General features: G+C 37.8%; 6 protein-coding genes across 6 annotated transcripts; 1 reads left to right on the top strand and 5 right to left on the bottom strand.

Annotated features, from left to right (window-relative positions):
- Positions 1–17,722: 17,722 nt before the first annotated feature.
- On the top strand, positions 17,723–32,281 carry LOC100889355. Its single transcript, XM_030994237.1, has 5 exons — positions 17,723–17,785; positions 26,019–26,250; positions 29,312–29,470; positions 30,656–30,784; positions 31,496–32,281. The coding sequence occupies exons 1-5, from the start codon at positions 17,723–17,725 to the stop codon at positions 31,699–31,701; spliced, it is 789 nt and encodes a 262-aa protein (XP_030850097.1). The 3' UTR covers positions 31,702–32,281.
- Positions 32,282–42,600: 10,319 nt separating this feature from the next.
- On the bottom strand, positions 42,601–53,761 carry LOC100889296 (flavin reductase (NADPH)). The gene is made up of 5 exons (XM_030994236.1): positions 53,589–53,761; positions 49,834–49,977; positions 46,058–46,256; positions 44,143–44,310; positions 42,601–42,743 (listed from the first exon to the last, which is right to left on the bottom strand). The coding sequence occupies exons 2-5, from the start codon at positions 49,921–49,923 to the stop codon at positions 42,601–42,603; spliced, it is 600 nt and encodes a 199-aa protein (XP_030850096.1). The 5' UTR covers positions 49,924–49,977; positions 53,589–53,761.
- A 2,600-nt stretch (positions 53,762–56,361) lies between these two features.
- LOC576533 lies at positions 56,362–63,048 on the bottom strand. The gene is made up of 4 exons (XM_030994235.1): positions 63,001–63,048; positions 59,084–59,252; positions 58,366–58,533; positions 56,362–57,428 (listed from the first exon to the last, which is right to left on the bottom strand). The coding sequence occupies exons 1-4, from the start codon at positions 63,046–63,048 to the stop codon at positions 57,280–57,282; spliced, it is 534 nt and encodes a 177-aa protein (XP_030850095.1). The 3' UTR covers positions 56,362–57,279.
- Positions 63,049–68,657: 5,609 nt separating this feature from the next.
- Positions 68,658–72,398, bottom strand: LOC576454 (slit homolog 2 protein-like). The gene is given in 2 exon segments (XM_030995446.1): positions 68,658–70,220; positions 70,223–72,398. Coding segments are annotated over 2 exon segments (2,679 nt in total). The 3' UTR covers positions 68,658–69,717.
- A 6,745-nt stretch (positions 72,399–79,143) lies between these two features.
- LOC576391 (slit homolog 3 protein-like) lies at positions 79,144–82,426 on the bottom strand. The gene has a single exon (XM_030995445.1). The coding sequence runs from the start codon at positions 82,414–82,416 to the stop codon at positions 79,735–79,737; it is 2,682 nt and encodes an 893-aa protein (XP_030851305.1). The 5' UTR covers positions 82,417–82,426; the 3' UTR covers positions 79,144–79,734.
- A 19,889-nt stretch (positions 82,427–102,315) lies between these two features.
- On the bottom strand, positions 102,316–109,640 carry LOC578603 (uncharacterized protein ycf39). Its single transcript, XM_030995376.1, has 4 exons — positions 109,436–109,640; positions 107,885–108,083; positions 106,711–106,878; positions 102,316–103,829 (listed from the first exon to the last, which is right to left on the bottom strand). Exons 1-4 carry the CDS (start codon positions 109,571–109,573, stop codon positions 103,681–103,683), a joined length of 654 nt encoding a protein of 217 aa, XP_030851236.1. The 5' UTR covers positions 109,574–109,640; the 3' UTR covers positions 102,316–103,680.
- Between the last annotated feature and the right edge of the window lie 5,134 nt (positions 109,641–114,774).

Here is a 114,774-nt window from a genome sequence, read left to right as displayed (position 1 = left end):
ATGGTGATGATGATGGTGGTGGTGATGATAATTGTGATGACGATGATAGTGATGATGATGATGGTGATGATGATAATGGCAATCACAATAGACCTGCAGCATGTACATTACTGCTACCTCAATATTGAAATTATAATTAACTTAAAATACCAACTGATACGTCAGCAAGAGAAGCAGCTATAGGCCTCAAAGAAAAATTATTTTAAAAAACGTGATATGGGGGAGCGGAAGAGTCTGATAGTTTGTGAATTTGCTCACAAAAATAATTTCAAAAAAAAAAAAATCCAGGGTAAAAAATAGTTCTCTTTCATTGTTACAGGGGGCATATGATTCGAGTTACCATAAATCTGTCATATGGACTTCATATCTTGCCTTGTTTTACTCAAAATATGTATTCTAGATGGAAAAACATCTTGAATCATCACTTTTGGGCCAGAAGGACATTCACTCATTTATTTCAACACAGAGCCAACACTTATCTGGCTCTGACACAGACAAAATTTTATCTATTGGCATTTTTCACATGGTATGACTTCAATCATTCCCATTGCATATGTTGCGGAAGATCAAACTTTTGCCCCATAGGAGGGAAACACTTCAAGAAAGTTATTGGTAGAAACTTAGAAAGACAAATTTGTTCAAGATTTTATGTTGCACCTGTTCCAAACATTTTCACTTGACCTTTTTATTTCTGGCAGAAACGATTTTTCACATCACATTAAAGTAGCATCAACTATTTTTAGTCACCAATTACATTGACTGGAGATTTTTTAATGCTGAACTTTTTTGAAAACTGTAATTGTGGATAAATCTATTTTAGACTGCAGCTTAAGGCAATGAAAGTTTCAGAGTAATAATATTTATTAAATATGTCAAGAGTCTCGAAGTGTAGTCATATCTTATAAAATGTTTTTAATGGGTTATTTAAAAAGAAAAAAGATGTTTGCTTCTTCCTCTAACATTCCAGCTCATGCAGAAATGTTTTAGAATTACTTATTAGATTTTGATGCAGTATGATATTTTTTTTTCTATATCTATCGCAAGTCTCTCTGCCTTCATATCTGTTGCTGTCTTTATTTCACTCTCGATCTGTCTGTCCATCCTTGTCTCTCCTTGCTAGCTCCCTATATCTCTTATAATGTCTCTCTCCATCTCCGTCTTTCTTTCTCCCAGTCTATATCTCCCTCTCTCCTTCAACTCATTATGTGCACCCTTTGAACATGTCCTCTGCATAAACACAAAAACATCTCATCTCCGCAACATTATTTAGCGTGCCGCATCGCAATGTTTCCAGCACCCCGGAATAGCTACCCAAGTAGCCGAGCCATTGCATTCATTCGTCGCTTGTCGGCTGAACGTGATGCGTATTGAATTGGAAGCACTCTAGGAAGGTCGCCGCCGTGTTTGCTCGGGATCGGCTTTCAAGAGCAAATCCGGGAATAACATAATCCCGGGAGAATGAAGGCGGGGCGTCAGAGTGCCCCTCTTCCATTCACATACAGCTTACAAGCTTGCACCTTGCTCAATTTGAGGTGTTCAAACAAACCAGAAGTAGGCCAAGATCTCATCATATCTCTGAATCTGTTGTTTGAGAAAGCTGATTACATGGTCATTGTTTGTCTATTGTTGCTGCTTGATACAAATAAAAGGAAATCAAATCTAATTTCATGCTCCTTTGGGGCAAAATGTTTTTGGTCAACACTAAACAGAACCAGAATAGATTGGATGGAAAGTGAGCAAGATAATATGAATTTGTGATGATGATGTAGGATTTTTGAGGAATTTATGAAACTGTTCAAATTCAAATTCAAATTCAAATTTATTCATGTTTCCAACAAAACATTACAAATCAATTATAAGCATTTAAAACAAAATTAAGCTGAAATTATCAGTGAAATCTATACTTTTCTACTTTGGATTGCCAATTGATATTCTTTTGTTCCCTGAAAATTAAAGCTGGCAGTTGTTTACTTGTCACTAAACATGACGAAATCTAGATTTTAAACTATATTAGGCATACCTGTGGCTTTAAGTGAAAAGTAGTTGCTATGTACTTAGGATCCAGTTCATGATGTTGGACCTAAAACAGTCCCATGATGCCCCATTTCTATCCCATGAGGCCTTCTGTTTACATCACACCATCATGACTTGAATTTATCAATCTCATTCCAACCACCATCCCATTCACCATCCCATTCATGAGGCCATACTTTGATATAGGACAGCGAAATGCTTACAGGCATACATAAATAACTTACTTTCAGGTCACCCTTGTTTGTGAAGAAAATGCAGTATGTGAACAGCGCCCAGGTGTGATGTTTGCTTTTATGTAAATGGAAGACCGTGACCTTCTGCAAGAATGTCACATTTTTTTAGAGAGTATTGAGACTGAAAAAAGAGACACAGGGACAGACAAGGGACATTTGTTACAAAAATACTCTTTAGGGACCACCCCCCCCCCCCCTGCTTTTGAAAGGTAATCTTATGTGTGAAGCCAGACAGCGTACATCAAAAGAAACTTTTAAAACCCAAATAATTATGTGTTTTTGTAAGATTTAAAATATAAACAAATGGTTTAAAATTGGATAGCAAGCTGCTTGTATCAGTTTCTTAATCTTTTTCTCATTTTGAGACATATGATACATACGATTTTATGAATATACTTGAAAATTGACTCATAAACATGTATTTAAAGATATGGAAAATGAAATACACTGCAGTTGCTTTTTCTTTTTTCCATGAAATATTTGACAAAATGCTGGAAGCTTTGCAAATTAGTTGATTCCCTTTCAAGAAAAGTTTCATATGTTTATTTAAATCAGATCACCTGCGTGTGTCCATTTTCCTGAAGAGCAGCATGGAAAGGTGATTATGGACAATACATATTAAAAGTGATGGCTTGAAATTTAAAGAATGGGGAAAATAAGTAGGTGGGAAGAGATATTACGTAGATTGAATTCACAAAATGAATTTTGACACATGCTTCCTAAAAATACATTGATTGTAATTGAAAATGAAGATGTGCTTATCAAGGATGCAACATGTGGCTACCTGGCTAGCCAACCATGCATTGTAGGCCTCTCTCCCTCGATCACCTATCCATCTTTCTCTGCCTATTTCTCCCATTTCTGTATTTCCAACTGTTTAATTTCTGTCTCTCTCTCTCTCTCTCTCTCTCTCTCTCTTGACATATAGAGTGTACATCTGTATGGACTGGCTGGCTACTTATTCTCTCTTTTTCCTTTCCTCTTTCTCTTACCTTCTCTATCCTTGTTTCTTGTCTTTCTTTTCCTCTTACTATCCCCCTCCCTTTCTCTCTCTAAAAATAACTTTCCCTCTCTCTTTCTTGTCCTCTCTCTGTATCTCCCATATAACTGCAGTAGGGGTGACTCTTTCTTTCCTTGTAATGACGTTTTAATTATTTTGGGTTGTAACACTTGGTAATATTTAGCCTTTAAACAAGGCCACATGCCTGATAGACGCCGAGCGACTAAAAAGAGACTAATCGCGAAAACCTGAATGAACGCCAGTGCGAATTGTCCAGACCTGTGGCCTTTATCAATCTGGTTTGGATTTCTTATGTTAACCCTTGTTTCCAACTGGAACTCGCTTCAGGAAACGTAGTGTCCAATCAGCGAACGTATTCTAGCACGACGTCAGCATATAGTATCCATCACACACACATACACACAGTAAACTCTACGTAGTGCGAACATGGACCTACATGCCTACTATACGTACGTGCTAAGACCACTGACCACTGACCTCTACATGGAACGAATCACGAACGAAGCCGACTAGGAGATCGCCGTTCTGATTGGTCAATGAATCCAAAGGAGGGGTATTGGCCTACTAATATGTATCTATGAATAATTCATGCGGAGCAGTGAAACCCACTTTCCAAAAGGCCTCATGACATTCGTCATTCGGTCGCGCGTTCACTCCGGGTATCTAGACTCATCTCAGCCGCTTAGCCAGAGTCAACGAGGCCTTGTCAAAAGGCTAGGTAATATTAAGAACATTCAACCCAATCCTGCGTTGTGATGCATGAATGATATACTCTGTCTGTTGGAAACTTGACTAAGACACTTCTTTCTAGCTGTCTGGTCTATATGTCTGATTTTCTCACCATCTCTCTTTCTTTCTCTGTCTCTTTTCCATGTGGTGTGATAGTGATTAGTTTTCCATGGTTGGGTTGCTTCAGATTAATGGTAACATTAGAAAATTCACCCCGATCTATAATTGCCATACGTTACGTCAATGTGTTACCGGGTTCTATCACGCTGTACCCCCCCCCCCCCCCTCCCTATTTCTCACCACTGCATTCTGTATATAAAAATAATGGGGGGAGGGGCAATTTGGAAACAGAAGTAAGGAGAAAAAGCTATCCTATTTAAAGGTCTTATTTTAGATTTAAAATCTCAAACTCGCAAAAAAACAAAATAGTAATCAATTTTTTTTGTTCAAGTGCATGCCTTTTGAGATAAAAATTTAAGGGGGCACAGGGCAAAGTTAGGTGGCCATCTTTTGATCCTGAGTATTTGAGGTAGTAGGTTTTACAAGTGGAGGTACAGTTGTGCTCCTGTAAATCTTACACACTTATCATACTCTTTCTTTGTCGTATATATATTATGTCTCTCTCAAGCTTTTTTTCTTTTCTCCTTCCTTCTCTCTTCTCTTTTCTCTCTCTTTCTCTCTCTCTCTTTCTCTCTCTCTCTCTCTCCCAGTCTCTCTTGCTCTCTGTCTGCCTCCTTGTCTAGCTGTACTATCTTCCTTTATCAGGTTGCCCTGTGATGGTAACATTAGAACATTCACCCCAATCAGGCTTGGTGGTGCATGAATTCTCAGATTCCCTTCGGATCAAACATTCGGAGCAAACGAGGGCACCCTAATGAACGACCTTTGACCCTCGGAAGGTGTGCATTGAAGATAGAGGAAATAGAGGGAAGGAGATGCAGGGTGTAGTTTTTAAAAAGGAGATGAGGACAATTTAACTTTTCAAAACAGACCGTGAAGATGGATGTGAAGAAGAACATTGAAAAACAGATTTGTTAAATGTAATCTGATAATCCCTTGGATGGAAAGAGAAAAGGCGAGAGAGAGAGAGAGACGGAGCAAAGTAAAGGAAAAAATTATGTATTCAATTTGGATATATGACATATTTATGTTAGTTGCTGCTGGATCAATTTTCACTGCTCATGTGAAACATAATAATAAAAAGTATTTCTCATATGTCTTCATCGAGCCAATTCAATCCCATCCAAAAGGTATTTGATACAGTGCTTTTTCTTTCCATTTACAAAGCACTGCATACACATTGCTCTACACCACCATTCATATCTGTAAAACATTTAATGTAAAACACATTTCTTACATGTCCCTCCATCAATCACTATATTTGTATGACTTGAAATGTCTTTGACATGTTTTTCTCAACCACCTTTTGGAACTAGATTTGGATACTGCAACAACAAAAGAGAGAGAGAGAAAAAAGGAGATGATACTGTTTTTTAAAAAAAGGATATAAATTGTTTGATCAAGGTTAAATATTGTATCTATCCTTGGTTTACAAAGAGATCACACTGTATACCTATGATGCAAAATCAACAAATACTTTACTAGACAGATGAGGTGACATCAACGTCATTGTTATCAGTTAGGAACTTAGGATGAGTCATTCAATAATAGAGGGGTATTCCACTGCCCTCTTTTATGGGTGTTGTGTTGACCCCATTAAATAACAACAACCTGTGGCTTCTTTTTGTATTAAGAAGATAAAATGCAATGATGGAAAGAAACAGATATTCTTATTTAAAATTAAAAGAAAAAATGAGTAAGACATAACTTAGCTCATTTTCCCTGCCAGGAATTTTGATCATGCATTTGGTAAAATTGTGAATGTTTTATAGACAGATATAAGCATATTTCAAACTTGACAGCTAGGGGTGGACTGGAGAAGTAGGGGTGGGAAGAGGGGCAGGAGGAGGGAGAAGGAGAGGAGGTGGGGAGGGGAGGGAGGAGGGGCAGATGAGAAGAGGAGGGGGTTGGGGAGGTTAAGAGGAAGGGGAGGGTAGGGGATGGGAATGTAAAACGTCAGGGACAGGGGAGAGGAAGAGGTAGAGAAGGTCATAATTATATTCCTGTAACTTCAGAGTCCAATAAATTTTGAGTTAGTTATTAAAATATCCAGTTTTCTATTCTGTAAGAGGGATTCACAAAAGATGAAACTGCTCTCCAAAAGGTAAAACAATATATTCCAGCAAAATCGCATGAATCAAATGCTTCATGTTTTTATAGGGCTTTATTTTGGCCGAGGGGTAAAAAGGATATAAATCTCCATTGAAGAGATCATGTATCCTACTTTCACACTTGTTTCTTAACGACACCATTTACAGCTCTGTTGGGGCAATAAACCCAAATTTATGGAATATGTCTTCCGACAGATTAGATTTATGTGTTATCAAGTTATTTTCCAATTCTCATTAGGTTCACACGGCAGTCAAGCAACTTCAAGTTTAGGCTGTAGTTTTGAAATTTGAAGTTATCTATAGTTAGGGGACAGTTTGGACGCACTTGTGGTTACAAAACTTTAAGTTTGATCAATATTACAAACCATGAGCGTGATAACTATGGGCACCAGGGGGTCCTTACTCAAAGTTGTGTACTGTGCAGATGCAATTAACGTTGTAGTTACACAAGCTTGTAGCTAAAATGTAATACTGTTTTCACACTGGCAAAAGTTTGCTTAACCTGTATTATAGGTGGGGTTAAGGGGGGGGGGGGTCTTAGCCCCACCTATAGTACGGGGTTAAGCCTATTCCACTTTCTGTTCAGACTCATATTTACCAAAGTGGGCTAGCCCCACCTATAGTACGGGGTTAGCTGGCCCTGCAAAATAGCAGGGCTAATTACCCTGCAATTGTGGTGCTAACTCCTGCTAACCCCGCAATTGCGGTGCCAAGCAAATGAATGAGAACAGAAACAAAAAATAGTCTGGTACTACGCAATGGAGCGTATCACAGCTGGCCAGATGCGAAGTAAGGAGCCCACTGTCCAATCATAACATTCACGATATCCGGGGCTTACGAATTGTAGTGAGAACAGCATGAATTTTCTTATTCCGGAATAGGTGCTACGGGACTAAAAACAGCGTGTGTGAAAAGCCAACAAAAATAGTCTGGGGTTAAGGATAGTACGGGGCTAAGCAAAGTACGGGGTTAAGCAAAACCAGTGTGAAAAGAGTATAAGCTTTTCGCCTCGTAGTTTAAACGTTGAAAGCTCGTCTTGTTGGTCCCATGTGAGCCCTCATCGTTGTTATGGGATCGCTGTTTATAACTTTGAGATTCTGCAAATGTAAATGTCTGAAACTATGACGGTACCCTGTGAACATAGCTTTTGTAGGATATGAAAGTCAGATCAACAACATAGTTCAGCTTGACAGCACCTGTTAGAATGATCATGATGTTTCAAAGTATGTGCAAATGAAATGAATGTTACTCACAGGGAAACTCTGAGGAACATTTATTTTTGTCTATGTGTACAAATGAAATGAATGTTGCTCATGGGGAAACTTTGAGGAATATTTATTTTTGTATTCTATGAACATTTTCTTTTCTATCTAAAGGCATCTGGAGTTCAGAACTATACCTTCTACGAACCCTACATAGTTTCATGTATATTCATGCAGGCATGTGTCATATGCCACATGCATGTCATATTTTTCTACACATATTCTATGCCATGACAAGTTACACATGATTCAATTCTAAGTTACGCTAAAACTACAACAACAAAAAACATTTTTGAACAATCTGTTCCAATTTTAGCGAGAAAGCTCTAGGGGACGCGGAAAGGGACATACTGGCTCTAGAATACATTAGCGTTGGGCACATGGAATGTTGACATTTCTCTTACATTCAAACTAACATTTTTCGGTCCAAATGCGATGAGAAAAACCTTGTAGTAGTCTCACCCTCTCAGACATTTTTCACTTCATGGAAAGATGATAAGATGTGGCCAACATTTACCTGTTTGTTACTGAGTAATTCTCTAATTCCCACACTTGATACTGTTAACCATATGTTGTCATGAGCAGTTTGTCTAAATGTAAATTTTAAGTGTCAGATATTAGTATAATTGCATATTTTGGGTAGTTATTAACACGTATTTGTGGACAATATTATGTCTGTTTGGAGCAAGGGTATTTACCGGTACTCATATACCTTAACACAGGGTTATTGCCCTTATGGCTTTTAATATATTATTTATTATTACAGTATTGATTATACTATTGATTTTCAATTGATACATTATTTGAGTAATCCCTGTTCAGAAATTTTGGATTTTGAGAACAGTCTTTTATTCCAGTACCTTGCAAGTACTATAGACTAGCAGTCTGACTCTCCAATTACAGGTTTTCCCCTACAATCCTTCAAGATTTGTACCCGAATCCCCAGATGTCTTTTCCTCACCACAAACTACAAAAGGAGAAAATCTTGTGGTATGTGGGCTTCTGCCTTTTCCAATCAGGGTGTGAAGAATGTTGTCTTGGAAGTTTTGAAACAGCTGAGATGAGAGAAATACAGGCTCTTCGATTCTCATGTTGACATGGTGAACCGTGACATGATGAAGTTATTCTGACGCTGATATGCGCATGTGCCACATTGTCTAACCCTATACACTACCTCCCTGCACTACCGTAGTCTAGAGTGCGTCTGCCTCAGGTTTTAGCCCTTTTGACAGCCACTTCAATCTAGAACACCATTCTCTTTTGCAATAATATGTACCTCGCTAGCTGTACTGGTACATGATTTGAGTTCAATTAAAATAGCACGCGTGCGGCAGGGAAAAATAATTTTAACAATTTCGGGGGCTACTTTTCAACCTTGCTTACACTCTTTAATTTGTTTTGCATTGAACTCTATGCAAATTATTGGGGGCTCTTTTTGGCATTTCGGGGGCTAATTCGCCCCGAGCCCCCGTGTATTTTTTTTCACTGGCATGCGGGAAATATGCTTATGCACGACGAATACGTCAATGACATCATCATGTTGACTAGTGCGGCGGGCAGGCGTGGACCGAAATCGAAATGGTTTTTGAGTGAACACACGCTCTGGACGTGAACGGCGTTCTCGTAAGACACAATCAAAAAGGCATTAAAGTCTGCTGAGAGCGAGCTAGAAGAGTGTTAACACTGTTTAAAAATGTATCATCTTTTTGGAGGCAGAAGGGCTCAAGAGCATTGAATCTCTGTAGGCCCTTTGAGAAGGACATGAGTTACTACCCTTCTTGCTCTAGACACTATTAACAGACGAATTGTGAGTTACAGCCTTCTGGCTCTCAGCTGATGAACTGCTCATCTCTAATTTGATCATGATAATGATGATAATGGGTTCTTATATGGCGCTCATGTCTGTCAGACTTGACACTCCTGGCCCACCACAATTTAGCTTGTGATGTCAATCCCTCTTTGCAGTAGTATTGAAGAGTAAATCGATGTTTCTTAGCAAGGTGATAACTATTATGCCTAGATGTCGAGAGATTTTGGGACATCGATATCTTGGAGGTGTGACTTCTGAAACAAAACAACAATATTTTTTTTTCCAGTTCAAATGACTATTGTAATACCAGGGACAAGACACAGTTATGATTTTATAGAAACGGCCATCGTTGTTGCAGACCCTTCTGCAAATTCCCCACATTTAGCATTGTGATTCACTTGTCTTGTAGCATCACAAACTATATTTAAAACCTGAACCACTCATCTTTTTATCTGTTGTTTTTTTTAAATCCTGCCTGATACAAAAGAGAATGAGTAATAGATATGATGAAATACAAGATAAAGAGGAATTATGATGGCACCACATATCTGGGCTGTACATCTTACATCTTCATGAACTCAACTCCCATAAATGCCATCCAGAGGTCACTGGCCATGAACCCTCTCATGCAACCCAGGTCAAAGGTCAATGGTTCTGCAACATCCCAAGGCTATGTTCTGAAACATTCAACAAACAACCTGTCATCAAATCTGGAATGCTAATCCATCATAGCAGTATGGTACAGAGCCAGAAGGGAGTTATGCTATGTCAAATAATACAGGTATAGTCTTTCTGGCTCTGAGCAGAGAATGTTTTTCCAGACTTTTTGAAAATGAGGGGGGGGGGGAGGTGAATTGTTTTTTTAATTAGGGGTAAGTGAGGTTTATAGGGAATGATTTTCAATATACTGTTTCGAGTGTATAGTTTTGAAATTACTTCTTCAAGATTAAGTGAATGAATGCCCCCATCTCCCCCCCCCCCCCCCCCCTCCCTCCCTGTGCCCTTTATAAATTATCTTGCACCCCTCTCTCCCAAGCCAGGGTATTATAAGAGTACCCCTTGGCAAATTGTAAGGGGTGATATAAAAGTGCCTGCGATTGAACTTGCTTTAAAAAAAAAAATCCTTCCACTTTCATGGAATACCATTAGCTCATAGAATTTTAAATTTGGTGTATTATTATAGTTCAGCTTCTCTGATTCCAAGATGTGGGGTTCATGAGATTGACTGTGGAATGTTCATGTTCCTGATTTGATTAAGTCCAAATTTTAGAGTGTCTCGTCTCCTCAATCTGATGACGGATGATTTAATCTGTATTACAGATGATCACTAAATTGGCAATTCATCAGACTTTTTGGCAGCAAAATATTTTATTCTTAATGAATGATATGCATGGATAACTGATACCATCTGCAGAGAGCCAGAAAGGCAATAGCACTGTATAATAGTGTATGAGTTAACGCCCTTCTGGCTTTCAACAAGTGCTCTCTCTTGAGAAGTCGTTGGACTTGAGTCTCAAGATGATAATTTGATACAACATCCAAATTTGAAGGCACTGTTGACTTTCTTCCATCAATGTTTTTTTCATCAGCCATTGGATAATGGAAAATGCATGAAGTGCGATGACATGGGGGCTGTTTATAGAATTAGAAGAGGGGAGTATCACTTAGCATTGTTACTTGATCTGCCCTCTGGGACTGTGAGAATGTCTGAAGTATCATTTTAAAGATGGGTGGTAACTGAGCTCATGTCTCTTGTCTCCTCCTCCTCTGTCCTCTCCTCCTCTTCCTCCTCCTCTTTCTTCTCCTTTTCCTTCTCTCTGCCATCTCCTCCTCTTCCTTCTCTTTCTTTTTATGCCTCCGCCACCGAAGGTGGTGCCGGAGGCATCATGTTTTCGGGTTGTCCGTCCGTACGTCCGTCCGTCCGTACGTCCGTCCGTCCGTCCGTCCGTCCCGTTTGACCGTTATCACAATATCTCAAGAACCATTTAAGATTTAAACTTAAGACTCGGGAATAGTATTTATCACCATAGGAAGACGATCTGATTAGATTTTGGAGTACGTAGGTCAAAGGTCACAGGTCACAGAGGTCAACTTATGAAATTCCTTGTATTGAGTTTGTTAGCGCGATATCTCAAGAACCATTTGAGATTTAAACTTCAAACTTAAGGATAGTATGTATCACCATAGGAAGACGATCTGATTAGATTTTGGAGCACGTATGTCAAAGGTCAAGGGTCACAGAGGTCAACTTATGAAATTCCATACATTGAGATTGTTATCATGATATCTCAAGAACCACTGGAGATTTAAACTTCAAACTTAGTGATAGTGTGTATCACTATAGGAAAACAATCTGATTAGATTTTGGAGCACGTATGTCAAAGGTCAAGGGTCACAGAGGTCAACTTATGAAATTCCATACATTGAGATTGTTATCATGATATCTCAAGAACCACTGGAGATTTAAACTTCAAACTTAGTGATAGTGTGTATCACTATAGGAAAACAATCTGATTAGATTTTGGAGCACGTAGGTCAAAGGTCAAGGGTCACAGAGGTCAACTTATGAAATTCCATACATTGAGATTGTTATCATGATATCTCAAGAACCATTTGAGATTTAAACTTCAAACTTAAGGATAGTATGTATCACCATAGGAAGACGATCTGATTAGATTTTGGAGCACGTAGGTCAAAGGTCAAGGGTCACAGAGGTCAACTTATGAAATTCCATACATTGAGATTGTTATCATAATATCTCAAGAACCACTGGAGATTTAAACTTCAAACTTAAGGATAGTATATATATCACCATAGGAAAACGATCAGATTAGATTTTGGAGTACATGTATGTCAAAGGTCATAGAGGTCAACTTGAAAATTTCAGACTACATGTATAGGACTTGTCATGATATGTCAAGAACCACTTGAAATATGTTCCGTTACTTAACCCGTACTTAACTGGGCTATTTTGAGCACCTCCCTGACTGGGGGGGGGGGGGGGGGGGGGGAGGGGCTGATTGCCTCGAAATTTGGCACGCGTCTTGAGAAATTGCGCAAAGCAAGAGACCTCACTATTATTTAAATTGCTCTATGGCGGAGGCATCATTTTCGACTGCGCGCAGTCAAAATTCCATCTAGTTCTCTTTCTTTTTCTCTTTCTCTGTCTCCCCCTCTTCCTTCTCCTCCTCCTCCTCCTTCTTCTCCTCCTCCTTCTTCTCCTCCTCTTCCTCCTCCTACCCCTCTTCCTCCTCCTAGTCCTCTTCCTCCTCCCCTCCTTATACTCCTCCTCATCATACTCTCCACTTGTGATAAGTGTTTAATATTCTGGTAGAGGGGTTGTGTAAGGGGAATGGGGGACAGGTTCACAAATAAGAGGGGTATGGTGATTTTGAAATATTGAGGAGGGGCATGGGCTGGTTGGTGCCCTCTCCCTTAAACTGCAATTGACTAACGTTTTAAGAATTTTTCGGAATACTCTTACCAAAATTTAATGTGCCATGCTGAGGAAGCAGCCATACTGAAGTGATGCAATTAGAAAATGTCACCAGAGTGATGACTTAATGCAATAATTAGGTTAAAATATTTACAAAGTGGCTAAGCATGTGCCCTTTCTCATACCAAGATACCACATGGATGGCAGTTTAAACACTCGCTTAGTGATATTATGCAAGCAAATTTATCATTTCACGTTTTCAGAGTCTGGTTTGACCAAGTTTAATTAACAATTTAGGATAATGAATATTCATAATGCAATGATTCTTCTAAGCAAAATTTTTTAAAATGTGGTAAGGTAAAACAAATTTTAGGGAGTTTAAATTAAGTATGACCTTTTACAGTTCGGACATGGAAGACTTGCAATTTTCAAAAATGAAATTCTCTTTCTCCTAGCCACTTGTCATGGGGTGTTCAATAAACACTCAGACTAACCGAATTTCTAATCCTGCTTTCAACCCTGGACAAAACAATAAACCTGACCCTGACCCTAAAACCAAATTAAAATTACTAACTCTAATCCTATTTTTCTGATGAAATTAGGCCTAAAGCAATTGTCACTGGAGCAAATATCAGATCACCTGACTTGGAAAAGTTCACTGTATCCAAGTACCTCCTTGATCCAACTTACCAATCTAGCAAGATTATCTTCATATGTTTTCCATATTGCTAGCTGTCATCACATGGTTAATTTTCAGCTAAGAGCGGTCCTAATCCCATGGATATACATGTACCTGTACCAAACCTTGCCCTTCTCCTCCTTCTTCCAATGAGCGTGATGATAGATGACAATATTACCATGGCAACCTTGACCCAGTAATGATGATGATGATTGTTCTGATCTGCTAAATTGTTTTACCTGCTGGGGAGATTATTAAGTCAACTACATCATTAAAGGCTTAGGACCACTTTCCTACTTGGGGCCACATCTGTCTGTGGTTCGTCTTCGCTTGTTCCCACCTGTAAGAAAAGGATTCAGTCTAGTTTTAAGAAAAGATTGTTGTGCTCTGTTTCAATTCAGTGAGTGTGATGATAGATTGGAATATTACCATGGAAACCATTATCTAGTGATAATGATGATGAGGGTGATTATGATGATGATGATTATGATGATGATAATGATGAGGGTGATTATGATGTTGATGATGGTGATGTTTATTATGTTAATGATGATGATGATGATGTTAATGATGATGATGATGATGAGAATGATCTTGATGAGTGCTTTATTCTGGTAAAAGAAATTACCTGCTGGGAAGATTATTAACTCAACTACATCATTTACGACTTAGATTGCGACCACTTTCATACTTGCAGCCACATCTGCAGATAGTCTGTACCTGTCCGGACCTGAAACATGTCCAAGAAAAGGACTTGGTCCAGAAAGAAACGATAATTGCGCTCCATTTCCATCAAGCAAGTGTGATGAGAGAGTGCAATATTACCATGGAAACCTTGACCTAGCAATGATGATGATGATGGTGATGATGGTGGTTGCTTTGATCCAGTATAATTGTTTCAGTCAACTACATATTTGGAGACTAAGGACCTCTTTCATACTTGCGCTACCTCTGTACTAGTCCCAGACCTGAGATATTAGTTCTCTGATCATTTAAGAAATAGCATACTCATTTAAGAATGAAAAGATAATACTAATACCAAGGGGTTTCCAGCTATAGCTTGATAATACAGGCACACATGATCATTTGCAGTTGTTTCCACAGCTCACGAAGAGAAGTTGTATCATAAAAATGGATTTTCTAGCTTTATTTGATAATTTCTTCAGGGGTTTCTCCATCAATTTGGAGTAAGGGCAGAAACTTTTTTATATATTGCTCGTCCACTTCAAATTCAAACTGGGCGTTTATTCTAGCCTGAATGAAGTTCTAAATGTATCGTGCATCGTATAGTAGCGTGAGAGGTTTCATTTTGATTTTGGTATACAAATGTATTTTCAACAAAACATGTGCGCAAAAAAATACAAATTATATGCCTCCTGTTTACATTGTAGCTTAGTTGTAAATCACACCATTCCTAATTTCCTTTCATCACTCAGATTGGAATAACAACATATGGAACAGTGGAAACTGTGTTTTATTTGCATTCATAGTGGAATGTTATTTGAGTGAAAATCTAGGTTATCATTGAAGCCTTAACATGCACCTGTTCTGCAAACTATTTCACTTTATCCTGATTGGATAATTGTGTGTTACCATAGTAACAGAGGAGAGTAATGTAATAGATGATTGGTCATGACAGCTGTGATGTAGACCCTCATGTAATGGACTTTGCTTCATAACACTCTGGAGTTTGATTTGCTTCGGGGAGTTTTGAGAATGATCATGGAACCTGAATGTGAAAAATACAATTATTGCAGAAGAATGTTTAAACCTATGTGTTGCCACAGCTTAAAATTCAATTCTCCCATAATCACAGGCAGTGTTGATGAAGACCATCATGAATTTCCCCTCCTTTATTTAAGGGGGTTGGGGGGGGGGGGTGCATCTAGTTGGTCAAATTGATAATCATTTTCCAACTATATATCAGCTTATAAACTTTCAATTTAATTCAACCAAAAGCATATGCATATAACCACATGCATATATAGAGGATGATATTCTCTTTCAGGAACCCAAACATCATGGGCCCTATCATTATAGTTAGTATGACCCTTATAAATCTTTGATTACTAGTTTACAAAATTGTTTTCCTGACTAATTTACAGATAAGCAATTTGCGAACTTTTAGGGAGTTGAGTCCCATCTGTATATTCATAAATGCTTTATATTGTAATTAATGATATTAATAATTTGGCTCCTTTATCTTTACCAACCCCAGACATGCCCTTTCAAAATTCAAGGAGATGATGAAGATTTGGCATAGACATTAGTTACATTTCTCTTTAGAAGTAAGAAGTAATATCAATATGTAAGTACTAAAGAAGGTTTGTAGAGGATGAACATATTCCAAGTAATACTACCAAAACTATAAGCTTAGTTATAGGGATATCCCTGTGCATTGTTGTACCAATGATCCTGGAGAATGGGTCTGAGATGATAGACTACGACATGATGCAGAAAGTTATAGAAATTGGTAGGTTATTGACCGTAAATCATTTTATTGGTAGCAATTTTTCTGTTTAGATATTTTTTATCCACCGGAAGGAGAGTAACAGGGGCTCGTATCACATTTCTTTTGACATCAAGAAAGTGAATATTTATATTGAATTTAAAGATTCATTGAAGATTAAATAGGAAAGGTTACATTCACTGACATTACTATACTGTTTAAAACTGAAGGGGGGGGGGGTGGGTGTTGAAACAGTTTTGCCAACAGATTTGATTTTTCCAACAAACAAATTCTCCAACAAGCAAAGAAATATAAACTGTATACAAAAGGTCATATTTGTTGTCATTAGGATGAATGATAGCCCCCAAATTCCTAGGAAAAAAATGTCTAAGGGCATTTTGAGGTAGTACAATTTGAAAAATGGTTTAGAGTTTCAACTTTAGTAAAACACGAAGGAGAAATGCAATTTTGTTTTCATTTGTTCATTTCTGTTTACTTCGGTTTTTAGTGTCAGTTATCAGTGATAATATATCTTTTGTAAACTTCCTTTCGACAAACTTAGCAAAAGTTAATGGTCTGAGAAATCTATTAAATGGACTGTGAGTAATAATTGTTTACAGAATACTTCTCTTCCTGTCATACCTATTATTTTTTCCCACGGTTATGATTTATTTGAATATAAAGCAATTTTTGGAATGATTATGAAGGTCAGTGTTATTTATCAACAGCATTGGCATTGCAATGTTTGCTAAATAATAGTTTTGTTTACTCTGTAGTTCTTAGAATGTGATGACTAATAAAGCGCATAATTCCCACGATTATGGATGTTTGCTTTATTCCCTATTCTTAGGATTAAGATCCAATAATTGCAAACCACAAAATGACCTTCAATCATATTTATTTGCTTGATCCTTCAGATTCAATACAATGAGTTTCAATTATCATTCATTCATTATCATTCAAATCCTTCAGATTTGATTCAATGAGTCTCAAATATCATTCATACGCTAAATAAATTTTATTTGTGTTCCAATTCCAGGTTAAATGTCCCATTGATTTGATAGTGTATACAATAAGTAAAAAGGTCTGTTATACCATGGACCTTTCTAGAAGGTCCATTGTTATACCAGTGGTCACTGAATGCTACCTGGTGCATTGTACATGTATGTATAGATAACTATGTTGAGTGAGCTGTTGCTATGTGAGGCAGTTAGACCTTCCAAGATTTCATTATTAGGGTAATTAGGTAAAGGCCTACTAATTCTCCCCAGTCTTTACTTTTGTCTGCTTTTTAATAGTTGAATAGGGCCTGCATTGTTAGGCATGATCTCAGGTGTTTTGTTTGTGTATACCCTGAGCTTTGGTTGAGTGAGCTGCTGCTATGTGAGGCATTCAGTATTTTCATTCATGTATTCAGGCTTTGCAGCCCCAAATGAAAGCCATATATGCAATATCTGTCCTACATTGTAGTACATAAAGCTGGTGCTAAAGGGGTCCAGGCAATGGCTGTTTTCCATGGAGGCGTTACTTTCCCAGATCAAACAGTTTTCCAGGGTTCCTCATGTTTTCTGGTTATTACAGTTGCAGACTTCTTGAGCTTCATTTTGGGGGTAAATATGGACAAGTTTTCCATGATATCCATGAGTGTCAAGACTTTATTTTATGTGCCTGTTTTCCACAATCTTTCTTGTGGAAAATTCTGTGTGTCGATGATTTTTAAATTCAGGGTGTTCAAACAAATTTTGTCACATCCTGCTCCGTCTCTTATCGCGCCTTCCCAAAAGAAGGCTTGCAGCCAGCCAGCAATATATGCTTTTCATTGTACAGATCAGATGATGATGGTGACAGTGAGGGTGAGGGTGAGGGTGGGGGTGAGGGTGACAGTGAGGGTGAGGGTGAGGGTGAGGGTGAGGGTGAGGGTGATGGTGATGATGGTGAGGGTGATGATGGTGAGGGTGATGAGGGTGAGGGTGATGGTGATGATGGTGAGGGTGATGGTGATGATGATGGTGGTGATGATGAAGATGAAGATGAAGGTGTAGAAAAAGAAGAAGATGATGTTGGTGGTAGTGGTGGTGGTGGTAATGAGGGTGTGACACATATTTTGTAGATCATGTTTGATATTGTCTGTCCAGAGCACTTTTGCCATATTAGTTCCAAAACGGACAATATTTTTGATGTACCCCACAATTAGAGTCTTGCTATATATTTGACCTTGGTCTTTCCATTTCAAAATTAATACAACTTCGAAGTGCACCAATATGCAAATTAGTAATCACACTAAACTCATGTGAGTCACTGCTATCTATTAATTATTGTATAATCCTAACCGTGACTCACTGACACGTTTCCCCTGTAATGGAGGGCTGGGGGAAAATAATCAATGAATAATAAAATATGAACCAAATTCCCCTTGAAAATTGAGGAAAAGGGGACGTGTGTTTAGTCAAGGGAATACGAAGGGGCAATGTACTTTCTGCTAGGATGAAAATCTATACTCGGAACAGTTAGTGGAGCGTAAACCCATGATATTATTCAGCGTTTCTATCGACTCATCTCAGGTTTTTATAACAATCTGTCATGTCGCGGTTGAACGGTTTTGTCTGCTTCATGCCATGACGCCGTTGCCAAGCGGTTGGTTGTAGACGCCTCCTTCTACCCATTTTCATTTTTATGAATTTGCTAGAATTCTTTAGTGGAAAAAAAGGTATAAGGTATATGTTTGAATCTTTGAAATTAATGTTGATCTTGATCTTGATCTTGTGGGTTTTTGTTGAAAGTAAATAAAACTGATGTAAACCGTTTTTTGTGGTGAAGGCCTGAAAAGGAATGATATTTAGCAATGGGAAAACTGGGAAAGGTGTATGAAGAAGTTGATCATCATTTTGGCCAATGAGGAGAAGTTAACTTAAAACAATCCAAAAAACTTAGCCATTTATTTAAAAGGGCATATTAAAATTAGCTGCAGATAAGAAATTATCTATCCATAGATGACTCTAATCGTTTCAGTTTTAAAGAGCATCCCAAAACATAGTTTGAATTATTTGTAGTTCTGATGATGCAGACTACATCCATCCATTCAGAAAACCAGCCTATGTTGGTGTGATTGGTTGGGCGGTACTGGGTGATGACCAATTAGAGCATAGCTGCATGATGAGGGAACCCCAGCCCGTCATATTCATCATGCAGCTCAGGAGAATAACGCTAGTATTTTATCACGAAACAATTGATACAAGCGTGTGCCTACAACCATGTAAGTATATATCAGGGATGCTAGTTTTCAGGCAATAGCTTGAACTCAGGCCCTGGCAAGTTATTTTCAGACCATAATTTAGGCTTTTTTGTGTAAAAAATAACTCATTCTAGGTGATTGTCAGGCCCTCTGATCAATTCTCACTGGCATCCTTGATATATGCAACTTATGTTGACTTTGAAATAATCTGACAAGAAAGGTGAATTTATGTCCACATTATGACACATCTAAGGCTTCTAGACTGGTATAGGCCCTATATTTTAGCAGTTATTGGAATTCTCTAAAATCTAATTAAAGGCAAACATTTTGAAGGGAATGGAGACCGTTGCAACGGCTGGTTTCTCATGCCAGTGCTTTGTGTTCAGCATGCTCCAATAATTTAGCTGTCAAATTTCTAAAGCATCGAGGGGAAAGGAACAAACGTCAAACAAGTTTTTATTATTTGAAGTAAAGCCTGTGCTTCTGCTAATTGCAATAAGCCCCTTTGAAATCTTGTATCATCCTGTATCATCGGATCATTACTACAGGGAAACAGAAACCACACACCAAACTTAGCAAGTAGGTGAGAGTTTGAGGGTCAACATTGAGCCTCATGGGGGCAATGATGCACCCCATTGTCATCCAATGACTCATCTCTGTTGACCATGGACAGTAACATCCTATTTGTACTTTAAACTAGGAGTGTCGGTCAGGAGAGGATAGATTATAGGACAAACTTCTAGGATTGGATTTGATGCTATTTAGAGAAATGGAAAGACAACACAAAAATTGTTCATTTTTTTAAAAAGATCTGGGGTTGGTTATTTTGTAGCATCTTGAGAGATATTGTCATGTCACCAGAAATTGTTTCTGAGTGGCCAGGCATTTTATGAAGCTGGGGTTATAAGTGGAACATGGGCTAGCCCCTATAGTGACTATAGTGCAATATTTCTAGAGAGATATTTTGAACACACTAGGAATACAGAAATACATATAGGCCTATCACACAAAGTTTTTAATTACCATTGTCACGATTGTTGCTCTGTAATTTACGACCATATGTGGTGTTTTGGCAACTATCTCGTCCATTTGCTCTATTTTGTACCTCATTTTCCTGGCAGTCGTCGAACCAATTTGAATGATCTTGTGGAAGTGGCTTTGGACCTCTGACAGCGACAAAGCCAAGGTGTGAATGAGCTTTGTGTGGTTTAGATCCTATAATGGTCAACAATGTCAGCTGAGTTATGCCATGATCCCTGGTCTATCCCCATCCAGACTACCCAAATTCACTGTATAGCCATACCAAAAACCTACATCTATATGATAAGTAATAGATTTTCTGGGCGTCATTTCTGACAAAAACTCAAAGAATCACTGTTCCCTTTTGTCTATCATGTTACATCATATGAAAACAGTATTACTAAGAGGGTCTTGTTCAAAAAAAGTTTCCTTACATTTTATACGATGTTGTTATTCAGTGTGAATGCCCTTTATGATTTACTATAATTATTTACACAATATTTCTTTATACAAGTTTTACTTTGATTTCCTTGAGTCTGAATAGACCCCTAAACCATGATCTTCTTGCATTCCCTGGTCTATATTCTGTTTGCATGAGCTGAATAAACAGTGGACAAACTGTCAAGCCCTTGGTAGAGTAATCCATCTATTTCCATCTGTCTTTCCTCACTCTCATTCACCTTGTGCAAAGGTGAGAAAAGCAGCATCTTTGTCTTACTCTTTCAGACTAGCAATTATTTGCGTATACCGGTAAATAAATGAACACTGTCTGTATAGTTTTATAGTTACCGCAATAAATGATTAATGTTTCTTTTCTGGAGTTCTGAACACTATTAAAATAAATTACATTAGGTAAAACCAAGCTGTGAGTATTGATTGGAACAAAAATCTAATACAACAATGTATCCTTACTCAAATTTGTATGAACCCTCTGTTGTGTGAATGACCTATGTGTAAAAATCTTCAGTTGTGTGAATGACCTCTAAGATAATTCTGATAATTCATCCGTCTTTATAACAATGTATCTTTACACATTAATATTAAATGTTTTCTTGTGTAAATGACCTTTTAGAAAATGGATGTTGTAGTTTGTGATCATCCTTCCGTCTGTATAATGCCGGTATTTCTTTACCCAAATTTGGTATAAACGTCCTCTTTTGAGAATGACCCCTGTGGTAATGGATGATGTAGCATCTCATCATCCATCTGTCTGTGATCCTTAGAGCTTTGTCTCTGCAGGCTCTCTGGTGTCAAGTTAATTGCCAATTAGAGGCTTGAGCGGGTGTGGTGGAGGTGTATACATTGGCCCCGGTGGTAATAACCGCCAAGTTTGTTCACAAGAAATATCTTTGTAATATTGTTAAAAGACCAAAAATATTCACTTTTCTAGCACTCTGCTTCCTTTTTTTTCCCCCGGTTGATTTCACAGAAGAGATGTGTTTCAAGAAGTAAATGTAGATGTTCAGGCCTGTGCAGTTTTTCACTTTCTATTTCCATTTCATTTTCAATATGCATGTTATGGTACTGAGGACAGAGTTCAGTGAAGAACTTTTTGTCTTTGAGATTAAGAGATTTGAGATAGCCATGGACAAAGTGCCTCATTTTTCAATAAAGAATATGTGAACCTTTCTGTATATGTATTGGTACATTTCTTGTTGAAGTCTTTTGTCTTCGCAGTATCATAGCAAGTTTAGCAACAGCAATGGGTCTTCACATGGTAGATAATATTGAGCTTCTAAGTCTAGTTTTAAATTTGTTTATCGCATTATTTGAGGGCCGAGTTTTAGTGTAGATATTTAAATGTAATTCTCGCTGTAACATGATTATTTGGGGTTGGATTCTGCCTTTAAAATGTCAATTTATGTTTTGTATTTGAGGAGGTGCATGTCTCTCCTTTATTAAGCTAGACTTTTCAAAGTCTGATGTCTGACCTGACATGTACTTGAATGTCTTAGCAAACAATGTCATCCTATGTTCTGCAGGGCAGGGACGTGAAACAAATTACTTTTTGGGTGAATCCTGAAGTTAATGTTCGTGTCTCTATGTTCGTGTTTCTTCTCTAAAAAAAATGAACCTGTCAGCATTCCGTCAGACATTTCATCATTCCCTAGAAGAATGTTTGCTTTTCATAGTTTGTCTGCCCGTGATGCATAACTTTTGCTATCGTTGGAACTGGAGATGAGGAAGAAATCTTCATAGGCGTGTCTGCACTATCTCGAGATTGCCAAATATCCAGCTATTTTGAACTATCCCGATCGAAACTATCCAGCTATTTGCGTCTTCATTAGACCGAAGTGGCAAATTAGCTGGATAGTTGGTCGGGATAATATCCCAAGATATCTCGGTCTATTTTGCAAAATATCCTTCTATTTCCGAACTAGCGGGATAGTTTGCAACCGTCTTCATTAGACCGAAGTACGGAGTCAATTATCCCGATCCCATCATGCACAACGATTTCCGGTTCGCACATGCGATCTATACCGCTCAGCGCTGACCTCGCAACCACTGACCTCGAGTAAACACGGAAAACCGCAAACTAGACCGAGATATCTTGGGATATTATCCCGACCAACTATCCAGCTAATTTGCTACTTCGGTCTAATGAAGACGCAAATGAGCTGGATAGTTTGCGATCGGGATAATTCAAATAGCTGGATATTTGGCAATCTCGAGATAGTGCAGACACGCCTCTTGTGACAGTATGACACACAATGTGCTCATCTTTGATTACATTATTTGTCTTGTGAAATATTTTAGATAGCCATTTTCATAATTTCAAATTTATTACCTTTTTTTTTCTTCAGGATTATAAAAAGTTGTCTCTTTCTCATTATTCATCGGAATGTGTTGATGAGTGCTCAGACAGTATGAATAATACACATCGTTTAATTGCCCTCAAGGACCTGCACCATTATAGACTCCTTTCTTTGACTATATACAGCCTCATGAATTCTAGTATCCCAACACTCCCCTCATACATGGAGTTGGCAATCTTTTCATTCCATATTAATTTTTTTATAGAGAGCATAAAAATAGTGCCGTGCTTACACTCCAGACAGGTATTTTTCTAATTATAATTTTCACACTAAGTGGTCTTGTCTTCTAGTGTGGTGTAGTGGTTTTTGAGGGAATTGTTGTCTTGCGGCTTTGTGGATTCAGCTCAATTAACTAAAATTCTGGAACCATTGTTAACCAGAAAATCAATTTTTTTTAAAAACCCTTTGGTTGGAATGATATCTTTTCCCAGGGACATCGAAGTAGAAACTCCATCGTTTTGAATAACACTAGTTTTGTTTTATTCATTTCTTGAGAGAGAAAGAGAGAGGGGGTGGGGGAGAGAGAGAACGAAAAAGAAAAGAAAAGGAGTGTTGTACTGATAGTGTGGCAAAAGTGCCTTGATTTGTTTCCCAAACACTCCATCATTTGTTGATGTGATGAATTGCATACCAAATCTAGGATTTGTAGAACATCCTTGAGCTGCTGCCTAATCAATTCACACCATCAATCATCTTCCAATCAATTAAAGTTTCTCATCACACTTTTGGTTGGGATACAAGTTACAATAAAAGAAATGAAACACAATAATGCGCTGCTAGAGCTGATCTCGTTGAATAGCCGCCTTTTTAATAAATGGATGCCATAATCATTATGAGAGGAGCAGCGGCCGAACAAAGGCATCGCCGCTTCAAGGACAACTCTAAATCCTTCCTCCCAGGATTTGGAACGCGGAAATTGCCACATGATTACAAACTTTTCATTCATTTAAATAATCAATTTATCATTCTTTTTTTTATCTATTCTCTTCTATTCCCTCATCGGGGCAAGCAGGGCCGGGTAGAGTGTTTTGGTATGTGGAGTGAATGAATATCGATAAAGTCGTGAGAATGAGCAGGTTTTGTTGAATTTGTTTGTAAGGTCACAACTTTTAATGAAAAAAGGGATGTCTCTATTTGCACAATTCCATGGCTTCTCTGTGCCTTTGTTATTATTTTTGCACAAAGCTATGCTGCTCTTTTTCTTCTTTTTCAACCCTGAATTTATTTTATCTAATCCTCATGTTGTCATTTCTGCTTTGCTCAGATTGGTTTATTTTCTCATGATTTTCTTTCTTCCAATCTTCATTTTGGTTTGTACCGTGCATAGATCGCTCTTTCAATGCCCCTTGGAGAGTGCCCAAGAGCATTTTGTTACATTTCTTCAATTTTGCTTTTGTATGCAAATACATGTAAGAAATCACAAATAGAGTAGATTTCTGAGTACCATTTTCAGGTACGATTGTATCCTTTGTACTTGTAAGCCATGCCAAGTCTTTGCACAGTGGATTGCAATGAAAGGTGCTTTCTAGTTGTTTGTATAATCTATAGGCCAATATCTAAAGGATGAGCCTAATCTGGTATACTTTCTTGACACCTTTGGAAGTCGGCACCCTTTCAGCACCCTTTCAGCACTCTTCCCCCTTTTCTCTCTTTTCTATTGTCTCCTCTAGCTCTCTCTCTCTTTCTTTCCTATGCCTGCAGTCTCTTCTCTTTTTTACTCTCTCTATATATCTCTGTCTTTGTTGTCTTTTAATGATACAGTTGAGTTCTGGTCATGTGAGCTTCATGAAAGAAACTGGAAGTAATAGGGGATTTCGAGGGGATGTATGCTGTTAAGTTTTAGAATGGTCAGAATGAAAGGAAATTACTGAAGATTACAAATTGTCATGTGAGACTAAACACAAATGGTTTGGCCAAACTTTCAGCTATATTTCCTGGTATTCTGAATATGATGGCATTTGAAGAGTAATCTTTTTTCAGGGGACAAATTTTGTGTTTTTGAGAGCCAGAAGGGTGTTAACTATGTGTCAAAGTGTTGGAGTTATAGTCCTTTCGGCTTCAAACAGACGAAACTATGACCCCGTTCTCACTCACTTCGTTGGAGCGCTCTGGAGCGCTCTAACTAAGACCCGTTCCTCAGGAGCAGTTCTTAGGTGAGTGAGAACGGTCAAAGTGGTCCAGGAAGTGGACTTCTGGACCGCTCCAGAAGACCACCTCCGGAGGTGGTCTTGCTTGAGGAACGGGTCTTATTAAGAGCGGTTTGGACCGCTCTAACGTGCAATGTGAACGGAAGCGTACTTTGAGCGGAAGTGAGCTAGTGACGTTCCGTGCGAAACATGTAGTACGGTACATATGGTTTGTATTCCGCGCGCGAAAAAATTGACCTGCTGACCTGAGCTGCCATAGCAACAAGACCACTTTGACTCGTGGAGCTGTTTGAGCCATAAAAAACTGCTCGGAGTGTGAACGCTCGCAAACCGTTCCTCAAGACCCGTTCCTCTGGAGCGGTCTAACTAAGATCACTTTCAAAGTGAGTGAGAACGGGGTCTATGATATTCTTCCGAACTGACAAAAAAAGAATGAGAGAAATAGCTCAGAAATTGTTTATCTTTGCCAGACCCCAACCTTCTCTTCAATTTTATTTCTCTGTGTCAAACCGAGAATATGGACCAGCGATGGCCTGGTGGTAGAGTCGCTGCCCGGCAAGCAGTAGATGGCAGGTTCAAATCCCGCTGGGTCCAAAAAAAATTCTGACTTGTTTTTCAATTACAGATCCATCAATCAATCTTCTTTACTGGGTGTAAGCCACAAATATGTTGAAATTGTTTATCTTTACCAGACTCCAACCTTCTCTTCAATTTCTCTGTATCAAACTGAGAATATGGACCAGCGATGGCCTGGTGGTAGAGTCGCTGCCCAACAAGCAGTAGATGGCAGGTTCAAATCCCGCTGGGTCCAAAAAAAATTCTGACTTGTTTTTCAATTACAGATCCATTAATTAATCTTCTTTACTGGGTGGAAGCCACACATATGTTGAAATAATAGAATATTGTTGTTTTCAAATAGTCACCTTATCTTAAGCAGCTCTTCTTAATCATTGCATCTCTATTTTTTTCTTTCGTTTTTTCTACAGTGAGCAAGAGTATATTCAGGAAGCCACGTCGGTTCCCCGGTCTACCACCCCTCCCCAGTAACCGGGCTCCTGACGGCTCCTCTATCAATGGTCTAGGAGGAGGGACAGGGGGTTTGGAACCGGTTCCTGGACCACCCTTTAGGACCATACAACCAAGTTTTAGTGGTAAGTAATATTAAAGGTTTTACAAAGTTTTTGTATGGGGTCATGAATTTGGTTCAAATTAACGTATTGGAAGCATATGCATTCCTACAATATTCATTGATCGTTGTCCCGGTTGAAATCGAGTCTAAAGTTATGAAATTATAAATAATAAACCCTTTATGTTGTATAGCTCCCTCTCAAGGTCAAGATACCAATTTAGCTATGAAACAATGTATGTTGACTAAAATCGACCGATTAGCTATTCCCGTTTGGAAATTATATATCACAACTACATATTCTGAAATTTTCATGGTTGCAGCTACCATTGTACGGCCGTAGGCGCTATTTGAAATTTATCAAAATTTACCGGGAGCACCGGTAAATTTTTATATTCAATTTTTCTCGTTTTAGGGGTTAATTTTTTTAATGCTTATAATACATCCACAAGGGCATCCAAATATATCAAAATTGTAAAGATTCACTATTCACCCAATTTTCTCTGTTTCCCAAAACTTTGTATTACCTTTAATGCATCTCTTAGGCAGGGTATTCCACACTACGCCAGATCAGTGTCATTGATTAGGAAAGTTTAGCCAACCCGGTTTGAGTTGGACACAATATGGCAACTACTGCTTTGTTGGGCAAGCTCAAAACAAAAGAATATATGCCATTTTGTGACCCATTAAAAACAAGTTGGCCACACTCTGTATATAGATGGCTCTGCTTCAGATTAAGGTATACTGCCATCTGCTGCTCACAATGCTCCAATGTATAGAATGATAAATATGGTATTAGTTTTTGATAGATGCCTGAATGCCTCTGTTTTCTTCTTCTTTATTTGAAAAATCTTGTTAAAGGTATTACAAAGTTTTGGTATGGGGTCATGAATTTGGTTTAAATTAACATATTGGAAGCATATGCGTTCCTACAATATACATTGTCAAAGTTTGTGTTAGGTCCATGGTCTGACAGACTAATCATTATTTTTTTCCATCGATCAGTTCCAGTAATTGAACCCTAGGCCATATATACCATGATTAAACCATGGACTCCCACCACAAAGTCCATGGTTGAACAGAGCTGAAGGATGTCAAAATGATTTCTGTCCCCCTACCTGAAAATAATGATTATATCAGGTGGTTTATACTTCATTTATCTCGCTCACTAGGAGATACACACAAAAAACTGGCTTTTGTAGAAGAATATTCTCTACTAGAAGTGTCTTGCCATGTGATGGCGCTATTTAACAATTGCTTTCAGTGGAGCTTCATCTTTTTTTCTCCCCAAGATATTTGCATCCAAAAAAATAATCCTGCAGCAGTATGTCCTGTATATACCCTGTGAAGGGTAGGGATCTTACACAAAGTACAACAATAAAGCTACAAAATATACTTTTAAATGCAAATGTTACAAAAGTACATCTTTTAGGACAGAAATATATTCACTTTTAGTTTGATGATGATGTGGTAGACAAATCTTGTGTAGATGTAGGATGAGGGCATTTTCTCAAATTGTGAAATCATCTTTTAGAAATGAAACTGGAAATCGACCCTTAAACAGATGAATGTCCTGTCGAGGAGAGGAGTAAAGTGTATTTTGTCAGTGAATTTGATAACTAGGTCAAATTACAGAGTCATAGTAGCCATATCATGGAACATTAATTTGATTTATCCTGCATCACAATAAATTCTTATACGTATAAACATAGAGGTCAAGGAGATCATACATTTCATCATCGTTACTCTGTCTCATCATGACCCATTGAAATATGCAAGGCAAGGTCTTTATGCAGTAAACACACAAGAATTTAATCCACAATTATTATTGATACCTGGAATTGAGCAAAATATGGCATGAAAATTCCTGTTGGGAACGCAAATTGCATGATTTTAGTGGGTAGCAGTAGAACAGACTATGATTAGGAATTGAAGCTGGTTAATATAATACCTCTGCATCCTAGGTTAGGCAAAATGATCTCAAAACTGTTATCCAGATTGCAACTTATAATGCACAAATATCACAATACTTAATGCCTTTAGTGTTCGGGAGGCATCTTAAAGTGCCACTCCATTTCAATGAACTCATGAAACATGTTTTGAAGTACTGGTATAAAAAATGTCACATATTTGTGATTGCATTACTATCCAGATAGCCGCATTTCATTTGTGTAGGGTATCTCTTGAACTTGGCACACTAGAGGGGGCTCTTAACCGGTTTTGTTTATTGAACCTGTCGGCAAATGATAGCGTGGAATAAATATTTGGTCTGGGCACAAGAATGCGGAGAATCTTGACAGTTTGCCAAGGCAGCCGATTTTAAAGAGATTAAAAATTGTGTGATGGCAGTTACTTCTGATTGTCTGATGAAAATGCAGATTTGACACCCCCCCCCCCCTCCCTCCCCTTTATGAAAACTATCCTTCAAAATTTTTATCTCCCGAGTATTACCCCCGACTAGGGGGAGCTGTTGGGTCAGGGAGGGGGAGATAGAGGATATTGTCCTACAACCCCCCCCCCCCCCTCCCCCTTCTGTTGAATATCAAGTTCCTTATGACAAAATTTAAAAAGTTATGGGGTAGGGGAGGGGGAATTGGGAAGGTAGATAGTTATTTTAGGAAGGTGTTGATGTTTTTTAATCAATTTTTTAAGAGAGTTTAGGGGATAGACCATGTATGGATCATTTCCATATTCTAGGTCAATTAAACTTATGTGGAACACAGCATAGCAGAAGATGAATACTTGTGTTGCAAAATATAAAAAATATATCGTGTCTGTCCCAATAAAAATTAATGAGCCCAATATAGAAGTATCTTCATTTTTTTCAAATTCATACCGAGCTGCCTGTACATATGTTAGAGAATACAATTGCTTCTAAAAATTCCTAGGGTGTAAGTCCACATTTGGTACATAATTGGGTATATAAAAGGGATTTAGTCCTAATCTTGAAATATCTTTTGAACCGTAACATACTGAGTTTTTAAGGTATATTGTAGAATTCACTTGTCCAGTAGTTATGTCAAGACTGAGAGCCCTAATAAAAAACATCATACAAATATTGTATTTTTTGTTGTTTTCTTCTTCAGATTCTTCAGTTTCGTTTAGCGGTGATGCCTACAATGAGAGTTCATTCAGCAGTTACCCTAACTCCACAGCATTAATACCACCAGGGTCATCTAGCTCAGATTCAAACAGCTTAGGCGATTTTGTTGGGAGTATCGTGCTTTTTATAGAGTTTCTTAAAGGTAAGTGGGATATTATAATGTGGGACATTGTTAATGAATGATTAGAAATATTTTAAAGCCAGTTTGAACTAGTTTGGCCAGGAGGGATTAGACCTCCCTGCAAGGTCACCTCATCAAATCAGCTCTCAATTAACAAAAGAAAAAAGGGGATCATGGGGGACTTATGGTCACCGATTGGGCATTGTTTGCTGTATAGAGGGCGCAAATAGCTATAAGTAGTGCAGTGGGCCTTAAGTCATTTTAAACGTCCCTTTGATGATCCTCCTACAGGAAAGCTCACCCTGAAAACTGACCCTAGGGTCATGAAAGTTCATCTGTATTTTCATTTTGTAATATTTTTGATTGAGAATTGAACTTTTGATCACCACACCCCTCGGGTCACTTACCCTCACAGTTGATAACCCTCTCCTCCCCCTCCCCCCCCCCCCCCCCACACCACACACCCACCCGATTTATCCAGTGCTTATGGGATCTACATGGTTCCTGTATTAAGCCTGAGGACATGAGATAATTAACCCTAACATAGATGTAAGAGGTGGGGTAGTGGTCCCCAGGTTTGAGGGGGGGGGGGGGCTGAACTTTCTGATAGTTCAAGGGATACATGTAATTGGATTGATACAGATCATTATGACGTGTCAATAGTCAATACATGTATGATCACTTTAAAGGGATCCGGTAACTTTGTCTCAGATTCTGAAACAAAATTCTGGATTTAGCTCATGATGCAGTGATGATTATAAACCTTTAGATCAGTCAGGAACCCCATGAGTTTTCCAAGCCTATCGCCTGTCTGATTATCAAGATATTTATGATTGGAATTACAAATTTTGAAAACCGTTCGCCTGACGGTTTGCATAACACTACAGTCTATTGGGGAAAAAGAGTATGGTAAAACCGGTCACTCAAAGATTTTTTACTTTTTTGAGGCACTTCTTGATCATTTTGAAGCGCAATTTTTTTATGGCTTCAATATAACACCATATCACAGACACTGATAACACGTAGGGCTGTGTATCTCAGATTTAACATTGTTAAACGATCCCTTTAATTTCTTTTAGACAGTACAGGGATGTGTTGCTGGGGTAGTATTTTTAAAATTTAATTGTGATAAACTTTGTCAGCTCCATGTCTTGATATAAAGACTCTTCAAATTATGCCTTTGCCAATTTTTCTTTGAATTTGCAGAGAAGAAACACATTTTCATCCAGTACTTTGTGATTGGATGTCTGGTGGGAATCATCTTAGCTCTTATATCATGGGTCGTCCATCTCAAGAGGAAGAAGGCAAAGTTAAAGAAGAAACTCAAGAGTTCAGGTAAGTCACAAGAAGGAGTGAATGTGAGAGCATATCAGCTGCTGTTTAGAGCCAGGTGAGCGTTATCTCATCTCGTTTTACTAGGCTCATTTGTATACATTTCGTTGCTGACCTCTCTTAGTATTGGCAATTTTTTTTACAAAAGGTTACTTTCTTATTTACATTTCTACCTGATTTGAATGTAAACAATGATGAAATTTTCACCCCAAACTCGACAAAAAGACTTGCATGTGATGATTCGAGATTTATAGAGCATAGTGCTTGAAACGAATGTCTGTAAATGTTTAAAAGATATGTTATTACTGGGACATTGTATTCATCCACATCCGTATAAAGTCTGCACCATCTTCACTCCCTGGGGAGTACTGTTAATGGAAAGGTTTATCATTACTCAGGACCCTCTAAGTGAAAATAAGTGCTGACACAGGCTATCTTTTTTCAGGATTTTCATTTTACTTCTTCAGATATGACGCGGCAAAACCACATGGATTTTTTTTTTAAGGTGACGTAAAGTGTTATATATTTGATATTTCTGTATCTTATAACACATAATTTAGTAAATTTGCATAGCAACTTTGTTGCGTACAATTACCATTCATTTAAATAAAAAAATTAAAAATGTGTGCACTTTAATAACTGTGTCATCTGAACAAGCCTTTATACTGGTATATTCAACGTTATTGGTCTTTAATCATTGTCTTTTTCTCACAGATGGTACCGATGGGGGGCAGAGAGCAAACGGTGTCCTAGCGGCCGTGCAGGAGGAGAACAGGATAGACATCGATGAGATCTGGCGGAGTCCTCCTCCCCCTTCAATCCTCAACCGAGTCAGCCCTACGGAGGACGACAACGACAACACGATATGGCGCTCTCACACGTTACCGGGGAATCGGCAGTTGAACAGTTACTTCCCATAGCAATGATGGGACAAGGCAGGGGCCGGGCGTACAGCACCAGGGGCAAATTTGGGGCTAGGAGGGGGTAGACCCTTCCTTTCTCAATCTCAGTCGATCTCGTTTGGATAGACTAAGAAATAGTTAATGGCTGGCCACGTATCAAAGATGATGGTGGTGATGAAATTGGTCTATGTAGACAATTTTCTCGGATCCCGTACATTTTCTACGTAGATCAATTTCATTGTTATTAAATCATTATCAAATGTTTGATACATGACTTACCTCAATAGAGATACAACCCACTAAGCCTTGAAGCAAAGCTATAAGTAACAATGCTACTTTCTTCCCAAAAATGAGAAATAAAGCAAGTAATTTTTGAGAGTGATTTTACTGGCTTATTCTGGGTAACCTCTTAAATTGGCAACTTGAAAGAAGGGATTGGGAGAGTTTCAAATTCTGGTGCTGTAAATCCAGCCTTATGCCTTGCTCTTTGTTAATGTGTCTTTTATATCCAGAAAAATAGTTTTATTTTGATATCCTAACTTGTATTTGAGTAGGTGTGGCTGAGTTGGTATGTGAGATATTGAATGACTGGGTGTGTATGTGGGTGTTTGTGCATGGGGGGGGGGGGGGGGGGGGGGTTGATTGCCGAAAATAGGGGCTCTTTCTTTCTGTGTTCTATATCAAAGTTTGTTTTCATAACTCAAATTTCAAATCAAACACAAAATTGAATGAAAGAAAGGGAGTATCCTTATTTATTCAATAGCGGCACTAAGATTTTGGTTTGCCTTTATGCAGATGGGGGCCCCCTGAATATGAGGATGAGTGTTTGAAAGTGAGAGTTATAGAATAATAGAGTGAGTGAATGAATGAGTGGTTATGATGGATGATGGTCTTTCAAGAAGTAGCGGAGGCCCCTGTTGAGGACTTTCATAGTGTCGCCTTGGAGATGTTGTCAAGAAAATTATCAAAAGCAATTCTTATTTTACAGATTTCACCATTTTAAAAGGCTATGATGATTCCTTCATTCATTGAGAGAAAGGTTTTTAAATTTCAACAAATTACTGAATACTTTTATAAATATTTTCTTTAGCAATCTAAATATGTAATTACATTGTTCATAGAAGTTATGAATTGATGATACTAAGAGATGGTATGAAATTGAGTGATAGGTTTTCAACAAAGTTCTTAATACTTTTATAAATATTCTCTTCTGCAATCTAACTTCATTGCATTATTGATAGAAGTTATGAATTGATAATACTAAGAAATGATATGGTATACATGGTTAGAAGATTTTTAATAGGTTATTATCTGAAAATATTAATGTCCGTATCTTCTATAAGCTTTTTAATACTTCCATAAAATCTTCCATTTCTTATTGAGCCCAAACTTGTCCCCAAAGACTTAGCATATCATCTTCTCAGAAGCAGAAAGGGGATCAAATCATACACTTTTACAAAGAGTCAATGCCCTTTTGGTTCTCAGCGAATGACATATCAAATATCTGACACCATCTCCAAGTCTGGCACTATGAAGTTTAAAACAGATGCTGACGTTGTCGAAAAGACATCTTATTTTTACCTTGTATATTTTAGCCTTTTAAGACATCCTAGTGCAATTTTGATATGATATTTCATTTGTTTTACACACAGTGTTTTTTGTTTGTTATGTTGTCGATGTGCATGACCATAACGGGTATATATTGCCACAGACTTACGTTTCTGGATTTTGTTTATATGTTCTCTGTCTCTCTCTCTTCTATCCGAAGTACGTCACTCGCTCTAAGCAGTAGAAGTGACTGTTGAATGCCAAAGTTTTATTTATTAATCGTTAGTAATGTACATATAGTTATATGTAGTCAGTCTTTTTGTTATTATTGTATTGGGCTAACCACCCTATTATTATATTGTCGCCATCTATGCACACTTTGGTTCCGATGAAATTTCTGTAAATTAATTCTTGTTTTAAAAGATTTTTGCGTGAATTCCAGTAGTAGTAGTACTGTTTTGAGTATGCAAGTATTTTAGTCAGAACTATAATGAACTTGAAACTTCATTATTTTTATTCTACTATTTAAAATGATATGAAATGGATTGAGCATTAATTCAATATTTGATGAATTTTTAAATAACGCAATCAAAAGGCATAACATTTTTATGTAATCATGATCAAAACAGTAATAGACATTTTAATTGTAGATGAAATTACCAATACATTTTTTGGTAAATGATTATGGAAATTTATGTCGAATCTTGGAGCACCAAAAGAAGTTTTTCTTGAAGTTTGTTACATGTGGTGACAACTAAACTAGCTTAGCAGAATTAAGTAGGAAGAAAAGACGCATCTGGAACGCAAAAGGGAAATAAGTTAGTGAGGTTTGTTAAAGAAGTTCTTTTTTGACATATCTGAATGAAAGTTTATTGGAAATTTCGTCTCACTGAGGTGGTATATACATTTACGAGCATTTACCCTAGCTTTGTGCTTCTTCTTCTGTTTGATGAAATTTTGCGTTCCAGGTGCATTTTCTTGTGCCTCTACATTCAGCTAAGCTATAAAACTGGAATATTTGAATGAGGTACCCATTATTTGATACCCAATGTTTTGGGAATTATTTAAGAATTTGATATGTTCAAAACAATATTTATAGACAATTACTTATAAACACATAGCATTGACAATTCAGAACATTTGTAGAATATTTATGACAACATGTTTAATCATGGAAACATTTATTACATACTATAACTACAGGCACATGATATGTATACTGATTTGTAAAAATAGTAACTATGAACAAATGCAATGCGAGAAATTTCTAACTGGATGAAATGCTTTGGTAGGTAGAAGTAGCCTCTGAATTTCAAAATATCATGTCAATAATTACTCCTATACTAGTATTCTTCAGTAATGTCAAAGAAGAAAATCTCTATTTTGTTTGACATGTTATGCCTATATTTGGACATTTGATTATTTATTGGCCCCCACTGCAAATTCTCATCTCGAATATTTTGAGGTAGAAGTTGGGGCATCTACGCAATAATTTGCTCCCTTACCATCATTTGTGTAGGGACATTTTCATTTTATGTAAATATTACATAATTTGAAAGCCGATATTGAAATACAATTTCCACAATGAAATTCTTAGATTATGTATACTGGTAGATAAAGTTGTCTGTTAAGAGCCAGAAGGATATTAACCCTGTGGCTCTCAAGTGAGGAGATCATATTGGATTTATCAGGCAGTTCTGTGCCTTTCGGGTGTCAGAGAGTTAAACTGTTTTTTTAGAATGTACAGCTCTGCAACTCGATGTCCATAAAAGAGAGATATTAATTTCTTCAAATAATTTGTTGATGGGCAAACTAAATTCAAGTGAGACAGCAATTTTCACTTGATCTGTTAGGTGCATCAATCTTTTCTTTTTCAAAATGAGGAGGGTGTTCCCCCAAACCGATGTTTTTTCGTATAAACAGAAGATGTGCCCACTTGAACAACTTCTGTTATCCTTCAAACACCCGATAATTCCCATTGTCGTTTTCCCTTTCAGTTTAAGAGCAAGTGCTTACACACAAATACTGTACGCAGACTCGGCTCGATATGCGTACATGTACTTGTGAGCTACAGATTTTGTTGGAATATTTTTTACAGTATTGTTTTATATCCTACACACTATTGCAGCATTATTTTTATGTGGTTATATTGTTTACAATTTTTCTACCTCATTGCTCACAACCATTTATGGATGTATTGTAATATTGTTTACTTGATCAACTCCTTGTTCTTATAGAAATGATTGTCATTCATAGGGAATTAAATTTAAGTCCACTTTCTAAATCAAATGTAAAGTTTACCAATCACTTAGAAAAATAATTTGTATGCAGCAGCTAAAATGTTTTTTTTTTAAAAACCTAGCATTCTACGTCACTCCAGATAAGAAGTGTGAAGAAAATAAAGAATAACATAAACAGCATGTACAGAATCCAAGTCGGAATTGAATTCCCTTCCGGCCGTATTCTATTGGAACACGTACAGGTGCTATTCACAAGTCACCCATTTTAGTAAATGTTAGTGTATTCCAACTTGCAATGTTGCTTTTGAGGTTTTTATTTTGAAAACAGTATGGGGACACAGAACCCTACATACAAATTATTTGTTTGTGATTGGTACACTGTAGGTCAAGCAAAGAAAGATGTATTCCTGTCAAAACTCTGTCCTAATCAACAGTAATGTTGTCATCTTATTATGTTTGTCCTCTTATATCGGGAGCCTGTTCTGAAAGATGTAACCCCATCAACCCCAAAAGATTTTACCCCATGAAGTTACTTAGACCATCTAAGTCGTCGACAAAAAGGTTGTCGACCTGATCGTAGCTGGCAGGCTATCGGTAAGTCCCCAGAGCCCCCCAAGACAGACCCAAAAGTTGGGTTGATTTCCTCCTATCTACCCCATGCACTAAACTTTGTCAGTAGGAAGTAGTATGATTGAATATTACAAAACTGACAACTTTCTGTTGGGCTTGGGTTCTCAGAGGCCCCTAAAAATCTGGGGTCATTTTTTTCCGCCCATGGACTAATGCTGTCAGAAGGAGGAGGTATGTAGGTGTGCATCACAAATATATAAAACTGATCATTTCCATCGGTAATGAGGTAGTAGGCTCTTATGAAGAAAAAAAAAAAAGTGCCCTCGGATAAAATATTGCCTGCCCCCCCCCCCCCCAAACAAAAAATGATCTGGATGTAAAGAAAATGCATTTACCTTCCAAGTACATGGTAGCATAGTTCAATTCAGTTCAAATGTACATATTATCTTGAGGTGCAATTTGGTGTCAAATGGTAATTTCATTAAAGTGAACTTCAGCCTTTGAAAATAAGATGTTGAAAATTTGAAATAAATTAGACAGATAATGAAGTAATGAATGTTTGGAGTATGAGATCACAAAGTCCATGCAAATATCAAATTAGCAATTTGGTTTAATAGTGGACCATGACTTATTAACGGTTTACTCTCCCGTTTGTTGTCTGATGAAATGTACATTTCTGGAACAAACGGAAGAGTTGACTGGCAGTACATCACAGTGCATAATACCAGTCAGGTCATTTTGAAGTTCCCTAATATAGAGGGATACCAACTTTCAAAATATTCATAACTTTGTTATCGTTTGTCTGATTTAATTCAAACTTTCACAAATCTGCATCTTTGATTTGCTATTAAAGTTAATTAATTCATTAAATTCATTAAATTTGAAGAATGTATTGCATTCTTCAAAGTAGCCTAAACATATTGTCAGGATTATGTAAACATACCCATTGTCGAGACAGGAGTATCTGCAAGGTATTTGTGTATAATATCTGCATACCTCTGTTATGTCTTGTCATTCAAGTTATTTACATAATCCTCATCATATATTGGGCTAGTGAGAAACAAATCTGACACTCAATTGCAACTCCAGAAAATTACAAAGTTCACCCAGATAACAGTTGGTTTTGATGAAAGGAGAAAAGTGATCATTTTATATAAAATTAGACATTCATGAATTTGTATTAAACAAAAAAACTTCATGACACACTTTTGAATAATTTCTCCCATTTGCTTAGGACTGAAAATTGTATAACTTTCCAGCGAATGGTAGAGGTCCTTGAAAGTTGTTTCATGGGGTCGTCAATTTACAACATCAAAAATTTCCTGAAATGTCCACTGTTCTGCTTTTATTAAAATCAACTTAAGGGGAGGATTCAGGCAGTTTCTAGGTTTAGTACCTTTTTTTAATTCTACCAAACTATATTCACATAGAAAGGCCAAACACCAAGGAAGATAATGATTGTTATATCAATTGCAAACTAGATCTACATTTTTATGCAGAGACCCCAACATTTTCCTAAAACACAGCCGACACATTGTGGTCGAAACTAGAAACCTGATATTGGACATTCAATCTAGGAAATTGGTTATTAAATTGTTATGTATTCATGAAAAATACAGGATATCAAATCCTAGATATCTGCATGTCCACAGAATATAATGTTCCCCAAATCGGGTTTCTATTATCATTCATTCATTATGGGTATGGCATGTTTCTGGTGAATTTTTGCCAGTTTTTGCATCTATTATGCTAATTAGTTATCGATAATTTCAAAAGATCATTATCTTTCCTGGTGGTTCACCTTTCTATTCATAAAGTTTGGTATTTACTAGGTCCTTTCCAGTGATTAGAATTGAACTGAATTATATATTTCTTTACATCCAGAAAAATTTGGGAAGGGGTAGGGTGGGGGAATGGGGCAAAGCTTGGTCAAATTATAATTTGGTTACATTTTTTCAAGGGAATGACACTACCTTTATATCCAGGAATTATTATCAGTGTCCACATTGTGATGTGCAGCCGCATACTCCTCTCGGCAGAATTTGGTCCATGAGGCACCCCAAGTTTTTAGGGGCATTTTATGAACCCTAAACCAAAATACATCTGTCAGTTTTGTAGTATTCCATCATAATATTTCCTACTGGCAAGGTTTGGTGCTAGGGTAGATGGGAGGGAACTGGCTCAACTTTGGGGTCGGTTTCTTTTGGGCTCTGGGTACTTGCCGGTAATCGGACAGCTACAATCAGAATGACAACCTTTTTCCGATGGCATGAGATGGATGGTCTAAGTAACTTCATGGGGACTTATCGGGTTGAAAGATTACTCTTTCGCAATAGGCTCCTAGCATAAGAGGACAAACAAAATGAGATGACAACATTTTTAGGATATATAAAATTCTGTTTTTATTTATTGTGCTCCTCACTCTTCCCACCCTCCCCCCCCCCCCTTCCACAAACAGCTCCAACAAGTAATGTATAATTTAATTCTGAAAATGGCTGTGACTATCTTTATGAAATGTGCCTGAATTTATGATTTAGTGGCCCCCACCATTATTTTTATGCATTTCAAAACAAACCTTGTGGCCGAAATGTTGTAGAAAATTCATTATGAACAATGAAATTAAATATGGCAATAAACTCACAAATTACCACGGGGGCATGTTCTTTATTAGCTACTGTGAAGGAGATTGCTGTAAACTAAGTAATAGGAGCACAGTAATTCTCCCTTTTAATTCAAAATACAATGGTAAGCTGTATATGTCCGAGGCACCCAGATTGTGGCTTTGCATAGGAGCCAAATGATGTGAGAAGACACTTTCTAAAGGTGTTCAAAAGTGTATTCTACTTAAATCAAATCAATAAATATTACATCATTGTGAGAGCCCTTAAAGGGAGTTAAAGAATAACTTGCTTTCAATAGAAAATAGCTCAAATGGTAGTATTGTTCTTTTTATAATGCATGCCAAAATATAAAAAATAGCTAAAGCTACAGTCACAAATGTTCGTAATGGCATTTGTGAGGCTTAAGAATACCTTTTAAAAATGAACAATTTATGGTATTAACTAGTGATCTTTGTTTCCCTAAAAAATAATGTTATGATGTAATTCTATTGAAAGCAAGTTTGTTTTTTTTTCTTCAGACTGGACCCGCCCTTTATTCTTCATGACCTATATAAACATTATTCAATGTGCTGAAACCATGCATGATAGTTATAATAGGATACACAGAAGACACCTCTTAATTCTTTATATGCCACACAAATTATATGCGTGTGTGCCGTATCATGTGATGAATAATACCAAAGGCTTAAAGATTATTTAACTATGTCCAGTGTAAGATTAATCTATATTTATATCATTGTCAAGAGCTACAAATACACGACTGTAGTTTGAAATCCTTATCTCTAAAATCCCAGCTTGAAAATGCCTCTCTGGCAGGTGTGAAAGATTGCATAACTTTCAAAGGCAATCCTTTTTGTATATATGTTTATACATTTAATGTCCACAAATTACTGTCATTTAATTTTGATAGTGAAATTCATTTATACATTTGCACAGGAATTTTTTAATGCAGGCCTTTTGGCCCTAAAAAGACTACCCTGGTTTTGAAGAAAATGAAATAAATATCCACAAAGCATTGATAAGATACTTATCAACTTACTAAATCAAGACAATGAGCCCTTTCATGGGCCCATATTTACTGCATAATTGGGTAAACTGGCCTTAAACATTTTAATGGAAAGTCAAAGTGTCAACTTGTATCATATGCTACTATCATGAATGGGTTCAGCACATCACAGGATATGTTATAAAATTCTTGTCAGTAACATTTTTTAAAAACATTAACAGCTTCAGGGCTCCAACAATGATGTAATACAGATTGATTTGATACTAACCTTTAGTAGAACACACTTTTGAATACCTGTAGGAATAAAACACGTTGTCTCACATAACATTTGGCCACTTAAAACCAGAATTTAGATAGCTTGGACCTATATTGTTATCATACCTTCATGAACCACAACTTACCATTATTGTATTTTGATATTGAAAAGGAGAAGTTTCGTCCAGATATGAAGTAATAAACCATGGCTACTTTTTGAATGATAAGGTTAAGTGAAATACCCTTCACGTTTCTGTATCTTACAATACAGAGCTAAGTGAATAAATAAATTTGCCATTCATTTACATGCTTTTTTTTAAAGGTGTTTTCCTTTGCAGCGGTTTACCATTTCATATTTGAACGAGCCTTTACTGTGCTCTATAACGATATGTTTTCAGCAATCTTCTTTACAGTCTTGAGTAGCCAATCCTTTGGGCCATATTTTAATATATAGCCGGCCTCTGTGGTTTTTTTGTGGTTCTTTACTATTGCCATATTATACTTCACTGTTCATAATTAATTGTCTACACCAAATAACATTTGTAGCCGTAAGGTCCATTTTGAAATGCATAAAAAGTAATGGCAAAGGGCCACTAAATCATACAGTTTGGGCACATTCTATACAAATAGTCAGTCATCACCATCATTATCAGAATTCAATTTTACATTAGAAGTCATGTTCAAAAAGTGAACATTTCCCTGTTGGAGCCATCTGTCTACCTACCTTCTATTAGCTAAATAAAATTAATTCCTAGTTTCGGCCTGCCTAATCTTCTTGTTTTCAACATTTTTGTTCTTAAATGAAAATTAAAAATAGCAATCTGGGGAAAACTAGACAGATATTGTTCAGATTGATAACATTCTTTTTTGAATCCCTTTATTGAATGTAGACATGTACTTTTGAAAAAAAATGTACTAAATTTGACCCGGTTATCGATAGCATTTTTATGGACATTAAAAATGTCATGATATCAAATAACATGGAACGCTCTCCTCGTTTTTGAAATATGCAGACCAGAAACTAGGAATTAATTTCATTTAGCTTTACATGTATACACACATTAATGTTCATATTTAAAGCCACTCCCCTTTCATTTAAATCTTAGTGGATGACTAATTATTTTGTCAAATGGGTTGCACAAAATATATACATCTGTCTTCCTTACTTTCTTTTCTTTGAATATCGTTTTCATTTGTGATATTCTTCATGTGGTTACATTGATCAATCACATGTCATAAGCCTTCTAATGCCAACTATTATTTTATTGACTTGTTGTCAACTGAGACCCCTGTTACACCAAAATCTAATTTTCCCTTAACCAACTTTTTTGTGGAATATCTTTTTTCTGAGTAATTAAAAATTGTGTCCCAAATTGATTTACAAACAAATACAACTGAAATCTTATGAAAGTCAGCTTTGATCTTGTGATTGCTTTCAATCATTTTGGATACAATGGTTCCTGGAAATTTCTGGTGTAACAGGGGCAACATTCAATCGTTTTTATATGTATTCAAACTTGTAGATTGTTTTCTTAGAACTGTTATGTATAACATGTTATTTATATCTCCTTGTACCTTGATACGTTTTAAAAAGATGAGTTTTTGCCATTTATATAATAAAATGTTTGTTATTAAGAGGGATGCCAAAATCTGAAGTTACTAGAGAGAAGTGGTATATGTTATTCGTATACAATAAAACCATCTTTTGTAGAAAATACAAATCTTGCATCTGTACTTCCTCTGCAAGTGCAAAAATCATGCTTAATTGTAATTATCATCTGCTGAGGGCCAGAAGATCATATATTGTCCTTAAAAGTTGAAAGTGTACAAATTACCTAAAATAATACTTTTTGTACAGCTAGAATGTATAAAATCAACTCCAAGAAACTTCACCCGGCATCGTATGTGCCAACGGATAAGGAGTATGATGAAGAAAGTAAAGAATAACATAAAACTTGGCATGCATGGAATCAGTCAGACATGGGTTCCAGGCCCTTTCCATGTGAGTGCATACAGGTGCATCAAGTAGTCTACTCACAAGTTACTTTCATGTTATTTGACAGCATATTGAAACTTGTGCAGTATATCTTTAAAGAATTAGTATATTAATCGCATGTTCTGAATATAGCCACATAAAACTCCTACCATTTGGTGATCAGTACATGTTAATGCCCCATTGTCTCTCAGCAGAATTATCTTTACATAATACAATTATAACACAAATCTACAAATACACTTTTCATGAAAATGATTTCTGGAGTGATGAGTAGGCCTATGTCAAAAACTACTTCTTTTGCTGACTCTATACATATTTCAGACAGACGGGCAACTGACTTTTGAAATAAAGTGCGCCCTTAAAGTACCTGTATCATACTTCCCAGATAGTACATCTAACATTTGTAACAATACAAACAATCTGTTGAATCTACAACTAATGTAATGAATGTTATGCAATTGACATTTATGTAAGAATATTTAAATATCTTTATATTTTGATAATTCTTCCTAGTATAATTTGGCATCTGGGTTAATATTTGGGATATCACATAGACATTCAGCTCCTTTATCAGGCTTCATCTTTCAAGGGCGTGCACTGAACAAGAGTTTGCTACAATTCACAATGATACATGAGAACATTTATGACATATAAAATCACATGGCATGACTTATTTTACACCTATTGCAAGTAGTTTCTTGTAGTGCTTCTCGTCATCGACGCACTGCAACATGAATCTTGCAACATGAATCTTGCGACATCGGCTCTTGGGATGGATGTGCCTGCATCCACGAACTGTCGCTCCTCTACCACAAATGCTTGACCTGAATGATAGGCAGAAATGGGGGAGAGATGGAGGGGGAGGGGATACAAAAGGAGAGAGGAGAGTGAATGTATGAGAAGTGACATCGGGGAGAATGGGAGAGCGAATGCAAGGGAGAAGGAAGGAATAGAGAATGAGATAAAAGGAGGGGGAGAGATGAAGGGAGTATAGAGAAGCAGAGAGAGGGGTGAAATGAGCCAGAGAGGAGAGAAAGAGGATGCGGAAAGGAGAAAGGAGGAAAGAGGATGCGGAAAGGAGCAAGAGAGGGGTGGAAATAGAGAAGAAATGGGAGGAGATAAGAAGAAAGGATGAGGGATAAGAGATGGTGAGAGGTGAAGGGGAGATAAAAGAGATTAGAGATACAGCCCTGGACAAATTATAGACCAATCTCCCGTTAATTCATTGCGAATTTAAAAAATCTTTGTGCTTCATCCAATGAAAAAGATATTACAGCAATTGCACCTTGCTATTTTGATCTCATTTGATATCCTATTTACCGAGGATATAACATTATTGGTGCCCTTTTTTGGTCTAATGTTTTTCCCATGGCTGCATAATGCAAAGAGTAAAGAATAATTTAAGCTAATCTTTGAATTATATTGAATTATACATTTATGAGGGTACAAATCGAAATATACATGTCGGCTGTCAAGCATAAAAATATTCTTTTTTCCAATTTATGTATTTGGTTTTCGACCTAAAGGTCTCCTTTGGGTCAAAATTATAGCAAATAGTAAATTGAAATGTTAAAATGTGCATCTGTTTTAGATAGTTGTTCAACAATGAAAACAAAGAATGAGAAAAAATGAATGGGGAGGTTTAAGCTGATGTCAACTGTAGTCTAAAGACTGCATGGTTTTGACAAGCATGGTAAAGATGCCTCTCCTTTCATTTTTTTTCTTCATTGTTTTAATTTGACTCTTGACTACAAGATCGACATGTTCATCAACTTTTAGATGGCCAGATGCTCAATTTTTTGCAGTTTTCTTTCAGAGACTCATTTTATTGTTAAATGGCTATGCTCGCTCATACGCGAATGGTATGATTAAAATAGACCGGTTAAGTAATATTTCTAAACATAAGTTGTGCTTGACAATCTGAAAGCTTGCCTGAGGCTTGCCCGATATAGTAGCACATAATGTATGCAGACTGGATTCCAAGCATTGTAGTTCATTCATTAATAACAGGTTAATGGAATAACTCGTCACTAGGTCCCAGGAAAGAAACATTTATAAAAATTGAATAAGGTAGTGAAGCCGTCTGTTGTAAAGATTAAATCATGTTAATTTTTATACATGAAATATAAGTTCATGAAATATAAGTTCATTGGAGAGTGACCACCTTTTGTGTCGTATGTAAAACAACACCTGCTCGTTAGGATATAGTAGTTACATGTATACCTTTACTCTTTTTGTTACTTAGTTGCGCTGGTCTCACGGATGTGTAGTCAATGTCTTGGCATTCTTTCTCGATGTAGGTTTCCATGGTGAGCATATCAGTCAAAATCTTTTTCAGCATTGGACGGATCATCCATCGAGCAACGAAACCGGGGTCGTCGTCTGGATCGACTGTCGGAATAATTACGATGATACAATATCAATTAAGATGATGATAATGATTCTCGACAGAATATACGTCGCTTTTTTTTCCATATCAATAACAAATAAAATGCCTTCGATGTTTGTGATTACATACACAAAATGGAAAAGTTTATATATTTTTATGATTGTCAGGGGAAAAACTATTTCCATACAATAAGAATTCAAGATTTCTCGTTATATCACACATCCAGTGGTGTTTTATCAACTTTTATTATTGATAAAATTATCTTCGAGGTTTCAAATTTACTAAAATTGCAGACCATTTTGTTTGTTGGTTCCTTTAATTGGAAATTGTTGGTAATGCCACTGGAGAAAATGTGACAGTTAAAAGGCAATTTAAATAACTAGAAATAAATTATTAGCGACATATAATAATCCAGTTGATTAAATAAAAATGAATGATTTGATCAATGTGGGCGTGCGCGTGATTGGGCGGTTGCATTATGACGTAACAATGTTCCTCCATAATTTCAGTATTACGCAAAGGTGCTACGCGGAGTTTGTGCGCGTCGATACCCTGCCTTAATTCCCATGGTAATATTAAAATGAAACAAAATGTCAGATAAAGTTTAAATATGAATAGTGTACATCCCCTTCTCTCCTCAGCTCTTGAATTATATGTAGGCCTACTCTTTGCAATTTTTCGGGTCGATGCTGCCTGATGTTCAATATAAAGATATCCGGTGAGTCTTAAAAATTGCTTCAGTTCCGGATGCTATTCACAGTGTTGCTTTATATTAACAGTTATGAATTAAATGTTTTTTTAAACGTATCGGGCAATAATGAAAATAACGACCAATGAAAATAAAACCTACATCTCTAGTTGGTGTAGATCTACTGCATGCCGCCAGATACCTGCAATTAGCTTACAATATTCATGTCTTTATTTTATTATACGGTTGATTTTCGGAAAGCATTATGTTGACAAAATCTGTCCAAAAGTTTTTTTTTTGGGGGGGGGGGGAGGGGGGGGGGGGGGGGGTCAGTGTAAAAAAAAAAAAGGCCCTATATGCGTACGGGCATAATTTGTCTTCTTCAACAGGCTGTTGTCTGAGCGAGTGAGGCAAGCGAACGACAAAAAAGTTTTAACGTTTTGTAATTGTAATATTGTAACTGATATTTCTTCATCAAGAGCATTACAAATAGACCATTTTGCCTCGCGATCCAAAGTAGGAAATGAAAGTACTCATCTAGCTTGAGTATGACGATTACTCAATGTCAACTTTTCCCTTAAATTTACATATTAATGATTAAGATAAAAGTTTACTACACTCACTACAATGTGAAGGAATTATTTTTTTATCATATTGGGCAAACACGATCTAGCGACGAACTTAAAAGCGATCTAGTCGTTTCAACCACGGAGGCCTTTGATTTCATCGATAGTATTGCAAATTTGTATCGTTACTTTCCTGATGAGTAATTTTGTAGTCAGTGCATGATAGCTCTCAAGACCCTTTTCTTTCATTTCTTCTAGAAATCTAGAATAACCCAGATGATCTTGAATATGATTATTATCATGAGTATTGATTATAGCAACCACTCACATAACAGTGGCGAATCCAGAAATTCACAAGGGGGGGGGAACAAAAAGTATGTGCCCGTTCAACCTCTAAACACACCATGATGAATGTTATTCTGTTGGAAGCCAAAAGGGCGTTAACACACATACAATCACAAAGAGCTAGCGCCCTTCTGGCTCGAAACAGCCTACCTTTCGTATACCAGGATGATATAAAGACGAATCTCTTCACTTTGGCTAGTCTCATGGCAGCCACAATGGTTTTGCAGGATTCGGAGTAGAGAGTGACAGTGGAGAATAAAGTTTGAGCACCCAAACACGACAGGACGGCATCGCAACCTTCGAAGATTGGCTGAAGACTCTCCGAAGAATATATGTCACCCTTTACAACCTGAAACAAGATAGAACACACAATTAGATTTATTTATCACGTTTTTTAATTTTTGTTTAAAGGGATTGGGTATCTTTGCCTCCGATTCTAAACGAAATCCAGGATTTATCTCATGCTGCAGTCATTATTATAAACCTTTAGGCCAGTCAGGAAACCCTCGACTTTTACAAGTCTATCACCTGTCTGATTATCAAGATATTTATGATTGGAAATCGAAAGTCAAAAACCGTTTTCCCAACGGTTTTTATAACAATACAGTCTATTTCGAAAAATGAGTATTAGATCTAGTAAAGATATTTACTTTTTGAGGCACTTCATGATTATTTTGAAGTGCAATTTTTGTAGGGCTTCAATATTACCCCATATCACAGACACTGAAAACAGGGGGGGGGGGGGGAGGGGGTGGGGGGAAGGGTAAGGGTAAGTGAGAAAATATTCAGCGGCGAATCAGCCAGCCGGTGAATAAGTGGGGGGGGGGGGGGGGGGTAAGCACTTACTTTTCCTTATTTTTTTTGCTATGGGGGGGGGGGGGGCATTTTCATTTTTTGGTTTAAAAAGGTAAAATTAACGTTACCATCTACGTTTTGCCAGGGGGTGGGGTGGGACCGTTGCCCCCCCCCCCCCCGCCCTTGGATCCGCGCCTGGTTATATACCCCCTCCCCCTAAATATATATATATATATATATATAATGAATGATTTATAAGCATAGACGATGTTTTGATATGAGAATTTGTACATTTTAGTCCTATCCAAACCGCGAATGTAATGGCAAAGGAATGTTTTCCAGTGCACTTCGGTAAAATCCTCTCAGCTTGATCAAAACATGGGAAATTGGAAGTTGTGAAAAGTAGTCAATTTTGTATAAATATGCAAATTATCCTAGATTATTCACATTATCCTAGATTATTCACATTCCCCCCCCCCCCCCCCCCGTGAATGTAAATCCAATTACAAAATTTAAGGGATTTTGGTGCTAGATTGTTATCTTCAATGTCTATTAATACGGTGAGTCGATGACCACATATTCGGATCAATATAATGAATGATATTTGCATCAGGTGCAAATTGAGATCAGTTTCTGTTTTTTCTTATAATTTGGTATATGATTCAAATGCCCAGTAACGGTTTTAGAATACAAATCGCGTGGAGTATGCATGATGTCAAGAACGCCATGCTTATGAGCCCCCCCCCCCCCAAAAAAAAACAAAACAAAACAAAACAAAACAAAACAAAAAACAAAAACAAACAAACAAACAAACAAAACAAACAAACAAAACAAAACAAAAAAACATTATTCTAGAACCGATCCTGAAAGTGCCCCAAAATATGTTCACACGATAAATAAGACATGGACACAGCTTGATGTTTAAATTGAAATTTTACTTTGCATAAAAAGACATGCAAATAAGCTTCCGTCACGACGAAATATTGAGAGTCATATTATTCCCCCCCCCCTTAATGTCCATCCAAGCAACCGATAGAAACAGGTTAACCTCGTTAGTCATAAGGACCGCTATTCATATTATAACGTTTAACTTCCTATACGTGAAGGACCACTATTCATAAAACGGAAAGCGGGTCACTATTCATAAAGGCATAAAGACCATTATTCGTAAGGACGGCTATTCATAATTTACACTGGGGATCACCTCTCGTAAGGACCACTATTTATAATAATAAATGAGGGTCGCTATTCATAATACGCGAAATTCATGAATAGCGACCCTCTTCTCGTATTAAAAATAGGGACCCCTATGAACAACAATTATGTATTATGTATAGCGACCCTCTACTCATACTATGAATAGCAACCCTCTTTTCCGATTATGAATAGCGGTCCTTACGAATAATGACCCTTAACTAAAATTATGAATAGCGGTCCTTATAAATAGTGAGCAGACCCTATGGAAACAAATCAAGTGATCAATCCAAAGTCGGTAAAAAGGATGGACAAATTGAAAATATATATATATATTATACGTGATTAATATGCAGATTAGTATCAACCACAAAAATATTTTAAAAAATCGTCGTTAATTTCCTACTCTGTAGCCCCATTACGACAATCCAAATGTTAAAGGTTATGTTATCAAGGTCGGCGAACATGATGGACTAAGTTATTTATTTCACACTGCAAATAATTAACAATCATAATTATATAAAAATACATAATTTAAACGTTTTAACTTTGAACTTAATCATCCAGATAAGGAAAGTTATTTGCATAATTCTGCGAATTGTGTTCGTTTTCACGGTCAATCTTAAAACATAATCAACGAGTTCAGATACATAAGATCAATAAGTCAGTTATAAGGGCAGTCAGATAAAGCTTTTATAATAAAGGTCATTTGCATGCCTGAATTGTAAAACCCACCAATACGAATACTGAATTCGTGCTTATATAAGCAACTAAATCATTATTAATTTATTCACAGACGGTACGGAACACAGGTCGAAGCATTTTCTAGCAAAAGGTTACGTTATGAAGCACATTCATGATTAATCTAAAATGCACAAAACTATTGGAGGTGTAAAATATCTGTGGATATTTGAGGTTATTTATAATATGTGCTATGAACTATGAACTGCTCTATAACATCACTTAGATTGATTCAAATGAGTGGTGGGATAGTGAAATCAATCAAATATTGATGAAGATATGAATCTTGATATCTCGTGTATGGCAGCTCATTTGCATACTATGAAATCATACACCATAATGATAACATAAATCTATGAAGCGCAAAAGTTTTATAAATAATATTCTATTGCGCTGCGCGAACAATTCTACCGACATTTAATGTAAAATATGTGTTATTGGTTTTGATTTCAGATAATATCTAATGATTTCCTAATTCCTCTTACTATTCTAGTTTGGGTGTTGCATAAATTGATTAAATAATATATCCACCTAATCACTTGTCACTTAAATATCTTGAAAGCCTAGGTTTTACTTTTTTTAATCAACGATTTGTCATTTGTTCAGGAGTGACAAATTGCGACGTGTTTAAAGAGTTGGGATATTAAAGTTAATAGACGTTGAACAACAACCATGGATGAAATGACCTACGCGTTTAATATCCTCCTTGGTTTAATCAATAACCAAACGAGCAATAACAACTTGTGCCCTTCGGTTAATATCATCTAAAGAGACCTTTAACCTTGATAATGAGTATGCAGATAACACAGCCCATGGTGTTGCTGTTCATTGTAGACGAAGTCAAAAGTTCAATCAACTGCAATATATCGTGATTCATGGCCGTTGAAATCAGTCTACACTGCCTATTCACCAATATTTTATTAGTTAGTTTTCCCTTATTTATTGAGGGGAGGGGAGGGGGAGGCTGTATTGGCATTCATTTGACTTCAAGTTTAGAATTTTTTTTGTTTTAATACAAAGAAAACAATTACAGAAATTAACTATATCTCGGATTAAGTACATAAAATATCATTTCCACGTAGGGAAATCTGAAGAAATTAAATTTGTATTTTTGAGCTGGGCGCAATTTTGTTGTTCTCCCCGGGTGCCATCATCCCTAGATATGCCATTGATACTGGGGAAGTGATAACACTCACCTTCAAATTGAAGTCGTCGACGTTCTGGTCAATGTCACGTAACTTGTCGGGATCCCTGACCACGGCGACGATCTGGTGGCCGGCCTCCATGGCTTGACGGAGCAGACATTGTCCTGTCGCACCTGTGGCGCCCAAAATGGCCAACTTCATTGTGCAGGAAAAGAAAGATACGGAGTTTAATGTATATTATCAGCTTTTTACTGCATGCAATATGTAATGCTCCAACCCTGCCCGTATAGATGTATTTTGTACTTTGATCTCTATAAACCGATATGAATGGGTTAATCAGTCCATTAAGGATTCAGGGCAGACCTCAATGCCTCTTCACGATGCACAACGTTCTGCTTGCAAGAGTTCACGTTTTGATTTTAGATAATGGTCCAGTATTATTTTCTTTCATTTAAAAAATAAACAATGAACAAAATGATATAATTTTGATCTATGTAGTGCAAAGCATCAAAGGAATACTCAAAGCAATTCCTCTTTGTTAGATCTTGCATAATAGAGAGAGAAAGAGAAAACGAGGGTATATATCGGAGAGGGTATATATCAGAGACGGAGGGGAGAGAGAGAGAGAAGAGGGTAGGATAGAAGGGGTTAGGATAGAAGGGTGAGGGAGGGAGGGAGGGAGGGAGCGATCGAGACAGGGGATGGACGGAGGGATACAGACAGAGATAGAGATAAACAGATTGAAAAGAATAACTTACTTAAATTGGTTATTTGTGAAGGGAACATTTTTTTTAAACGTATTTCAATACAGTGGAAAAAAACCGCAAGGATTTTTTTACGGAAAATGTCACCAATTATTTTTGCGTTTCACAAAACAATGAGCAGATATGGGTATAGATGCATGCATGTATATAGTCATGAAAATAATCAATTATTTTCAAATAACCGATCAAAATGTGAAAATACTGCATACTGTTCTTTGTCTAAGTCCCCGGCTCTCTTTGAGAAAGAAATCCCAGCTAACTTTGCTTTTTGTATGAGAAGTTCATCAAAACGCGTTGGTAGAGAGGGGGGGGGGGGGGTTGGGGGGGGGGTGGTGAACTTTATTGATGTTGATAAGCACAGGAGTATGGGTAGAGAGAAAGGCGTGACATTTTCGTCATGAGAACTTTGGTATTCAAGCGACCGAGTGCGTTTTGAAGAATTTTAGACTACCCGGATGATGCTGACAGCGCTCAAAATACACGGGGGCGGTGGGCGATTCGCCCCCGTGAGCTCCATAATCGCCCCCGTCAGGTTGCTCACGGGGGCGATTGCAAAATTAAAAATCGCCCCCGTGGAATAAAGATTATCTTTTCTGATATAACTTTAACACAACATTGAGTATCAATATTCAAACCTTAAACAAATGAAATGGAACATAAATGGCACTTTCCCTCCCATCGCTATGAGTAATTACCAATACATTAACAACGGAAGCTCGCAGTGCAGCTAGTGCGGCCGTCAGTAGTGGCTATACTGCGCCGGTAGTGCCGGTGTAACGCCGCTGACGCCCAATATCTGCTGGAGCTGGAGACGATCGCGCTGCGACATGGAGAAGTTTTTCGTTGTGAAAAGTGTTAATTCTCTGAAATCTGGTTATTCTAAAGGACCAGCAAATATTGTAACTCGACCAGTAAATCAATATTGAGAAGAAGATCACCAAAGATGTTGCACGGGGGGGGGGGGGGGAATAGGCGGTTTAGGGGGTTTACCCCCCCCCCCCCCCCCCCCCCCCCCCCCTTGGGCTGCCAAGTGAAAATGTGATGTGCATAGAAAATGCTATCATGTGTCCAGACCTACACAGTATTAGAAGATGTCAGTAGATGCCAGGAAAACATCACTAACGGGGGTTCAAAATAGCACCCAAAAAAAATCGCTTCGCCGCTATGCGGCTCGTGGACAATGTAAACATTACTTACGGGGGTTCAAAATAGCAACAACAAAAATCGCCTCGCCGCTACGCGGCTCGTGGACAATGCTCTGCATCGCATTCGGGTTACCCCCTCCCACCCTTAGCAAAAAGCTAGATCCGCCCCTGTGTTTTGGAAGGATATGGAAAAGACTTAAAGTAAAGAACGAATGTAATTAAGGTTGCTCCGAATAATGAGGAGGACATTATGTGCAGAACGGGAAGAAATTGAGAGAATGTCATCACGGGGTTAAAAGTCAATAACAGCTATGTAACAAATACATTTCTAAGAGGGAAATTGCCGACTTAAATAAATGGTAAAGATAAAATACCAAGGAATTTAGGAGTTTCATGGGTACCAATTCAATGGAAGTTTGTATTAAAATAAGAGCCCCCGTCAGCACTAAAAGAGCCCCCGTGAGAAGGCTCACAGGGGCTCTTTTTTTTTTTGGAAGAACCCCCGTGGACAAAAAATTAATTTGAGCCCTGGATGCTGATGATGATGATAGGACCATCATGGTTACATTCACCTAAAATCAAATGCTCAGGGCGCACAATCAATGTGATCTTAATATTCCTTCTCTTTATAATGGTTAGGAGCCAGAGCATATAACACTGAGTTCCCATACTATAGAACATATATTCATTCAGATGGTCATATCTCAGCCAATACTTAACATATTCAATTGGTTTTTGACATTTGAACATTATTTTTGATGTTCTTTCGGAATATGAAGAAAAGATTGAGAAATTCTAAAAAAAAAAAGAAGATTTTTTGATGACGTCACACTTCATCACTCTATGCTTTGCTGGATATTTCAATCTAGCTTACCATATACCTTATTTCATAACCTCGAATGTGTTGCTACATTGTTTGGCAAGCAAACTCCCTCAACTTAATTATCTGGGAATAAAACCCCCGATTGTCTTACAAACTACCTTCTTACCTTCTCCACGAATACACATTATGCGAGAAATAAATACGTGAAGTTATCACGCCATAAAATTGTTCTAATTAGAAACAAGTAGATTCAGTTGTATCATGTCATGTCATGACTACCGTGTGAGTCAAAAAAAAGTTTACACCTAGAAAATTGCTAATTATTTTAAAAATCATCTATGAACAGTAAAGTATTATACATCTTATGAAAGGGTGTTTTATCACAAGTCATTGGTATCATTTTTGTGTGGTATGTGTTGGATGAACATGAGGCATTGTTTGCGAGAGTGCAAAAATCGATTTGCGCCAAAATGATACCTACAGCATGTATTATGTAGGTATTAGCGGAGTGAGAACGAATTGAATGTATCAAATTGGATATGCTTTTTGAAGAAGCAAATGCACACACACACACACACCCACACACACCCAACCACACACACGCACACACACACACACACGCAAATGTATGTTGATATTTGATAGTTAGGGATGTTATTTGGATCTGCAAAGACCGCATTGATACCCAAATCCCAATTGTTTTATTCAAACATCACACTTGTAAGCAACTTTGGCGCAAATCGATTTTTGCACTCTCGCAAACAATGCCTCGTGTTCATCCAAGCGTGAACACATACCACACAAAAATGATACCAAATGATTTGACATAAAACACTCTTTCATAACATGTATAATCATTTAGTGTTCATAGATGATTTTAAAAATAATTAGCAATTTTCTAGGTGTAAACTTTTGTTTGACTCGCACTGTATAGCTATAGGCGTATCGAATTAGCAACTTCAAAAGTAGGCCTACTAATGTAATACATAATGTACACCTTCTTGTTCCCCCAAGAAAGATAATCGTTCGATATAGGCCTATATACTGGTTCAAAACAACCAACATATCACTCACGGTCTTATTGAAGAGATTCTACTTTAGCTGGAAAGGCAGGTTGTCTTCTGTCGCATCTTGGCTTTGTGGAGGTTTGCCCTCTGGTCAGCAAAAGCATTGCAGCAATCTACTTTGTAGTCAAACTTATTCGAACAAACGAAATGGCCGCACCAGCATGTACTTGTCTATCTCTGCCTTGCCAAACCTTTAGTTTCTTGGCGCCCAATCAACAATCTTAACTATTTCTTCAGAGCCACTCAACCACAACCATGATTACCATAACAAAGCACCCAGCATGCATCCCACTCGCTGTTTTACGCCCATCCAGGCATCCATCTATTCAAAACCGTCCTATACCTTTGGAATGTATGCAAATTACTCTGGCAAGCAGAACATTCAAGCTGCTCGGTGGCGAGCAAACCTAGTAATTTATTCAGAACCGGCCTACCGACCCACACGAACATAACACTTCCTTTGAATTATTTTGTATACAAATCATTCGGGCAAGCACATCGCCAAATTATTGGTGGAATAGACCGGTGTACCATTAGGGACTTTTAGATTTGCGTGGACTGATACGTGTGACGTCCATTCAAGGCAGTGCATTAAAAGGACGTCGATCGTAGCAATCCACGTTGTCGTTGTGCAAATCTAAAAGTCCCTAATCATTCAAATTGTGTGCCTACTGTTTAAAGAAAGGCTGTTCTTGACAACCTTAACGTTTGCCCGACATAGCAACACGTAATGTATGCAGACTGGATACAGAGTATTGTAGTTCACTCATTCAGTGGCGTAATGAGCAAAAAACATTTTTGGGGTCAGAACAAAATCCGCATCACCACCAAGTAGCATAATGCAGGGGCGACAGAGCGTCTTCTTAAAAAGGGGGTGGGGAAACAAAAAAGGCCACTTTCTGGAAAAAAGGGGCACCTACAAAGGGAAATTTAAACAAACCATACACTATTTTTAGACATCGGTATATACCCCTACATCGTCAGGATTGTTATTACACTACCAGGGATGATATCAATATTTGTTTCTTTCTTTACGCGGTACAATATACTGCTCAATAATATTAAGCAACATAGAGTACTCAACAGTTGGGTCTGACATTAATTTTCGAGCGAGTGGAGAAAGAAAATGAAGTCACTTATCTAAAGGGAAAACGACAGTTATTAGAAAAGAAAAGGGGCTCTTGTCGTATGTAAAAAGGGGCTTTTAGGGGTACCTGAAAACGTGGGGGAACAGTACCCCCCCCCCCCCCCACACACACACACACACACACTGGGAATGCCAACTCTTAAAATAGTGGGCAAAAGTGAGAGAGAAAAATCCGGAAATTATTTTAATTTCAGCAACATTTGTAAATCACTTGTATCGAATTAGAAATAAACCAAGTTTTAATTTTATTTGGGGGTCAACCCCCCCCCCCCCATCAGTACGCTAGCGCACTCATTAATACCAGGTTAATGGAATAACTCGTCACCAGGAGCCCAGGAAAGAAACATCTATACATTTGAATGTGTTAGTAACCCGGTCTATTCCCCGAAAATGTGGGTGTTCAAAATGCATAATAGTATTTAGATGGAATCCACTTTATTGTTGTCCAGAAAACATTTTAGTGAAGAAGTACTCTCATTATTATTTAAATGCTTTACTAGGATTCTCCCGCCCTTGAAGAGGGGAGTAAATTTATGCAACCATTACTGTTTCTGCTCATCTTTAATGTGATACTATTTGGAAAACTAAAAAACTGACCTGGCTTATATCTCGTTTTTTATTTTTACTTATTTTTTTTCTTCTTCGTTTTTGTCTACTTTTATTTAACAATAGTTATTTTTTTTATTTTTTTTTTCTTCTTGTTTTTTTTGGGGGGGCGAGGGGCTTGGGGAGGGGCAGGGGCTTGGGGAGGGGCAGGGGCTTGTCCGAAATTTGTGAGACCTTAACCTGGCTCTCAAAATGATGATAACCTTCTTTTCTGTCAGATATTTTGAACACGTGTTTGGGCCCCTCGCCTCTCCGTGGCCAAAGAATCCTAGATGACCACTCAATCAAACATTTCAGATTCAACAAAGTACTGATTCAATAAGCCGTCATCTGATAATGATCACTTTTTACCTATTAGTTTGATAATGAATTTCTTGATGTCGAATCTATAACCATTTGCGGTATAGACACCATTTGATAAAAACACAAAAAAACACTCTGCAAACCTCAGATAAACAACAACAAAGGAAATTGAAGTTTTTTGTTTGATATATATTTATATTTATTTAGGAATATTTAAACTATTAACAAATACACAAAAATTACAATTAAATCATGTAGCTTAATCTATAGCTTCAAATAATCAGTATTACAATTAAGTTAGACATAATTATTCCTTAAAGCAGAAATTTCTGTTACGCTCTACAAAAGCTTCTGCAGCTTGTAATATTTCCATATTGTATTAAATACACTGTATTGTCAATGTCATCTACTTTTAAATTAAATAATCTTCTATGATTCTTACACAGGAAACTACATGTATAGTACTTTCATGAAAATTGCACATTCCTATTCATTACATGTATATTACAACTAGGGCCAGAGAGGGGGGGGGGGGGGGGTTGGGGTCATGTGGGTCCACATCTCCATGGTTTTTTTTTTTGCCAGTCAACGTTTTTCTTTTCAATTTGAACCCCTCCCTTATTTTAAGCTCAATCATTTATTAATGAACCTTTTGTTGGTGGGGGAGGTGAACTGGAGTCACTGGACCCTTTTTAATCTCCTGTTCAAGGTTCCAAGGTTTTAATTTTTTTCGTTTTCCTTTTCACACATCCAGCAATTTGTTTATTTTAATGAACACCACAAAATCTTGAGCCAAGAATGGGACCATGGTCCAGGTAATTTGTATCACAAGTTCTTCTCAAATGAAAAACTTGATGAATTTACAATACATAATTTATTACAACTACATGTACATTTAATCCTATTTCAGATGACAACATAACAATGCTTTAAAAGTATGACAGTTTTAAATTGCAACAGTAAACAAAAAGGTATGGCTATCATGGTCTAAGAGTTGTTTACCAACTACTTCGTTCGTTCGTTCATTCGTGTCTCCTTAGATCAAGATTAGTATCTTGATCTTCGGAGCAATTGCTACAACCGGCCGTGTCAGACACGTTGCCCTGGGGTGCGAGATAGGACTCTTGTAGCGTGCCCCCACTTAACACAATAACAATTAACATTACATTTAATTAAAACTACTTGACAACCCCTGACATCACTAAACCAAACCCTCAACTTACACCTATCATTAAACTCCATTGCAACTCCCATCTCATATCTATGATGAAATATATCGTGGGGCGGTTGTACAAAACTTGCCCCTGCGGAAACTGCTCCGCTTCAATTTATTACACTTTTTAACAACAAAACGTTTTAGCTCTCCATAGGCTATTTTATTGAGTCAAACAAAACATTTTACGAATCAATGAAATGAAGTCTTTGTTTATCTCAAATAAAAAAAATACTTTAACATTTTCTCCTTGTTGTTCTTACATTTACCAGATTCCTTATTTCAACCCTGGACCAGACATTTTACCCCACCCTAAAACCCAACATAAAACCCTAACAAAAGCGTCTACTATACATGCTAAACGTTGACATCAATAATTAGGAATCGCTTTTAGAATGATTAATAAATGAGAAAAGACAAAGAAATGGGTTACTTCTTGATTCCGATGGACACAGATTTCTTGAAGTGCTCTTCGGTCTTGACGTTCGCTAGCATGAACCTAGCAACGTCTGCTCTCGACATCTTTTTGTTCTTAGTGTCACAAAACTCACGACCGATCTCGACTATGATCTCTTGACCTGCAATCAATAAGATAAAATGGACATAATTAAAAGTAATATTCAACTCTCTTTTCAAAGTATGTCAAGAAGTCTGCGTTGAGTGCAGCTCAAACTGATTTTGGTTCGTATATGAACATGTTCTGTCTTTAGGTTCGGATCCAGGACCTGGTTGCATAAAACTTGAGCAAAATCAGATAACTACCGGTAATAAGAATGTTCTGAATTTTTGAAATGTAAAACTATGGAACAATGAAAATCACGAGACAAATTGGAAACTCACTCATGAGTCTGTGGCGTCATGTCTTCACTATCGACTAATTGTTTTCTTTATATTGATAATATAAATTTCATACTTCCCCCTAAGAATCTTATTTTTTCACACCAGCATCCAAATTAGATTGGTAGTTATATGTGTTTGTGTGGATGCACTAATATCTAGAGTAATTTTTTTAGTTAAATCATCAAAAATGTGAATTTTGATGAACTATTTACATATAAATCAATAATTATGAATATACAATATTCAGAAAATAGTATCAATTCTTCAAAGTTCATAAAAGATTTTGTGAAATGTCATGCACGCGATATGATACAAATCATATAACCTGGGCAAAGGCATGGGGAAATCAAGTTTTGGGGGACAAAAAGAGAAATTAATGGGATTAAACTATATAAAGCAATTGATAAATAGCGAGAATATAACGTCACAAACTGATAACCAAATTGGCAATTTGTGTAGTGATTTCCATTGTTCTATAGTTTTGTCATACTTTTTCAAAAAATTCATAACTTTCTTATTAGTTACCCAATTTTGCTCAAACTTTTTTTATTGGTTTGTGTGATTTTTGAAATTAAGTTATTTTTGGGGTGGACTTGCCCTTTATAGGGCCTTTTTTCTAAGATAGCCTACCTTTACTGGGTCCATCTAAGTGGCTTTGGATCTAAGATAGCCTACCTTTACTGGGTCCATCAATGAGCATAGGTGGTTTGACTGTGGTGTAGTCTATGTCCTGACCCTCGTCTTCCAGAAACTGTTCCATGACGGTCAAATCAGCTAACGGTTTACTCAGCACTGACCGGACGACCCAACGAGCCATGTAACCAGGGTCGTCATCGGGATCAACTGAGATGCAAAATGTGCAGAAAGATTTATAACAATACAACAACAAAACACAATGATAGTTGACTTGACTGATCTATGATTGTTGAATCACTGGTGTCAATGTGGATTGTGAATCCACCGTATTAAGAAGTATATCGTTAATTGTTGCTAGATGATGGTGTGATCCCTCATATGTTTTACACTTCAACTAATCCAGAATCTTGCCGATTGAATTTTAACAATCTCCACCATAGCAATGCGATCTCCCCCTACTTACCAAAGATGGTATGATCCTAAAATTAGTAAACCCAGCAAAAATGTTCCTAGACTGGACATACAAGTTCTAGATAGCGCCATCTTCGGTGCAGCAAGTGTAAGGAATATTGTAGAGATAAAATAAGAATCTGCAAGGTTCAAGACTACTCTGATCTTCAACAAGCCAAGCTGTTTATTTAAACTGTTGACAAAGGAAACCCATGTCAACATCTCACAACTTTGGTTCCGTTGATGTAAATGTTGACAAAAGTCTTGTCACTGTTGGCCTCAGTTCACCATAGCCCCACATACTGACCTTTGATATACCAGGATGACATCATGAGGATCCTCTTGACCTTAGCACCTCTCATCGCCGTGATGATGGCCCTCATAGAAGCCGAGTAGATGGTTGTACTCTTGATGAGTGACGGTGACCCCAGGCAGGAGAACACCGCATCACATCCCTCAAAGTGGGGTTGAAGGCTCTCCCATAGGAAAGAAATGAGCCTGCCGCATACTCCTGCGGCAGACCTGCCGCAGACAGTCATCTTTTTCACATGCAAATTAGTTTTGCCGCAGACTTGCCGCAGACTTGCCGCATACTCTTTCAGTATGATGAAGAGTCTGCGGCAGGTCTGCCGCAGACTTGCCGCATACTCTTTCAGTATGATGAAGAGTCTGCGGCAGGTCTGCCGCAGACTTGCTCCAGACTTGCCGCATACTCTTTCAGTACGATGAAGAGTCTGCGGCAGGTCTGCCGCAGACTTGCTGCAGACCTGCCGCAGACTCTTCGTCACGAATATTCATATCTCATATAGACCTGCTGCAGACCTGCCGCATACTCTTTCATATCCAGTACGTGGCAATAAAGTATGCATGTAGAAAAACCAGTGATAAACTGAAACTTCATAATCAATATTGGCAATATCGATATTACCAATATGTATGTCGATATTACCAATTAGGTATATTCTATTCTCAATTGTATTAACTTCATCACATTGATCATTTGAAGTGTATTCAAGAGTAACATTTAAAGTGACACAGGCTCGTACACATCTATATACTAAATATGTATATTGTTTGTTGGTTAGTAATCATAGTTTCTTGGTTAGTAATCAATATATCTATTGCTTAAACGTGAATGTAATTGTAACATGATCAGACAAAATAATCTATTGGTTAATAATGGCAAAAGGAAAATAGAAATCACAAAAATGATGTGCATTGTCTTAATTTGCTTAACAAATCATGATAAATGTATTTTTCTGTCACACGTGTAAAGTAATAATGAATATGCATGAGATGATTGGTTTCAATTGGCCCTATTAGACTTTAATGGGATTTCCTGTGGCAGACCTGCCGCAGACTGTTCCTGTGGCGTACTGGTATGCGGCAAGTCTGCAGCAAAGTTTCGCCCTGCCGCAGATCTGCCGCAGACTGTTCCTGTGGCATACTAGTATGCGGCAAGTCTGGAGCAAAGTTTCATCCTGCCGCAGATCTGCCGCAGACTGTTCCTGTGGCATACTAGTATGCGGCAAGTCTGCAGCAAAATTTCATCCTGCCGCAGATCTGCCGCAGACTGTTCCTGTGGCATACTAGTATGCGGCAAGTCTGGAGCAAAGTTTCATCCTGCCGCAGATCTGCCGCAGACTGTTCCTGTGGCATACTAGTATGCGGCAAGTCTGCAGCAAAATTTCATCCTGCTGCAGATCTGCCGCAGACTGTTCCTGTGGCATACTAGTATGCGGCAAGTCTGGAGCAAAGTTTCATCCTGCCGCAGATCTGCCGCAGACTGTTCCTGTGGCATACTAGTATGCAGCAAGTCTGCAGCAAAATTTCATCCTGCCGCAGATCTGCCGCAGACTGTTCCTGTGGCATACTGGTATGCGGCAAGTCTGCAGCAAAATTTCTCTTTGCCGCATACTTCGGCATACTGCGGCAGGTCTGCGGCAGGTCTGCGGCATACTTTTCACTTTCCTATGGGCTCTGCCGAGAAGACATCTCCTTCAACGACCTACACATACATGCAGTACGGGAAATTGGGAATATAATGATATATGATTCAAACATAGATATAGCACAGAATTAACTCTTTGGTTGCTTTCTTTGCCTCCCTGCAAGGTCACATGTTTGCCACACATGCAATACTGCACACAACAATACGCACCAATTGATGGGATAATATTTTGTGCAACACATTGGCTTAATTTGCAAATATTTTACCTACTTCTGGTCTTGATTGGATCTACATGTGTGATCAATCTATGAACACGGTTAAGATATCCCAGGGAGGTGATAGAGAAGGAGTGGATTCAAGCCGCTCTCCTTTGACCCCATGCTCCAAGCCGCCGAAACGTTATGAGCTAATCTGCAACTGTTGACCAGGTGGTGAGATAAAAGAGCGCATGAAATATCAGGATTTAGAATTCCTACATCAGAAAATGGTATCTCAGAAAATGGTAAAAGGCTTGGAAAAATGGTATCTCGGAAAAAGGTCTCAGAAAATGGTATCTCTAAAAATGGTATCTCTGAAAATGGTATCTCAGAAAATGGTATCTCAGAAAATGGTATCTCAGAAAATGGTATCTCAGAAAATGGTATCTCAGCAAATGTTCGCTGTCCCTTTTATTATTTAGCATCAATTGTCGAACAAACGAACACTAACTTTTGTAATTTCATACTTTTTTTTCAACTGCAAAAAAAAAAATATGTGAAAACACGCAGTAGCAAAATTAAATTTATCAAATATTGTAAATCATGGATTAAATGAAGGAACATTAAAACATGCGGATATAATCAGATTATCCTAAAACATTGAGTTTTTGTCAGGATCTAATTTTGCTTTTACCAACTCTAGCACACAAATTATAGGAAGGGTGGATTACTAAATTTGAAAAATTGTTTGATGCACTAATCCCAATACAATCCCCATATAGAGTTTATAATTTACACTGAAATTTTGCCAGTAATTAAATAAATGTGAAACTGGTGCCTGGCCTCCGAAATTCCCGGCAGTGGAAGAGCGCGGCACGGAGCATGGAACTTCAAAGCCAAGTGGAATGTTACGCATCCCATTGTTACGCTATAGAACTCACGCATGTGTTTGAATAAATTAGAGTTTCCACTCTTAGTCTATCACCTCCCTGGAAAACATTGACCTTGTAATTTATCTAATGAAGTTCATGTGTAAAGTGTTTACTTAATTAGAGTCAAACAGTTTGAGACAGATTTTCTGATAAGATTACCAAAGTTCACAGTCAAACAGCAGATTCTAGACGCAGACTTAGTTTCATTTTGTATATTATAATTCCAGTCCAGAAATGTATATAACCACATATACATAAACATTATGTCATTTGAAGACAAAAATGTCAAACGAGATACTAAATTCTCCAATTTCACAGATAACTCAAAGTACATACGTTGCCGTATAGATCTATTGTTGATCGGACTCACCGTACAAGTCATAACAGTGTACATACATGTACATGCATCCAGGCTAAATTGGCTCAAAGACAACTTGGCCCAGCTCAGTTGCAAAAACAATCAGTTTTTGTTATTCAACCCTAACCCTAACTCTAACTCTAACCCTAACCCTAAACCTAACCCTAAACCTGCAAAAACTGACCGTTTTTGCAGCTGGGTCGAGCTGTCTTTGAGCCCAGTTAGCCCGACTCCATGTACATGTATACTGCGCTCCAATATATGCATTTAATTTATTTATTTAAACACGGTAACTCTCTCAGCCTAAACAGTCGTTATTCAGAAAGTCTGTAACTGAATAAAAAATATACAAATTATATCACAAAACAAAATCCTGTAACAAAAGATAATAAAACATTAAATTAAAATATGCAAAATAATTGAATCAAATTAACAACTAAACATAAACAAAGAAAACATAAATTATTATAATACAAATTAACAATAATGAATAAAAAACGTAGATAATTAACAGAGAAGTGTATTGTAAACCTAGAGTCTGATTGACTCTCATCCCAAGGGTCATGCAGCCCCCCCCCCCCCCCCCCCCCCCCCGCGTGCATGGCGTGTATGGCCTACAAACTACCGGGAGAGCTCGGGGCACTTTCACTATGCGCGTTCGCTCACTGTACCTGCAATCTGCTTAGACCGAAAGCTTCAGTCTCTATAATCGTCGGTTGTTCCACTGAGACTACGTCTGGCTCCACTAGACGTTACTTCATGGCCTCCATCTAACGCCTGTCTTACTGTGCATAGTCCTGAGTTTCCTGTTGCACCTACTATAGCAAATTTCATGATGATTGTCGAGCTTCCTCTTCTCTTTTCGTTTCGGCCGAAACTCAAGTGTGATCATGTGAGTTGTGACTACTGTGTTTGTTTATGAAATCATACTTTGCTACTAGCCTCGTATCAAGGCAAGTATGAGTTATGATGCAAAATGCACACTGATGCTCCTATTTTACTACAAATATTCCTCAGGTTAATCTTAAATTTTATTTTATAACATATTCATATGCATATTAGTGCAATATTTTCAATATATAATCAACATGTTTCGTACTTGCAGTTGCCACTCGAGTCTGAAAGAAAACTAGCATGAGAAAGTAGAGGGAAGGGCCTTTGGTGTGGGCGTGTCCACGACCTCGTTGTTGCAGAAATGAGAGATAAGTGATCAGACAAAGATATCATAATTATAATAAGAATGGGGCAATTGGTAATCTTATCCATTGGGGGAAAAAGGGTCATTTTAATGATAGAATTTGACATTCAGAATTCGGCCATGAGAAACGGTTGGTCTGTCTGGCAATCCTACATATTTTGCTCAGGCGAGAATAGACCGCCGTCATGTTACGAACATATTCAAATTATTCCATTAACCTGTTACCAATGAAAAACTACAATATTCAGAATTCCGCAAACGTTACTTGGTGAAATATCGGGCAAGCTGTAGGCAAGCCAAGAAAAACCTCTGTCTTTATAAAATGTACCGGCAAATTGAATATGTTAGTAAACCGGCATATATAGGCCTATTGCTGAAGTTTAGGCTTTATTTCGTGAAAACTATAAGGTAAGGGTTAAGGTTAGGGTTGCGAATGGGTTCTAGGTTATATGGTTTAGGTAAGGGTTCGGTATAGTGTTGGGTTCAAATGTTATGAGATCACTGCTGAGCAATTCGTCCTTGTTTTCACGAAGTGACGGAAGTGAGGAAAATCGTAACGCAAAGTGAATGCAATTTTTTTTCACTACCGTCACTTCGTGAAAACAGCGACGAATTATGTCACAGGAGCCATACGGTGACATACACACCCCTCTGTCTGGGTATAGGCTACATGTTAGAACTACTTGCCTAAATTAAGAACTAACATGGGTCACTGGGTGCATAGTGGGTGGAAAGTAGAGTGACAGACAGACGACAAGAACATGATTGTAAATGAAGCCACCAAACTTGAAATTATCTAAGTGTAGATAAGCTAACAGTTATCACAATTTTATCCAGGATTGAAATAGGAAAAGAAAGAGAGTAATAGAGGGCGGGGAAAGGGGGTAGGAGATAAAAAAAAAAAAATACAGGGTGCCAATAAAGACTTACTTACGCCTAAATGACTTTCATTTTGTTTTAAAGGGAGGGGGGGTGGAAAGGGGAGGCGGGGTGGCATCAAGTCAAGTTCATCATATCTCAACTTATACGGACTCGATACGTCCATGGAATGGTTTTGTTTTGCCGCCCTCTGTCGGCATAACAACTTAAGACATCAACAGCGGATTCGGGATCTTGCCTCTTTCTGATGGCAACAATTTGAAGATTAATTTCTCCCGCCATCCCCAAAATATATTTGGTGACAAAAGAAGACAATAATATTGCCCATGAACAGACGATTTGCTCGTTTTTAGGGCTAATTGTATAATGATATGACAATGTTATCATTCAATATTTTTATTTTCTCGTTGATCAGATTTATTCCGATGTACTGTACTTCAATTCAGTTTAAAGCTGGATTTTCTATGTAGTGTATAATAATTTTTGTATAGATATGCGTGAAGACAGCTAAATTATGTAATATAAGGAAACGAAACAAGCCCCAAACAAACGAAAAACAAGTTTATGATGTGCATTTATTATTTTGTCCTCACCAAAATGACTTGTATCCTGGAGATAACTGAAAGAAGAAAAAAATGTTATGTAATAAAATAAATTACCAGGGGTACATGCCCTAGCTCTATTATATAATGAGTACGTTTTCTATGGTGGCCCTGAAGGGACATCGCGAATAGACTAAATCGTGAAAAATATGCGATAAAATTCACGATATCGTCAATTTTATCGCATATTTTTCACGAAGAAATTCACGAAATTGACGATATCGTGAACTTTATCGTGAACTTTTCACGATGAAATTGACGATATCGTGAATTTTATCGTGAAAAGTTCACGATATAAAGTTCACGATATCGTCAATTTTATCGTGTACTCTATCGTGTACTCTATCGTGTACTCTCCTGACGGGCGCTTCGTAAACAAAACCAGCCCTAGCTGGGGGAGACAGAGAGAGAGAGAGAAGGAAAGGGAAAGAGAAGAAAGAAAGAGAAAAACGAAAAAGAGGGAGAATAGTAAAGAAAGGAAAAGAAAGAAAAGAAAGGAGGCAAGAGCCCTTCGCCCCTGTTTCCCTCTTTTCTTATTCTTTTTCCTCTTCTTTCTTTCCTGTTATATTTTCTTTCCCTCTCTCCCTTCTCTTTCCCTTTATGGCGGGAGGGGGGAGGGGGAGGTAAGAGCCTTTCGCCCTTCCCCCGTTTCCCTCTTTCCGTCTTCTTCTTCTTTCTTTCCTTTTATATTTTCTTTCCCTTTCCCTTTCCCTTCTCTCTATCTCTCTCTCTCTCCTATTTATTTGTTGGCGCGGGAGGGGGGGGGGGAGGAGGCAAGAGCCCCTCTTTTCTTCTTATTCTTCTTCCTTTTCTTTTTTATTCTCTTTCCCTTTCCCTTCTCTCTCTCTCTCTCTTATTTATTTTTTGGGCGGGGGGATGCAAGAGCCCTTCGCCCCCGTTTCCCTCTTTTCTTCTTCTTCTTCCTCTTCTTTCTTTCCTTTTATCTTCTCTTTCCCTTTCCCTTTCCCTTCTCTCTCTATCTCTGATTTTTTTTTTTGGCGGGGGGTGGGGAGGGAGGAGGCAAGAGCCCTTCGCCCTTCCCCCGTTTCCCTCTTTCCTTCTTATTCCTCTTCTTTCTTTCCTTTTATATTTTCTTTCCCTTTCCCTTCTCTCTCTTATTTATTTTTGGCGGGGGGGGGGGGGGGGGAGGTTAGAGCCTTTCGCCCTTCCCCTGTTTCCCTCTTATTCCTCTTCTTTCTTTCCCTTTCCCTTCTCTCTCTCTCTCTCTCTCTCTCTTATTTATTTTTTGGCGGGGGGGGGGGGGGGAGGTAAGAGCCTTTCGCCCTTCCCCTGTTTCCCTCATTCCTTCTTCCTCTTCTTTCTTTCCTTTTATATTTTCTTTCCCTTTCCATTTCCCTTCTCTCTCTCCTTATTTATTTTTTGGCGGGGGGGGGGGAGTGAGGAGGAGGCAAGAGCCCTTCGCCCCCCCCCCGTTTCCCTCTTTTCTTCTTATTATTCTTTCTTTCCTTTTATCTTCTCTTTCCCTTTCCCTTTTTTCCTTCTCTCTGTCTCCCCCAGCTAGGGCTGGTTTTGTTTACGAAGCGCCCGTCAGGAGAGTACACGATAGAGTACACGATAGAGTACACGATAAAATTGACGATATCGTGAACTTTATATCGTGAACTTTTCACGATAAAATTCACGATATCGTCAATTTCATCGTGAAAAGTTCACGATAAAGTTCACGATATCGTCAATTTCGTGAATTTCTTCGTGAAAAATATGCGATAAAATTGACGATATCGTGAATTTTATCGCATATTTTTCACGATTTAGTCTATTCGCGATGTCCCTTCAGGGCCACCATAGTTTTCACCTATCACAGAGAAAAATGGAACAGATTCAACATTATCTGTCTATCTCCCCCCCCCCCCCCCCCCCCCCCCCCCCCCCCTCCTCCCCTCCTTATACTTCTTTTCCTCTTTCTCTATTCATCTCACTCTCTCTCTCTCTCTCCCTCTAATTCCCCTGCCTAATTATTGTCGTTGTTTCTCCCCCCCCCCCCATGCACCCATTTCATTATTCTCCGCTACTTTTATAATTAAAATATGTTTCGTGTTGTCTAATACTTTGATATTTTATTTGATGTTTTCATTAAACCTTGCCACTGCTGTGTGTGCAACATGTATACAGTTGTAAATTTATCCGTCCCACCATTAAAGGGATAGTTGAGTTCTGTTTTCAGACCGCGAATGCCTTCAAAGTGCATGGTTATTGCTCTTATTCTTATCTATGACATTTCTAGTGCATGAGCCGGCTTGTTGTGCGTAATATAACCAACACGGAAATGCCATCAAAAAAGCCAACATCGGTATTGGCTGAAATACGACGTAAAATGCGCTACTTCGTTTTTTTCAACGGCTTTTTCAAATTATCTAATATTTGTGGTGGTACACTAGAAATCGTTATATTTATGGATAATTTCAACCATCTCTGAACCGATTTTGATCAAACAAAGATCATTTTGTAATTTAAATTGTATATTCTTTCAAATTTGACAGTCAGTTTTTCATTATCTCACAAAAAAATATTTTGTGTAGCGCCCTCTGCAATAGCACTCAACAATCCCTTTAAGCACGTTGGTCTTGATAAAGTGGCACGCCGGGGATGGGTCGGGTGGGGGTTGGGTGTGCACAGGGTCGTCTCCAAAGGGGGGTGTGTGGGGGGGGGGTGCGACACCCCCCCCCCCCCCACCTGTCAGGGTATTGTCGGTAAAATTGCGCTGCCGTCGGGACAAAAGAGAAAAGGGGGAGGGGGGAAAAGAGAGGGAAAGGGAAAGAAAAGAAAAAAAGAAAAGGAAAAGAAAAGAAAGAAAGGAAAAGAAAGGAAAAGAACGGAAAAGAAAGGAAAAGAAAGGAAAAGAAAAGAAAGGAAAGAAAAGAGAAGAAAGAAAGAGAAAAAAAAAAAGAGGGAGGAGAGGAAAGAAAGTAAAAAAAAAGAAGAAAAAAGAGAAAAGGGAAACAAAAGAAACGGGGGTGAAATAGAGGAGAGAGGGCAGGTAAGAGCCTGAGAAAGGAGGAGTGGGAGTAAAAGAAAGAGAGAGAGAGGGGGGGGGGGGGTCGTTGGGTGGAGTCGTCTCGTCGAGGGAGCTATAAAGACACAGGTAAATACGTTGTTGTGTCGGGTCATCTGTGTCGGTATTCTTGCTCGATCCTCGTGTATTATGACAGTATCTTACAATATCTTACATGGAATATTCACCTTTTGAGGAAATAATCAAAATTGTAAGGTCATCCTATACTCTCATTTAGCCATGATGCCCGACTCTTTTTTTGGAATTCCCTATATATCATTGTTTTTGTGATGCATCAACATAAATATGACCTTATCTGTGAATTCTACACCACACACACAGCAAACAATATATTACATGGAATTTTCACCTTTTGAGGAAGTAATCCAAATTGTAAGGTCATCCTATACTCTCATTTAGCCATGATGCCCGACTCTATTTTTGGAATTCCCTATACAGTGCGTCCTAGAAAAAGCGAGAAAACAATATCTTACATGGAAAATTCACCTTTTGAGGAAGTAATCCAAACTGTAAGGTATGCATTTTCTTGTTGACTGATTAATCTTGAAATACTGTAAAGACACGATTTCTCCAGAAGAAAATGAATTCATTCCATAGATAACTTATCATCTCTTAAGAGCCAGGAGGGTATTAACTATGTATGCACGTTTGGCTCCAGAAGATTATGGTTTGTGCTTAACACTCATTTTATATAATAATGATATTAATAACAGTAATGATAAAATAAAAGTAGTGGTATGGTGAAGATAAATGGTTTATTGATAGATTAACAACAACAAAACATTGCGACATAGCCGAATTGTGCGATGATTTTACAATGATATAGAGTGCATACAAATATGGCAATTTGCTTTGACAAAAATAGATAAATAAAAATTACAATCAACATTGATAGAATTTTTACCAAAAATTGTAATCAGCATTGACAAATACAGTTTAACACAAAGTAATCAATGAACAAATAACATTTTTTGTTATCACAATCTTTTGTATAAACTAATATGGCATGTGATTCATTATTCTACATGAAAATGTAAAGAAAAAATATGAAATCTAAAGACATAGTTGATATCTTTATTTTTACATCTGTTATCTTTGAAAATGATAATAATGTTGATACATTCTACTGCTGCTGCTGCTACTTATGATAATGCTACTATTTACTTTTGTATGATGCTTTTTAGGCTTGAAATTATAAGCCGGGCCTCAGCTCCGGTATTAACCAGGGCACAAAGAATTTTGAAGAATACATTCGATCTAGTCCTAAATTACTGCGCAGTTTATGATAGGCACCTTTGTTACTATGATGGCTTCTTGAAAGAAAAAAGAAAGAAAATATCATTAAGGATCTATTGTATGAAAAGTTTGAAAAAGGAACAAAGTACTAAAGAAATATTGATTAAAGAGAGCAGTTTCTAAATTATTCTTATCTTGATAATGTGAACTTGATAATGTGAAAAGAAACTAACCCTTTTTGAGGGCAAGGAAAAAGAAAAAAAGGCCGTTCTTTACTCAATTTTGTTTTGATATTATACATTTAAGAGTAGTAATTTTGGTTATTTGTGGGTTAACAGGATAGACTTTCCCCCAAAAACCTCGAAGAAACAAGTTGATTTGGAATATACAGTGTATATACATATTTCGAAAGAAATAAGGGAGTAATGGTTGAGTAACTTTAGCATCCCAATTGCTGGCCTCCATTTTGAAATATTTGTAAAGGTTGAAAAAAAAATATCTCCACTGGGATTCGAACCGGGATTTAAGCTACCTTAAGTGTTTTTATACTGGTTCTATTCATTTGGGATCAGATCATTGGTCCTTAGGTTGATGGTCAGATTCTTTGCCAATTCCTTCCAGAAATATTCTTGACCTCTCACATCTTCTGTCCAGTGGAGGTAAGGTCTGCCGTCACTGAGGAACAACCTCGCCAAGAAAGGTATCTCATCATCTGGGATGTCTTCGAGGAAGACAACGACTACAAATTCGGTCTGGGTATCACTCACGTGATCCATGGCCGTACGAAACTTGAGCATGAACCAGCGATCACGTACAGCGGCTCTGCTGAGTAGAATGATGGTCTTGTAACTCCGGCTCACCACGTAGTCAACGGCATCCAAGTAGTACATACCCGGTATGAGGTCTGCGTCACCAAAGATGTTCTTTTGAAACTGCGGTAGCTGATCTTCCAGAGTTGGTCTCAGATTTTCGCGAATCCATTCTTCGTCGTCGTCATAGGAGATGATATTTACGTCGAACTCATAGTCGTTATGGTTGCGTGCGTCTTGCCTCTCCCTATACCAATGACCGCCAGTTTTAGGAGGAAGAGTTTGTACTTTAGCTTCCATCGCTTGTAATAGACGAGCACGAGGAAGACAACCAAGGAAACGATAACAATCGGAATTAAACTGAAGATGGCATAGTTGAACCGACAGAGTTCAGTGGGGTTAAAATGAAGTAAAGGTTTCTCACGGAGAGGAGCCAATGATAATGGTGCACATAGAGTCTGTTCCTCATTGACAAGGCTTACTGTTCCATTCTGATTCAGCCAATCTAGAAGCCACTCGAGATCACATGTACAAACAAGTGAGTTCTGGGAAAGATCTACCAGTGAAAGAGAAGAATAGATTGGTCTAAATGTGCTCTCGTTTAAACTCGTTAGCCTGTTGTTTGCCAATGAAAGGTTTGTAAGCCTGGAGTTGTTCAAGAACGTTCCTTCATCAAGGTATGCTATAATGTTTCCATCAAGGGTAATACTTCGTATTTGCCCTAACCCTGTGAGTAAACCAGTACGAATCTGCTTAAGGTTATTACCTGATAGGTTCAGCTTCTGAAGTGATTCCAAATCTGTAAACACAAGAGGGTGAAGGTTTGAAATAGCGCAGGTATCTAAACTGAGCTCCTGTAGAGCAGAGAGGTTTCGAAAGATCCTATTATCCAGGCTGATTTTGCCAATGTTCGGATTCTTACTCATATCCAATGTCGTAAGATTGAACAGTCCTTTGAAAAGAGAAACATTTGTGTTTGGATCCCACAGATCAGAAGACGAAACTTGTGACTCTTGTATATCCAAATAAACAAGATTCGATGAGTTTCTGAAGACTTCCCCAGGGTAAAAAGGACTTACAATTATCAAACGGATATTTCCTGCCATACGCAGCGACTTTAAACTCGGACTGTTAAACAGCAAAACAGAGATACTGCATCTTGACAAATCGACGGTGTGGATGTTATTTAGTCCAGTAAAGGATGACAAACGAATAATACTAAGTCTTTTGTTATAGCTTAAGTCTAAAAGGGTTAAATTTTGCAAACCAAGGAATGCAAATTTCGAAATTACTGTCAATAAATTCCCTGATAAATACAACTCGGTGAGGTTGATTGTCCAAGTATGTTTACCAGTATTTATACTCCTTACCCCATTATAATCTATTTTCAGCACTTTCAACGCCTGCATGCCGTCAAAAAAGTTCGGTTCGATCGTAGCTATTTTGTTATAACTGAGAACAAGTTGATCGAGCAGCGTCAGATTCGAGAAGACAAATGGATAGAGTGCATTCACTTTGTTGCCGGAGAAATCAAGAAGAGTGAAGGAATAATCTCGCAATGGAGTAAAGACATCTTGAGGTAAAAGACTTAAATTAGCAGCAAAGACTATAAGCCTCTTGATTTGCGAACGAGAGATTCCGATTGTTAGGTTTCTCAGCATCTCGGGTGTCCAAGAGTGGCGTCTGGAACGTCCGAGAAACAGTGAGTGGGTATGTAGTTCAGCAATTGCAATGGGATCAATCAACTTGATGGGGTTTTCACTAAGGTGCAGACTATCAGTTTGACATGCATAGGTGAAAGTTTCCTTTGTGAGCTGTTCAATGTTGTTAGCATAAAAGGAAGCATGTCCTACTGAGCCACAAGTGCTGATATTAATGAAAGTGAGGTTGTTGAAACGTAAATCCAGGTAGTCTATGTGTTGGTTCCATTTTAGGGTGTCGTTGGGAAGGGATTTCAAGTTTGAATATGACAGGTCCAGGTAGGTCAGCTTACTGGCCCATCTGAATAATCCTGTAGGTAGGAGCACAAGACGGGGATTGAAGGTTATAAACAGGTTCACCAACTTCCTCAGAGGGTTGAAAGCGGTGGGTTCTATCACTTTGATGTCGTTAGCTGAAAGATTCAAGAAAGTGATCAGGGGGTATCTCTCAAACGAGAAATTCTGGAGGACAGTGATGTTGTTTCCAGACAGATCAAGTTCCTTAGTGCCTCCTGCAAGATTTTGAGGAACCGAATCAAGACCTCTGTTACTGCAGTAAGCTTTTCTTTGCTCTAAATTTTGGTAACATCCCTGACGAACGCTTCCTGTATGTAATCCTGAGGATACAATCTCCATCGAGTCGCCTTGGAAGGCTTGAAGCATCAGAGGCAAGAGAAAAGCCATGACCAATGTTGGGAAAAGAGATGAATGGTGTTTGAAAGACATGGTGTCCTTTATTCGTCTGTAAAGTGGCAGAAAGATAATATCCTCCATTTGATTTAGCTGACCAATATCAGTACAACATACTTGATAATGATTTATGATGTATTTATTAGAGAGACAATGATTTATATAATAGCTATATGACATTCACTATGAGTGCAATACTTATTTTGAAGATAATTAGTTAAACTGATTATGAAATAATCGTATGCATAAAGCTCGAAAAGGTGTGTGAGCAGATGATTATTAAATGTTTGTTGGAAGCTTATACTTAAAACTTAAAGGTTATTTAAAAGTTTGCACATGAAGTGATCTTTCGTATTAAAGCTTCGGAATTGATAATCAGAAAGAGGATTACACTAATAGAAGGCCATGATCACGAATCGAGGACACATGCCATCACATGCGGATTTAAGGAGGATGGGGGCACAACGGCCGGCCCGTACCCCCGTTTGAAACCTAAGTGGTATATATTTGATACGAATTAAAAAAATATTATTTGCTCGTCAGAAAATCTTCCCCTCTTTTACAAGATCCTGGGTCCGTGGCTACATGCCATTAACTAAAGCAACAATATTGCGGTCTTTCTTCTTTTTTTCCTTTCTCTTTTTACTCCAGATGATAAAAATAATAAAAAAGTAGTGAAAATATCTTGAAATTGTAACGTACCTCTACTTTCTGGATACCAGGAAATTACACACGACTTGAGATACGTGGAATTGGTAAGCAGGTAAAATGAAAGCACACCCGACTCAAATCACTGACTTGTAGCTTCTGCTATCTGCACACTCAAGTCAGTTCACGGAATATGACATTTGCTGAGTTTAACCTCTGCCATTTCTGCCAGGGTGTTTACTGTTTCCTTCCTGGTCAGTGTGTACACGGTTAAATTCATTTCTTGTTAAATGAATGAATTATTAAAATGAATGCTTCAATTGTGAAAACCAATTAAGGAAGTGTGGGGCGGGGGGAGGGGGGCAACGAGGAGGAGCACGCGTTTCCCGCAGAAATTATTCTTATTTTTGTTCTTATAATTGTCATTATTATTATTATTATTATTATTATTATTATTATTATTATTATTATTATTATCATTATTATCGTTATTATTGTTATCTTTATTATGAAGATGATGATGATCATTGCTATTATTATTAGTAGTAGTATTATCATAACTGTTTTAATTATTATTCTTATCATTATCATTGTTATTATCATTCTTATTATTATTGATTTTGTCAATATTATTAAAGACTTGTTTAATGATCGCTATCCCTTTCCTATCTGATTTTATAAAAATAGATTGAAGATGTTTTTTTGTCGGGCAAAACATGATCCTGGAAACTAGTCATGATGATAAATTCATTCATGAAATTGTTTAAGATGGAAGAGTGTAGCTGAAACCGCCCCTCGTGTCATTATTCTCGGACTAGCGTAATTTTTCTGCCTTCGGATTTTTTGTATGGCTTCGCCGTGGATTCTGACTACCAGGGATGTCGAAAGCAACCCTTCCCCCTCTCTCTGTCTTTCACAAACGCAAACACATACTCCCACTACACGCGGTTCTAGGACACCTACCCCCTGGACAACCACCCCCGGATAACCTCCCTCAGGGAGTGGCGTAATGAGCAAAATCTTTTTTTGAGGTCAGAACAACATCTTTATCACCACCAAGTAGCATAATGCAGGGGCGGCGCTTCAAAAATAAGGAGGGGGCACCAGCAAAAAAAAGGCACCTACAGAGGGAAACATCAACAAAACCTACACCATTTTTTAGACATTTGGTATATACCCCTTAATCGTCATGATTGTGATTACACTACCAGGGATTATATCAATATTGGTTTCTTTCTTGACGTGGTACAAGAGTGACTGCTTAATTAACCTACATACTTTGCAGTTGGGTGTGATGGTCTGAATATTAATTTTCGATCGAGCGAAGCGAGCGAGCAAACAATTTAAGATTTATGAGGCCCCAGTGCAAAAAATTACATCTTATAAAGAAGACAACAACAAAAACCCTGATGAATATTTAGCACAATCTAATGAAGAAATACTGAAAAGTGCTTTTATAAGTAACATAATTATAACATCTATAAATGCGAGCGAGCTTTAGGAAAAATTGAAGAAAAAGGGGCTCTAAGTCGCCTTGAATTGATGGTGCATCTTATGGAGAAAGGAAAAGTAGGCACTTATCAAAAGGGAAAAGGACAGTTATTAGAAAAGAAAAGGGGCTTATTTCAACGTAGAAAGGGCAACTATCAGAGCCTTCAGAGGTGAAAATGGCTCTTCTTGCACCTGAAAAGGGACACTCGAAATGGAAAAAGGCACTTGTGAGAATGGAAATTTGGAATCTGTTGAAGGAGAAGGGCACCTATCAGATTTTAATAGGGGCATTTATCAGATGTTAAAAGGGGCATTTTGAAAAGAGGGAGGGGCTCATATAAAAAAGGAAAAGGGGCACTTGTCCGAAGGAAATATGGTACTTATTAGAAAGGAAAATGGGCATGTGTCAAAATAAAGGGGGCACTTGGCAGAGGTGAAAAATGGCATTTAAGAGAAATTGAAGGGGTTATTATTAAGAAGGAAAAAGTACACTTATTAAAGAGGAAAAGGGGCACGAGTCAAAGTAAAAAAAAAAGGGCAAACATATCAGAGGTGAAAAGGGGAATTTCTCGCCCCTGAAAAGATGTACTCACCAGAGAGGAAAAGGACAGTTATTAGAAAAGAAAAGGGGCACTTGGCCTATGTAAAAAGGGGATTTTTTTGGGGGGGGGGTACCATGGGCAAAAATGAGAAACAAAACTCGGAAAATCATGTAATTTCAGGAACATTTGTAATTCACTGCAGGTATCGAATTAGAAATAAACCACGTTTAATTTTTTTTTTTTTTTTTTTTTTTTTTTTTTGGGGGGGGGGGGCGGTCAACTGCCCCAGCCCCCCTTCCCCCCCCCATTAGTACGCCAGTGGGGTAATGCAAACGTTTAATTGATCTTGTGTCAGTTTCTTTGGCGTGACTGAGGTGTATAACTAGTCCAGGGGGGTGTTTCACAAAGATCCTAAGTAGAACTTAACTCTAAGTTGGACTTAAAAATTATGCACAGCCATTGGAGTCTTAAAATGAAATATATTCAAAAGCAGAAATTCAAGTATTTTAGACTTTTTATAAATTCCACATCCAGAACATGAAATCTCCTTGATGATAGAAAATATGAATGATTTGAATAAACAATTAATGCCTTTCAAAATAACTTTAAAAAAATATTTTCAAAGATGCTAATGGCTTTCCATAATTTTTAAGTCAAACTGAGAGATAAGTTCAACTTAGGATCTTTGTGAAACACCCCCCAGAACCTGGCCGGTTCTTGATATTCCATACAATTGATTCAAGCCGCCGAAGATGCCGTTATCAACAAACTCATACGCTCACCAGCCCAGCTAATTTTTTCGCCGGGCGTCCTTATTTTGATCACCCCATCTTCGGCTGGCAGCAAGTCCAGTAAGTAGGGAGAGTTCGCATTGGTTCAGGTGTGGTTGAGATCAAAATTAAATCGGTCAGATTCTGGACTGGGGCAACAACCGCACTAGCAACTACATGCACATACACACACATACAAAATAATCCAATATGCTGAAAGAGGAAGGGAGGGGCGGGGACGGGACGGGATGGGGAGTGGGAGAGAGAGGGAGAGAGAGAGGGAGAGAGAGAGAGAGAGAGGGGGAGGGGGGAGGGGACTGTGATTAAAGTTCTGAATGTAAATATTTTTTTGAATTAGTTTAACTTACTTTCTTACATAAATGCATTAGTTTTTCCTAATTTAACACTAAGATTCTAATCTGCTTATCAGCAGATTTTTATTCTATTTTAGAACTAGGTTTATCTAGGTTTTATATCGATAGCATTGTCAGGGGAGGAAACATCCCATATAGCAATACGACGTTGGGCCAACGTTGTATAGCCAACCAATAATCACCGTTTTTCAGTGAAAATGGAGACAAAGGCCAAACGTTTAGCCAACGTTGGCCCAACGCCGTATAGCCAACCAATATCCACCGTTTATCAGCCAAAAATCTTGCTGACCATGGTCGACGTTGGCCCAACGTCGTATTGCTATCTTGGAAAGGGCGGTTGCAGTTACGTTCATTGTAATTACCATACTCATTTTCCCCAATAGACTAGTGTTATAAAAAGAACCGCTGGGAAAACGGTTTTTAAAATGTCGAATTCCAATCATAAATATCTTGATAATAAGACAGGCGATCAGCTTGTAAAAGTCATGAGATTTCTGACTAACCTAAAAGGTTATAATTATGACTGCAGCATGAGCTAAATCCAGGATTTTGTTTAGAATCTGAGGCAAAGATACCCAATCCCTTTAATACATATTTCCGCTTTATGTACCAGGCGCTTTCTTTAATCGATATAAGAACTTAGTTTGTAACAAAACCGATATTAAACAGTTTCACCAGACGGTAGTCTACAAGGAAGTTTATGGCTGTACTCTCAAATACTTCATCAAGTGAAACAAGCTTTAGAGATACTGGGGAAATTCTGCCCCAAATAAAGGAGCACACCTATTAGACCTGTATCAAAGCCTGGATATTTTCATAATTTACTTGTGACTACCCTAAAAAATGGCCATAACTCCCATTGACAATACTTAACCTTAATACTTAATCAGACGGTCACCTGACTTGGTTCTCGTCTACATTCTGCGTCAAAATGAAAAAAAAAACGCAAGTAATTAAAATGTTTGGTACAGTTTCCTTTTCAGTATTAATGTATTACCTTTTATTGTCACATTGATTGGATCCATACATGTTTGGGCTTTGATATTTAATGATAAAAATAATAATAATAATAATAATAATAATAATAATATGGACATTTACATAGCCCAGCTTCTATATGAATATAGTGATATACCCTACTGCACTTAATACAAAGTAGCATTTTATTACCCTTATTGCACCTGATTACTCTAAAAATACATTAGTATATAGTCATTAGTGTATCGTATAATTTTGTAGTATTGTAGAGATTGTAGAGATACATGTAGAGATACATGTTTTTGTAATTTGTTAATGTTTGAGCCAGTATTTTTTTTTAGTTTGAAAACTAGAGATGAAAGACAACTTGGTACAATGATATAGATGCTTGATAGAATTCATGTGTGTAGATATTTCTGGCCTTTCCTCTATATCACAACATAATTTTGCTTAATGCCTTCCAAATTAATGAATTGTGTAGAAAGTATAGTCCACTTTTAATGATCATGAGAACCCTTTGTCTACCTCGTGTACAATTTAACTGTAACAGATTTGTGTACACAACCTCAGATGGTAATAAATACATCAAACGGCCTAAAGAAAGCACACACTCTCACTCACATATACACCGGCATTACCAGTACTCAGTACTCAGAATTTAGCCATAATGCCCGACTCTATTTTTGGAATTCCCTATATATCATTGTTTTGTGATTTATAAACATAATTATGACCTTTTCTGTGAATTCTACACCACACACACAGCAAAGAATATCTCACATAGAATATTCACCCTTTGAGGAAGTAATCCAAAAGGTAGGGTATGCCTTTTTCTTGTTGACTGATAAATCTTGAAATACTGTATTAACGCTAAAGACATGATTTCTCCAAAAGAAAATGGAGCCATTCCATAGATAACTGTATCTGTTTAGAGCCAGAAGGGTATTAACTATGTATGCACTTCTGGCTCCAGAAGATGATGGTTTGTGCTTAACACTCATTCTATATAATAATGATATTGATAACAGTAATGATAAAAATAAAAGTAGTGGTATGGTGAAGATAAATGGTTTATTGATAGATTAACAACAACAAAACATTGCGACATAGCCGAATTGTGCGATGATTTTACAATGGTAGAGTGCATACAAAAATGGCAATTTGTTTTGACAAAAATAGATAAATAAAAATTACAATCAACATTGATAGAATTTTTACCAAAAAACATAATCAGCAGAGACAAAATGCAGTTTAACACAAAGTAATCAATCAACAAATAACATTTTTTGTTATCACAATCTTTTGTATTAACTAATATGGCATGTAATTCAATATTCTACATGACAATGTAAAATATAAAATATGATAATCTAAAGACATAGTCGCTATCTTTATTTTGACATCTGTTAATTGTGAAATTGATAATGATTATGATACTTCTACTGCTGCTGCTGCTTCTTATGATAATGCTACTATTCACTTTTGTATAATGCTTTTTAAGCTTCAAATTATAAGTTCAGCCTCAGCTCTGGTATCAACCAGGGCACAAAGAGTTTTGACGAATATATTTGATCTTACTGCACAGTTTATGATAAGCAACTCTGCTAGGCCTAAAATGAAAACTTGTTGTATTGCCCTTGGGGTGCCAAAACATGGGTCGGTCGGTCGGATTTTTTTTTTTTTTTTATAACTTTTTTTTTTGTCGCCCTGTTTGGGCCGATATTTTCAGATTTGAATGTTTTTTTTTCTTTTCCCGCTCTCTTTTAGCTGATATTTCTCAGTTTTTAATGCTTTAATATATGTGCTTCAGCGTCATCATTCCATTGATATCTTTTTCACCTCATAATTATCCATGGTTTGCAAGAGTGATAATTTTGGAATAATTTGATTTTATGCATTTATATCCCATTTAAACAAACAAAATACATATATTTGTATTCATTAATTAAAATTTAAAAAAAAACGGTTTAAAATGTCGATCGTAGTTTTTTAAGGTTTTTGGGTCGGTCGCAAAGGGCAATACAACAAGTTTTTATTTTAGGCCTTATTATTATGGCTTTTAGAAAGAAATAAAAAGAAGGTCGTTGAGAATCTATGGTATTAAAATTAAAATAAAGGAACAAAGTACTAATGAAACTTTGATTAAAGACACCAGATTCTGAATTATTTGTATCGTGATACTGTGAACTTCCCAAAACCCCAAAGAAACCAACCCTTTCTGAGGGCAAGGAATCCCGCAAGGAATAAGAACAAATGTCGGTCCTTACTGAATTTGTTTTGATATTATAGATATTTTGGTTATTTAGGGTTAAAAGGATGGACTTTCCCCCAAAAACCTTGAGGAAATAAATTGAATTGGAATATACATTGTATATACATATCGCAAAAGAGAATGAGGGGATAATGGTTGAGTAGCTTTAGCACCCCATTGCTGTCCTCTATTTTGAAATATTTGCAAAGGTTGAAAAAATATGTATACTGGGAATCGAACCGGGATTTAAGCTACACAACTCTTATCATCATTTTTTTTAATATTGTATTTATTTCGACAAGTGTTGCCATACTGGTTCTATTCATTTGGGATCAGATCGTTGGTCCTTAGGTTGATGGTCAGATTCTTTGCTAATGCCTTCCAGAAATATTCTTGACCTCTCACATCCTCTGTCCAGTGGAGGTAAGGTCTGCCGTCACTGAGGAACAACCTCGCCAAGAAAGGTATCTCATCATCTGGGATGTCTTCGAGGAAGACAACGACTACAAATTCGGTCTGGGTATCACTCACGTGATCCATGGCCGTACGAAACTTGAGCATGAACCAGCGATCACGTACAGCGGCTCTGCTGAGTAGAATGATGGTCTTGTAACTCCGGCTCACGACGTAGTCAACGGCATCCAAGTAGTACATACCCGGTATGAGGTCTGCGTCACCAAAGACGTTCCTTTGAAACTGTGGTAGCTGGTCTTCCAGAGTTGGTTTCAGATTTTCGCGTATCCATTCTTCATCATCGTCATAGGAGATGATATTTACGTCGAACTCATAGTCGTTATGGTTGCGCGCGTCTAGCCTCTCCCTAAACCCAATGACCGCCAGTTTTAGGAGGAAGAGTTTGTACCTCAGCTTCCATCGCTTGTGATAGACGAGCAGGAGGAAGACAACCAAGAAGACGATGACAATCGGAATTAAACTGAAGATGGCATAGTTGAACCGACAGAGTTCAGTGGGATTAAAATTAAGTAAAGGTTTCTCACGGAGAGGAGCCAATGAGATTGCTGCACAGAGAGTCTGATTCTCATTGACGAGGCCTACTGTTCCATTTTGATTCAGCCAATCTAGAAGCCACTCGAGATCACATGTACAAACAAGTGGGTTCTTGGAAAGATCTACCAGTGAAAGAGAAGAATATATTGGTCTAAATGTGCTCTCGTTTAGACCCGTTAGCCTGTTGTTTGCCAATGAAAGGCTTGTAAGCCTTGATTTATTCAAGAACGTTCCATCATCAAGGTATGCTAGAATGTTTCCATCAAGTTTAATACTTCGTATTTGCCCTAATCCTGTGAGTAAACCAGTAGGAATCTGGTTAAGTTTATTACCTGATAGGTTCAGCTTCTGAAGTGATTCTAAACTTGTAAACACAAGAGGGTGAAGGTTGGAAATAGCACAGTCATCTAAACTGAGCTCCTGTAGAGCAGAAAGGTGATGGAAGGTCCCAGGTGGCAGGCTGTATTTGCCAATGCGCGGATTCTTACTCATATCCAATATAGTAAGGTTGAACAGTCCTTCGAAAAGAGAAACATGTGTGGCTGAATCCCACAGATTAATGGGCGAAACTCGTGTTTCTTGTATGTCCAAATGAACAAGATTCATCGAGTTTTTAAAGGATATCCCAGGGTTTAAAGGATTTTCAAAAATATAGACTTTGTTTCCTTCCATACGCAGCGACTTTAAAATCGGAGTGTACAACTGCAAATACATGATTCTGCATCCTGAAAAATCAATGGTGTGAATGTTATTTAGTCCTGTAAAGGATGACAAATAAATAGCAGCAAGTTGTTTGTTAGAGCTTAAGTCTAAAAGGGTTACATTTTGCAAACCAAGGAATGCAAATTTCGAAATTTCTGTCAATGAATTCCCTGATAAATACAACTCAATGAGGTTGATTGTCCAAGTATGATTACAAGTATTTATACTCCTTACCACATTATAGTCTATTTTCAGCACTTTCAACGCCTGCATGCCGTCAAAAAAGTTCGGTTCGATCGTAGCTATTTTGTTAAAACTGAGATCGAGTTGATCGAGCAGCGTCAGATTCGAAAAGACGAATGGATAGAGTACATTCACTTTATTGTAGGAGAAACCAAGACGAGTGAAGGAATAATCTCGCAATGGAGTAAAGACATCTTGCGGGAAAAGACTTAAATTAACAGCACTGACTATAAGCCACTTGATCTGCGAACGAGAGATTCCGATTGTTAGGTTTCTTAGCATCTCGGGTGTCCAAGAGTGGCGTCTGGAACGTCCGAGAAACAGTGAGCGGGTATGTAGTTCAGCAATTGCAATGGGATCAATCAACTTGATGGGGTTTCCACTAAGGTGCAGACTATCAGTTTGACATGCATAGGTGAAAGTTTCCTTTGTGAGCTGTTCAATTTGATTAGCATTAAAGAAAGCATTTTCTACTGAGCCACAAGTGCTGATATTAATGAAATTGAGGAGGTTGTAACTTAAATCCAGGTCGTCTATGTGTTGATTCCATTTTAGGATGTCGTTGGGAAGGGATTTCAAGTTTGATCGTGTCAGGTACAGGTAGGTCAGCTTACTGGCCCATCTGAATAAGCCTGTAACTGGGAGCACAAGATTGAAATTGTAATTTATTAACAATTTCACCAACTTCTTGAGAGGGTGGAAAGCGGTGGGTTCTATCACTCTGATGTCGTTAGCTGTAAGATTCAAGTCGGTGATCAGGGGGTATCTCTCAAACGAGAAATTCTGGAGGACAGTGATCATGTTTACAGACAGATCAAGTTTCTTAGTGTCTTCTGCAAGATTTTGAGGAACCGAATCAAGACCTCTGTACCTGCAGTCAGCTTTTCTTTGCTCTACGTGTTGGTAACATCCCTGATGAACGCTTCCTGTATGTAATCCTGAGGATACAATCTCCATCGAGTCGCCTTGGAAGGCTTGAAGCATCAATGGCAAGAGAAAAGCCATGACCAATGATGGAAAAAGAGATGAATGGTGTTTGAAATGCATGATGTCCTTTTTTCGTCTGTAAAGTGACAGAAAGATAATATCCTCCATTTGATTTAGCTGACCAATATCAGTAGAACATAATTGATAATGATTTATGATGTATTTATTAGACAGACAATGATTTATATATAGCTATATGACATTCACTATGAGTGCAATACTTATTTTGAAGATAATTAGTTAAACTGATTATGAAATAATCGTATGCATAAAGCTCGAAAAGGTGTGTGAGCAGATGATTATTAAATGTTTGTTTGAAGCTTATACTTAAAACTTAAAGGTTATTTAAAAGTTTGCACATGAAGTGATCTTTCGTATTAAAGCTTCGGAAGGGATAATCAGAAAGTGGATTACAATAATAGAAGTCCATGGTCACGAATCGAGGACACATGCCATCACATGTGGATTTAAGGGGGATGGGGGCACAACCGGCCCGTACCCTCGTTTGAAACCTAAGTGGTATATATTTGATACGAATTAAAAAAATATTATTTGCTCGTCAGTAAATCTTCCCCTCTTTTACAAGATCCTGGGTCCGCGGCTGCATGTCATTTACTAAAGCAACAATATTGCAGTTTTTCCTTCTTTTTTTTTTTCCTTCTTTTTAGTTTATACTCCAGATGATAAAAATTATTAAAAAAGAAGTAAAAAATATCTTAAAATTCTATCGTACCTTTACTTTCTGGATACCGAGGAAATTACACACGACTTGAGATACGTGGAATTGGTAAGCGGGTTAAATGAAAGCACACCCGACTCGAATCACTGACTTGTAGCTTCTGCTACCCGCACACTCAAGCCAGTTCACGGAATATGACATTTAAAGAGTTTAACCTCTGCCATTTCTGCCAGGGTATTTACTGTTTCCTTCCTGGTCAGTGTGCACATGGTTAAATTCATTTCTTGTTAAATGAATGAATTATTAAAATGAATGCTTCAATTGTGAAAACCAATTAAGGAAGTGTGGGGAGGGGGGGGGGGGGGGCAACGAGGAGGAGCACGCGTTTCCCGCAGAAATTATTCTTATTTAGGTGATACGTATGAAATATACGTATCACCTTTTGATTTCGTCAAGATTTTTCTTTATCATTTATTTTTATTATTATTATTCTTCCTCGAATTTTTTCGCAAGATATCTCAAGAATGAATAAAGCTATTATCATGAAACTTGTAATGATGATAGATATTAGTCTAACTTAGAACTGCGTGACTTTTCAGAGACTCATAATCACCTTGACCATGGGTGTCGATCCGTAACTGATACCTATTCATCAGGGGGGGATGATCTGTTCATTCATCCCCCCCCCCCTGATGAATAGGTATTACGTAAGTATCGACACCCATGACCTTGACGTCATCTAGGCGCCATTTTGTGAAAATCAACTCATGATCATATCTTCATAACAGAAAGTCTTTCCTCATTCATATTTAACATGATCAAGGTCAATATCCGTCCAATCAATATCAGTTTAAAAAACGCGCGCATGCGCGTAAGTCCGCGCGTCAATGCGCGCGCAAAATTTTAAATTCCTCCAAATCATCTTAAATTCATTTTGCATACGTTTCATGCCATTATAAGCATTTTATAAAAAATCGCGCAAACGCGCATTTTCGCGCGTTTTCGTCCGTCACAGTCAAACGCAAATTACCCGTCAATTTGTTTTGACAGGATATTCCTCATATTTGTCCGAACAATCTGATACCATGTTTATCTCTTTATCACTATTAATAGCGGAATGAGCGTCTGTTCAAGGCGTATGCGCGGGTTTTGTAATACATAGCATATATTGGCAAAAACATAATTGCCTATAAAAAGTCTATTATAGCTCTTTGGGATGCCTAGAGACTCCCCATTCCTTTTTCATATTTGGATAGAATATGAGTAGGAGATATGATTTCATGTCTCATTTGTCCATTAAGTACATCGTGACGTCATTATAATAGCCTTGGAAGGCAAAATACGAATACGCACATTATGACGTCAGCATATTTATTGGAAATCGAATGTATCTCTGTAAATATTGATCGATTTTATTGTTGTAGCTGAGACAATTTTCCACAAGATCATTACCAATATTTCTTCATTTTGATGACGTCATTATGGTGAAACTTGCGATTAAATCGACATATGTCAGATTTTTGCTCAATGTGCGTGTTATGCCTATGGGAGGTGATTGATACTACATTCCAGTCTAGACCTGTTCATTATGTTGCGTATGTAGTGCGTCGAAATTACAGTTCAATGATTGGTAGGCTCTGCAATCAGGCGAAAATTTGAGGGGGCGCTATACCACTTTTAATCACGGTCATCGTCATTTAAAACCAAAATTTCATCATCATCAATATCGTCATTATCGTATTTATGAATATTATCATTAGATCATCATCGGCACACTTTCATGATACAAAAATAGCTTCGTATCACCTAATTCGTCAAAGTGACGAATTAAAGTCTAGTATTTATTGTGTGTCTGTATAGAAGAAATTATTATTATTCTTCCTCGAATTTGTTCGCAAGATATCTCAAGAATGGCTGAAGCAATTCTCATGAAACTTTTCCTGAAGATAGATCTTGGTCCAACTTAGAACTGCGTGACTTAATGGTCGCATCTCAGCCATGCAATATCGATTTCAATTAAAATTTGGTATCAATCATGCTCAGGTCATGGGTCAGAAATTTAGCCCACGTAAATGAGCCTGCCCCTTCTAACGTGCGCGTACACGTGCGTCAAAAAGAAATTAGAAAACAAAATGCCCAAAACTCCAAAACAAGTAATTTTGCATACGTTTCAGACAATTTTAAGCGTTTCAAAAATGTCGGCGCGTGCGGGTCGGCGCGCGAGTATTTGCGTTTGTAACGCACGCGGATCGAATGTTTTCCCTTTTTTGCTCGTTTTGGATTAACGATACTTTTATTAACAATCCCTGAAAATTTCAGTCATTATTGACTCAAATTAATGTAATATGCGCGCGTCAAAGATAACAACACGCGCGTGCGCACATTTTCCAAAAAAAAACAAAAAAAACATGCATATGTTTAAATGGGCCTTAACTCCTTTAAATGATCGGATACCCCAGTTGTTTTATTATATGTGGATAGAGTATGAGTTTTTTTGCTGTTTGGCTTCAAAAGGGTCCCAATTGGCCAAAAATGGTGGGGTTCAAATTTTCGGACCCCTCTTTCATTTCCTGGGGGGTCCATATTGGGCGCCAAAATGGCATATATAACGCGCAATAGGGAAATTTGGTGTCTTCAGGAAAATTTGAACCCCATCAATTTATGATAGCTTGGACCCCAGCGAATCCCAAAATGCAAACAAAAATAAAAAATCAACTTTGGCACAAAAATCCTACGGGAGCTGTTTCAGTGACATACCGTACCACACTATATGTCCTCGTCTCACTGTGCAGACACTGTTACGCACATCGACTGGCAAGGATTTGTGTCTGCAAGCTATCAGGACATCTGCTTATCATATTTGTGGACTTTGCCCATATTTTCACAAAGAAGGCCTAGGCCGAATACGGGTGGGTGTTATTTCCTGTTATTTTGAACTCTCATGATCTTTCTTTCCTCATCCGGAAGCAGAGGCCACCTCAGATGGACTTGTAATCAACAGAGTCTATAAAAGTACTAGAGAGCTATTGCAAATGTATACATTATAGACTTTTTCAGCGCAGACAATGATTGTATTCGTGACTTTTACGAAAGAAAAGGTGTACGTGAAAACAGCTTCGAGTTATTACCAATCAGTGAACAATTTGTTTTCAAAGAGTTACGTAAGTTGAATGTATCAAAAAGTACTGGGTTAGACTTGATTCCAGCTAAATTTCTAAAAGATGGTGCGAAGGTTTTATTTAAGCCTCTAAGTTACTTAATGAACCTATCTATCTTGACGAGTACTTTTCCAGAGGATATGAAAATAGCAAAAGTGACACCACAAAAAGAAAGATAAAACTGATGTTAGCAACTATAGACCTATTAGTGTTTTAAGCGTAGCATCAAAGATTCTAGAAAAATCGGTCTGTGTTCAAATTGAAAGATACTTCAAAGAAAATGATATAATTTATGAATTTCAATCTGGTTTTCGACATGATTATTCGACTGAAACATGTCTAATTCATTTGACTGATTATTTGAGGAGAGAAACTTCCCAAGGGCGCTTTGTTGGTATGGTGCTCCTTGATCTGCAAAAAGCTTTTGATACAGTTAATCATTGCGTCTTATTGAAGAAGTTACAACTAATGGGTTTTGATAAGGCAAGTTTAGATTGGTTCAGATCCTACTTATCTAATCGGCACCAAGTAGTGGCCATTCATGATATTCGTTCCAAACTAATGTCTATAACATGCGGTGTTCCTCAGGGAAGCATTTTAGGCCCAATTCTATTTTCAAGTTATATAAATGATATGTGTATTTGTATAAAAGACTTCAAACTATTATTGTACGCAGATGACAGCGTACTACTATATTCAAATCCTGATCCTAAATATATTGAGGAAAAGCTCAGTGAACAGACGTCTACGTGTGTCGATTGGATGACTGATAATAAGCTTTCTTTACACTTGGGAAAAACAGAAAGTATTTTATTTTGTTCTAAAAGTAGTTCTAAAAAGTCATTTGAATTCAAAGTGACACACAATAATCAAGCAATCAAGAGAAAAGAGTCTGTGAAGTATTTAGGCATTGAGTTGGCTAGCGCAATTTCATTTTCATCTTTAGTAGAATCACTTGTAAAAAAAGCAAATTCTCGTCTGAAATTTTTGTACAGATATCAAAGTTGTATGGATTTAAAAGCAAGACGTACGCTCTGTTTTGCTCTTATTCAATGTTTATTTGACTATGCTAACCCTGCATGGTATAGTAACATAAACAAGTCAGATCAAAAGAAGTTGAAGATTATACAGAACAAAATGGTGAGATTTATCAACTGTTCTGGTCCAAGAACTCATGTTGGCTACAGCGAACTTTCTAAAGCTGGTTTTCTTGAAGTCGACCAAAGATCAAAACAACTCGTATTGCATCACGTGCATAAAATATATCATACTAGGTCGAATCACTATATTCGATCCAACTTCGATCTTGTTACTGACGTACATGATTATAATACAAGAAATAGACGATTCAACTTTAACTTACCAGAAAGAGTAGGTAGTATTGGAAATTCGTTTTATTACAATGCCATAAAACATTGGAATTCCCTTCCCAATGGTGTAAAAGAAATAGGAAACTATGATCATTTTAAGAGGAAATTAAAGGAATACCTAATACTTGACAGTCAGAGAAGAGAAGTGAATGACATGTTATATGATTGAAATTTTTATTCTTCTGTCGGTTCATACTTTTTCATGTTGTATATACTTATGTTTTCGTACGTTATAGAAATTCTACAAATCCCACATTATTTTCCTCTTCTTCCTTCTCCTCTTTTTCTTCTTCTCCTTCTTCTTTTTCTTCTTGTACTTAATATCAATTCTATCATCAGTTTAATGTTGTTATTATTATTATTATCTTTAATAAGTAGTTCTTTTAATTTTGTTATCTGTCTGTAAATATTACTATTTTAACTTATTAATTTTATACATGTCTGTAAGGGACCCCACTGGAAATAAGCTCTCGAGCTTTCGTGGGTTACCCTGTTCAAGCAGACTTATTTCTGATCTGTTATTATTGTATATTGTTGTATGTTGAAAGCTTGTCGAATAAAAATCAATCAATCATAATATGTGTTATATAGAGAGAGACATAGGCGCCGGAAGTGGGGGGGGGGGGGGGGGGGGGGGGGGGGGGGGTGGGGGGAGTGCATTTTTGCCCCCCCCCCCCCAACAAAAAAAACAAAAAAACAAAAAAAAAGCAGTAAAGGAGTAAACATGGTTTGTATTTTTAACCCAAAAGAACATAACAATAATAAAAACCTGAATTAAATCACATATACAATTCCATTCAAAAAAAAAGAAATTCACAGAATTTCATAAACATTGCGCATGCCACCTATACGGTATTTATCAATGGAGGTCTTTATAATAGCGATACGCGCATATCGTGGACATAATTGTGCAAGAATGGGAAAGCGTGTCCGTTTTTTTTTATTATAAGGGTGAGAAGACATGAGCCCCTGGACACTGGCGTACTGATGGGGGGGGGGGGTGTATTTCTTATTCGATACCAGTGATTTACAAATGTTACAAATTTACAACTGTTATGACATGATTTTCTAGTATTTTTTCTCAATTTTTTTGTCATTCATACCTTTTTATGCGTTTGTTGGAAAAAAAGAAATTCCCAAATTATAGTCGGGCGAAAAATACGTTTATTTAGAAGCCTTTATGTCATAGTCTGCAAAGTGGCTGGGCTCGAGCCCCCCCCCCCCTCACTTTTTGAAAAAGTATGTTAAAGAGAAAAAGAAAGAAAGACGGAGAAAAAAAATAAGTGACCTGCCAAAATCACAAATAAAGTATAAAAAATGCTCATCTGTAATTAAATGCCTAAAACCCCAGAGCTTCCGGGGGCTCTGCCCCCTGGATGCTCATCTGACCGGAATTTAATACCTAAAAAAAAAAACCGAGCTGCCGAGGCTCATGCCCTGGACCCCACGCCAATTTACGCTCTACCTGATCGTTAATACTCCACTTTGAAAAACGTTCGGCGGGACCTGCATGTAACGTGTAAGACTGGTGGTGATGCAGATTTTTCGTCTCCCCCCCCCCTTCCGAACGTTTTTTTCTCATTATGTCACTGCCCCTGGAAGGTGAGCCCCCTGGAATGTTTGCCCCCCCCCCCCCCCCCATCCCAAACTGCTTCCGGCGCGCCTGGAGAGAGAGATTGATTGAGAGAGGGAGTGGGAGACGGGGAGCGAGAAAAAGAGGGGGGAGGGGAATAGGACAGTAGGGGAGGAGGGGAGAGAGACAAAGAGAGAGAGAGAGAGAGAGAGTGTGTTAGAGCTAGAGAGGGGTAAATAGAGAGAGGGTCAAAGAGAGAGAGATAACAAGAGAGAGAACTAGTAAGACAAATTCTACGTAGTAAGAACACATTAGTATTGGTCGTATTCCTCTAAATTAAATGTTATGATAATACAGTTTATTTGCATCATACAAAACATGACAACTCATAAATACAGAATAGATAATTATATCAGCCAGGACAACGTGTGATTGTACATGAGGCCCCTATCAATGTAAACACAATATTCAATTAAATTAAATAGCGAAATGAATAAAACTTACTAGGTATATATACGTACATTAAGAAGAAAAAGAAATATAAGACCAACCATTAACTATCAGCAGTATCACGCATGTATATGCATACACCCACAATCACACTCAAACAAAAGCAATACAAAAATAGGAGAGTACAGAATGAGAAAATGACACACTGAGTGTCAAATTTGAAAGAACATACAATTTAAATGATAATGTCATTTTTGTTTATCAAAATCGGTTCAGAAACGACTAAAATATCCTTAAATATAGCGATTTGTAATATTTGTGTACCACCAAAAATATTCGATAATTTGAAAAAGCCGTTGAAAAAACGAAAGAGGGCCTTTTACGTTGTATTTCAGCCAATGTCAATTAAAAAATAATTAATTAATTAACGGTCACTGTATTTCTTTGAAAGTGGAGTTGAATCGGAATGATTGGCTAATTTTTTACACATTTGGGGTCTAAAATTACCTTCATAGCAATTTTAGGTCCCAAAAGGGCACTAGAAATGTCATAGAAAAGAATAAGGGCAATAAGCATGCACTTTAAAGTCATTTGCGGTCTGAAAACAGAACTCAACTATCCCTTTAAACATGAAAAATGATATATTATTGAGTTTTAAAAGTTCAGACACTGGGAGAATTTTCAATTTAAAAAAAAAATGGAAGACTAGGACTACGAAGTTACTCTTTTTTATCAGTCGTATTGCACGTTTTTGTAAAATATATAGTTTATCAATATAAATTGGTGGGTATAAAATATCTGAGTTGGTTATAACACATATACTTCTTGAAAGCTTAGAACATTATGTTAGCAATGTGATACTTCTTTTTGGCTAATCGGATTTCCCGACACCATTATATTGCTCGTTAAAATTAAAATATTCAATTTCAATCGATTTCAATTGATTTCGTAATCAACGACAATGCACTTTCAACCGGATATCGTTTATCTTTATTCGAATCTCTCCAAAATTCTAATATGTAGTAGCTGAGTTTCTGATCGAAGTTCCAAATACAACTTATTTTCTTTCTTGATGACGGGATCATGAAGGAATTTTAATCAAACACAATGGGTCAAAATCAAACTTCCCTTTCATTCCTTCTTTTTTACCATCCTGGCCTCGATGATTGCTAAGCTCCTTTACCTTCCGAATACTATCTTCAGCTATCTACAGTTCCATGCATTACTTGAAGAAAAAAAATCAATACTCCCTGCCTCTCATTCTTTCCCTTTCCTATATTATTACCTGTTAATTCAACTCTGGCCTAATCCACATACTTATACAGTGACAGTATATATCCATTCGATATTTAAAGATTTTATTATCAAGCAACTTGCGAAACTCACGTCGACAATTAAAAATGATCGCTAATGTAGTCCCACATTTATTTTGACTTTTCATTTACGCCGGGACATCGTGACGTCACGCAATATTCACTTTATATTATTCAGGCATGTGCTCTCATTTATCAATTACATTTTCATTTCTTCGAATAAGATAAAATCGTCAAAATGCGTTCTTCATGATGTAAATTAGAGTCAAAGGTGTAACTGGTTACTGCACAGGGTCGATTGTCATATATCGTCACAATCTATCTTCCCTAGATTCATGATGATCAAGGAGACACAATTCAATCTTGACATATGGATAGATCATAATGGGAGAATCATTTTATAAAACGATATATCGTGTAATGCATTATTCGTTATGTAAACCATTATCATATACGTATCACCTAATTCGTCTAAGTGATGAATTAAAGTCTAGTTTTGTTCTTATAATTGTCATTATTATTATTATTATTATTATTATTATTATTATTATTATTATTATTATTATTATTATTATTATTATTATTATTATTATCATTATTATTATTAGTAGTAGTATTATCGTTATTATTGTTATCTTTATTATGAAGATGATGATGATCATTATTATTAGTAGTAGTAGTAGTATTATCATAACTGTTGTAATTATTATTCTTATCATTATCATTGTTATTATCATTCTTATTATTATTGATTTTGTCAATATTATTAAAGATTTGTTTAATGATCGCTATCCCTTTCCTATCTGATTTTATAAAAATAGATTGAAGATGTTTTTTTTGTCGGGCAAAACATGATCCTGGAAACTAGTCATGATGATAAATTCATTCATGAAATCGATTAAGATGGAAGAATGTAGCTGAAACCGCCCCTCGTGTCATTATTCTCGGACTAGCGTACATTTTCTGCCTTTGGAATCTTGTGTATGGCTCCGCCGTGGATTCAGACTACCAGGAATTTCGAAAGCATCCCTTCTCCCCACTCCATGCCCCTTCCCTTCCCCCTCTCTCTGTCTTTCACAAACACAAACACACACTCCCACTAAACGCGGTTCTAGGACACATACCCCCTGGACAACCACCCCTAGACAGTGGCGTAATGAGCAAAAACTTTAGGGGGTCAGAACAAAGTCTTTATCACCACCAAGTAGCATAATGCAGAGGCGGCGTCTTCAAAAATAGGGAGGGGCCACCAACAAAAAAGGGCACCTACAAAGGGAAACATCAACAAAACCTACACCATTTTTTTTAGACATTTGGTATATACCCCTTAATCGTCATGATTGTGATTACACTACCAGGGATTATATCAATATTGGTTTCTTTCTTGACGTGGTACAAGAGTGACTGCTTAATTAACCAACATACTTTGCAGTTGGGTGTGATGGTCTGAATATTAATTTTCGATCGAGCGAAGCGAGCGAGCAAACAATTTAAGATTTATGAGGCCCCAGTGCAAAAAATTACATCTTATAAAGAAAACAACAACAAAAACCCTGATGACTATTAAGCACAATCTAATGAAGAAATACTGAAAAGTGCTTTTGTAAGTAACATAATTATAACATCTATAAATGCGAGCGAGCTTTAGGAAAAATTGAAGAAAAAGGGGCTCTTAGTCGCCTTGAATTGATGGTGCATGTTATGGAGAAAGGAAAAGTAGGCACTTATCAAAAGGGAAAAGGACAGTTATTAGAAAAGAAAAGGTGCTTATTTCAACGTAGAAAGGGCAATTATCAGAGCCTTCAGAGGTGAAAATGGCACTTCTTGCACTTGAAAAGGGACACTCGAAATGAAAAAAGGCACTTGTGAGAATGGAAATTTGGAATCTGTTGAAGGAGAAGGGCACCTATCAGATTTTAATAGGGGCATTTATCAGATGTTAAAAGGGGCATTTTGAAAAGAGGGAGGGGCTCATATAAAAAAGGAAAAGGGGCACTTGTCCGAGGGAAATATGGTACTTATTAGAAAGGAAAATGAGCATGTGTCAAAATAAAAGGGGCACTTGGCAGAGGTGAAAAATGGCATTTAAGAGAAATTGAAGGGGTTATTATTAAGAAGGAAAAAGTACACTTATTAAACAGAAAAAGGGGCACGAGTCAAAGTAAAAAAAAAGGGCAGACATATCAGAGGTGAAAAGGGGAATTTCTCGCCCCTGAAAAGATGTACTCACCAGAGAGGAAAAGGACAGTTATTAGAAAAGAAAAGGGGCACTTGGCCTATAAAAGGGGATTGGGGGGTACCTGAAGAAGTGGGGACACAGTTCTCCCCCCCCCCCAACCGGGAGTGCCGCCTCTGGCATAATGGGCAAAAATGAGAGAAAAACTCGGAAAATCATGTAATTTCAGGAACATTTGTAAATCACTGCAGGTATCGAATTAGAAATAAACCACGTTTAATTTTTTTTTTTTTTTTTTTTTTTGTTGGGGGGGGGGTCAACTGCCCCCAGCCCCCTCCCCCCCCCCCATTATTACGCCACTGGGGTAATGCAAAAGTTTAATTGATCTTGTGTCAGTTTCTTTGGCGTGACTGAGGTGTATAACTAGTCCGGAATCTGGCCGGTTCTTGATATTCCATACAATTGATTCAAGCCGCCGAAGATGCCGTTATCAACGAACTCATTCGATCACCAGCCCAGCTAATTTTTTCGCCGGGCGTCCTTATTTTGATCACGCCATTTTCGGCTTGCAGCAAGTCCAGTAAGTAGAGGGAGTTCGCATTGGTTCGGGTGTGGTTGAGATCAAATTTAAATCGGCCATATTCTGGACTGAGGCAACAACCGCACTAGCAACTATACACACACATACAAATAATCCAATATGCTGAAAGAGGAAGGGAGAGGCGGGGGCGGGATGGGGAGTGGGAGAAAGGGAGAGGGAGAGGGAGAGAGACAGATAGAGAGAGAGAGAGAGAGAGGGAGGGGGGGGGGGCGAACTGTGATTCAAGTTCTGAGTTCTGACTTACTTTCTTACAGAAATGCATTGGTTTTTCCTAAGTGATCATTAAGCTTCTAATCTGCATATTTTTCAGCAGATTTTTTTATTTCATTTTATTTATTTAGGTTTCATATTGATATCATTGTCAGGGGAGGAAAAATCCCAGATACCAATACAACGGTGGGCCAACGTTGTATATCCAATCAATAATCAGCGTTTATCAGTGAAAATGGAGACAAAGGTCAAACGTTTAGCCAACGTTGGCCCAACGTCTACAGCCAACCAATATCCACCGTTTATCAGCCAAAAACCGTACTGACCATGGTCGCCGTTGGCCCAACGTCGTATTGCTATCTGGGAAAGGGCGGTTGCAGTTACGCTTATTGTTATTACCAAACTCAATTTCCCCAATAGACTGTAGTGTTATAAAAAAAAAACGTTGGGAAAACGGTTCTAGAAATGTCGAATTCTAATCATAAATATCTTGATAATAAGACAGGCGATCGGCTTGTAAAAGTCATGGGATTCCTGACTAACCTAAAGGGTTATAATTATGACTGCAGCCAGGGGCGGGGGGACACGTACGCCCTCATTTTTTTAGGGGGGGGGATCGTCCCCCCCCCCCCTCAAAATTTGGAAAAGTGCAAACAAAAAAGTGTATAGCAAATACTGACTAAAGACTGCAACAAACTTTAAGGCTCTGGACGGCCCATGAGTGCAGTGTTTAGACGAATAAAAGTGCAGAATCTTCTCGCTCGGAAGCTACGCTCCCTCGCATAATATTCTTCAAACTGTACAAGTAAATATTGTAGAAAGGTGAAGTGTGAAAAAGGTATATTGCTTGTTTTTACACAATAATTGTTTTTCTAAGGAATGTAATTTGTTAATGCAACAAAACTTCAAAAACCTGTAAGGGCCTAGTCACTTCCGTTACCTTCACCCCTCTCGTTCACTATGCTCCCTCGCACTGGCGTAATGACGGGGGTGGGGGGGGGTGGGCTTGATGGCCGTTTCCCCCCTAATAAAATTCAAATGTGGTTTATTTCTAATTCGATACCAGTGATTTACACATGTTGCTGAAATGGCATGGTTTTTCCCTGAGCTTCCAGGGGCTCTGCCCCTGTACCCCACCAAGGGCCCCAAGGCGGCCCCTGGTTGCTCATCTGACCGTAATTAAATGCCTAAAACCCCTGAGCTTCCGGGGCTCCTCCCCCTGAAAAGTAACCAGGGGCCCTAAAACGGGCCCCTAGATGCTCATCTGACCGTTATTAAATGCCTAAAAAACCCGGAGCTTCATGGGGCTACGCCCCTTGACGCCAGGGCTCCCCCCCCCTGGACCCAACGCCAATTTACACTCCACTTGCATTGCTCTTCCTGATCGAAAATACTTTAGCTTTGGAGACACTGGGGAATTTCTGCCCAAAATAAAGGAGCACACCTATTAGACCTGTATCGAAGCCTGTATATTTTAATATTTTATTTTTGACTACCACCTATTGCGATACCTAACCTTAATACTTAATCTTGCGGGCACCTGACTTGGTGCTGTTCTACATTCTACATCCGAATCGTCTGCTTTCTCGAATAATTTAAGGAAACGCCAAGGCTTCCGCGCTTCGCGCGAGAGGGGGAAAATGAATTCAGATAAACAGGGATTAATAAGAGTCGAAAACGGTGCAACGAATCGTCTACTTTCTATAAAAATTAAATCAAACGTCTAACTTTTTCGCGCTTCGCACAGGAAGGGGGAAACTGAATTCAAACAAGGATTAAGAGTCGAAAACGGTACAACGAATCGTCTGCTTTCTCTAATAATTTGAGGAAACGTCAAAGTTTCCGCGCTTCGCGCTAACGGGGGAAACTGAATTCAGACAATTAGGGCTTCTTCAGGGCCCTGGGAACGATTTTTTCACCGGGGGTGCTGAGATATATATACACGTATACACAGGGGCGGATCTAGCTTTTTGCCAAGGGGGGAGTTTGACCCAATGACGATGCGGAGCATCGTCCACGAGACGCGAAGCGGCGAGGCTTTTTTTGTTGCTATTTAGAACCCCTGTAAGTGATGTTTTCCTGGTATCTACTAACTTGCGGAGCATCATCCACGAGCCGCGTAGCGGCGAGGCTTTTTTGTTGCTATTTAGAACCCCCGTAAAAGATATTTCTCTGGCATCAACTAACATGCGGAGCATCGTCCACGAGTCGCAAAGCGGCGAGGCGATTTTTTTGCTATTTTGAACCCCCGTAAGTGATGTTTTCCTGGTATCTACTAACTTGCGGAGCATCATCCACGAGCCGGCCGCATAGCGGCGAGGCTTTTTTTGTTGCTATTTAGAACCCCCGTAAAAGATATTTCTCTGGCATCAACTAACATGCGGGGCATCGTCCACGAGTCGCAAAGCGGCGAGGCGATTTTTTTGCTATTTTGAACCCCCGTAAGTGATGTTTTCCTGGTATCTACTATCATGCGTAGCATCGTCCACTCGATATTTTTGCCAGTTTACACCCCCGTAAATGACGATTTCCTGTCATCAACTAACATGCGGAGCATCGTCCACGAGTCGCAAAGCGGCAAGGCGATTTTTTTACTATTTTGAACCCCCGTAAATGATGTTTTCCTGGTATCTACGATCATACGTATAGCATCGTCCACGAGCCGCGTAGCGGCGAGTCAATTTTTTTGCTATTTTGGACTCCCGTAATTATTCCTGGCATCTACTATCATGCGGAGCATCGTCCACGAGCCGCAAAGCGGCGAGGCGATTTTGTTGGTGCTATTTTGAACCCCCGTATTTAAAGTGATGTTTTCCTGGCATCGATTTTTTTTTGCGTTTTTCTATGCATATCACATTTTCACTTGGCAGCCCAAGGGGGGGGGGGGGTTTAAACCCCTCGTAGATCCGCCCTTGATATATATATTCTTTTCTTCTTCTTCTTCTCCTTCTTTCTTTCTTTTTCTAAGTCAATATTCATCTAGATGTAGGTAAGTTCATTATATCAACTTTTGGTCCCACTGCTACGAAAACAATTTCACTGTAGATTCCTTCATGCCCTTCAGGTGGATCTTACAAGAGAAAATCAAAAACGTAATACAGTCTGTGTATTAATTTAAAACATGGTACAAGCAGAAAAAATATATATACATGATATAAACTTTCACAAGGCTTTGCTCAAAAAGCAAGTATGTGTGTGTTTTTTTAATTTTTTTTTTAAACAATTTTGTTTTATTTCTCCAAATGAGTAATATAAACCATAACATACAATTGATTAAAATAAACGTGTTCAATATTAATGCTTTTACATAAACATAATTAAACACAAACTTATTTGCAGTATAGTATAACTTAGCAACAAAGTAAACGTATAAGTACCTAAACATAATATGTCAATTGTAAATGTTATTCACTTATATATTACAAAAAAAACTTAAACAAATCTGGAGGTAATTTTACTGGAACAATCCTGCCCCCTCCCTGCCCCCTCCCTGCCCCCTCCATCACACAAACATACTCACCCTCCATCACACAAACATACTCACCCACCCACACACATACTCACCCACCCACCCACCCCCCCCCCCACACACACTACTCACTCAGTGGATGTCTGCCAACATTCTCAACTCAAGAAAAATATACTAAATAAGTTATCCAGGCCGCAAAATAGAGTTACGCTTTTAACAGGCTTACGGTGGAGAAGAAAACAAATCTTAATTAATCTTAAGCTGCTCCCACTTTAAGAAATGTGATCCCAGCTTTCCCATTTTAATTGCTATTTTCTTTTCCTCATCCCTATACTTAAAAATGCTTTTTTTCATCTTTTCTAAAGTTAGTACTCTAAAGTTAGTTTTCTAATGTTAAACGTGAATGATTACTATTGATGTTGCTCCTTGAATCTAAATCATATTAATTTAATTTTATACGTGAAGAGTTCTGTCTCGATTTGTGTGACGAGGCGAAATTCTGTTTATGCTACTTGTTGCATTCATCGAAGATATCGTCCTGAAGGTTTCAACAGTGAAAACTATGTACCGAAAAGTTAATGTAATTTGTTAGGAAATATCAGTTAACATAATATTTATGACATGTTCATGTACAAACAAGTACTAAAACATGCTTCGGTTATGTCATTATATTCCTCATAATTAACCCCTTTTTTTGTTGGTAACAATACTGTTTGATTAAAGGTGTGAAGCCTTCATGAAGATTTATACGATGAATACAAAAATTTAATAAACAATTCTCGTCGAGGGATACATCTGATATGATTTTGCGAAAGATTTGTTTTTAATTTTTTTTTAAGCGTAATTTGTGGCTGTCGGCTGTGTGACAATTTCGTACACGAAGCATAATGATAAACATTCAATGTATCAGACAAAAAAAATTGCAGGGGTGCTGCAGCACCCCAAGCACCCCCAGCACCACCAGCGCCCCCGCTTCCCAGGGCCATGGGCTTCTTAAGAGTCGAAAACGGTACAACGAATCGTCTACTTTCTCTAATAATTTAATGAAACGTCAAAACTTCCGCGCGGTGGAATCTTCATTCAGACAAGGATTAAGAGTCAAAAACTGTTCAACGTAGCGTCTTCTTTCTCTAATAATTTAATGAAACGTCAAATCTTCCGCGCTTCGCGCGGGAAAGGGAGAACTGAATTCAGATAAAGATTAAGAGTCGAGAACAGTTCACCGAATCGTCTGCTTTTCTCCAAATTCAATGAAACGTCAAACCTTTTGCGCTTCGCGCGGGAGGGGGGAGAAACTGAATTCAGACAAGAATAAAGAGTCGAGCATGGTTCAACGAATCGTCTACTTTCTCTAATAATTTAATGAAACGCCAAAACTTTCGCTTCGCGCGGGAGGGGGAGAACTGAATTCAGACAAATTGGCCCGAATTCACAAAGGAGGTTTGTCGACAAACCTTGGTTTTTGTACGTCATATGACGCGTTTTACGCGTTTTTTACAAACCTGGTTTGTAAAGAACAAAAGGAGGTTTGGCGAAACAAAAGGAGGTTTGAGCTCAAACCTTGGTCTGAGCTCAAACCTTGCTTTGTGAATTCGGGCCATTAAGGTTAAGAGTCGCGAACGGTAGAACGAATCGTCTGCTTTATCTAATAATGTAAGGAAACGTCAAAGCTTCCGCGCTTCGCGCGAGAGGGGGAAACTGAATTCAGACAAATAGGACTTATTAAGCGTCGAGAACGGTACAACGAATCGTCTGCTTTCTCTAATAATTTTAAGGAAACGTCAAAGGTTCCGCGCTTCGCGCGAGAGGGGGAAACTGAATTCAGAGAAATAGGTCTTAATAAGCGTCGAAAACGGTGCAACGAATCGTCTTCTTTCAATAATGATTAAATCAAACGTCTAAGCTTCCGCGCGGAGCGAGGAAGGGGGAGAACTGAATTCAGATACGGATTAGGAATCGAGAACAGTACACCGAATCGTCTACTTTCTCTAATAATTTAATGAAACGCCAAAACTTTCGCGCGGGAGGGGGGAAACTTCATTCAGACACGGATGGACAGTCGAGAACGGTACAATAAATCGTCTTCTTTTCCTAATAATTTAAGGATACGTCTCAGCTTCCGCGCTTCGCGCGCTCTTCAAGTGATTCGCTAGTTTGCTCATTACCGTCCGTCGTTAAAATAAGATCGTAGCTCCGCGCCTGCATTAAAATATATACTTGTAGCTATGATACTCAAGGGGGAAAAACCCGATTGTCTTACAATCTTACCTTTTTCACGAATACACAAAATGCAATAAAATAGTAGACAAAAGTAGATTCAGTTGCATCACAACATTTCATGACTATAGCTATAGGCCATTAGATTTAGCAACTTCAAAAGTGCTAATGTAATACATAATGTACACCTTCTTCCAAACAAAAAATATATATCACTTACAGTCTTTTTTATAAAGAGATTCTACTTTAGCTGGAAAGGCAGGTTGTCTTCTGTCGCATCTTGACTTTGCGGTGGTTTGCCCTCTGGTCAGCACAAACCTTGCAGCAATCTTGCAGTCAAACTCATTCAAAAGAAAATGGCCGCACTGGCATGTGCATGTCTAACCCTGCCTTTCCAAAGCTTTTCTTGACGCCCAATCAACAATCTTAACGATTCCTTCGGAGCCATTCAACCACAACATAACAAAGCACCCAGCATGCATCGCCCATCCAGGCATCCATCTATTCAAAACCGTCCTACTTTTGAAATGTACGCAAATTAGGCCTAGTACTCTGTCATGCAAAGCAGCAAATTATTGGTGGAATTCACAGAAAGTGTTTTCAACATTCAAGCTGATCGGTGGCCAGCAAATCTAGTAATTTAATCAGAACCGGCCTACCGACCCACACGAACATAACACTTGTCTTTGAAATATTTTATATGCAAATTACTCGGGCAAGCACATCGGCAAATTGTTGGTGGAATAGACCGGTTTACTAACGATTCATATATTATTCATACTGTTTAAAGAAAGGTTGATCTTGATAGCCTTAAAGCTTGCCCGACATAGCAACACGTAATGTATGCAGACTGGATTCCAATTATTGTAGTTCACTCATTTATATCGGGGTCATGGAATAAATCGGACCAGGACCCCAGGAAAGAAACATCATAAATTTGAATATGTTAGTAAACCGGACTGTTCATCGAACATGTGGGTATTCAATGCTGCTTGGGGCCCAACCTGACAAGTGATCTATTCAAAACTGCCCTACAACGATAAGTGTATGCAAATTTTGAAGCATTAATACTTAGGCAAATACCAAATATACCCGTTTGCTTCAAATGCATTTCAATTTGTGTATTCTCTCCACAACACCTAGTAACTATTTCATTCTGCTTTGCGCTAATGGTACCTGGATGGAATCCACTTTATAGTTATTTGTCCATTTTTGTTGTTGTTGATATAAGTGCTTTTCTAGGATTCTCCCGCCCGGGAAGAGGGGAGTGAATTCATGCAACAATTTCTATTTTATCTCATCTTTAAATTGTTACTATTTGGAGAACTAAATAACTAACCTGTCATATCTCTCGTTTTTTAATATTTTTCCTTATTTATTTTTTCTTCGTTTTTGTCTTCTGTTATTTAAAAATAAGTCGTTTTGTTGTTGTTGTTGTTGTTGTTTGTTTGTTTGTTGTTGTTGTTGTTGTTGTTTTTTTTTTTTTTGGGGGGGGGGGGGGTGTCATAAATCTGTAAGACCTTACCCTGACTCTGAAAATGGTGGTAACCTTCTTGTCTGTCAGATATTTTGAACACGTGTTTGAGCCCCCGCCCCTCCCGGTCCTAGAATCCTAGATGACCACTCAATCAAACATTTCGGAGATTTAAACAAAGTATGGATTCACCTATCATTATTTTGATAATTAATTTCTTGATGTCGAATCTATCATGGGATCTATCACCATTTGCGTTATTTATATAAATACTATATTAAATTAAACAAAATACAACAAACACTCTGCAAACTATAAATAAACAACAATGGAAATTGAAGTTTTTTGTTTGCTATATATATATTTTCTTATAAAGATACATCTCGTTACCTCTTTCTAAACATAATTAATGCTTTACACATTTACATATCTAAACACAAACTCTAAGGCCCGAATTCACAAAGGAGGTTTGTCGACAAACCTTGGTTTTCGTACGTCATATGACGCGTTTAACGCGTTTTTTACAAACATGGTTTGTAAAGAACAAAAGGAGGTTTGGCGAAACAAAAGGAGGTTTGAGCTCAAACCTTGGTCTGAGCTCAAACCTTGCTTTGTGAATTCGGGCCTAACAGTCTATCAAAACTCGCTGTGAACATACATGTAGTTTACAATACATTTAGTACATAAGATTCTTGTGTTGATTTCAAGAATATCAGCCAATAAACAATTATTTATCACTGACATCTACATTCTGATTCATTAATATAGTCAATACAAAATAAGTACATATTATTTGGTAAACAAAGGAATGGAGCTAACAAATAGCAACATGCTAATCTAGGTTAGCCCCCAAATAAATATTGCATCATTTCACACTGAATTCAATAACGAAATCGGTTGAAGGTTTTTATGCATATGAATGTTCATATCTTTTAAGGAAAGTATATTCACTATTTACCAATAAAAACATTTACATTTAAACCATGTAGCTTAATCGATAGCTTCAGATAAACATATTCCTCCAGCAGAAATGTCTGTAATGCTCATACAAAAGTTTCTGCAACTTGCAATATTTTCGTATTTCAATAAATGACATTATTATTTTATTGTCTACTGGTAAAGTTAACAATATTCCATGATTCTTTTGTAGCAAAATATGTGTATTTTATTCCCAGCAAAATTGCATATTTCTAATAACTATAATTGCATGTAGGGGCAGATCGGGGGGGGGGGGGGGTTATGTGGTTATGAGTCTTCTTTTTTTTGGGGGGGGGGGGGGTTATCGAACCCATTTTAATGTCCTTTTCATGGTCAATAAATTTCTTTACCTTTTCAAATGTTAGACGATATGTGATGTTCCTGAACATAAACAAAATCTTAGAGCCTCTTTTCCAGAATGAAAGACCCACCCTTGGTATTCAAATCGTTGACCAAGTTATTAATGTATCTTCTGATTTAAAAACATTCATCAAATAATGGCGCAATTGAATTTACATTACAGCAGTGGTAGCGATGTTGGTAAAATACCCTGCCTTTAGAACACTTTAGTCTCCTCTCACAGTACAGACATGTATTATATAGTACTAGTAGTATTAGTAGTAGACGACTTCTAGTATGTACATGTATATATCTATATTGAATACTACCTACTTCTTGTAATTCTCAAATTTAACAATGGATGATTCAATATCAACTAAATTTATGGTACGATATTATGTCGTCCTATAACTGTAACACAATCTTTCAAAGTACTTGTACAAACTGTATATCATTACATAAATGTGAATCATGTTATATGGGATTGTGCTTTAAAAATTGCATGACCTGCCTCCGGTCAAATATGGGACCATGGTCCTGCTAAATATGTACCACAAGTTCTTCTAAAATAACATATCAGATGACAACATAACAATGCTTTAAAAGTATGGCAGTTTTATATTGCAAAAGTATAACAAGGTAGGAGATAAAATGGCCATCATAGTGTTAGAGTTATTTACCAACTATTTGACATAAGTTTGAAAATTAAATATGTTTATATTATTTCAGATGATGCAAAAAATAAACAGATATTTCAATAATAAAATAAAAGCAGAACATTTACATATTATTTGTATTACTATTATTAGAAACAACAATAGGACTGTGTTTATAAAAACATAGCTGTCACATAAAAAGATGTCCCCATCTCTACACAAATCATCTACCCTTGCAACAAAAGTTGGGTGAAAGTTTGCAGATTTGTATTCAAATAGAGCTCCAAATGTACCCTCCCCATTTCAAATGGGTCATAGTTTCACAAATAGGAACAAAAAAATAAAATAAAACACAGGTACATGAATTTCTATAATTATTGGCAGTGAGTTGGAACATACAAGGCCTACAAGGGCTGATCAGAAAATAGGCCGAATAGGCAATAGCTCCCCCCCCCCCCAAAAAAAAAAAAACCCCTTAAATTTCTTACATTTACAAAATTCTTTACTTTAACCCTGGACCAACCACTTTACCTCACCCTAACCCGACCCCCAAAATACACCATAAAACCCTAACAAAAGCCTCACTCATGGATACTTTACATAAATAATTAGGAATCTCTTTGAGAAAGAATAACAAATGAGAAAAAGACAAAGAAACGGGTTAACTCTTGATTCCGATGGCCAAAGCTTTCTTGAAGTGCTCTTCGGTCTTGACGTTTGCTAGCATGAACCTAGCAACGTCTGCTCTCGACATCTTTCTGATTTGAGTGTCACAAAACTGACGACCGATCTCAACTACGATCTCCTGACCTGCAATCAATAAGATCAAAAGGGCATCATCAAAAGTAATATTCAATATAATAAATCCCACCTCTGTGATCTTAGTTTTGCAATACTGAAGACTGATCTCAGAAATGATCTCAAGCCCTGCATTCAATATGAAATTCAATACAGGAATACAAACATATTCCTCAAATTTGCATATATACATGCCAACTAGTTCCTGTCAACCTACAATTTCCCTAATGCTGTAATAATTCACTACAGGCCACAGGCAAAGGTTAGATTATAGAAGCATGAGGGGTTTTCTGAATTGCACTCAGTTAGATAGGTTAAATCTCCAATTAATGAATATCATAGCCTTGCTTCTACTCAACTTTCCATTCTTGAATTTGCCTCCAAAAGACCACAACTATTACTGAGGCAATGTTACGAATGTGTGTGCTATGGCAAATGTACATCCATCAGCACTCCGCTATTGTGCAAAATAAAATAACAGTATAGGCCCGTTTTGTCCTCATATGCCAATTAAGCCACCAAACAGAATTCAGACCAATCACTAATCGAGAAAGTTCCGACAATAAACGGTAATACATTGTTTGGTTTAAAACAGACAAGTAACATTCACAATTACTGCCAGAGAGGGTGAGTCAGTACTTACTCTGGACCCAGCCAATTACACCCCAAAATCATGCTACCTTATAAACTTAGTTCAGATAAAGTGCATTTGTTTCCATAATTGCTCATAATTTAGGTAATGCCCTAAATCCCCAAACTCTCCTAATTTTTTTCCTCCTGGCCTTCCTGCTGTAAAATATTTGCACATATAGGAGAAGATACATGTTGAGTTGCACTTGCATGTAGTAGTGTGGATACTGTTCATTCTAGACTCAACTCTCTTTTCAAAGTATGTCAAGAAGTCTGCATCGAGTGCAGTTCAAACTGATTTCGGTTCATATATACGAACATGTTCTGTGTTTAGATTCAGATTCAGATTCAGATTTTATTTCCGTTTCAAAACAAACAAAATATAAACAGACATAATATAATACAGTCAAATATAATATAAACAAAGTAAATTCAGTATTATGTAGAACAAAATTTAGTTGATAAGAAATATTGGGAAAAAACAGTACTGAACAATAAAAAAAATGACCTTGATGAAGTAATTCAAAACGGAGGGGCTTGCTAAAAAAGCAGAGCTTGTATGAGGCAAGCCCCTGACTTAGTTACATGGATACGCTTAAATAATTATGGTCGAAAGCTAATACCAGTAAAACACACTAAAAGGGAATACAAAAAAAAAGAAAAAGTAAAAGTAAAAATAAAAGTAAGATAAATATAGTAACAGAGAGAGAGAGAGAGAGAAAGGGGAGAGAGCAAGAGAGAAATAGAGAGCGAGAGAAAGGCAGGAAGAAGGAGATGGGGACAGGAGGCAGGTACACCACCAGGTCGTTAGGCTTGTTTAGATTATTCTTAAAAAAGAAACAAAAAAGGAGGAAAGGAGGAATAACAAAAGGAAAGATTTGTTTTATCTTTCCGTAGGTTTAGATTTTTGAGCTTGGCTTGTTGGTGGGGAGTATTGGCTGATTAATGTTTTCCTAAGTTTACGTTTAAAATTGCTAAGACTAGGGGCTTCTTTTATATCGTTGGGAAGAGAATTCCAATAGGCACATCCAGCGAAGACAAATGAATTCTGTGCAAATAATGTTCGTGTTAAGGGTAAGTGATAACAGTTCCGTTGTCTAGTCGGGTAATTGTGTACAGAGGCATTTTTGCAGAACATATCGGAAAAAATTGCGGGGAGGTCGTCTTTACTTAGTTTGAACATAAATTGGCCGAGTTGGAACACATAGATATCTTTCACTTTGAGAATATTATTTTCGAAAAATAAAATATCTGTATGAGATCTGAATTGTGTTTGAAATATTATCCTGAGTGCTTTTTTCTGCAGCAGTAGGATCCTATTTAGGGCTCGGAACCAGGACCTGGTTGCATAAAACTTAACACTGATGGTAACTTCCATGGAAACCTTGATTTCAGTGGCTGTTTAGCAATTTTATTAGACAGACTTGAGTGGATACGCATCTATAGGACCTTTGTTGCACGGAATTATCATTTATTTACACGTTAACTCTTAAGCTGCCACCCATACAATGCACCCAGTGCCACGGTGCTAATCTCTATTGTGCCAGCAACAAAGCCCCTGCGTGCCAAGTTAATTTTAGGGTTGGTTCAAGTGCGTGTTTTTAAAATCTTTACTATGTTTGATCCACTATAACTTCTCATTCGTATGTTGTATAAACAAACATTGTACATGAGAGTTGTAGGAAATTTCACCCTTTTTCCATTGATACCAATATCATTTCATGAATGTGTAATTTTGCTGAGGTAAATAAACACTATCAGTGAGTTGTCGAACCAATCCGTCGTCTCATATGGTTTCTGTATGTAGTAAATATGTTCAGTGCACACAACAAAGTACCATTCTCTTGCGATGGGGAGGCATACTGATGATATATGATATCAAAAACAAATCTCTAAATTACTCGAGAAAATCCAATCTGACTGTTGTAGACGAAGACGCGTAATCGAAAGCCGATAATCTGATGCACGCGACGGTACTTTCAATAGCACTGCAAAAGCACTCAACACGGTGCAATGGGCATGAACAATAACTGTTATTACATCTGCGCGCTAGCGCGCACAAAGCACCGTAACGGTGGCTCGCTAGCATGAATGTGGCTTTCAATCGATAGCACGCTCGCGTGCACATGGCACTATAACAATAGCGCGCTAGCAGACTCATGGCAGGATAAGAGTTAAAGACGCAGCATTTTTTTTTTTGCTGCAGTTTCCCGCGTCGTATCTGAACAAGGATTTAAGGGGCTTTAGATCTAAGATAACCTACCTGTACTGGGTCCATCAATGAGGTGAGGTGGTTTGACAATGGTGTAGTCTATATCCTGACCCTCGTCTTCCAGAAACTGTTCCATGACGGTCAAATCAGCTAACGGTTTACTCAGCATTGACCGGACGACCCAACGAGCCATGTAACCAGGGTCGTCATCGGGATCAACTGAGATGCAAAATGTGCAAAAAGATTTATAACAACACCAACAAAAACAACAATGATAATGAGCGAGTTCGTAATTAGGATTTGCGCATGTGCAGATAAAGGTCATTCGTTCCCAAATTGTAAAACCATTGAGACGAATACTCGTTATCGTGCTCATGAAAGTTATGTAATTAGTATTCATTTATGTACCGACAGTACATTTCGTCCTTGTTTTCACGAAGTGACGGTAGCGAGGAAAATCGTAACGCAAAGTGAATGCATTTTTTTTTCACTACCGTCACTTCGTGAAAACAGCGACGATTTATCTGATACACAGGTGGAAGTATTCTTCTCAAGAGGGCAAACAAAAGGTATTCATGAAGCACCTCCATCACTTCGACAGTGATTATTCTAAAAATGCACAAGAGGGACGTATCCATAGTGTAAAAGATCTGTGGATATTTGGGGGTCATGTGTTCCGAAAATATTTACGAACTGGCTTATTGACTTAAGTGATCTATGATGGTTGAATCACTGGTGTCAATGTGGATTGTGAATCCATCATATTAAGAAGTTTATTGTGAATTGTTGCTGGATGATGGTGTGATCCCTCGTATGTTTTACCCTTCAACTAGTTCAGAATCCGGCCAATTTTAATTTTAAAACTCTCCACCAACTCGATGCAATCTCCCCCTACTTGCTGCCTGCCGGAGATGGAGTGATCCCCGATTTAGAAAACCCAGCAGAAAAGTTCTTACACTGGGTGCATGAGTTCATTGATAGCACCATCTTTGTCGGCGTGCAGTAAGTGTAGGGAATATTGTAGAGATAAAATAAGGATCTCCCAGATTCTGGGATACCTGTCAACAAGCCAAGTTGTTTATTTACACTGTTGACAAAGCAAACCCACGTCAACATCTCACTACTTTTTCTGTTGATGAAAATGTTGATAAAAGTCTTGTCACTGTTGGCCTCAGTGCACCATAGCCCCACATAACTATGGACATATGAGTTGGATGATACTGACCTTTGACATACCAGGATGACATCATGAGGATCCTCTTGACCTGAGCACCTCTCATCGCCGTGACGATGGCCCTCATAGGAGCAGAGTAGATGGTCGTACTGTAGATGAGTGACTGTGATCCCAGGCAGGAAAACACCGCATCACATCCCTCAAAGTGGGGTTGAAGGCTCTCTGCCGAGAAGACATCTCCTTCAACAACCTACACAACGTATTGGACATTGGGAACATAATGATGTACAGATTCAAACATAGATATAGAACAGAATTAACGCTTTGGTTGCTTTTTTCACTTCCCTGCTGACCCTGCAAGGTCATATGTTTGCCACACATGTGATATTGCACAAAACAAAAGTCACCAAAGGATGGGAGAATATTTTGTGCAACACATTGGCTTTGCAAATTTTGTACTTATTTCTGGTCTTGATTGGTTCTACATGTATGAACACCCTTTTAACACCGGTATAGATTAATCTTGCAATGGAAACAGTTAAATGATCGTGAAGCCTTTTGGATACAATGTGGCACAGGGAGAGTAAATAAAGAGTTGATATAAATTATAAAATGTGTGTAGTAGTGTGTACCACAGTACCAGGGCTCAAATTAATTTTTTTGTCCACTGGGGCTCGTCCAAAAAAGAAAGAACCCCTGTGAGCCTTCTCACGGGGGCTCTTTTAGTGCTGACGGGGAAAGCTGTAGAGGGCTACATAGGAACCACTTCCACAAATGCCAAGAGCACCCCTAAGCCTATTTTTTTTTAATTCTGGATTTTGTACCCTTTACTTGATGGATATCATTATCACAGATGATAAAATTACCCCGATTCTAGATTTGAATCAGTGCCAAATATATGCAGAGCGGTCCATCTGAAAAAAGGTATACCTTTTCCACACATTCTAACAGAGTCATGCATACACAATATGATGTTACTTTTGAAGATGTTTCAGGGACTTTAAAATATGCTATTGCTACAATACAAATATGGGGGTTCAAGAATTTTCCCCTCTCTTATTGACGAGCGAACTGTTGGGATTAATCGCTAACAATCTACTGATAAAGCGGTGTGTAGGTACAAGTCTACAACATGTACAAGGTTGCGATATCCTTGAACTTGTAATTTATCTAATGAAGTACATGCTGCGTACAGTGTATACTAAAGCACACAGTTTGAGAGAGATTTTCTGATAAGATTACCAAAGTTCAACAGCAACAGATTTCTTGACTTTATTATAATTTCAGCACAGAGAATTGTAATCACATGTGCACATCTACATTCACCTAAACATATGTCATTTGAAGATAAAAAATGTCAAACTAGATACTCAATTCACCAAGTTCACAGATAACTCAAAGTACGTACAGATCTTTTGTCAATGTTGATCGGAATCCTCGTGTAAGTTACGCATTGTCATACACAAATGTACATGTACTATATACTGCGCTCCAATATGCATGCAGCTACATGGTGTATGGAATAGAAACTACCGCCAGAGCTCCGGGCACTTTCACTGTGCGCGTTCGCTCACTGTACCTGTAATCTACTGTGCTACTGACCTTGAAGCTATCGTGCTGAATATCTTCCAGTTTCGCCTTATTTCTGACAATTGCTGTTACTTCATGGCCTCCATCTAATGCCTGCCTTACTATACATAGTCCTGAGCCTCCTGTTGCACCTACTATAGCAAATTTCATGATGATTGTCTCACTTTCTCCTCTCGATTTCTCTTAACGTTTCAGCCGAAATTCGACTGTCATGTGACTTCTCAAGAGTTTGTTATGAAATTGTTGTTGTTGTTGTTTTAATTTATAGGCGTTTTTCATTCAGAAGTGAATATTTACGCCTCTTCTCTCAGGATTTTTATTCCTTTAAAATTAGATTTACTTCTTTTGATATATAGATTTGGATAAATTGGATTTTTAAAAACTAAACTTTTATTTAATGATGAAGAATTCAGTGGCTGGCGAGCAAAAGGCTTATCGGCTATATAGGACGCCCAAGGACCAACTCGGACACGGGAAATCATACTTTGGTACTAGCCTCGTATCAAGGCAAATATGGGTTATGATTAAAATACACACCAATGCACTCATTTTACTACAATTATTCTTCAGGTTAATCCTATATTTTATTTGATTACATTTAATATTTGTGCAATATTTTGGAAACTATAAAATCAACATGTCCCGTAATTGCAGTTGCCACCCGAGTCTGAAAGAAGACTAGCATGGGAAAGTAGGGATGGAGATTGGTGTGGGCGTGTCTACGACCTCGTTTTGGGCAGAAACAATTAAGAGAAGCACCATATCAGACAAAAGTATTCCATTAATTACCAATAAATAAGTACAATACTCGGAATTCTGCATACGTTACTTGGTGATATGTCAGGCAAGCTGTCGGCAAGCCAAGAACAATCTTTGAGTAAAAAGTATGCCTAAAATGTGTACATGTTAGTAAACTGGCCTAATTCGGACTTGGTAACATTGGTCAGATGATAAAAAATTGTGCTAATGTAGTGACTTCAATGCTAGATGAACAATTAAAGATAATCTGAAAGTTTGAGTGAAAACAGACCATTATTAATGAAAAAATTGGGGAAAACTGATCCGATCGATTCCTTAATCTCCCAACTATGTTATTACAATTTAATTACATTTTAGGTGAATGTAAATCATCACAAAGCAATGAATAGGCTCTGTATACCATTCCAGACACTTAAGTGTTGAAACATTTTAAAAGCTTGTCTTCAAAAATGGTGGGGAGAATTTACCGTTAGAGGATGTCGCACAGTGGCACGTTCAAAGAAAGCCATAAATATCTTTGTTGTTTGAGTTTTTTTCAGGATTTGTTGTATGTTAGAGGTTTAGTAACGTAAAAGGAATACATTTCATACAAAACTTACGCGGTTTTATCATCAACCTTCATCAACAATGTTACCGAGCCACTTTAAAACTAAAATGTTCCGGTTAGGGTTAGGGTTACGAATTACGATCGAGTTCTAAGTTATGGTTTGGGTTAGGGTTCGGTATAGTGTCGGGTTCAGATGTTAGGAGATCGCTGCAGAGCAATAATTATCGCAGGAGCTTGTGGCATACTAACGTGAAGCCCTACACAAAATTGCGCTTCAAAGGCATACGTTTTAGAACCACTTGCCTAAATTAAGAACTGGAAGGAGCGCATAGTCGGTGGAAAGCAGACATGAACATAATAACAGAAGCTAACAAACTTGAAAGCTATCTAAGTATAGATAAGCTAACAATTATCAGAAGCTAATACCCGGGAATGAAATAGGAAAACAAAGAGAGGAATAGAGGGTGAGGAGAGGGGAAAAGAGATAAAACAAATACGGTGTTAATAACTAGTTACTTGCGCCTACATCCCTTATACAAAATTGCCATAGTACACGGTATTTCGATCACGGTACATAACCATGTTACTACCATGGTAGTACCATTACAATAAGTACGGTCAGGCGCATACGCAGGGGGTGGTTTGGGGGGTTACCCCCCCCCCTTAATTTTTGTTAATGTGTGCGTTTTGGAGGATAACCCCCCCCCCTAATTAAAAAAAAAAGTTTATCAACAATAACAACAACAACAACAAAGCCTTTTGTGTGTGTGTGTGTGTGTGCTTAAGGGTTTTTATTTTTTTTTTAAACTGACCTCAAACCTCCCACCCAACCCCCCCCCGCTTATTCGCCGGCCGGCTGAGCGAAATATCGGTAGGCGCGATTTTCACATTTTAAACCCCCCCCCCCTGAAAAAAATCCTGCGTAGGCCCCTACGCCACTGATTACGGTACACTCATGTATCATGGTAGTGCAGTGGTAGCACTGCACCGTAGAACCATTTTGTCTTTGTTTTGTAAGGGATGACTTTCATTGTGTGTTTTTTTTTTATTTTTTTTTAAGGGGGGTGGTTTGGAGCGGGGTGGCATCAAGAGTACAGTTTATCATTTCTCAACTGATAGGAATCGATTCGTCCATGGAATGGTTCTGTTTTGCCGCCCTCTGTCGGCATTTAAAAAAAAACGTTTTTAAGCCGTCAGCAATGGATTCCTTCGCCTATTTCTGATGGCAGCTAGCGATTTTGAATAATTTCTTCCGCCATCTCCAAAATAAATGGTGACAAAAGAATATGATAATATTAGGCATAAACAGACAATTTGCTCGATTTTAGGGTTAGGTATTATTGTACAGTGATATGAACGTTTTTCATATTCATTTGCCGATATATTAACTCAATATATTTTTATTTTCTCGTTAATCAGATGTATTCCGATATACTTCTATTCAGTTTAAAAGCCGGATTCTAAATGTGTATATTGTATAATAATTTTATTTATAAATATTCGTGAAGACAGCTAAATTATGTAATTGAAGGAAACGTAACAAGCCATAACCAATCGAAAATCAATATTATGTGCATTTATTATTTTGTCCTCACCAAAATGACTTGTATCTTGGAAATATCTAAGAGAAGAACAAAAAATGTTATATAATAGAAACAAATTACCATGGGTACATGCCCTTGCTCCATCATAATGAGAAAGCTTTGTCCTATCACATAGAAAAAATTAAACAGATTTAACATTATCTATCTCCCCCCCCCCTCCCCCCCTCCCCCTCCCCCTCCTTATACTTCTTCATCTAAGTCATCTCACTTTCTCTCTCCCTCCAATTCCCCTGCCTAATCTACCATTGTCGTTGTTTCCCTCCCCCCACCCATTCCCACTACTTTCATAATCAAAATATATTTCATGTAGTCTAATACTTTGATACGTTACCTGATGTTTTCATTCAACCTTACCACTGCTGTGTGTGCAACACGTAAACAGTTGTCAATGTATCCGTTCCACCAATATTGAAGCACTAACAAATTGCGCTTCAAAATGATCAAGAATTAAGTGCCTCAAAAAAGTAAAAATCTTTGACTGACCGGTTTTACCATACGCGTTTTCCCCAATAGACTGTAGTGTTATGAAAACCGTTAGGAAAACGCAAAATTTGATTCCGATTTCCATTCATAAATATCTTGATAATCAGACGAGCAATCGGCTTGTAAAAGTTACGGGATTCCTGACTGGCCTAAAGGTTTATAATTATCATTGCAGCATGAGATAAATCCAGGGTTTTGTTTCAGAATCTGAGAGAAAGTTACCCAATCCCTTTAAGCATGTTGGTCTTGATGGAGTGGCAGGCCTGGGATCATGGATCGGCAGGGGTTGGGGTGTTGGCATGATGGGTATAGGAGGGAGAAGAGTAGGAACCGGGCAGGTTTGGAGCTGAAGATATTACGGTGATACCTAACAATTAATGTTAGCTGCATTGGGTATTGAAGTTATAAAAGAGACTCGATGTATAAATAACTGCGTTCCTCCCCATCTCACATTTTCTTTATCTACCTCCGAAGTACAATGTAGCATGGAAGATATCTCTTCTTATATCTCCATGAATGTAGTAAGACCTATTATTTTGTACAGCCTTGCACCGCCACAGTCCAACCCTAGTTTCCGTGCAATTACTATTCTAGCTCCAGGCACTCTGCAAATGAGAAAGATATTTCTTTGCGTAGAATCACACAGCCTATCCAGACCCGCTATCATGATAATACCCGTCAATATTTACCCTTGCGGCTAAAACACGACTACAGCGCGACACCTCATATCCATGGTCGCAGTGGGTTCACTGGCGGACAATTTTTCAATCGACAACGCGCAGAGCGACACTGCAAGTTCTCAAACCCATACGCATACAGCGTGTGAGCGGTCTGAATTAATAGCGTGGCGCACTGCGCTCGTAACATGGTGAAAACGCGTGGTGGGAGAGACTATATCATTATCAGTCTCCGCAAACTCCAAAAGTAAAGCGTGATGGATTCTCCTGATACCGTTACCATGGTAAATGAAAGGTTTTTCTGCGAGGCGTGTGGGATGGAGATCTTTAAGGTTTCCTTGATATTCGAAAGGGATCTTCGTTTCACCTGTTTTCCGGAGGTCTCTAGATCCATAGCTCTTCCTCATATTCCCGGCGGCGTCTATTCTTCTCCATCATTATCCTTTAACACGCTATACTCTTTAAACCAACCAATCAATATGACTTGTAATGCAGCACCATGGTTGCCTTGTGCATGACAGTCCTGTATGACAAAAAAAGTTTTCTTCAATCTTACTTAAACGATACAAAGATGCATGCAGCACATCACCATGATGCCATTTGAATGGAAATCATTTGCTTTGGTATTACTTTCTTGATGACACTGGATGGATGAGGGGGTAAAATTGACAGAAGAGAGGGAAAGAGGGAGAGGGAGAAGGAAGGTGGAGGGCGAAGAGAGTAAGAGTAGGAGTAGAGAGAGATGGGGCTGAGGGAGACAGACAGCTATACAGATGAGAGAGAGAGAGAGAGAGAGAGAGAGAGAGAGAGAGAGAGAGAGAGGAAAAGGGGAAAGAGGGGGGGGGGGGTAGCGTAACTAATAAACGCAACATCATTTCGTGTTATTATTATTGTCGCTTTTTCGTGTATCATAAGTCTAAACTAACAATAAAACCCCGTTTTGGGGCACTTCAAAACCATACATTTAACAATCTAAATCGTTGCAAAAAGGCTATTTCTTGTTACATTTCGAATATTTTAATGGCATTTTGGAGTGATACTTTTCCGGTAGACATTTCTTTACCAGAAATAAAGTTTCTTTCCTCTTTTGTATAAGTTGTTTTAAGGAGTATTGAAGGACGGTAAGATTTATCTCTTTGATTCCTTCCTTCCTTTCTTTCTTACTATCTTTTCATCTTTCTTTCTTTTTCCCTATATTACTCACTCTGTATATATTTGCTTTTTTATGGAGTATTAGAGAAGGACCCTAAGATCTATTTCTTATTAAAAATACCCTTTATT

Source organism: Strongylocentrotus purpuratus, unplaced genomic scaffold (assembly GCF_000002235.5).
Source record: "Strongylocentrotus purpuratus isolate Spur 01 unplaced genomic scaffold, Spur_5.0 spur5_scaffold_21, whole genome shotgun sequence".
NCBI lineage: Eukaryota > Metazoa > Echinodermata > Echinoidea > Camarodonta > Strongylocentrotidae > Strongylocentrotus > Strongylocentrotus purpuratus.
This window is presented reverse-complemented; position numbering and strand designations above follow the sequence as displayed.

What these genes read in the sequence shown, in the direction of transcription:
- LOC100889355 (XM_030994237.1), top strand. Translation starts at nt 17,723, where the DNA reads ATGGTGACAGTGAGGGTGAGGGTGAGGGTGGGGGTGAGGGTGACAGTG. An exon ending in CAGTGAGGGTGAGGGTGAGG is followed by an intron (nt 17,786 to 26,018) that starts GTGAGGGTGAGG and finishes GTTTTCAAATAG; the next exon opens with TCACCTTATCTTAAGCAGCT. An exon ending in TTTTATAGAGTTTCTTAAAG is followed by an intron (nt 29,471 to 30,655) that starts GTAAGTGGGATA and finishes TTGAATTTGCAG; the next exon opens with AGAAGAAACACATTTTCATC.
- LOC100889296 (XM_030994236.1), bottom strand. Translation starts at nt 49,923, where the DNA reads ATGGAGGCCGGCCACCAGATCGTCGCCGTGGTCAGGGATCCCGACAAG. An exon ending in ATCATCCTGGTATACGAAAG is followed by an intron (nt 44,311 to 46,057) that starts GTAGGCTGTTTC and finishes TTATTCCGACAG; the next exon opens with TCGATCCAGACGACGACCCC. An exon ending in AAGTAACAAAAAGAGTAAAG is followed by an intron (nt 42,744 to 44,142) that starts GTATACATGTAA and finishes CCTATCATTCAG; the next exon opens with GTCAAGCATTTGTGGTAGAG.
- LOC576391 (XM_030995445.1), bottom strand. Translation starts at nt 82,416, where the DNA reads ATGCATTTCAAACACCATTCATCTCTTTTTCCATCATTGGTCATGGCT.
- LOC576533 (XM_030994235.1), bottom strand. Translation starts at nt 63,048, where the DNA reads ATGAAATTTGCTATAGTAGGTGCAACAGGAAACTCAGGACTATGCACA. An exon ending in GAAACTCAGGACTATGCACA is followed by an intron (nt 59,253 to 63,000) that starts GTAAGACAGGCG and finishes TTCCTATGGGAG; the next exon opens with AGCCTTCAACCCCACTTTGA. An exon ending in GTCATCCTGGTATATCAAAG is followed by an intron (nt 58,534 to 59,083) that starts GTCAGTATGTGG and finishes TTTGCATCTCAG; the next exon opens with TTGATCCCGATGACGACCCT.
- LOC578603 (XM_030995376.1), bottom strand. Translation starts at nt 109,573, where the DNA reads ATGAAATTTGCTATAGTAGGTGCAACAGGAGGCTCAGGACTATGTATA. An exon ending in TTCAGCACGATAGCTTCAAG is followed by an intron (nt 108,084 to 109,435) that starts GTCAGTAGCACA and finishes TACGTTGTGTAG; the next exon opens with GTTGTTGAAGGAGATGTCTT. An exon ending in CATTGATGGACCCAGTACAG is followed by an intron (nt 103,830 to 106,710) that starts GTAGGTTATCTT and finishes TATTGATTGCAG; the next exon opens with GTCAGGAGATCGTAGTTGAG.